At 43.0% G+C, this 105,637-nt stretch overlaps 2 protein-coding genes across 2 annotated transcripts; both read left to right on the forward strand.

The window, feature by feature from the left end:
• Window positions 1-26,584: 26,584 nt before the first annotated feature.
• On the forward strand, window positions 26,585-93,492 carry MRPS6 (mitochondrial ribosomal protein S6). Its single transcript, XM_059165107.1, is given in 5 exon segments — window positions 26,585-26,965; window positions 27,138-27,517; window positions 27,519-27,579; window positions 77,463-77,602; window positions 93,220-93,492. Coding segments are annotated over 5 exon segments (1,152 nt in total). The 3' UTR covers window positions 93,410-93,492.
• On the forward strand, window positions 27,448-61,214 carry SLC5A3 (solute carrier family 5 member 3). The gene is made up of 2 exons (XM_059164657.1): window positions 27,448-27,579; window positions 49,563-61,214. Exon 2 carries the CDS (start codon window positions 49,901-49,903, stop codon window positions 52,055-52,057), a length of 2,157 nt encoding a protein of 718 aa, XP_059020640.1. The 5' UTR covers window positions 27,448-27,579; window positions 49,563-49,900; the 3' UTR covers window positions 52,058-61,214.
• Window positions 93,493-105,637: the final 12,145 nt, after the last annotated feature.

Genomic DNA, 105,637 nt, shown 5'->3' on the forward strand with positions numbered 1-105,637 from the left:
CATGCATGGAAGAGCCATTCACAGACAACCTTGAATTTCATTGAATATTATATCACTGTGTCTGTTCTCTTTCTCAGTGTATACCTTTTCCTAGCCCAGTGCCTGTCAGATGGTAGACCTTGGTAAGTATGTGCTGAATGAGTAAATGAATGAATGAATCTGGAATGTTACCCTGTAGTATCCCTTGTTCCAGGAACCCGTTAGAGTTTGAAATAGGGAAGAGACTGATTAGATGAACACTTGAGAAGGAGCACTCTGGGAGACACAGAGCAAAAGAAGAAAGACTCAGGTCAGTGAGTAGTGATTGTGGGAGTGAATGTGGGAGGACCCTGGAGAGAGGGGGTTCCGAAGGAAAGGATGTGTTTGAGAGCAGCCTGGCGACTGTTTGTGGGAGGAAAGAAGTAAGGGCAAACCTAGGAGGGCTGCATTTCTGACACAAGACCTAGGTGTTCTTGGTACCACTCACTGGACGAGGGACTGGAGCAGCTTTGACCCAAAGGGGAGATACTGGACTGCTGGCTCTGAGCTGCATTTGGAATTCCAGGCTGGAATGGGCGTCTGAAGCCTAGCAGGGAAGAAGATAACAGATGTCAGCAGGGTCTGGGTAGTGCATGGAACCCCACAGTAGGAGGAGAGAGTGCAGGGAGGGAGCCCTCCAGGGTGGAGGCTTTCGTGGCCCCAAAGGCATGTGAAAACAGAGAGGTGCCCAAACAAAGCTTGCTAGTGGGTGGTGGTAGAGCCAGAATTATGGTTTGAAGGAACCAGTATCAGATGTACAAGGACTCTGTCCCTGAACGCACCTGAAATATGAAAAAACACCAGTAAAACTGCAAGTCGGAAGGATAAAATCCAAATGGCATGAGGTGGGAGGAACGGCTTGAGGCAGGCAGCCTGGAACCAAGCAGGGAGCGGGTGATGGAAATCCCTTTTACATGATGCCCTAAGTAAGGTGCAGGGCAAAGTGGCCTCCAGGAACCATCGGGGCGGGGCGGTTTCCTTCTTTCAGTAACTTTCCATGCCACCTGCCAGGTAATTAGAGCTTCGCCTTTAAATGTTCTGCCCCTGGGATCTTGGCCTTCACCTGTCTCTCCTTCCCCTGTAATTCACTGCTATATGGCCCTGGAGCAATCAGCTGTGCGGGGCGGTGCAGCTCGGGGGAGGCCTGGGTACACAACACCCACATGCAGGCAATTACACGTCTCCTCATTACTCACATTGTTTGGCACAGATTTTCACATACATCAGGCATTTCCACTCATTCCCAGTTCCTCTTCCTAGAGCCTTGGACCTCTCACTCTTGCCCCTAGGGAAGTTTTGTTCCGGTTTCTTGGGTACTGAGAGCAGAGGATCCTGGGCTGTTTGGACCTCAGTTCTCGTCGTTCTGATTCTAACCTGAGGCCTGTTCTGCATTGCTGGTGTGCCCTTTGGAAAAACAACAGCAGTAGACCCGAGGAACCACACATGATTCAAGACCCCCTTCTTTGGGATGCCAACCAAAGGTCCCTAAATGCAGAAAAATCCGATGCATAAAGATGTTTGTCTTAGAATTAGTTATAAGAACAAAGAGTGAAAAAGTGTGACCTGGAACTATCTAAAAGGGGGTGATTCAGGGGACCACCGCATTTCCTTGGGTAGAATATAATGCGACAGTTTTTAATATTAGTTACAAAGGTCGGTTAAGAACATGGAAATGCTACTGATTAGATACCAAGGAAAAAATAGAATACAAAATGATATATACAGTGTGATTAGAACTATGTAAATAAAAACACACATAGGAAGTTTAGAAACAAACCTCTAAAATGTCAACAGTGGCTGTGTTTGGATTGTGGGATTGAGGGCATTTTTTTCCCCCTCTTTCCCAAATTTTCTGTAATAAGATTATATTGATTTTACAATGGAAAAAATGCACATAATAAAAAATAACTTTTAGAACACTGAAACCAAATTTGACAGCTCCCTTCTTTTCTCAGGCTTTCAAGGATGAGGCTATCCTGGTTCTCCCTCTGGTCTCCTCTGTCCTCTGTGGCCTGGGCTCTGTCTACTGATCTGGGGAAGGTCGCAGAGGCAGACCAGAGCTTCCACCAGGAACCAGACCCTCTTCCTGGGGTGGGGCAGGCAGGGCCCTGTCCCGGGGTGTTGGCATTTACAATGTGCAAAAACTATTAAATACGGCTTTAAAGCTTAGCACAAAGTGAGTAGGGGAAGCTACCAGAAAGTTCTTGAGGCCCATTCCCACAGCCTGTCCTTGACCTAGTCACGGAGGCCTTGAAGTAGGCTCAAGAGGGTGGGGCCTCCTCTTGGTCCCTCTGGCTGAGTGCCCTGCCCTGGCCCGCCAAGAGTGAAGTTCTAGGCCACAGGGAAGTAACACCATCAAAGATAGGGGGAAACCTGCCAGATAGCTGGCCCAGGGAGGCCTACAAGCCATGGCGGGGTGACCTTCCTTCCTGCCAGAGCTCTGGGGCCAGTCTCTGGCACCCGAGAGGTGTTCCAACAAGAGCAGGGGGAGGAAAGGGAGGGAGTATGGACTGGCAGAGTGAAACAGGGCTTTGGCTGCAGGAGCAGGCCAGCCAGCGTCGGGTACAGTTGACCCTCCACAGGATGAATGATTAAGGAGAAAAGCCCCAATGGGGTTGTAATACTGCTGTTTTGCACAGCTGTAGATGCAGGCGTGGAGAAGCCCACCTTTTTCCAACCTATGCTAGGATGGAAAGGCCAACATCCCTATCCTAAGGTTCAAGCTGTCTTCAAATTCTCCCTCCATGTGTATGTTTCAGGCCAACATCCCTATCCTAAGTTCAAGCTGTCTTCAAATTCTCCCTCCATGTGTATGTTTCAGGCCAACATCCCTATCCTAAGGTTCAAGCTGTCTTCAAATTCTCCCTCCATGTGTATGTTTCAGGCCAACATCCCTATCCTAAGTTCAAGCTGTCTTCAAATTCTCCCTCCATGTGTATGTTTCAGGCCAACATCCCTATCCTAAGGTTCAAGCTGTCTTCAAATTCTCCCTCCATGTGTATGTTTCAGGCCAACATCCCTATCCTAAGGTTCAAGCTGTCTTCAAATTCTCCCTCCATGTGTATGTTTCAGGCCAACATCCCTATCCTAAGGTTCAAGCTGTCTTCAAATTCTCCCTCCATGTGTATGTTTCAGGCCCCCTGGGGGAATGATGCTGAAGGGTTACCAAGGGCTAAGGGATGGGGGGCAAAAAATGGAAGATGCCCATGTCTCAGTGGAATCCATGGGCCCAAGTCTGAAGCTCCTCAAGGCCTCCAGGTCAAGCCCTTTCTCCCTTGACTCTTCCTCCCTAGGGACTCATACCAGCCGAGGGCTTCAGGTCCTGACCCCACAGGGACTCACAGGTTGATATTCCCAGCACACCCTCTAGACAAAATCCTTACCTTATCCTACTAACTAATAGTCCTTGAGCACCCTCCCTGTGTCAGGCTGGGATCCAGTAGCAATTTGACCAACGCCCTGCCATGGGGCGCTTGCCTTCTGCTGCTGTCTCAAAGGCACCTCAATCCTATCGTGTGCTGAAGGCTGACACTCACCGGGCCAGGTATGGCTTTAGACACTTTACAGGTACAGGCACACCTCGTAGATAGTGTAGTTTCTGTTCCAGACCATCCCAGGAAAGTGAATATTGCAATAAGGCAAGTCAAGGCATTGTCTGGTTTTCCACTGCTTCCAAGGGTCATGTTTCTACGACACAGAGGTCTATGAAGCATGCAGGAGCATTATGTCTTAAAAAAACAATGCATATGCCTCAATGAAAAGTGCTGGATGGCTAAAGAACGTTAACCATCACCTGAGCTTCCGGCGAACTGTAATCACTCATCACGTCACCATAATGAATACAATGAAAAAGTCTGAAATATTGTTAGATGACCGAAATGTGACACAGAGACAGGAAGTGGGTGAATGCTGTTGGGAAAAAATGGTGCCGGCAGACTTGCTCAACGTCGGGTTGTTACCAACCCTCAATTTCTAAGAAACGCAGTATCTGCAGAGCATAATAAAGGGAAGCACAATAAAATGAGACACGCCTATATAAACGTGTTTTATCTTCGCAACAGCTTGGTGACCTAGAGCTATTGCTTTCCTCCTTTTCAGACAAGATAACCCGATAAAGGGACTTGCCGGATGTGACAACAGTGGTGAGCGCTATGCTGGGCTGGGACATCGGCAGCTGGATGTCCAACGCCACACTCTCACTCCTACAGTCTGGCTTTTGCTCCAAACAGAAATTGTGATTTTTCCCTCCCAGGCTGCCTCCCTACGTGTCATCAATATCTACCTGGTGACATAGAACAAGAGCCCAGAGGCGTGGTTGACCCGTTCCTCACCCTCATCCTCCATGTGCTTTCAATCACCAAACCTTGCTTTTGAAGATGCTTTGAAGTTTTTCTTCAAGAGGCAGAAAGGGCTGTGCTTTTGCTCATCGTTGTGTCCCCAGTGCTTGGCACCTTTCGTGATCACTCCATGGGGAGTGAATCTGTGAACTCACGGTTGTGTTGAGGAGATGGAATCCTCTGCCTTTGGGTGCATCCTTTTGGTCTGGATGGAGAAGGAGCAGTCCCGAAGCAAATCATGAATGAGGTTGGAATGACTTGCCAGGTTTGGAAGATGGGAACCAGACCAGTGGATTTAGATAAACAAACAAATAAAGAGATGAAAGCAATGATTCTAGCACCTAAGGTAGAGAGCAAATTCATGCAATCTGCATCTGTTTACTTGTCTGTCTCTATAACAATGCACAGCAAACAATTATTGAACATTTCCCACGTGGCATGCATGATTCCCGATACTTTCCATGGGCACCATATAATCCTTGCTATGACCCTGTACCTTAGGTAGGGTTATATTACAGATGGGGACACTAAGGCTCTCAGAATTCAGTTACTTGGTCAGGGTCATCTAGCCATTAAGCAGCAGGATCTGGGTTTGGATCCAGGTGGTCTCGCTTGGGCTCCATAGCCTTTACCATCGAGATCTACTTTGCCCCAGGCAGCCACCTTTGGTGAGATCTTCCCTGTCTGTGGCTCCCTAAGACAGTCCATTCCTGAGGACTAAGCGTTTGTATTTCATGGCAGCACTCTCTTGAATTCAAGGTGGATTTCAAATGAGAGATGAGGATCACTGTTGCTGGTCTCTTGAACTCAGCATGTTTGTCCTCAGGGCATTCTATGCTGTGGGCTACCCTCTTCCATGGTGGGCACAGGGAAGCAGAGAACACTTGTCTCTGAGAGATAAGATGGGGCAGAGGGAAGGGGGATGCAGGATCAGACATTAAATGAGCAGAGCAAAGACAGATCCATGTAGTCCCAGAGAAACGAAAAACGTCACATCTAGGTCCTCAGGAGCCCCGGTGGCACATCCTGTCCCTGGATTCTAGGATATAGTCTGGAATCCGACAACAGATCCCCGTTTTCGCCTTTTCACTGCAATAATTACAGAATGATAGTCAATGAGATAGGCAAAAATATAAACTATAGGGCAACTGGGTGGCTCAGTCGTTAAGCGTCTGCCTTCGGTTCAGGTCATGATCCTGGGATCCTGGGATGGAGCCCTGCATGGGGTTCCCTGCTCAGCAGTAAGCCTGCTTCTCCCTCTCCCACACCCCCTCCTTGTGTTCCCTCTCTCACTGTGTCTCTCTGTCAAATAAATAAAATCTTAGTATATATATATATATATATATATATATATATAGAGAGAGAGAGAGAGAGAGAGAGAGAGAGTGTTACAGACAGCATTCAATGAACCCTAATCTTACAGCAAAGAGATTGGCTGCAGTCTGCTGTGTATGAATGGGTGTGAGCCTCGATGTACCTAGGGGGTATGCCTACTCACATCAGGTGATAAGAAGTTGAAAGAAGCTTCAATTAAAATAGGTTAAAGAAAAAACTTGAAAGCCACCCAGAGAACACATGAGACCATGTTAGGAAACTAGATTCCAGGTGAAATGTATGGACACAGAGCTCCCTCTTGACAGGGCAGACAGATTCCAACTCTAATATTCCAACTGGTATTCACAGTTGTTCAGGTAGAAGCATTCTGGACATACCAACACCCACAACCAGGTGCCATCTTCACTTCCCTACTGAGAACTTGAATCTTTAACTACTTTAAAATCCTGAATCCTCCACTACTAGACTCAGATGGTCTAAGACAATAAATCACCTCCTCTTGGCTGGGTAAGTGACTTTGCAACCCCAGGAAAATGTGCAGATCATTATAGATGGTGAGCTCACTCAAAATCAGAATATCGCTATATTTTCTCAATTTTAACATCTTGGAATTTGGAAGGCATTCTGTAATCTAATCAATGACATCAAACAATTATGAATAGTGGTATCATAAAAATCACGTTATATCTTATAATTGAAGGCATCTTATATCCCATGAAATAGAGCATTCCTTTCATGGTAACTTCAGGAGCAAGTGTTATATCATCCTTATAATCTGTATATTATTTAAAGAACTTGAAACAGGGGTGCTGGGTGGCTCAGTCGGTTAAGCATCCAACTCGATTTCAGCTCAGGTCATGATCTCAGGGTTATGAGATTGAGCCCCACTTCGGGCTTCACACAGGGCATGGAGCCTGCTTAAGCCTTCCTCTTTCCCTCTGCCCCCCCCAAATAAATAAAAATAGAGAACTTGACACATTAAAGAAAATCTAACATATTAGAGAACCTGGCATATTGGACTTGCAGTTCAATTGGAAATGTTTAAGAAGATATAATCATTTTGAAGGAAGTCATTGAATGTTGTGTTATTAGGGTACAGTTTAACCCCCAAGTACAACCCCTCAAAGATGATAGAAGTCTAGTAGTGAGTGGCTCAGAGCTGTAGCCAAGCAGCTTTGCTATGTGAGGAATGGATTCCTTCTCTCCTTTGTGTCTGCCATGGCCTTTGGTGCCTTCATCAACATGGTTGAAGCTGGCTCACCACCACATCCAAGGGAAGTGGGAAAGAAGTGGGTCCACTGCAAGTGTCTTAAAGGCGATTATCTGGTTGTAGTGTACATCCTATCTACTCACATCCCATCGACGCTAACTTGGCCACCTGGCCACAGATGGTTGCATAATGTAGTCTATTGTTGGGCAGATGGATGCCCAGCTAAAGCTCAGGGGTTTTAATTAAAGGCAAAGAGGGGAGAATTAACACTAGAAAACATTTGGTACATCTACCATGAATCTTAAGAAAGCTCATTTGCTGGGTTTGTGAAATTTTAACAATTGCTGAAAGGCTTAGAAAAATTTCACTTGTCCGTTTTGTAAGTTTGCCACACTGGATGTTTGAAGTATTTTAGAGAAACATGTATTTTAACTTTATTTGTTTATTTATTATTTATTTTAAAGATTTTATTTATTTGTTTGACAGGCAGAGATCACAAGTAGGCAGAGAGGCAGGCAGAGAAGCGGGCGGAAGCAGTCTCCCTGCTGAGCAGAGAGCCCGATGCGGGGCTCGATCCCAGAACTCTGGGATCATGACCTGAGCCAAAGGCAGAGGCTTTAACAGACTGAGTCACCCAGGTGCCCCTGTATTTTAACTTTAAATGTGCATTTTAATTTTAAATACTTTAAATTAAAACTTAAAATGTTTTAGAGAATTAAATAATAATTTCCTAAATAGGGCTAATTACTTAATAGGACTTGCTATTTAAACTTTTTCAGTTTAACATGAATCAGACAAAAAAATGAAAGTGATTAATCTTATTTTTACATAAAAATTACTAGACACAAATAAGGGCAAGACTCGTGAATTAAACATGAAGTCTTTGGAAGAAGCCAGGTTTTAAAGTATTGCAACTTTTCAGGTTGGCCTCTTTTACTTAGCAATATGCATTTAATTTTCCTTCAAGTTCTATTCATGATTTGAGGGCTCATTTTTCATTGCTGTATAATATTCCAGTTTTTGGATAGACTATAGTTTCTTTATATACTCCCCACTGAAGAACATCTTGATTGCTTCCAAGTTTTGGCCATTATGAGTAAAGCTGTCATTAACATCTGCATGCTGGGTAACTACCAAGGAGCATGATTGCCAGATTATATGGTAAGAGTACGTTCAGTTTTATAAGAAATTGCCAAACTGTCTATCAAAGTGGCTGTACCATTTTGCATTCACATCAGTGTTAAGTGAGTTCTTATTGCTCCACATCCTCACCAACACTTGATGTTGTCAGTGTTCTGGATTTTGACCATTCTAATAAGTGTTTAGCAATATCTCATTGTTGTTTTAATTTGCATTTACATGATGCAAGATGTGGAGAATATTTCATATGCTTAGACAAGTATATATCTTCTTTGGCGAAGTATCGGTCAAACTCTTTTTTTTTAAAGATTTTATTTATTTATTTGACAGAGAGAGATTACAAGTAGGCAGAGAGGCAGGCAGAGAGAAAGAGAGAGAGAGAAGCAGGCTCCCCACTGAGCAGAGAGCCCAACGTGGAACTCGATCCCAGGACCCTGAGATCATGACCTGAGCCGAAGGCAGTGGCTTAACCCACTGAACCACCTAGGCATCTGTCTGTCAAACTCTTTAGCACATTTTTCTTGGTATCAATAAATTTACTCAATATTGATAGAATGCAAAATTTTATATGCAACACATTGACTTTAGTATTACAGAATTTAACCTTTTTATAATCTATCTTATGGTGTAAACTCTTCGCCTATCTGTTCTAAGCTATGATGTGCTGCACCAACAGATCTCCTTTCCCCACAGTTTTTTATAAAGATATTTATTTATTTATTCAACAGAGAAGGAGTACAAGCAAGTGAAACAGCAGGTAGAGGGAGAGGGAGAAACAGACTCCTTGCTGAGCAGTGAGCCTGGTGTGGGGCTCAATCTCAGGACCCTGGAATCATGACCTGAGCCAAAGGCAGATGCTAAACTGACTGAGGCACCAAGGCATCCCCATAGCTTTTTACTATGTACTTAAACAGTTGATTTCTTTCCCTTAGGCAAGGCGAAAAAAAAAAAAAAAACACCTACAAAAAATTCCCACCAGGAAAAAAACTGTTGGCCCAAATTCTGAGTTTCAGCATAAGATAATACCAGAAATAGTTATGGGCAACTCTTTTTTTTTTTTTTTTTTTTTAATTTACTTGACAGAGAGAGAGAAAGAGAGAGAGAGAGAGCACAAGTAAGCAGAGCAGTAGGCAGAGGCAGAGGGAGAAACAGGCTCCCCACTGAGCAGGGAACATGATGGAGGGGCTCAATCCCAGGACTGTGGGATCATGACCTGAGTTGAAGGCAGACACTTAATTGACTGAGCCACCCAGGCACCCTGATTATGGGCAACTCTTAATTACCTGAATAGTACTATATGAGGTTACAGTGTTGGCCAAAAGAATACACAGTTTTCTCATTAAACTTTTAATTTAATGGGTCTCAAAACTCGGTGACAGACTTTTGGTTAACTTGTTTCCATTAAAAAGTACTCATTTAAAAAAACTAATAACTTAAAACACACACACACACACACACACACACACACACACACACAAATAGTCCACAAAACATTCTCCTCTCCTTCTGAAGTTTTTATGATGCACTGTTATCACTAGCCAGTCTTTTACTATTAAACTTAAATGGCCAATTGACACACTTCTGATGTTCTTCTGCCACTGATTAAGCCTAGGATGACAGGTATTGGGAATAATATTCATTTAGCCCTCTGAGCTTTCTGGGCAGACTTGGTGACCTTGCCAGCTCCAGTTGCCTTGTTGTCCACTCCTTTGATGACACCCACAGGAACTGTCTATCTCATGTCATGAACTGCAGAACAGCCCCCAAGGAGCATAGTCAAAGAAGCTCTCAACACACGTAAACTTGCCAGGAACCATATTAGTGATGGTGGCATCACCAGATTTCAAGAATGTGAGGTCATCTTCCAGCTTTTTAATGAACCACAATCAATCTCCTTCAGCTCAGCAAACTTGCAAGCAATGTGAGCTGTGTGACTATCCAGCAAGGTGCATAGCGACCACTCTGTGGTTTAGATGGTTCAGGATAATAACTTGAGCCATGAAACCAGCTGCTTCCATGGGTATGTCATTTAAGGGGTCATGAGCCACATTGCCATGCTGACCATCTTTGACAGATATGTTCTTGACATTGAAGGCTTGCTTCTCCTGGGGACATTTCAACACACTTGACTTCAGTTGTAACATTGACTGGAGAAAAGGTGACCGCCATGCCAGGTTTAAGAATGCCACTCTCCACTAGGCCCACAGGGGCAGTACCAATACCACCCATTTTTCAAACGTTCTGGAGGGGCAGACACAAGGGCTTGTCAGTTGGATGAGTTGATGGCAGAATGCCATGCAGAGCTTCAAGCCATGTGATTCCACTGGCCTTGCCATCTTTATGGGTGGCTTTCCATTCCTCAAACCAAGGCACATTAGCACTTGGCTCCAGCATGTTTTCACCATTCAACCAGCAACTGGCATAATTGTAGGGTTGTAGCCAATTTTCTAAATGTAGGTGCTGACTTCCTTAATGATTTCCCATATCTCTTCTGGCTATAGGATGGCTTAGTGGAATGCATTTTGTTAACATCAACAATTAGTTGTTTCACATCCAGTGTGTAAGCCAGAAGGGCATGCTCATGGGTCTGCCCATTCTTGGAGATAACCTGCTTCAAAGTCACCAACACCAGCAGCAACAATTGGGACAGCACAGTCAGCCTAAGAAGTGCCTGTAATCATGTTTTTGATAAAGTCTCAATATGATGGTCACATAATACTTGCTGGTCTCAAATTTCCTAAGGGAAATAACAATGGTAATACTATGTTCATGTTCAACTTTCAGTTTATCCAAGACTCAGGCATACTTGAAGGAGACCTTTCCCACTTCAGCAGCCTCCTTCTCAAACTTTTTGAGAGTTCCTTTGTCAATCTCACCACATTTGTAGATCACATGACCAGTAGTGGTGGACTTTCCTGAATCGACATAACCAGTGATGAAGATATTGACATGAGTCTTTTCCTTTCTCATTTTGGTTTAGGTGTAGTGATGGTTTTTACAACACTTGTGTTCTGGTGGCAAACGTGTTGTGAAAAGGTCCTTGGCCTATTTTTAAATCAGGTTGTTCTTTCTTTCATGGATTGTGCTTTTTGTGTTGTATCTACAAAAACTACCTATTGTATTTTTCCAGTTATATGACATTCTGGAAAAGGCAAATTCATGGAGACTCTAAAAAGACCAATGATTGACAGGGGTTAAGGAGTAGGGAAGGATGAATAAGTGGAGCACAGAGGGTTTTTAGGGAAGGGAGAATACTCTGTATGGTACTTAATAGTAGATACATGTCATTATACATTTGTCCAAACCCACAGAACTAACAACATCAGGAGTGAGCTATGTCTATGTAGACTATGGACTTTGGGTGATGATGTGTCAATGCGATTTTATCAATGGTAACAAATGTACTATGGCATGTGATGTGGATAGTGGTGGAAGCCATGCAAATGTGGGGCCAGGAGTTGGGCTTATTGGAAATCTCAGTACCTTCTGCTCACTTTTGCTGTGAACTTAAAATTGCTCTAAGAGAATAAGGTATTTTTAAAGCATGACAACGTTAACAACTTGAGTAATAAAACAAGTAACTATAGGTGATCCTCTGCACATAAGACATAGTTTCTCCCCCAAATTCACTACATCCTGTTTCTACTCTGAGTTTCATAAGCCTCATAGACACATTTTAAACTTTCTTCTGCTTATGACAACCCTCTATGTATGCATGGGTGGAGGATATGCCTACTGAGATGCCTGTTTATAATCTCCTTTGCTGCACGCTATTTCTCTTTACCTGCAACCCCCCAGATCTGCAGGGCTCAGAGGTAGCTGCTCACTTTCATAATGATATGATTTGACCTAGTCTTTAGTCTTTGCTGATTGGCCAATGTGGACTGCTAACCTAACCAAGGCTAATAAATGTGCCAATTGAGGGAGAGACTCAGACTATGTTTGGGTGGCTAGAGGGATTCTATGTAGACCAAAAAGGCAGGAATAGCCACTGTCTACTGCGTAGACCAGAGAACAGAGAGAAAGGGTCCTTTTGGAGAAAGAAGAATTAAGCTGATGGGCAGGGCAGGAACAAAAGTTGGAAAGCATCCTGGTTTTTAGTCTGTTCCAAAGGCCTAGTCAGCTATGCATTGCCTTGAGACCTGGGATGCATCTGGCACACTTCTAATAATTCATCCCTTCCGTATAAACAGACTAGAGTCAGTTTCTATTATTTGTAATCAAAAGAATACTATCTAATATGTATGAGATATACTAAACTCATTGTGTGGAACAAACTTGTAGATTTTTTTTTTCAAAGGTATTAGCTGCTTGGTTGTCTCAGAAGAGCTTTTTGGTTGTAGACCTGACTTCTTGGGATTAAGTAGAGGGGCTAGTCCAAGGCATATGCCCTGGTAAATCCATGACATTGAATTTACCTAAAACTCAATTCTTAATGTAACTCTAGCCTGATCATCACTTGCAAAATATTCAACATTGAATATAAGAAAGTTAGAGCTAATAAACTACTTGTGACTTGTGTAACATCATCATATTGGAGTGTTTCTTGGGAAGATACCCAAATTGTGTTATATGGTCTATAGTTGAAACTAGTAGTTCACCATCCTCTCCCAGCTGAACCTATATTTCCCAGTCCTTCTTGGAAGGAAAGGCAAAGCTATAGGATTACGTTCCAACTCATGGAAAATAGGTAGAGGTGATGGGTAAAACTTCTGTAACACTTCTTAAAAGGAATGCTGTAAGACTACTCTTCTCCCTTTCTCCTGGCATGTGAACATGATTCTAGAAGCAGGAATGGCCATGCTAGAACACAAGATGGAAGCCATATGTTATAAATGGATACAAATGGATAGCAACAAGTTGGAAAGTGCCTGGATCCCCAGACCTACCTACATTTGGAACTTCCCATGTAATATACCATCTTATTTAAGTCACTGTTGTTTTGACTTGTATTTCAGTAGCTGAGGACCCTAACTGTGACATAGCCTTTGCATGGAAAAACAAAAATGAATGACTGTTTCTTACAAGAGGTATTGTAACCATTCAACCAATGTTTATCGAGTCACCAAGGTCTGAATGTGAACAGCTGAGCGCCCTTGGAAAAACCGTCCAGGTTGGTAAAGTAATCTCACCCACATGAGATGACAAGTGCCCAAAGAAACAAGGGGGCACTTAGCCTAGGGAAAGAAAGGGTTAGATTAAGTCAGAAACCTTCTTCAGACATAAGAAGAGTTCATGTGGAAGAGGGGACAAACCTGTTCCATATGGATCCAAGGGGGCTGAACCAAGGCCAATAGGTTTATGCAGGGAACTGAAGCACTAAGATCTAACGAGTTCTACATCAGTCCAGGTTATTGGCTTCAAGCAATATAAACAGACTCTAAAATCTTAGGCAAAAATGAAATTAATTGGAATGATATTTGGGGGAATCTCAGAATTGACCAGAGTCTAGAGTACTGGCCAGGAACCAAGAGTATTCTCAAGGGCTGGTTAGCAGGAAGCATAACCATAGCCATCAAGAAGGAAGGGTCTGGTGAGCATGATGAATGACCTCTCGCTGTTCCTCATGTCACTGAGTCATTCACTCAGGACTCAAAAGCATGAGAGAGAGTCTGATGGTTGCACATGGGATTATTTTCCATTTGCTGGCTTCACATGGTAAAATAGTGGAAAATCTCTCTCTGTTGATTGTAGCATGGAAGTCAGGCACCACCTCCAAGAAGAGCCCAAGATACTATGGGACAAATTTCCAGTCCTACCTCTCATGATGCTTTCAAAGCTCATCATTCTGTGACCAGTGTCTCAGGACTGGGAGGGATTTGTCCATTCAGCAAAGTCATCTCCTTTCTACATTCCTCGTATATGCTCAAATACTCTTTGCTGAATGATTCCAACAGTGAAAGCTTCCCTACATTCTTATTGTTGAAATGAAATAAAGGCCAAGAGTTTAGACTCTCTACCTGGTCCTCAAGGCCCTCGAACTCTGGTCCCACTTTTATAGAGTTAAGTTTCTGTAAGTCTTCTACAGACACCTTTCCTTCTGTCAAACTTGTACACTCAATGTCACCATCCCCTGACCCCACCAAAACATCTTATGTTTATCCTCTTTTCTGCTCCCGTCTATCTAAATGTTATCCATTCTTCACATTCCAACTCAAATCCCACATCCTACATGAAACATTCCCAAGCCATCCCAGCCCAAAGTCATGTGGCTTTGGAAATTTTTGCTTGTACTCTTTGTTAGAGAGCTAATCTCTCTCCTTTTATATACTTTCTATTTCTTAGAATTGATACTTAAATCTTGTTAGATGATTTAGTTTTAAACATACTTCTATAAAAAAATTAAAAAATAAACATATCATCTCTGCCTATGTAGATTATAACTTCTTAAAGACATGGACTATTTCTTATCCATCTTTGCATCTCCTGCAGAACTTAAAATTCTTTCCACATGGACATTTTTTTTCTTAATTGATATGAATACCAGAGGTGAGTGTGGTTTGACCTCTTATTCAGGAATTTGGGGAAGGGAAAAGAGGAAAAGATGTGAGTAGAGGTATATTAGAACAATAGAACAATGACTGGAAATGATTTTTCTGAGTATAATAATGATGTGATTTATATTTTTTACAGCTTTGTTAGGCTATAATTGATACCTAATAAATTGCACATACTTCAAGTACATAATTTGATAAGTTTTGACATTGTATGCGACCATGAAATTATTGCTCTGATCAAGATAATAAAGATAGCCATCATCTCTAAGTGTTTACACACATTCCTTTATAATTCCTCTTCTTCACTTCTACCTCAAGCAACCACTGATTTGTGTCACTATAGTTTGAATTTTCTAGAATTTTATGGGATGGGATCATTCAGTATGTTTTTGAGTGTGTGTGTGGTGGGGGGATCTGACTTCTTTCACTTAGCATAATAAATGTTCATCCGTGTTGCTGAGCATATCTATAGTTGACTTTGTATTGTTGAGTAGTATTCCATTGTATGAAATGAGGATAATAAGAGGATTCACCCCAGGACTGCTGTGAGCATTAAATGCATTGATACAAAAAAGATACGTAGACCAACACTTGTTAATTTTATTAGGATTTTATTTCTTACACAAAGCAATCATAGTCATTAAGAATTGCCTAACCCATTTAATAGATAAAGAACCTAAAACATAAGGAAATTAAAATGACTTGGTGAGGACCCTCAAGACAACGATTACTTAGATCTTCTGATTCTCAACCCCGTGTCTTCACTCTACCACTGAGACTACAAAATGGAAGCCCCATCTTTTTATAATGTCAATTCAGAAGTTATATCCTATCACTTCTGCTATATTCAATTCCTTAGAGGTCTTTAAATCTGGTTCACACTAGAGGACAGGGAATTATATAAAGTGCAATGCCAACAGGTAGGGATCATAGAAGACCCTCTTAGAGGCCACTTACTATAGGCCCCCTCTTTGGTCATTTTTTAAGTAGGAAGTGGAGCCTGTGGCTAGGCCTATGGAAAGAAGTGGGGTATCAGAGTTGGGGCAAGCAGTTTTCTTCTGCCTTCAAGATGACACCAGTCTATCATATATCTATCCCACTGTTTGGCGCTGGGGGCACAAGGGTTTATTTTCTGATAATTTTTGTATTCATTGCTAAGGTCACAAAGTAAAGAAGAGGTGACACTTTGTTAGTTCTGGCTCTCTAAGAAGCAGACACCAAGACAAGATCAGATATGGAAGAGATTTCTTGGAGGAAATATCCATAAAGAACAAAAGGAGGGAAGCAGGGAAGGTGGGGAGAGGAGTGCATCACAGGTCTGACATCTATCCTGGAGATGGGGAGGGGAGAGAGAGTCTCACACCGCAGGACAATTCCAAGAAAGGTTTGGTCAATCACTGGGAAGTCCTTGAGCCCAAGTCACCCATCAGAGGAGTCCTGGGGTAATAGAAATGAACCTGAATTTGCTCTTCACTTTACTGTGCTCCATCCTTGATGGGGAGCAGCCTGGGGGCCACGTGACCTCAGTGCTAATAAAGCAATGGACCCAGAGGGCCAGAAGCAAGGGATTGGAGCAGTATCTTTGCATTTCTGTCCTGTGCACGCAACAAGAGATGGTTCACAGGATTATGGAGTAAGCATAGGGGCTGAAAGAGTCCAGAGGAGGTGCACCTGACCCAGACTTTCAAATTCAGGGTAGGCTTTCTGCCTGGCAGTCATCAAAACTGAGACATGAACAGAGGGAAGCAAACTGACATATACCATTGGAGAAATGCCTACTGGTACCAGCACTTTGAGGAACAGTTTGGCATCATGTAGAACAGTTCCGGTCCGGGTTTGCATACCCTAGGAAAGAGCATGCAACTCTTTGTATGGGCACATATATGCATTGGTTGTGTGTGTAAGATGTTCCCACCGCTGTTCTCTGAAATAGCTACCCACAAAGGAAACCATCATGCCCTCCTAGCAGAACAGATAGACAGTGGTTTAGCTGTACAGTAGAATAGTTTCAGTGATGAAAATAAGTGAGCAACAACTACACTCTAGGACTTGGATGAATCTCTTAAATACATTTTGAGGGGAGGAAAGGCAAGGCACTCACAGGACATTCAGGAAGTGGGCAGAAACAGACTGCTGTTTGGGGAATGCATCCAAAGATGGTAAAGCCAGAAAGGAAGCCAAGGAAAAGTGGGGGAGGAGAGGGGTTGTGCTTCTAGAGAGGCACGGAAGAAGATTCTGGATGTGGGCTTCTGTGAAGCTTGAGAAATAATTCTTTTTTTTTTTTTTTTTTAAGTCAGCTCCATGTCCAGCATGAACTGGAACTCATGACCCTGATATCAAGACCCGAGCTGAGATCAAAAGTCAGACACTTAACTGACGGAGCAACACGGGCATCCCTTATAAAATAATCTTTGTAATTCTCCATGTGTGTTTCATTCAATCCCATGAAACATCTCATAATTTAAAAAAATATATGGGGGCCAAATAAAAGTAGGCTAGGGCAAGGGAGTGGTATTTCCAGGCAGAGTGGAAATGGCAGGAGAGGAAATGCATGCGGAGCTCAGGGACCTCAAACAGCATGGGGTAACACTGAGGAGGGGGAAGAGGGATGGGGTGGGCATGGGGGGCACGCTCAAGGAAGGGCCTTATAGACCCCTGTTGGGGAGTTAGGAATGTACCCTAATGGTAAAGGGGAGCCATTGAATTATTTAAGCTGGGGAGAAACTGAATCAGATGTGTGTTTTCCAAAGTGGCTGCACCAACTTGCATTCCCACCAACAGTGGAAGAGGGTTCCCCTTTCTCCACATCCTCTCCAACACATGTTGTTTCCTGTCTTGCTAAATTTGGCCATTCTTTTTTTTTTTTAATTTTTTATAAACATATATTTTTATCCCCAGGGGTACAGGTCTGTGAATCACCAGGTTTACACACTTCACAGCACTCACCAAAGCACATACCCTCCCCAATGTCCATAATCCCACCCCCTTCTCCCAACCCCCCTCCCCCCAGCAACCCTCAGTTTGTTTTGTGAGATTAAGAGTCACTTATGGTTTGTCTCCCTCCCAATTCCATCTTGTTTCATTGATTCTTCTTCTACCCACTTAAGCCCCCATGTTGCATCACCACTTCGTCATATCAGGGAGATCATATGATAGTTGTCTTTCTCTGCTTGACTTATTTCGCTAAGCATGATACGCTCTAGTTCCATCCATGTTGTCGCAAATGGCAAGATTTCATTTCTTTTGATGGCTGCATAGTATTCCATTGTGTATATATACCACATCTTCTTTATCCATTCATCTGTTGATGGTCATCTAGGTTCTTTCCATAGTTTGGCTATTGTAGACATTGCTGCTATAAACATTCGGGTGCATGTGCCCCTTTGGATCACTACGTTTGTATCTTTAGGGTAAATACCCAGTAGTGCAATTGCTGGGACATAGGGCAGTTCTATTTTCAACATTTTGAGGAACCTCCATGCTGTTTTCTAGAGTGGCTGCACCAGCTTGCATTCCCACCAACAGTGTAGGAGGGTTCCCCTTTCTCCGCATCCTTGCCAGCATCTGTCATTTCCTGATTTGTTGATTTTAGCCATTCTGACTGGTGTGAGGTAATATCTCATTGTGGTTTTGATTTGTATTTCCCTGATGGCTAGTGATGATGAATGTTTATTCATGTGTCTGATAGCCATTCATATGTCTTCGTTGGAGAAGTGTCTGTTCATATCTTCTGCCCATTTTTTTATATGATTATCTGTTTTGTGTATGTTGAGTTTGAGGAGTTCTTTATAGATCCTGGATATCAGCCTTTTGTCTGTACTGTCATTTGAAAATATCTTCTCCCATTCCATGGGTTGCCTCTTTGTTTTCTTGACTGTTTCCTTTGCTGTGCAGAAGCTTTTGATCTTGATGAACTCACAAAAGTTCATTTTCACTTTTGTTTCCTTTGCCTTTGGAGACATATCTTGAAAGAAGTTGCTGTGGCTGATATTGAAGAGGTTACCGCCTATGTTCTCCTCTTGGATTCTGATGGATTCCTGTCTCACGTTGAGGTCTTTTATCCATTTCGAGTTTTTCTTTGTGTACAGTGTAAGAGAATGGTCGAGTTTCATTCTTCTACATATAGCTGTATGGACATTCCTTAAGAAATTAAAAATAGAGCTTCCCTATGACCCTGCAATTGCACTACTGGGTATTTACCCCAAAGATACAGATGTAGTGAAAAGAAGGGCCATCTGTACCCCAATGTTTAAAGCAGCAATGGCTATGGTCACCAAACTGTGGAAAGAACCAAGATGCCCTTCAATGGACGAATGGATAAGGAAGATGTGGTCCATATACACTATGGAGTATTATGCCTCCATCAGAGAGGATGAATTCCCAACTTTTGTAGCAACATGGACGGGACTGGAAGAGATTATGCTGAGTAAAATCAGTCAAGCAGAGAGAGTCAATTATCATATGGTTTCACTTATTTGTGGAGCATAACAAATAGCATGGAGGACATGGGGAGATGGAGAGGAGAAGGGATTTGAGGGAAATTGGAAGGGGAGGTGAACCATGAGAGACTATGGGCCCTGAAAAACAACCTGAGGGTTTTGAAGGAGCTGGGGATGGGAGGTTGGGGGAACCAGGTGGTGGGTATTGGGGAGAGCATGGATTGCGTGGAGCACTGGGTGTGGTACAAAAACAATGAATACTGTTACACTGAAAAAAAAAAAAAAAGATATGGGTTTCTGAAACATCCTATGGCCGCAGTTTGAAAGGTACCTTGCAGCACCGAGGTGAGTGGAGGTGAGGTGGTCAGAGAAAGGGTTCCTGGTGCTTGCGTGTTGCCTGTGACACTTACCCAGGACTTGCCACAGCTTCCAGCTGGAGTCAAGTCTAACAGCACTGATTCCCAGGCCTGAAGCTGCCCTTCCTCACTGGCCGACCACAGCCCTCCTTCCCGAATGCAGGAACTTGGTCATGTCTTAATCACTGAATCATTAACAGCAGGAGAAGTTTTGCCAACCTGGCTGTCTCTAATGTCAACCACCCTTATTATGGATGGAAGATAAATTGTTGTCCTTGCTCCCAAAGGCCCTGCCTTCTGGATTCTGAACACTTTGAAGAAAGAAAAAAAAAAAAGGACTTGTAAATAACTGATCATTGCCAAGGTTAACCCCTTGGGAATTCCTTAGTAGGAGTCGTTTAATGATAGCACTGTATGTAATGATTCTTTCATGGCTTAAGTGACTTGTTCCATTTGCAATAATACAGGGGAGCAGTTGATTAACATGGTTATTTAAAATTTTCTTAGTAACTATGTGTTTAGTATTAAGGTCAGTTGTGGATTTCTTTATTCAATTTGGGAGCTAAATCCTGAGATATTTCCTGCATATTCTATTCTCCTAAGGTCTCAGTAACTGGAAGCTGAAAGTTCATGATTTATTGTAGGAGGTATCACCTGATAGCTCTCAATTATCTTGTAATTTTAATTGCACGTGAGGATTTTTTTTTTTTTTTTCTTTTTGGCAGAACAAACAGCTGCTGTTCTTGTTGCCAGGAAGTTGATTTTTTAAAAACTATGGGCAATTTGAAAAAAAAAATAGATATTATCTAATACTAAAGCATTATATCTTCATTGGTGATACATTCTCAAGTCTAAGATCTTCCTCATGGCTGCATTTGGGGGTTTGACTTCCTACGAGGTTCTCTGTTGCAAAAGATCACTTTCTCCCTGAATATGGGCTCCTTTGGAATCCCCTCTCTGCCTCCCTCCTACATGCTCTTTACCTGCCTGTCATGTGCCTTTGTAAAAGGAAAATCCAATGAAGTTTAGATAAAGGGCACAATTCCGATTTGACCTTGAGGCAATGGGGGGCTGCCTAACCACTGGATGTAGTCTAGTGCCTACGGGCTTTGCTCTTTGTACCAAGTCTATGCAACTCCTTCGTGTTGTAATGAGGGCATTCTCCCCAACATGAATCGACAGAGCCCTAACAACACAGGCGAGATGATCCCCACAGAGGGTGTGGACTTGGAAATGATACTGGCATATTGACCTTCTTACCAGGAAGTGTGGACTGGTGATGTCATGACCCCCAGCCTCCAACAGTCTTAGGGTGGCCAGATCATTTGAGTTGTGGATCTGTGCAGGCGTTTTTATGCCTACCACTTTCTTCCCTTTGGTGGAAACCCTGAAGAGGGAGACTCTTTGGAGACATAAAAGAGATCACCTCAGTTCTTCAGAAGATCATCATCTTGCTATGAAGATTTGCAAAGATAAGATATCTGGAGAGAAAAAAACACTAATACATTGAATTGTCATATAAGCTTTTTGAATTAGGAGCTGAAGAGATGCCACACAGGGATATGACCAGAACAAAGGCAAATCGGTCCGGAATGTTTATTGAAGAGAAACCTGGGATCCGCTGTTGACACTTGCCCCACTAACTTCCCCTCAAATATTCAGTCAGTCACCAGATCCTACGGATTCTATCTCTTGACACTCCTTCCTTCAACCTCCGTCAGCCCCCACGCCATGCCCTCTGAGCTTGCCCCCGCCGGTGCCCCAGCCCCCTCTGAATCCATTTAGGCCTGTCACATTCTGCGCAGCGTGAAAGCTGCTCTGTGTGGAGCAGGCCTGGCTTTTGTACCTCACAGGGCCCTGAGTGAGGGCCACTTAGTTTATTTTGCCAGGCATTCCTACTGACTTTTGTTTCGTGCCTTGCCCCCTGAAGACCCCTTCAGACACTGCTTCATCCTCCTGCACCCTCTCCAGACCATGGCCTCGTTCCTTTGACTAAATCTAAAATCCTTCCATGTGTGTTCTGGATTTTGTGGAGGAAGACCATAAAGTTGTTACCTCCAACATTACTGACATTTAACATGAGTGTCCCACCATAGGCTGCTGGAGACACTTTCTTTTCTTTTTTTTTAAAGATTTTATTTATTCATCTGACAGACAGAGAGAGAGCACAAGCACAGGGGTGGGGGCAGCAGGAAGAGAGAGAGGGGGAGAAGCAGGCTCCCTGCTGAGCAGGGGCTGATGCGGGACTCGATCCTAGGACCCCGGGATCATGATCTGAGCCAAGGGCAGATGCTTAACTGACTGAGCCACCCAGGTACCCGGACACATTCTAACAATGTCAGGAGGAAAGCTAAGTCCTTTGATAAGTGAAGGTGTAGGGAGGATTTTGTTGTTGGTCTGTTTTTTTTTTTTTTAAATAATTGTGTGTTTGTTTGCTTGTTTTTTAAAGATTTATTTATTTATTTATTTCACAGACAGAGATCACGGTAGGCAGAGAGGCAGGCAGAGAGAGAGGGGGGAAGCAGGCTCCCTGCTGAGCAGAGAGCCCCATGTGGGGCTCGATCCCAGGACCCTGAGATCATGACCTGAGCCTAAGGCAGAGGCTTAACCCATGGGGCCACCCGGTGCCCCCCAAAGTTAAAGTTAAAAACTATATTTAGCATTTTTTTCCTGAAAAAGTACTATGGTGAAGAGAACATTTCCCACAAACATGCCATATTTATTTATTTATTTATTTATTTATTTATTGCAGGGGAGGGTAGGCAGAGGTGAAAGTAAGGAAACATTTCATTTAGGCAAACTTTGCTTTCCTTTCTTTTCTTTTTTTTTTCTTATAAAGTGGAACCCAAATTTGAGCTCCCTCTCCTCCAAGAAAACATACTCGATCAAAATGAGAAAAATGATTTGGAAATTAGTGGATTAAAAGAGCTCCCCAAATGCCTGACCTAATAATGTATGTATTTTGTACACTGTGTTTCATTTGGCAAGGCACACAGCCAACAGAGCTGTGAGATGACCCACTGAGTCTCTGAAAAGGTGGGTGACAGCATGAGCAAGGGGGTTTAGAAACACCAGCAGGTTCAGTGGTAAAACGTTGAAAAACAGAGTGAATCTGAAATGTTGTGACTTGGGTTGGGGCCATGGGCTGAGCAGTCAGGCCAAGAAATGACGCCATACTTTCCGCAGGGGGAAGATGACGGGCTGAGGAGAGTGTTGATTGACAGCTGAAAATCTGACTTGGCTTGATTGAAAACATTCCCATTTCTTCACTTTTTTGAGTTGTCTTTAGACACACAAGGCCTGTCTGTGACATATCTTTCAAAATTAACAATCTTCTGTGGGCTCAAGGTAAAGCCTTATTATACAGTGATATAAAATAAGAAGGTAAAGATGATTAAGGTGGCCCAAGGCATACAGTGATGTTACTTTTTTGAAATAGGACTGGATTTCAACTTATTTTTTCTTTTCTGTTGCCTCTCATAAAACCTTACTTGAAAATGAGTCAAGATCTCCGGTTAACCAAATCTTCAAGATTTCTGGTTAATTAAATCTTCAATATATACCACATTAAATGTTTTAGAGACCCTAGGTTACAGAATATTCTTTTTTCTTGTATAACTAAAGTTTTGGACTCTTTCACTAATACAACCCCACGGTGCCTTCTCCCAGATCCTGCCAACAGCCATTCTACTCTCTGCTTTTATGGTTTTGAGGATTTCAGATGTCTCATGTAAGTGATATGTAGTATTTGTCCTTTTGTGTCGTGTTTGTCCTCCAGTTTCTCCGACATTATCTCAGATGGCAAGATCGCCTTCTTTTTTAAGTCTGTAGTATTGTAGAGCATCCCATTTTCCTTATCTGCCCGTGGACATTGAGATTACTCTCATGTCTTGGCTGTTGTGAATAATGTTGCAATGAACATGGGAGTGCAGATAGCTCTTTAATATCTGATTTCCATTCCTTTAGATATAGGATCATAAAAGGGATTGCTGGATCATCTGGTAGTTCTATTTTTAAATTCTTCAGGAGTCTCCATACTGTTTTTGACAGTGACTGCATCAACTTATATCCCCACAGGGACAAAGATTTTCTTTTTTCCACATGCCTCCTAACACCTGCTAACTGTCGACAGCATTCTAACAGGTGTGATGTGCTATCTCTTTGTAGTTTTAAAATTTTTTAAAAATTTTATTCATTTATTTATTTGAGAAAGAGAGAAAGAATGAGCAAGGTGGTGGGGTAGAGGGAGAGGGAGAAAAAGACTCCCCATGTGAGGCTCAATCCCAAGGCCCTGAGGACATGACCTGAGCTGAAGGCAGTCGCTTAACCAACTGAGTCACCCAGGTGTCTCCTCATTGTACTTTTGATTTGCATTTCCCAGATGATTAGTGATATTGAGCACCTTTTCATGCACCTCGTGGTCCTCTATATGCCTTCTTTATAGAAAAGTCTATTTTTTGGGCTTATTTTTAAATCAGGTAATTCTTTGTGTTTGTTGCTGTTTTAATTTTTTATTATTTTTTAAATATTTTAATTTATTTATCTGACAGAGAGAGAGATCACAAGTAGGCAGAGAGGCAGGCGGGGTGGGGGGAAGCAGGCTCCCTGCTGAGTAGAGAGCCTGATGTGGGGTTCGATCCCAGGACCCTGAGATCATGACCTGAGCCGAAGGCAGAGGCTTTAACCCACTGAGCCACCCAGGCACCCCTTCTTGCTGTTTTTAAAAATCAAATTGTATGAGTTCCTTTATATATTCTGTAAATCAACCCCTTATCAGACATACAGTTTGTAAATAATTTCTCCCATTCTATAGATTGCCTTTTCATTTTGTTCATTATTTCCCTTGCTGTGCAAAAGCTTTTCAGTTTGACGCAATCCCATTTGTCTATTTTTGCATTTGTCACCTGTGCTCTTAGTGTCATAGCCAAGAAATCATTACCAAGGCCAACATCAAGAAGACTTTTTTCCCCTGTGTTTTATTCAAGGAGTTTTATATTTTAGGTCTTATGTTTAGGTCTTTAGTTTATTTTGAGTTAATTTTTAAATTTTTTAAAAAGATTTTATTTATTTATTTGACAGAGAGAGAGATCACAAGTAGGCAGAGAGGCAGGCAGAGGCAGAGGGGGAAGCAGGCTCCCTGCTGAGCAGAGAGCCCGATGCGGGGCTCAATCCCAGGACCCTGAGACCATGACCTGAGCCCGAAGGCAGAGGCTTAACCTACTGAGCCACTCAGGCACCCTTGAGTTAATTTTTTAAAGATATTTATTTATTTTAGAGAGAGAGCGCAGGAGCATGAGGATGGGCAGAGGGAGAGGAAGAGAGAGGATCTCAAGCAGGGTCCCTGCTGAGGACAGAACCTGGTGCAGGGCTCCTTATTACGACCGTGAGACCATAACCTCAGCTGAGATCAAGAGTCAGACCCTTAACCAACTGAGCCACCCAATTTTGAGTTGGTTTTGGTGTAAGAAAAGGGTATAATTTTATTCTTTTGCATGTGGATATCCAGTTTTCCCAACACCATATATTAAAATGACTACCTTTTTCCCATTGTGTATTCTTAGGCCCTTGTCAAATATCAGTTGACCATTGGTTGACCATATATGTGTGTTTATTTCTGGGTTTTCTATTTTGTTCCACTGGGTCTATATGTCTTTTTTAGTGCCAGTACCCTACTGTTTTAATTGCTATAGCTTTGTAATACGGTTTGAAATTAGAATGTATATTGCCTCCTGCTTCATTCTTCTTGCAGAAAATTGCTTTCATTATTTTTTTGTGGTTCCATATGAATTTTAAGATTTTTTTTCTATTTCTTTAGAGATTGACATTGGGATTTTGATAGGGATTGCACTGAATCTGTAAATCATTTTGGGTAGTCTGGGCATTTTAACATTGCTTCTTCTAATCCATGACCACAGATATCTTTTCATCTGTGACTGCTTTATATTGTTTTACAGTTTTTAGTGCACTGATCTTTTGTCTTCTGGGTTAAGCTTATTCCTAAATACCAGAATAATTTTAATACATCAAATATTACAGTAATATTTATAATTCTAAATGTCTACTTAAATACATAGTATAAAATTCAAAATATCTTTCCGGCGCATTTTAATTTGTAGTTATAATAGAAGGACACTAAATCTGAATCAGCATTCCTTGTGATGTCATTTTTTAATGATCATCCTTTGCTTAAAAAAAAAAAAAGTTGAAGGGGGAAAAGGGTAGATGCCCTTTCTCTCCCTTTCAGAAGAAATGGAATGAGCCCCTGGGCAGCCACCAGATTGGGAGAGCTGGACATACGGTGTTGAGGCAGAATGCAATGAGACTAATTTCCTCATACTAATTGTCAGCAAACTAGGCCCTTCACTCATCCCTGGCCATTAGGGAAAAATTATGGCGCTTGCAAGAGGAAATGCTAAAAGTTAAAGTCAACTGGTGGTATTGCCCTAGTCTTTGCCTTGGCATATTACTTTGGGGGTCCATGTTTTCTCATTCCCAAACTGGGACATGTTGTTGATAACGCTCTATTCTCAGTTTATATGGGCTACATGGTACATCAACCGAATAATACTATTGACACTTTAATCTGCGTGGTGGGAGAGAACCAGAAGCTGGACTAAGCATGGGCTCAGCCTTCCTATAGTTTGGATCCAAATTTTATCTCTATTACTGTTTGACCTGGGCCTAGTTACATAAACTTTGCGTGAATCCCTGAAGTTGTGGTTCATAATAGTACGTGCCTCACAGAGTATGAATTTTAGGAGAGGCGTATAAGAGCCTTAGCGTTGGGCCAGATACACAGTAAGCGCTAAGTTTTATCCATTAGCATTAAAGCACTTTAAAGACAAACATTTCACCCACAGGCCCTTTTAATGGGACAAGCATACTATGCAGGGGCGACAATTGCAGGGGGCTCTAAGTTGCAGGAGTCTCTAAGGAGTGGAGCTGGAGAAAATGCATTTGGTACTACGCCTGCCTGCCGGGAAAAGTCGTTATTGGCTGGAGGGAAAGGTGAGCCCTGTGTGCCTGTTTGCGGGGGTAAAGGGAATGAATGTACCACAAGCCTCTCCTCCTCCAGGGCACGCTCACGCTCCCAGACGGTTACTAAACGGCTTTCCAAGTTCTCAGCTGGTCCTCTAAATGAAATCTGAGCAAACATTTAAAGAATATCCGTTTGAGCCAAAGTATTAGCCTGCCCTTGGCAACTACACGTGGGGCAGGCCGGGCTCATACAACAGATGCTTGTGTCGCGCCTATGTGCAGGCATCGTTCTCAGCGGTTTACGTGCATCAGCTCACTCAAAGGCATCGCGGCCCTGGGAAGTAGGTGCCCTTCACATCCCCCTTCTGCAGAAGCCTGCCAAGGTCAGGCAGCCGGCGAGGGATGGGGCCAGAGCCGACCACGCGCGCGGTGGGCCACAGCGGGCGCCTTGCGCCCGCCCACCTCGCCAGGGAAGGGGACCCCGGGAATCCGGTGCCTGCAGCCACGCGAGGACGGCTGTGGGCAGGGGGCGCGAAGGGGCAGGCTGCGCCGGGCATCCCCTGCGCGCGGAAGCGCAGTCCTTAGCAGGAACGTTCTGGAACTCCCCTGCGCAACCATGGGCGGGGAAAGCCCAGGTCCGGCTGAGACCCCACCCGTAAGAGCGTGGCCGCCTTAGAAGGTCCCCCGCGCCGACAAGTCGCGGGCGAGGGGCGCGCGCACGGACAAGACCGCACTGTTTAGCGCACGCGCACACGAGGGCGCACGCTCGCCCGCCGCCCAGGATGAGACGGAGGCATGGAAAGTTCCAGCTGGTTCGAGAACCGTAGGTAGCTGGAACATTGGCGGCAGGGTCGGAGGCGGAGTGCGGCCCGCGCTGGCCCCTCCTGGCGGAACCCCCGGCGCCGCCCCCGCGCAGCGGCTGTGGGGCCAGGGGTCCCGGCGGGGGTGGCGCGCCTGGGGGAGAAGGACTGTCGAGGGGGCGCGGCGCGGCCGCCTTGAGGAGGGAGCTGGGCGGGGCGCGCAGGAGGCGGGGCGCGCTGAGGGGGGCGTGGCGGGCCGTCTGCGCAGCTGCCAGAGCCTTAAAGCCCGGGCTCGCTCGGCCGGAGCGTGCTTTCGCCGCCCGGGAGCCTTCCGGCCCAGCTGTCCGTCCGGCCCTCGCGGTCCCCGCCCCTCCTGCGTCCCGGGAGCCGGCTCGCTCCGGAGCCGCGCGCGGTGCGACCGGGCATGCCCCGCTACGAGCTGGCTTTGATCCTGAAAGCCATGCAGCGGGTAAGTGACCTTCCCCCCAGAGCCCGCCTTCCCGCGCGGGCGCCCCTCACCCCCTGCCGCTAGGCCGTCGCCCCCCGCCCTCCCCGTGCGGCCGGGGTGGCGTGGGGGGGGAGGCCGGGGCCGCGGGCGGGCGGCGGGCGTCCGCGCTGAGGGGGCGCGCGTGGGCCGGCCGGCGCGGCGAGGCCGCGTGCGCGCGGGAGGCGGGGGTGTGCCCGCGCGGGAGCGCGGCCGCGGGAGGGTGTGCCTCGCACGCGGCCGGCCGGCGGGGCGGGCGGGGGGCGGGGCAGCCGCGGGAGACCCTGGAAGGTCCGCGGGAGGACACGCGCGAGCGCCCGGCCCCGCGCCCGCCGTCGCCAAGCTGCCTCGTCGCCGGCCCCGCCGCCGCCGCCCGCTCCGCCTCCACACTAGCGCCCGCCGGCCTCCCCGGAGCCGTCCGCGCTCAATAAAACGTTCTCCACAGCGTGGTTTGTGCAGTTTTCTGGACCACGGGCGCTTCCGACCGATCTCCCGTTAAAAAAAATCTTTGACTTCTCTTTTTCTGACTTCAGCGAAAATCCTGCTCCGGGTGCCCTTAGCCCAGTTTCATTCATCCGAGTTGTGGCCTTTTTTGCGCCTTCCGGAAGAAACTCCCCCCCCCCCCCCCCCCCCGCTTTTGATTGATCTTGAGGTAGGGGATTTCAGGTTTGGAGGGATGCTAAGCGAGCCTGCAGCCCCTTCGTTGCAAGTGATGGTGTGGCCGAGGACAGGGCCCCGCGGCCCGGAGGCAGCTCTTCGTCCTCTGTGCTGGGTCAGGTACTCCACAAGCCTTCGCCGAAATCCCCATCCTTCCCGTGAATTCGGTAACGTAGAGTGTGGTGTGTGCCCCCCTCCACCTCCCCCCCCCCCCTTCGCCCAGATACGATAATGAATAAAAGCTCTACCATGTCTGAACTTTGCAAGCAGAACTTTCGACAGCGCTAGAATCATGCTTTGGGTCCACTCGGAGGAGTAGCTATTCACTGAAGTTTGGTTGAGCTTAAATTTAGGCCTGGCTTCACGGTCCAACTTCTATAGAAGAGCCGGGGGTCACGGGGCGTTAGGAGATGGTTAGTCACCGCACACCCAAAAGCCGGAGAGGACAGCAGTCCCTCGTGACGAGGTCTAGAGAGGTTGGTCAGGCGTGCCATTGTGTCCCCAAGCTTGTTCTCCCAGAATTTGGGAAAAGATAAGATTGTATTGTTTAGCCTCTGGAATATTCCCCTTTCCTGGCCCTTCTCCCTCCACGCTGAGATGTTACTGCTTAAGGAGAATACAAACAAGGAAAAACCGGAAGCCTAATTTTAAAAAGGAAACATTTTAAATTATGTAGGCATTGGTTAAGCCCTCCCTTTAACCGGTGCTTTTTAGGCAATATACCATAGAGCCTGGAAAATGTGGTTATTGAAATTTATCTTACCTTGTTTTAGGGACCAAATGGGTAGCATTAGTCAGAGTACAGGCATAATATTTGTTTATTCCATAAGCCTTTAAAATGAAAACTCCACACTCTTTGGTTTTAGTGTAGCTGCCAGGTACATCTGTTAGTTAAGGGGGCTCCAAGCAGAGTAGTTTAAATGTATTTGCTTTACCATGTTACTTGTATTTCTTTGTATCCTTTTTTTGTGTGTGCTCCTGTATGTGGTGCAAACATTTCTTTAGTTCAGGTAAGACCCATAGTGCAGTGGTGAAAATGATAATTGAATACTTTCCCTGAAGTCTCTGAGGTGGGGGGGGGGCAACCCATTAACAAAATCAAGGTGAACAACTCCTTGGAGGAGGCCTCCGTGGGTGCGGATAGGACAGTGTAACAACCGTAAAGTTGTGTCTGAAGAGTTCTTGACCTGAATAAAGTCAGATTAAACAACAACAAAAACCTCTCTCTCTCTCTTTTTTTTTTTTTCTTCTGTTCATTAAAACTAGATTTGGAGTAGGCTGTAACTGTATAACAGACATTTCCTGGTTTTGAATGATTTTGATTTCGACTTAGGAAAATGGGGTTCTAAAATAAGACCAATACTTGGTGGGGGGTGGGGGGATGAATGAAAATGTTCACATTAGGTTTATGTGATGCTGAAATGCTACTTGTGAGCTCCCACACCTTTGGCAGGCCTGGAGAACCCCAGTTCTAGTCTGTGGCAGTTTGTTTCGTCTGCTGGAGGCATGTAGTGACGCCTCAGTTGCGAGTGGCATGTTTTTCATATTTTTAGATCCTGAAGTGTATATCCCCTTTAACGGGATGGTTTAACCCCCATCCACTCACTGCTGTGTCTTGGGATTGAGGAAACGGGCTTATATTGACGACTCTTAGAGCAAGCGTGGAAGTTGAGACTGATGTAGTTTTCCCAGCATTTTTTGTTTAGATTCCCTGAGGTGTCTTCCTTTCTGTTTCTTTTTTGTAGTGCTCTAGAAGCCTGAAGAGCATTCCTGGTCTCTTTGGATTGCGTTACTCCCTCCTCCCCTATTTTACTTCCTTCCACCCCTAGCTGGGCTCCTTAAAAATGAGCATACAAGAATTTTTAAATTGAAAATGCAGAAACTCTGTTAAGGCTCTCGGCATGTCTTGTATGGGAGACCCCTTGCGTTGTAGCACAGTCAGCTGTGGGGGTTCCCCTTGAAAGGTTTCAAGGTATAATATACAGAATGAGTCCTCCTTGAACCGTACAATTTTGTGTTGATCAGTCACTTAGAATTTCCAGTGCTGTTTTTCTCAGTTTGCAACTGGGAGTTAAATGAGTCTGCTTTTGTCACACATCCAGGTTTCTGCATTTCTGAATATAGTTACCAATCCTCCCAAGAAGAAATTTTGGGAGGTGATTTGCAGGTGCCCTTTAGCTGGAATGTTGTCTCAGTTTTGTTTCTCCCTAATTTTTACTATGAAAAAAGTTGTCTCATTTTTGTTTCTCCCTAACTCGTAGTATGAAAAGTAGGTAAAAGTGTGGCTAAATTCTGCAACTGGACGTGGTCATGTAATGGGTAATGTTGTGAAACCAGGCCTTCAGAGGTGATGATTAAAGCCATTTGAAAAGGTTGTTGCTTCGACCAGTCTTAGACCACATTTATAGAAGGGTCCCTAGAATAAAAAGATTTGAGTCATGTTACACCTATATCAAGATAACATCAGAGGAGTTCTCTAACAACTGAAAAAGAAATGAACTGCCTTTGCGGAGAGTTCTCTGTTCACCTCTGCCTTGTCCTCTTGCAGTGGGAATGTTCAAGTGAAGAAGAAAGGTTATGCATTGGTGGTGGGTAAGGTCTGATGCTGCTTTCTGAGGACCCTTCTCTGGAGAGGCTGAGGAAGTGGCTGATGTCCCTTCATTTCACCTTGAAATTAGACTTTAAATATTGGCATTTAATTTCAGGTAGAAGACAGAACTGCCGATACATGAATGATAAAGCCCCGTACTGTGTAGAGAAGCCTAGGAAAAGCTGTATAAACTGTATAAAATTTTTACTCTTAGGATGGGTTCAGGAAGAGGAATTTTGAGGTTTAAGGAAAAAAAAAGATCTGTGCAGAACATTTATATTCTGTGGTTACTTAGTTTAGGAACTTTTTAAGTTTAGGAGCATTTTAATTATCATGTCTCAGTATGTTTACCCAGAGTTGGCATATTTAGAGTTCTGAAAGCCCTGGACACATATTTTTCCTGAAGTTTTCTCAGTTGCTACTCAGGAATTTTTACATGAGGAATTAAAGATTAATGGTTTCAATAATAACTAGTTTAACTGCTAAATGAATCCTTATGTGTTTGATAAAATAGCATTATGTATCTTCTATGTATTTTCCTAAGAGGAGTAAAAAAGCAGATAGGTATTTTGGAGATCTTGAGTTCTTTTTCTTTAAAACAGAGTTCACCAGTTACTTTATGTTTAATATTCCTTATTTTAAATTTCATTGAAAAGCAGATTATATTTTAAATTTTAAAAAAATCACTCATTGAAGTAGTTCTTTGTGGGTGAAGCGTTTTATGTTGTAATCTGAGTTTATTTATTTATTTTATTGTTAAATTGAGAAATACAAGTGGTAGTAATATTCCAGTTCTTGATACATGGAAAGCCGTAGGTTTTCTGACTCTGCGGTAAGAGTCTTTGGTTTTTCTTTAGTCAAGCCTTTCTGATTAGAAAGACTGGCAGAAGTTTTGTATTTGCTCTAGAGTTGTATCCCAGGTAGGATCTTGTGAAAGAAATGCCTATAAAATGTTTACAGTTTTAGATAACTTTTGGAGACGTAGATAAACTCAAGTATGGGACTAGCCAAACACAGGTCATTGTAGCTTCGCTTGGTGGCAACATTTGGTAACGAGGAAATAGTAACATTTCTGCTCTCAGATGGTAGCAGACCAAAGTCCAAAAGGAAATATCTTTGTCCTAGCTGTCAGGTGGCTAAGTTAGTTTTTTTCCTTCTAATGGGCCCTCTTTGAACAGCTTAATAATAATCACCCTTTGTGTTTTGTCTGCTTGAAACCAGACAACTTAAAATAGTTATCCAGTAATGAAAGACTTGAGCCTTGTGGGCAATGTTATACTCTCATTTGGTATTACAGTTTTCTTGGGTTACAGCTCATTGCCGCAGCAAGTGATTGAAGAAGGAGTCCTGTTCCTGCCCCTGAGCTACAGCTAAGGTACAAGGAGTGGCTTGGGGGTAAGGAGTCCTTCCTCACCAGACGTGGTTTGTATTTATTAAGACTGCTTGTTGGAAGTTGACATTCTGCACTGATTTTTTTCCCCCCTTAATTGTTATTCATGACTCATACATTCATTACTGATGTTTATAAGTTTTTTTAAAATCTAGGAATTTATGTGCAGACTGCTGTCGAATCTTCTTACCTTTAGATTACAAAATCACTTGAAAAAGAAATAGCTTGAAAGCAGTGAGGGACAGACTCTAAGGTAATAATTTTCGTCTAGCGCCTTTGCTGTGTTGTAGTACAAGTGTAATTTTTCTGTTCAAGATAAAGATTACCTCTTTTTAGTGGAAGGCAGTATTCTTAACCAACAGGGATTATTGTCAACACATGCAGTTATCTCTCAGCGGAATCAAATTTAAGGAATTAGTCAAATTGAAGGAAATCATTCAAATTTAATGAACATCTGGTAAGTTATTAATATATTTAAAGGAAAAACTACCCTCAGAAGTTTAGAAGAGGACAGTTAATCCAGTTCTCTTATCTTCGTTGTTCTGTCAGAGGAGGAGCTGGCAAATGGTGGCTCACAGGCCGATTTAAACCTGCCACCTGTATTTTATGGCTCGTGAGCTAAGCAAGGATTTTTCAGTTTTAAGTTGTAGGAGAAAAAAATTCAAAAGGATAATTTATGACATGAAAACTCTTAGGAGATTCAAGTTTCAGAGTCCATAAATGTAGGTGTATTGGAACATAACCCTGTTCATTTGTTTATATTTTTCCTCTTGTCCTTTACAGAAGAATTTGCTGACCCTCGATTAGGAATATACAAATAATTTCATAGGTTCAGTATTTCTCGAAGCTTCTTATGGTGCTATTTTCTGACATTTCTGCTTTGATTCCTTCCTTTCCTTCCTTGTATTTCTATACCTTTCACCTTCGTATGGATGATTTGCCTTTTCTTTGTTTCTTTCTTTCTTTTTTTTTTTATTCGTAACAAGCTAAGAACCCTGGCATTTTGTACTCTCTTGTGTGCTGGTCATAACCTCCTGGATGTTCCCTTGGCACTGCAAACTCAGTATAGTTCAAAATTGAGTTGCCTGCCCTAAAACTTGTCTTAACGGTTCATGACTTCTCTGTCTTCCGTCACCTGTGGCTGAACAAATTCAACTCCTTATATTCCTGTAATCCCAATCCCACGTAGTCTTCTCTGCTCTAGTTGAAGCACTAATATTTCTAGTTTGATTCTTGCAGTTTCTTAGCCGGTCTATTTAACGCAGAGCCGAGAGAGGATGGTTAATGCCTGTCTTGAATGCGCTTCTTGGAGTGCAAAAAATAGCTGTTGTGGAGACACTTTAAGACAATTGAGATTTCATTTGAGATTCATTTTTAGCAAGGAAATAATACAAAGCATTGTGTAGTGGTGGCTTTCTGATTACTTTAATACCCTTCCGTAACAGTTCAGTGTGTCAGCACTGTTGCCAAATACCAGCACCCTTGGTTTTTACAATGACCTTCAGACTGAAGTCTGGCATAAAAGGCCACCTCTGATGGGACCCCCCTCTTTTTTTTAAACTTCATCTCTCTGTTTCTTTCATTCTCCTTTCTGTATATCAAGTAAACAACCTGTTGCAAATCCCCATAAATACCATTACCTTTCATTTTCTTCGGTGCCTGTGTCATACTGCTTTTCTTAGAATGCCCTTCCTCTCGAAATTACCCATGGTCCACGTGAATACTTGCCTGAAGTCCATTTTATCTCATTTCGTACATTAAAAAATATATATATATTGAGGCCCTACACTGTTAGCAGTATAGACTATAACCTTTCCTTTGGATTTGCATGGTGTTTTCCTGTGTCTTATCACATGGATCACTTTCTTATTGTAGTTAATCGGTGAATGTTCATCTCCTTTGCCAGATGACAAATTCTTGAGGGTTCAGCCTGTTTCATTTCTGTCCTCTGCTCTGCATTGCACATGTCCATGTTCACTTAGCTACCTTAGCAGGATTCCTGCTCTCATCTCTGAAACGTTGTGGGTGATAGCATGCTGACCTCTCGTGTTAGTAAGTTGTTTTCAAGTCTGTACACTTGGCTTGCACTGGGCAAGGTGTATGTTTATCTGCAATTTTGCTGGTTTCCAAGAATATTTCATGGCAGGTAATATGTAAATAATTTTAAATATCACGTGAACTGATGAAATGAGTGCATAGACCTTTTTTTTTTTCCCCTGAAAACCAAGTTGGATTCTTTGGAAAGACTTGATAAAGGTGAGTTACTAAAATAATGCTTGTAGAATTAGACATGGCTGCAATATCTAAAAGTTTGGGAGGAAGAAGAGCCTAGTCCCAAAGGATTCTGTATGTAGACTGCTTTACAAGGATTTCTGAAAGCTTTCCACTTTAATGAAACTGAAAATGGAAAATTTGTAGATGATGCATCTATAGGTGTGGTTTAGCTCAAGCAGAAGGAACTTCAATCAGCAAGGAGCTCCTCCTCATCGGTCTCATTCTCCAGGTGCTTTCACCCCATGTTAAGATTGGCAAATACATGTACATTTATGGGTTAAACTTAAATAAAATGTTTAAGGTACGTATGTATGATATTTTGATTTCCTACTTTAGCTTTAATCCATTTTTTTTGCTTGTTATTTTTGGGTATGATTGTTTTGGTTATGAAAGCTTCTTTAGTAAGTGCTCTGATTTTTGTTTTCTAAATGAATAGAAGAACGTAAGATCCTCAAATGAAGATACTGGTTATGTTATGTCGGAATAAACCAAAGAACTGGCACTGGGAAACTAGAAAGAGCTAGAGACAGATCGACTGGTTTTGCTTCCTGGCACCTGCCTCCTAGGGATCTTAACTGTTTTGGATCTTCATTTCCTCGCTGTAAAATGGGAGTGATCTCTAAGATGGAGAGTCTGAAGATAAAGTGGTAACATGACCTTGGATGTAATAGGTGTTCAGTGTGTCACTGAAGTAGCTTTGTGATATCGGGCAAGTTATGGAACTTTAATTGCCTAGTTTTCCATTATTACCACCTTAATGATGAAGAGACTACAAAAGGTAAATTTTTTTGTGTGTAAGTTTTATCAGAATCTGAGGGTTAGTCAAGCCTGGAGTAGAGTAGTTGCTCAGTAAGTATCTGACGCCGTGAACATGAGTCATACTACATAATAGCTTGCGTGCTAATGAAGCAAGGCAAACTTTTGCATCTGGAAGATGTAGAGTGTGTGTATGAGGGTTCCCGTGGGCTCCACCAGCTTAGAACAACCTCTTTGTTAGACTGATGTCTATCATTTAGTAACAGCTGCTGGCCTTTGCCAGGCCCTGTGCACTGGGACTCCTCATCAAGAGCTAAACTGTTTGCGTCTGGTCTTTGTGTTTCTCTCTCCCATCCAACTTGATTATAACTAGTACTTCAGTAAGACTTAATGTATGTTTTAGGTGAGAAATCGGGAAAAGTAAAGAATAGGGAAAATCTAAAGAGAAGAATTACTTAAGATAGGCTGTTAATTAGTAAGGTGATTCGAGGCAAGTGTAGTTAGTATTTAGTATTGTATAGTATATAGTTAGTATTTAATAGTTAGTATTTTATTTAGCAAATGTTTGATTGCTAATGGGCAAATTGCTAAAGCTGTAAGGAGGACCTCTCTTCAGTAGGAAAAACAGTTGTAGCAGATAGTTGGTAGCCTATTGATTTCTGCCACTATATAGTATTTTCAGTTAGTCTACTTTTCATTTGATACAGCAGTGTATTATAAAACTACATATTTTATTTTAATTGGTGGTTTTAAGAACTTGTTCCATTCATTTTACATTTTATTTTTATGAAGGAATTAAAACAGTGTTTTATGGCACATGTTGCTGGAGTGTATATATTTCATTAATACGCTTAATTTTTTTAGTAATTGTTTTGTAAGCCAGAAATACTTATGATCTAACAAGTCCAAGATAAGACCTTCTGCAAGAGAATATACTTTTTTTTTTTTTTTTTAAATGTTGCCTTACCAGTCTTCTAAATCCAACTTTATTTCAGGCTTAATTTGTGACTTGATACCTGCTGATTTTATTTCACCTGAAGTTGCATGATGGGCTTGGGGATGGTATAAGGTGTTGGGCATCCCTTGGAGCAGACTTGAGATGTGTGTGTTTGAGTGTATAAAGGAAGAAACAAGAATGTGACCAAGAGGAGTAGTAATGCTGGTAACTTAAGTCCTTTTCATTCTGTTTGGGAGATGGCAATGTGAATTGTAAATGTATTCATGAGTTAATAAAAGTGATTTAACAAAGTTGCTTGAGAAATAGCCAGGATGTGTGTTGAATTCTTTTAACTACTGTGTTCTAAAAACTGGGTAAGTATGAAGGGTTGTCCTCAGTTTTGATTATACCTTGTCACAGTTTGGAGTGTTTTAATTCCTTTACTGTGAGGGGGTGGGTGGGCCAGGGGCGAGTTGGAGGGGAGCACACGTGTGCTGGTGGCGCTGGTGCTGGCCAGCCCAGTCTGCTCCCTGGGACTGGGGGCCTGGTTCACCAGCTTATCCTTCACTCTCCTGCTTTGTAGCCTGAAATTCAGATTTTTCAGGAAATTGATTTTTAAAATGATGGCAACTAACTCAAAAATACTTAAACATCATGGACCAAGTAAAATATATCTGTTGGTCAGATATGCTATCATCTTATAATTTCTGATGCAGATAATTGGCTTTAGACATTTTTTAAAGATGTCCGTGACTGCTTTTGGACTCCTTTAGCATTTAGGTTTCAGAAATTGCTGCTCACATGTTGATAAAACCCACTTTGTTGTTAATTGGTCATTGATTTACAATAGAACTGATAGTTAATTAGTAAATGGCAAACATGTTCCATTCTTAAAAGTAATACTGGTTTCTATTTATGGACTATTGGATAACATATGTCCATATTGGCTAAAGTGTATGTACAGACTCAGAGAATAGTGCAAGGACTGAAGCATGACTTAGTATAACCTGTCAAAAATTGGTATTCGTAGTCCACTTTTTTTTTTTTTTTTGATGTCTGAGTGAGTGCTTACTTTAAGCATGCATTAGTGCAATTTGGTTCATACCCGTTGTACTAACCTCTTAGGGGTTTGAAATACTGTTCTGAGCAGATTGCTTGTCTAGAAAATGAAATTTAAAAAAAAAATTTTATTTATTCATTTGACAGATCACAAGTAGGCAGAGAGGCAAGCAGAGAGAGAGGAGGAAGCAGGCTCCCTGCTGAGCAGAGACCCTATGGGAGGTTTGATCCCAGGATCCCGAGATCATGACCTGAGCTGAAGGCAGGGGCTTAACCCACTGAGCCACCCAGGCGCCCCACAGAAAATGACATTTTTTGAAGTTCACATTATCTTATATGACCCATGATCCTTGAAGAACATAGTGTTACCATGAAAAAAAAGTAGGTGTTCCTCGAGTCAGAGTGTTGAACAAGGGGGTGATAGAATATTTTTATTTTTGACTAGGCTTCATGTTTCCATAGTGGAAACCAAGCTGTTGCCTTGATTGACTTTTCTTTTTTTCTTTCTCATGTCCCCATTCTCACTTGATATATGTAACAGCAACTGCAATGAGAAAAACAAACTTAGGCTCAGTTCTTTCCTGCCTTTCAGGTCCAAGTTATAATTGATTTTGCCCCCCCCCCCCCCAGCATCTTTACTATGATTCCTGTATCCTACTTAAGGGAATCCCTACCCACTTTGGGAACACTTCAGGAGTGACTGGTGTGGGTGAGAGCTTAAAAATGGAATTGCAAGTGAAAGTTCAGACTTAACAAAACCTTAAACCTTAACCCGAAGCCCTCAGTGCTTGTAAACTGGTATTTGCTTGCTTCTGCTCCAGAATCAAGAAATGCTGGTATTGTCTTTGTTTAGATTTTAGTTTTTATAACATTCTTGTGGACAGCTACCCTTACTGTTAAAATGCTTGAATTTTGTCAAGTGAAGAAACCCAAGTGCAGTTATCATAGTCCGATTGTTGTGAATGTAGTCCAGTATGGGAACGTGTGTTCAAGACCTTGGCTGCACTTGGATTTCAGGAACTGGGAAGGTACTTGTGTGGAAACCCATGTGCAGTCTTCGCTTTGGTTAGATGGATAAATTAGGAATATAAAATATTCAGTTCCAGGTTAGATTCAAACACAAGGTGAGCTTCTCTTGCTGAATGAAAAGCTAAATTTGAGGGTAGGGTCTTTGCCAGGCAGATGTTACATATAGAAAAGATGTATTTAAGTGTCCTTTAAAAAAAAATTAGGTTGAATCTATTAAGTAAATATATGACCCAGGAGTATGTTGTTCTGGTTTTCATTCTTACTGGCGTACTGTTTGCCTTCTGTTTTGTTAGCAATTAAATGAGAAAGCAGTTGGGTGAAGCATACTATTCTAAAAACCTGAGATACCAAGTTTCCACCAGTGAGGATCTTGAGTCCGTAGTAGCACTGTTGGTCTCAGGAAAGCATTATCAGGTGTGGCCTGAGGGCCAGGAGCTTTTGCAAATCCAGAAGAAAGTTGAGGCGTAGAAAGAGTCCTAACAAAATTTTCTACATTAAATATTTTATCTGATTTGGATGAAATAATTGGAACCTGTAACGTCAGGATCTTCCTATCTTACATTCATGGAAAGCAATTATGATTCTGTTCCTCTGTATTTTTAGGCCAGTCTATTTGTCCTTTTGTTGAAATGCGAGATGAGAATCTCGTTGCATTCATAATCTGTAACGTCATACCTCAGTTTTATGTTTATTTTTTATGTTTAGTTCAGGCCATATTTCTACCAGTCTTTCTGAATACTGGTCAAGTTATCCTGTTTGGTCTTATTTTTTACTTCTTAAAAATCTTCCATTCTCTAAACATTGAGGAAAATTAGAAAGTTTAAAAACTTTCCAACCAAATATATCTGAGGAAACATCCCACTTTCAGGATCTTCTATTTATGACTTGGCCTCCTGGGAGAATTAGAATCTGGTCTACAAAAAGTCTTGTGTTTACAATTTCTGGCCCCAGTCACATGGAAAAACAAGAAACTTTTTGGCATCTGTTCTTCTAGGAATGATTTCTCCAGGAACATAAGACTGGAACCAAGTAGGAGGAGTATAGAAAACATGAAGGTGAACCACAAAATTGACATGGTTGGAAGGTATACTCTAATGCTTAGTGGGTAGTTGAAGCAGGGTGTGTGTGTATGTATTTTCCCCTTGAATACTCAGCCACTTTAAGGATTAAGTAGCGTGATCTCCGTTTTACAAGCGAAAAATCTGAAGCAGAAAGGTGTCCAGTGTCACACAACTCAGTAAATGGCTGGGCCAGCATTCCAAGGACAGTCTCCACCTAGCAGCTCTACATTTCATCACTCTATCTGTAAAGAGTGTGCAGCATAATGGTGTAGTAGAGTTAAAGGCCCTTTAGATTGAGGGAAGTATTTTGCATCTATTTTGAGTGCCTCCAGATACCACCAGCATTACCATGTTTGAGGGGAATGTAGTGGTAAACTCTAAGACAAAGTTCCAGTTTTCCCGGAGCTTCCATTCTAGTAAGGGAGACAAACTAAAAAATGCTGGAGAAGGTGTCATGAGAGACAAATGTAGCAAATTTCATTTTTGTTAGAGTGCTTAGGTGAGGCCAAGACTTAAAGGGAGGCCATTGCCATGAACTTGGGGCAGAAGAGCAGAAGACAAGTGCAGAGACCTTGGAGTTAGGTTAGCTTGAATGCAGTTCAGCTGGCTTTTGTTTTGTAGGTCATCTTTGAGCCTTCCCTGAAAGAATTGGCAATGCATAACAATTGTTGAATGCTTCATTTTTTTTCCCACAGGGCTTTTTTATTTAGTAATCTAGTTGTTGCCTTGAGATACCTGTTTTTCCCATTTTCTAGAAGTGAGAATTTGGAGCAGACTTGGGCACAGGTAAAAGGAAATAGTTTAATGAATCTACATATTGTGCCTGTCACCCAGCTTCAACAAACAGTTGACGTTTACCAAGCTTGCTTCATCCCCACTTCCACTCCTGCCTTTGATGTTCTTCCTGGAGTATTTTGTACTTTCTTTAGAAAAGTTATAAGACCAGTCAGTTAACACCTTTGTGCTTTTCACCTAGATCACCGATTGGTAGACTTTGCTGTATTTGCTCTTTTTTGTTTTTGTTTTTGTAATCTGCACTGTTTGAGAGATGCAGACATCTTGACATGTCTTTTTTAGGATTAAGGGTGGTTTTCTTCCTAACCACAACATAACCATTACCCAGTTCTGATATTGATACAGTGCTATTATAAAATGTTCAATACATACATGTTCAAATTTATCCTGTTACTCCATTAATAATCTTCAGCTTCATAATCCAGAAATCAGTCAAGGATCATGCATGTAGTTGTTCAGTCTCCTTGATCTAGAACAATTCTCTGGTCTTTATGATTAATGATAGTAGCACTTTGAAGAGTCCAGGCCCAGTAGTCTGCAGAATCCCTCAATTTGGATTTGTTTGCTTGATTTTCTTGTGAATAAAGATAGGTTAAACACGGTTGCCATAATTATTAGATAGAGATGTCCGTGTATTGTATCAGGAGGCACATCAGTTTGTCTCGCTATTGATGTTAAGCAGTCATTTGGTTCAGGTGAGATCTACCAGATTATTGTAAAGTGCCTTTTTTCCTTTTGTAATCAGTGATTTATAGAGTGACAAAGTTGAGGCTGAGTATACTTTTCTTCAGTCTTCAATTGTCTTTAGCATCTGTTGATGATTTTGAATCAGTTATTCCTGGAGGTCTTTAAAGCAAAGTGTGCAGATAAAAAATTTTATCTGTGAATAGTTAGTATGTAACCAAAAGATAAAGGTAAATTAAACAAAACAGAAGATAAGAAAAACAAAACCCAGCCATGGTGCCTCTGTGACACCACATGAATTCCGTAACATCTCCATGCTCAAATCCCTAAATTGTCTTAGAAGTTTCTCCCCAGTTGGTTTGCTTGAATCTGAATCTAGACAAGGTCCACAAGTTCCATTTACTCGATGGCCCCTTGAGTCTCTACTGTAACTGATTCCCCACTCTTTCTTCCTTTCCAAATTTGGTTGATCATTCCCTAGTGTTTTGTATGTTCGTCTAACCCAGGTATTTTCTGTCAACTAGCAGGTAGAAATTTGAGTTGTTCTCAGATCTTGTTTTGCAAGAGCACATAGGTATTCTGGGTGTAGTGTGCTATCAGGTTGCACGTCTGTCTTTTAGAGAAGATTCATTCTTGGTGGGTGCAGGTACCCGCAGCCTCATCCATCCATTTTCAAGTTCCCCATCAGCCTTTCACCGAAGGATGCTCGCATCCATTGTAATCATTGCCTAGGATTTGTGTAGTTGCTTTCTCATAATTAGAGATAAGGTTAAACTTTGTTAATCCATTAGGGACTGCAAAGAGTGATTTTTCTAATCATGTTATTACTGCCTTATCAATGAGGTTTTTTTTTTGGACTTGTGTTCATTCCTCCTTTTTTATGTGTATCTCCCTGGGGAGTATTTTTTTAAAAGAATACATTCTTCATCTTCACAGAGGATGTTTCTGGACTTCTTAATGATTATCTGATATGTCCTCAGTTTTCTGATGGATAAATTGGGAATAATTATCAGGCTTACCTCTTGGAGTTTTTGCGGAAGTTGCATGAGCTAGTTCATGTAGTGTGGAAATGGTGCCCTGCACTAGTGTTGGTAAATGGTAGTTCTTAAAGTAATTTGATCAGTTTTGTGGAAACATCTAATACTTCAGGTGTAATGGAGAGGAGGAGGAGGAAGAGAGTCTTCATAAGCTGAGATCATCAAGAGGGCTGGGCTTGTATAGAATGGGCTACTTGCCCACCCTGACCTGCCATTTATATGGAAACAACTATAATACAAGAAGTGCTTGGCTATCCTGGCACGCTGGGAGGGGTGTGGATAATTGCAGGGGTAATATCTAGAGCATGCTCTGATAGGGAGTTAGTGCAGTGAAGTCAGTAGGTCACTCTAACGGTGGGTGGGTCAGATGAGATAGTGGCTCCAAGTAACAAATTTTCACTACGTCTTGGCCTATCGAGATTTTTATCTGAACAAAGGGCTTCTTGCCTAGTTTGCTTTGCCTTGTCATTCCACACACACCCCCTCCAAACTGTTTGCGATAGCTGATCACTTTGGTAGGGGGAGGAAATGCTGTACTCCCCTTTGGCCTTTTACTCCGGATCATTTATTGCTTTAAAAAAACAAAAACAAAAAACAAAGAAAACCCCGCTCTTGAGGATTGTGTAGGATATTGAAAGCTTAACACTCTTAGTTGGGTACTTTATCATTAATATTTTATTTAACAAACATTTGCCTACACTGTGTGCCACACTGTTTGAGACACAGATCATATCACTGAACAGCGCAGACAAGAGTCTCTGCCTTTATGGAGGTTATATTCTGGTAGTGAGGGAAGAATAAACATAAATAAGTCCTGTAGTAGGTTAGAAGGTTTTGAGTGCTATGGGGAAAAAATAAAGCAGAATGGGGCTCCTAGCTGACTCAGTTGATAGAGCATCCAACTCTTGATCTTGGGGTTGTGAGTTCAAGCCCCATGTAGGGTGTAGAGATTACTTTTTAAAATAAATTTAAAAAAAAAATAAAGCAGGATGAAGGACTGAGATGGTACGGGGAGTTACTTTTGAGCAAAACTGTACATGAGAGAAGAGCCAGTTCTGTGAAAATCTGGGAGTGCTCAGTGTACCTTGCATTAGGAACAGCAAATGTTGAGGCCCAGAGGTGTGTTTGGTGCATTGTGAATAAATAAAAGGGCGACTGCTTCCTGGATTGGTAAGTGCCCTGCAGTGGGCCAAGGGCCAAAGTTTGCAGACAGGTTAAGAGGTGAGGGCAGTCGGTTAACTAGATGGGATGGGATGGTGATTGGGACCAGAGTTCTAGTGGTTGAAATGACAAGTGGTCCGATTCCAGGTAGATTTTTTGAGGTAGATCCAGCAGACTGATGGGTTGTGTGTGGCTTAAGAGAAACCATGAGCAAGCGGTCAAGGATGACTGATATTACCGATATGCTAGGCATTGAGCAATAGTGAGGACAGAGTTGCCTTTCCTTGAGATGGGGAAGACTGAGAGTGAGACAGGTTGAAGGGATATGAGCCAAGTTATTCACACTCCCAAGCAATGGTAGGTGGTCACAAACAATAAGAACCATGGTCCATAGATTTTGCTGTAAGAACTCTTTGATCTGAAGATCATACATTGCTGATTCTTGTAACATAGTATCTTAAGGATGGAGGAGTTAGCAAGTGAAGGAAGACTGGCTTGGGTGGATTCATTTAGCCCGTGGTAACAAAGTCAGGTGTAGAAGGCACTAGATTTAATTGTTCATTCTCTGGTGAAAGAACTGACTCATCAGAGAATGAAGGCACAAGCCTTGGGTTTGGATGGTGAGAACCAGGATAAGCCCTGGTCTTAGAGCTGACTCTTCAAGGTTTTTCTGCTCTATTTGTTTACTTACCTAAGAATCCTGTGCCTGGGACTTCTTTTTGTTTTGATTCTCTTCAGTTTCTCCTAACATACATCCATTTATATGTGATCATACATAAGTACTTCAGTTGAATTTTGTCCTATGTGCTGTTGTAGTCTATTTTGTAAGCGTTTGTTATGTATACATCTCAGGTATTTTCTCTACAAGCACCGATTTTTAAATGTGGATGATACCAAATGATCTTTTATTAATTGACGGATTATTGTATTCTATTTTGTTTTTTTTCTATTAGTAAAGGTGTGTTCCTGTCATTGAAGGTAGTGTTGTCTAGCGATTACAAGGGCAGAAACCATTTAGACCCATAGATGCGAGTGTAGATCCTGATGTAAATACAAATAACTGTCTTGGGGCAAGTTATACTGCTTCATTGGTTTCTTTTTTCTCATCTATAAAATGACCGTAGTAATTGGACTTATCCCATGATTGCTGTGAGGAGAACAGTAGTGTACACAGCACTCTAGGTACAGTGTCTGTAAGGTGTTAGGACTTAGGTTGGTAAGTGTCAGGTCTTTTTTATTTCCATTATTTATAATTCACTTATCTTTGACAACCAGGCCCCTGTGAGCAGACTTAGGCACGGCCGCTCTCTCTGCTCATATCTTCATTTCTCAAAAACGTTACTGGAGTTTGTTCCATGTGCATGATCTGGTGTAATCCACGTGGAAGTTGAAACCAGTGGTAGTTTGAAAGTTGTCCCGATACCCAAAAGGTTTTCATTCTCTGAGACTTAAAAAAACAAACCAACCACAGAACTTTGTAACTACAGAAGCGGGTTAAAATGGATTATCTCAGGGAATGTGTGTATGTGGATGAAACGATAAATCTGGTAGTTCATGATTTTTCCTAGGTGAATAAAATTGTATTTGAAGACATGGTTTACTTACATGGAAAACCATCCTCCTAAACCCCTTCTCTCCTCAATACTTGGCTGAAAGTAGAGCTGGTCTGGTTGGTAGAGGGTTGAGGGAGGGAGGCTCAGATCTGTGCCCACTCTGCCTTGCTTCCCACCCTTGTGAAAATACGGGGGCTAGAGACCCCCGGAATATGGTTTAAATGCAGAGTTCAACCAGGGTTTCATGCATCGCTTACATACTTTCAAAAATTTGAATAGCTGAGGTTGTAGATTTAATAGAAATGTTTAGCTGAAAAGGATTAAGGGCAAGCTCCTTCTATGTTTCAGGGACTGTTGTATACAGTGTTACTTTAGCTCCATTTATAATTTAAAAGTGGCTGAAATTCATATGAGTTGTATTAGAAACCCTCATTTCACTTTTAAGTGTCACTGATAAACTGCTACCAATATCCATTTTTACGTTTTTAGAGTAACAATGGGTTGAGGAAGGTCTTGTATGTATATATACATGTGTACTCTCTACCATGCACCATCAGTCTACTCTGATAGTGGAATTTGCTTTACTGAACCTTGAATCAAGATGACAAAAGTGAAAATGTGTATGAAAAGTCCATAAGTAGAATTTTGTATAAATTTAGGGTTTTGTTTTTTTTTAAAATTTAACTCGAAGTGACGTCAGTAGGAGCTAATTGTTCCTGAGGTGGTTGAGAGCCTCTTTAAAAGTATTTGAATATTTAATACTTTATCTATAAATAACTTTGGTAAGGAACCTAATATGTCTGGCATATAGTTGACAAATTAATTTTAAAGGAGCTGGTCTTATAACTTTTAGTCTGTACAAGTTGTAGAAGGTAAAGCAGCATTTTGTTGAGTACCTGCTTGTTGCCCTGGACAATTTTAGGTGTTTTTTGTATGTCATTTGTTCCTTACTAAGCCAGTAGTAGCCAGATGATGATTTCATTTTACAGATGAGACAGTGGGGGCTCATAGATTGTTACTTGCTTAGATCCTGCATTTAGGAAGTAACAGCTTGGGTTCTGGCCCTTCAGAGCTTGTCTGCTTTCTTGATCATGCCATCCATACATGTGCGTTTTCTCAGGTGTCTGCATGTTTCACGATTCTTTAATTATTACTAGCTGGTACAGTGAGCATTTTTCACTGAATCAGAATAGAAGCAAGACCTGGCAAGCCTACCGTTCAGATTGTCCGTGGAGTATGTGGTTTTTAAAGTGACTCCAAAGCCAAAAAGATTATTGTTTGGTTACTTTTCATGTCACTTTTCTGCCCTTTGTTAGTCTCCTTGCCTCACTGAATTTGTTGTGACTTGGAAGACTGATGGCTTTACGGATTGTGTTTCTTGTTCTCGGTTGGGTTTTTATGACGGTGACTTTCTGGAGTGACCATATATGTCCTGGATTTTACAGATTGTCCCAGAATAATTTCCTAGTTTGGAAGATAAATTATATGGTCACCCTAGATAATAGAAAAGAGATGTTGGATTTGGTTATTATAACTAATTATATTTTGATTATATTACCTAAAGGGGGTTAATAGCTGATTTAATTTGGTGTTACCTATTTCCCTCTTTCTAGTTCAAACACAGCAAATTCTTAGGTATACTTTTCTATTCAGATTAATTCTTCAGTTGTAATTTAATTTATCCAGCTACATGAAACAGTACCAAAATTTTATTCTAATTTTGTGCAAAACTGTCAAGAGAACGCTCTCTGAGAAGAAAGCCCTCTCCTTTTGGTGGCGGGGGGGACTTCTGCTCTGTTTCACAGTGAATGCCCTTGTGTTTTTTGATTTGGCAAAAAAATTGATTATACTGTCCATCACCACTAGGGGACCACTTTATATATTCCACACATAATACTCTTATTATGGAAATACTTGTTTTCTTAAAAATGTACTACCAGGGAACCAACCCGTATATTTTATCATTCCTGTACCTATTTTATTACTTGTCTCATATTTCTCCCTTAACAGGATTTACCTGACTTGTGTAGCAGCTTAGTCCTAGTAATGTAAAAACATAAATTAAAAAGTTTCATTTTAGCTGATGAAAAAATTTTTCCATGTATGTTTTTCCTGAAAATAAAGGACTTCTGGTTAGTGTTCATTGTATTTTTGTTCTAGAAATACTTATTTAAAGGAAAGAAAAAATTATGCAGAACTCACATTTTATATTTTATTTGGAATCGTTTTTAAGGAATGCATACTTTATTTCCTAACAAAGTAAAGTTGGAGGCTGTGGCAATCTGTTTATGACTAGAATGTGAAATTTAGCTGCATTGTAATATAGTCTCTCTTTCTCTAAACTAAATTGACCTATTTTTGGTTTTGTTTTTCTTTTTCCAGTCTTTACCAGGTGCTGGTCTCTGGATGTTTTTTGTTTAAATTGGAAAATCTTAAACCTGCCCACAGACTGGTATGGTATCCAGTAACATGGGGACTGCCAGCAATGGCTTCCGAACGGTCAGAGAAGCATAGGCAGACGGAATTGAGAAAAGTCAGCCTTGAGCTTGTGTTTGGCCACTGCCTGCTAGTCCAGGGAGTGAGGGCACAATGTCTTTTTCTCTCTATCTTACCTGCTGTTCTAGAGAAGTTAGGGGTTAGACCAGTGTGGATTTGGTTTGTGACGGGATAGAATATGGCTAAGAGATTTGACTTGCATAGATCGTATTTGACAAGAACAATGTTCCTGATGTTAGCAGTGCTTACCAGTGGTGGAGGAAGAAGGTGCTTGCTCGGTTTCTAAGCACTTGGTTCTCTGAACACACAAGCCACTGGGTGGGGGCTGCTGCAGTGGGGCCCTTCCCCTCCTCCCCTTCCAGGAGAAACACAGAAGGTTTTGCTGCCCCTTCTTGAGGGAAACACAGACAGGGTCGGTGAGCTGCTGCCGCGGAGAAAAGCAGCACCTGAACTCTCCTCTCGGGGAGTTGGGCTTTTCTGTGTGAGTTGGAACAAGTGGCTTCGACGATGAATTTCAGGGAGCTTTGTCCAAGGCAGGATTTCACGACTGCCATCCGCTGTTTTCTTTGTAATCAAGGACCTGCAGCTTATACTGAACCATTAAAGGCACGTTTAAGTAGTTAATGTTTATTAGTCATCTGATTACATTTTATTAAAAATTGAGATGATCCTAGATAATGTCCACGTGTTTCTTTAGAAAGTTTTTGGCATGAGGAAAGTGGTCACAGAAATATGACCAGCTTTCAAGATTTGGCAAGTCTGAAGTGATACAAATCCCAACTGTTAGTATATTTGATGCTTTTATGTGTGGGGGTTTTATTCATGTCAGTCATTATTGACCCAGGTTCTCAGGAGGAAGGATAGTAATTCGTTTTCTTAGTATAATTATTATAGGGCTGTATGCTTAAAAAAGGCCTAAAGATGGGTTTAAGACATTTCCATCTAGGCAGCATTATGAATTAGACCTAATAACCTAATTCAGTAGAACGTTTATCTTTAGCCATTCTTTCCAGCTCCTTTCCTGGTCAGTGAGAGGTGTGTGTTTTAAGTTTTTTTTAATACCGTGGTCTATTTTGAACAGTTTTGGAAAGCAGTGGCTTTAGTATCATTAATAGGTCTTAAGCTTGGTTCTGATTTTTAAAGGAAAATATGTAGATTCATTGAAAAGCATCTACTTTGTCAAGTATAGAAAAACATTTCACTTTGAGGTAGCTTTATCACAGAAGGAAAACTCACATTCGAAGTCGATGTGTGGCAGGCATTAGGATGAATAACAAGATGTTCTTCGTATTGATCTGTCAGCAACAATTATAATTAACTTTGTAGATTTAGAATTTGTCTCTTTTTCAGGAGAAAAACCATCAGATTCACAAACTTGATTTTAGATGGATTTAAATGTCTTTTGCAGAATGATTTTTTTCCCCTTAATCCAGGACTGAAAAATGTCTGACTGACCTAATTAAAGATAACTTGTTATCTCATGGTTGATAAATGTTTGTTTCATTGAGGTTTGGAAGATACAATACATTATTTTTCGGTCTTTCAGAAATTTTGTTCTCCTCCTTACTGTCCTTGCTTTCTAGACCCTTTAATAAGAAAGCATGACTCAAAGGAAGAACTGCGCAACAAAATCAAACTTCGTGTCATTGTGCCTTTATCCTCTCAGAGATTCTCTTGGAATTATTGCCTGATGAAAAGGAAGGGAAGGGAATTACCTTGAACATTTTTCAAAAATCTTCTGAGGTCTTCCTCTAGCTAGAAGAAATAAAAACATTTTAGGGTTTTATAAAACTAGAATTTCCTAGTTTTTTGTTTTTGTTTTTGTTTTGTTTTTTGTCTGTGGCATGTTTTGTTTTCCTTTAGGGCAGGAGTCATTTCAGTTTCTATGTTACTGTATGATAACTACCACATACACATTTGTAGTCGGAATTGAGGAAAATTTTATATTAATAAATTTGCATAGACTAAGTGATACTTGATTTTGTGTTTGGGGGTAGGCGATAACACTGAACTGAGCTGATTCCATCCAGGACCGCAACTGGCTGTAAAGTGCATTATTCAGATTCATAGCATTTGAATATCCATTATGGTGCCCTTTTGAATAATTAGTGTTTTTTTCCCCACTCTTTTCCCTTAAGGTGCTTTAAGATTTTGGTGTCTGTTCCAATCTGAGCCGCCGACCACAGCAAGAAAGAAAGGGCAGTGTCATGGTAGCCAGTTCTTAGTTGCTAGAGAAGTTAGGTCACTTAGTTATGAGGTCAACGCATTTTTGTTCTTAGTTCAAACGATAAGTATTCTCATGACTTTAAGTACTCGATGTGCTAGTTTAGATTGCTCTTTCCTGTGGAACTGAAGTATATTACAATTTTTTTTTTCTTTTTATAAAGAATGTCTTATTGCGCCGTTTTTGCTAGACTGAAAGTTTCCTCATCACTTGGTGAGACCCTCCTCTAATTCAATCTTTGTCTTTTGTCTTTGCTGCCTTGCAGGGTTGGTACAGTAGGCTTCACTAACTTAGCTGCAACTCAGAATTTCTCCTCCAGCACCTGAGTAAATGCTGATGGTCTTGTGGAGAGTGGATTAAGAGTACGAGCTAAGTTCTCAATCCCAATTAAGAAGCGGAGGAAAATTTAAACTGTCTCCTTCAAAGTTTATCACAACCACCACCATCAAGACAGCAAACCAAAGGACAAAGACTTTGACCTGCTGTGTTGCTCTGTGTAGTCCAGTTCACGTATGGTTTACAGACTTGGCTGGGGTTACTAATGAGTAAATAAAAAGCTGGACACTTCTGTTATTGGACACTTTGATTCACAAAGGTACCAAAATGAGGGCTGTACTGGAGACAGCAGACATTGCCATAGTGGCCCTGTATTTTATCCTGGTCATGTGCATTGGTTTTTTTGCCATGTGGAAATCTAATAGAAGCACCGTGAGTGGATACTTCCTGGCGGGGCGCTCTATGACCTGGGTAGCGATTGGTGCCTCTCTGTTTGTGAGCAATATTGGCAGTGAGCACTTCATTGGGCTGGCAGGATCTGGAGCTGCAAGCGGATTTGCAGTGGGCGCATGGGAGTTCAATGCCTTACTGCTTTTGCAACTTCTGGGATGGGTTTTCATCCCGATTTACATCCGGTCAGGGGTATACACCATGCCTGAATACTTGTCCAAGCGATTTGGTGGCCATAGGATTCAGGTCTATTTTGCAGCCTTGTCTCTGATTCTCTATATCTTCACCAAGCTCTCAGTGGATCTGTATTCGGGTGCCCTCTTTATCCAGGAGTCTTTGGGTTGGAACCTCTATGTGTCTGTCATCCTGCTCATTGGCATGACTGCTTTGCTGACTGTCACCGGAGGCCTTGTTGCAGTGATCTACACAGACACGCTACAGGCTCTGCTTATGATCGTTGGGGCGCTCACGCTTATGATTATTAGCATGATGGAGATTGGCGGGTTTGAGGAAGTTAAGAGAAGGTACATGTTGGCCTCACCCAATGTTACTTCCATCTTGTTGACATACAACCTTTCCAACACAAATTCTTGTAATGTCCACCCTAAGAAAGACGCACTGAAAATGTTACGGAATCCGACAGATGAAGACGTTCCCTGGCCTGGATTCGTGCTTGGGCAGACCCCGGCTTCCGTGTGGTACTGGTGCGCTGACCAAGTCATCGTGCAGAGAGTCTTAGCGGCTAAAAACATTGCTCATGCCAAAGGCTCTACGCTTATGGCTGGCTTCCTGAAGCTTCTGCCCATGTTTATCATAGTTGTCCCAGGAATGATATCCAGAATACTGTTTGCCGATGATATAGCTTGTATCAACCCAGAGCACTGCATGCAAGTGTGTGGAAGTAGAGCTGGGTGCTCTAACATTGCTTACCCACGCCTGGTGATGAAGTTGGTTCCCGTGGGACTCCGCGGCTTAATGATGGCGGTGATGATTGCAGCTCTGATGAGCGACTTGGACTCTATCTTTAACAGTGCCAGTACCATATTCACCCTCGATGTGTACAAACTCATCCGCAGGAGTGCGAGCTCCCGGGAACTAATGATTGTGGGGAGGATATTTGTGGCTTTTATGGTGGTGATCAGCATCGCGTGGGTGCCAATCATCGTGGAGATGCAAGGAGGCCAGATGTACCTTTACATTCAGGAGGTGGCAGACTACCTGACACCCCCAGTTGCGGCCCTGTTCCTTCTGGCAATTTTCTGGAAGCGCTGCAATGAGCAAGGGGCTTTCTATGGTGGAATGGCTGGCTTTGTTCTTGGAGCGGTCCGTTTGACACTGGCCTTTGCGTACCGTGCCCCCGAATGTGACCAACCTGATAACAGGCCAGGCTTCATCAAAGACATCCATTACATGTACGTGGCCACCGCCCTGTTCTGGGTCACAGGACTCATTACTGTCATTGTTAGCCTCCTCACACCACCGCCCACAAAGGAACAGATTCGTACCACCACCTTTTGGTCTAAGAAGAGCTTGGTGGTGAAGGAAAGCTGCTCCCCAAAAGATGAGCCGTACAAAATGCAAGAGAAGAGCATTCTGAGGTGCAGGGAGAACAGTGAGGCCGTCAACCACATCATTCCCAATGGGAAATCCGAAGACAGCATCAAGGGCCTTCAGCCGGAAGATGTTAATCTCTTGGTGACCTGCAGAGAAGAGGGCAATCCAGTGGCTTCGTTAGGACATTCAGAGGCAGAAACACCAGTAGATGCTTATTCCAATGGGCAAGCAGCTCTTATGGGTGAGAAAGAGAGAAAGAAGGAGACGGAGGATGCAGGCCGGTACTGGAAGTTCATAGATTGGTTCTGTGGCTTTAAAAGTAAGAGCCTCAGCAAGAGGAGTCTCAGAGACTTGATGGAGGAGGAGGCTGTTTGTTTACAAATGTTGGAAGAGCCTCCACAAGTTAAACTAATACTAAATATCGGACTTTTTGCTGTGTGTTCACTTGGAATTTTCATGTTTGTTTATTTCTCCTTATGAACTTTTTAAGGATATGATGAGACACTAACTTAAGAAAATACTGGTCTTTGGAAAAACAAAAAAACAAAACAAAAACAAAACTTATGTAACTGTTGCATCTCTCAGGCATTGTTTACGCTATAGGTTTTAGCCAAATTTTACTTAGCAGAAAATCATCTATTTGCAAGACTTTATTTTCCCAGAGATGGATGAAAGTAAATTTTCAACCTAAATGAAGTGAAACTTGTTTGACAGACTGAATTGTGCAAATGTGGTTTAAAATTTTCCATACCAAAGTAAGGAGAGACCAATTATTCTCCTAGAACACGTAGAGCAGAATAGATGCTAAGGTTATTATGAATAAGGTATACTTTCTGCACTGCCAAATCTTGGTAGGCCTTCTTATCCTGAAGTAGACTTGCTCATTTCAGAGTTTTTTCTCTGTCTCTGTAATCCCTACTACCATTTAAAACTAATTCGTGGACATTGTGTAATCAGTTGTGTACTGAAAACCTAACTGATGTGCTTGGGGGGGGGGGGTCCTTGTATCAGGACAGGTTAGTTTGTTTGCCAGGTTCATTTTGCTAGCAGGAGCCTGTGGATTTTGATTGCCAGAAGAAAGGAGGAAGAATGTTTGCCTGTAGCTGTTTTTGTACCACCAGCATTTGGAATGTTGGTAAAAAGTTTGTTCTAGTTCCTGTTTTGTTTTTTTTTTTTTTCTTTTTCTACTTCGACCGAAGTTTAAGTGAACCGTACTCAAATGACCACCAACTCTGTCTTGATAAAAAGATATGTCATGATTGTATTGTCCGATGATAAGGGGAGAAAATGAAGTAAACATTGCTGATGATCCCCAAATTTATGGACCAAGTTAAAGATGTTTATATAGTTTGGGAATTAGCAGTCCTCAAGCAGTGTTTGAGCAACTTACGCTCAACAGGCGACTGACTATTCATACTCCCCTACTTCTCCAGCTTTGTTCTTTGTTCTTGTCATTTGGTAACATTTTTTCTTAGCCACACACTTTCCCAAGTGGATTCAGTTGGAAGATATGTCCAGAAATTTGAAGAAAACTGTCACTGTGTTTGTGCTGGGTTGCCCTGCTTGATTGGATCATGATATAGTGAAGCTGAGCTTTTGGAGGGAAAATATAATTCTGAGATCATATTGTATCCTTGATAAGTTTTTTTTTCCCCCTAATTTACTTTTTTTTTTTCTTTGAAAGACTTGCCATCTGTACACAGCCTCAACATTTTTAAAAAGTTACCTTGACTTAGAGCATGAGGAGGTTCCAGTGCAAACTCGGCATCAGTAACAGAAAACTGAGTGCATGCTTTGCCATTGGTAGATTGTCAGTGTAGTCTTTCTGTAGCGTGGATAGCATGTTAAAGAGGTGTCACGAATAAGAACTTCTGGATGTAGTATTATGTCTTGTGGAGGATATGCTATGACCTGTGTACTTATAGGACCCTCTGTCTTCACGTGGCATGGCACTCCCTTGCAGCCTTCATGGATGGGAATCTTTTTCACAGGCTGATTCCCCTTCTTTGAGGACAGGATACAAAAGATGTTAGAGAAAAGCTCTACAGATTACGAAATTCTGTGTCTGTGCTCTCAACATGGTCCTTTTTCCTCCATGACATATGAAGGAAACCAATTGTGTATCTACTTTCTTTGACTTTCCTGTAATCTGATACTTTTTAAATTGCATGATTTTATTAAGCTCGTATTCTTTAGAGAAAAGTATTACTTTTTTAGATACTTTTGTAGATTTTGAATCAAAACTCAGTCCTAATGACTTTAAATTTTTTGTATTCTATAAACGAGTTTCATTATGATGGACTTGTTTAGTCCAAAGTTGATTTTAGAAATTTATCAGGTAGCATAATGTCTTCCCGTCTCCAGGAGGCTTTCTGATGGACTGAGTCTGTAGATGAAAAAATAATTCATGTATGAATAGCATGATTTCTGAGAGCTTAGAGTGCCTTGTAGAGGGTTTTTTTTTTTTTTTTTTTTTTTTTTTTTTTTTTTCTCAATTTCATTCTTACAGTTTATAAGCTGGGGGCCAAATAAATAGGGACCATCCTTTTCTTGTATGGAGGAGGCTGTGGCTCTGACATGTCCAAGATTACAAAAAGTCTATTGGGAAGAACAGAAAAACCATGTAGCCAAAGCTGGACTCCTGGTCTGTCCTCTTCTCAGAGGAACTATTTTTCCCTTTGAGACAACACTTTGGTATTTGGGAAAATAATAAGACCTTAGATTTTTTAAATTGGTATTAAGTCGCAGGAATTAAAATTTTCTTTGACTTTGAACATATTGCTGTGTAACTCAGCAAAGAGGATTGACATACTGGCTGGGCAGCCTTCTTATCCCTTCTTAGAGCATAAATTACTAGGTGGTGTTTATGTGAGTCTCCCCGCCCTCTTTATTTAATGTTAAGCCCTAATAGTTTGAAGTATTAGGATCCCCCCCAACCTTCTCTTTGCTGCTGTCTTAGTACGATACATGAACTACATCATCTTGTGTCTGTTTGTGTATATATAGCAGTAGGTCAAGTTTAGAGTACTAATGTCTGTAAATAAGGAATGACTATTAGCATATCCATTAGGATGTTTATTCTTGGCAGTATAAACATCATTCTGTTGAGACTGAAGTCCCTGAAGCTTGCCCTTATTATTGCTCTCCAGTAGTAGATAATGTGCTTGAATAAGTATGTGAATTGCTGGTTGCAGCTTCATTCAGGGACCATTGTTCAGTTTGTTTCGTTAGAATGATTGTTCATGGAGTGATACCTGGTCTGTGTTAAGCTAGCAAAATGTTCATACTTTACACTAAATGGGTCCTAAATGATGACATTTCATCTGTAGACATTAATATGTATATATTTTTATACTGGCTCAAGCTAAGGTTCAGAATTGAATAAGCATGAAATTGACTAAAATAGTTACCTCAGAGTCAAAATGAAGTGAGGACATTGGTCTTCAAAGGTAGAGAAAAAATACTCTCTGATCTGCTCTTAGTAGTATCCCCATTCCTTAGAGTTTTGTCCTTTCATGCAGTCTCAGTCTTGAGATTTGATGAGCAGAGCTTAGTACTCTGGCATGCAGAAGAATTATTGGGTCCAAAAATATTATGTTCTTTGCCCCAAGGTAGTAAGTGGGTTTGGAAATAGCTGGGTCAGTCTTTTTCCAGGGCCATTCTTTTCCTGGTGAGGTAATCACTCTTCTCTTTAGGTTAGGGAGGCAGCAAGCAGTAGGGCAGTCCTGTGTCCTGTGACCTACATTCCGCAGATCTCCTCTTGCAAGGCTTCCTCTTCACTTGGCTCAGAGCATCCGTTGTCTTTTTGCACAAAGAGCCTGGCCAGGGCCATAGTTCTTAGCATGTCAGGTAATTCGCAGGGACCTACATGGGAAACTTCACATTTTAAGAATTGATTGGGAGGCTGTCATTCAGTTCTTTAACCCGAGGCCGATTGGGAGTGGGGGTACTGAAAAGTCTCGTCTCAGTGTCTCCATTTCTCAGCCCATTGCTTTTTCTTCCCTGTACTTACAAGGTGCGTGGATCTTCCCCTTCCTCTTCAAATATCATTTAGTGCAGCCTATGGGTTATTTTCATTCTTTACCATCTTCCAGACTGGCGATATCATTGGCTGTTAAAAGGTTAGACCCTTCAGTGTTCCCACTGGGCAGTATTTGGCTTACTTACTCTCCTTACGGTTTTTACTCTGCTGTGTCGTTTTCATCTGCGGTGTGATGGTTAGAAGGGACCATATGGGTATGGAGTAGTGACCGCCTCACTGCCATTCCCCTGTATTGGGTTGAGAGATATGTGTAGACCATTCCTGTTACGTTATGTGACCACAGAGACTTTTCAGGACAGAGTTTTCCGAAGAAGTAAAAAACAAAAAACAAAAAACAACCCTATTAAATGAGGTACTGAAAAATACCTGGGTGATACAAACTTAACAAGTTAGGCAAAGGACAAACATGAGCTTAAAATGTGCAGGCCTAGAATTCTATTCAGTGAATTCTAGAACTTGAAGCATCTTGGCTAGTTTAAACCTTTCCCCATGTAGATTAGGATACCAGTAACAAGATCCAGCCTTTAAACCCTGGTTTGATGTTAACTATTGTGATATAGGAGTTTTTAAAACATATTTGAAATTAAAAGGACCGATACTTGATAGTGATACTTTAGTAGAAAAAATGCTTTTAGGCTCGTATTCGTAAGATTTCTCATTAACGAAGTGTTGAGTTGCATTAAGACATCTTGATGTTGACCTTAGCTTGAGCAGACCACAAATAGGGTAGATTCCTCTTCGTGGTGTACCCACCTACCATTTCGAGAGACTGGTCTTTCCCCTGTTTGTCTTCCTCACCTTGCTGTGATTCTTCATCTGTTCTTTCTTTTAACACTACTCAGATTCCTATTTTGATCTTTTCTCAGCTTAATTCACGTTCAGGCTTATTGCGATGATGTGCAAAAGTGCTGCTTTGCCCCAGTTTTGAAGACTTGGATCCAAATAATGATTCATTAACTATAGTTGTGTTTAAATATACTGAATTTCTATTAGCTTAAACTGTTAAATTCTTACGAATGATTTTCTCAGACTCATGTTCACTAGTGTTCACTAATCCTAAAAGCCCTGGTAATGCATCATTATTGTATTCTGAAAATTCCTTTCTTCAAAAATGAGGGAGGCAGCAATAGTTAAAATTCATACCAGTCCCTTTGAAAGGGTGTTATTTCAATACAGAGAGGGGTGGAGTTTGTCTCGATGGCCAGAAAGCCTTGTTCTCGCAGTGCTTAAGGGTAAAAAATTGGAACTACTCAGTTGGCGTATAGAGAAGCCCTTTTGTGCTCGTTAGGTAGGAAGCTGGATTATATAAGAAGCTTTGATTACTACACTTGGTTAGACTTGGTTGGCTTAACTCAGGGCTGCAGACCCCTTTTCCTCCATTAAGTCATTTCTCTTAATTGGAATGCTTTTTATCAAACTTTTACCCTCTGTTGGAAGACTAGGTATTCAACTTCTTTTACTCTTAGAATTGAATTTAGCTAAGATACAAACTACTTACAGGCTTTGGCAGCGCTGAGACCCACACCGTTATTCACGGAGTCCTATAAATGTGTTTATTTAAACTTCTTTCCAGTGCTGGGAATAAGGCTTTAAACTACTGATTCACCTTTAAAGGAATGTTGTGAAAATTGATATAATTTATGTTTCTGTTTTCCATCTCAGATCCTTTATAACAGATTGGATTTAGTTTTTTTGTTTTGAGTTGTTCCAGTAACTAACAGCCTTAACCATGGATATATTGTCTTACTCAGAAATAAAAAAGGTTTGATATGTCCGCATTGTTACTTATTTCATATACTTTACTTTTTAGGGGAGGACCATAATCTGAAGCTTTTGATTTTAAACCAATAACCTTACTTTATGTAATGACTTTCCAGTGTGGTTTGGTTAACTTGGATTCGCACTATGTTTGAAGAGAGGGATGCTAGAATACATAAGCAAATGAAGAGTAAGTCAGGACAAAAGCACAGTGGTCTCAGATTTTTCCTAGTGTAGGAGCAGTGGCTTTGCTCTCAGAAAAGCACTGTATCACAGTTGTTGCCCATGATAATGAAGCCACTCCATCCTCTCCGACCCCTGTCCCAAGTTTAAGATAGTTTACAGTCTGTGAACTCTGTCAATAAGGAAAATCCATTATTTCAGTGATTTCCGCAACAGCACAAATCGACAGTAGATAATCACGACCTTATTGGAGACTTATCTTTATCTTGGTAAATTCACCTTGTACTGCTGGAGGAAGGAACGTTTACTTTTTTTAAAAAATTGCCTTTGGATAAACTAGTCTGGATAATTTTTCAATATATCATTGTAGCTTAGACTTCTGTAAGTGGAATGAATGTTCCTTAATAACTCATTTTTTGGTTATAATAGTTGGAAACTGAAATTAAGCTCATTGCTCTTATTGAAATCCCAAGCTGGCGAAGGCCAATATATAGGGTATTTCGTATAATCAGCTTCTGAAATTTAGTGTTTTGATTAGTGCCTTCTGGTTGCCAATATTGACTCTGCTAGTTTACACATTTCCCTTTCTTGATAGAATATACTTATTTGTTACAATTCCTCTTTTTAAATTTTGTTACAACTAGTTGAGGAAATACAGAAAAATACATTTATATTTACATACTTTATATGCAGCCTTTGTTTAGGTTCAAGGAAACCAGGTAGCTCTAATTCCTGTTACAGTTTAAATGTTATTTATTCATCTATATTTGTTTTATATCCTTAATTGAAACTATAAGGTTACTTATTAATTCTCTGAATATATTTTAACTATTGTTTTTCCAGTGTAGGTTTGATAGGCATATCTGAGAACATACATGTGACAGCAGTTTCACATTCCATGATAGGTGAAAGCTTAAAGTAAAAGTCCATAGAAAGCACAAATCATGTTCATGCAGGTGTGTATCTCCACATGTAGAAAGCACAAGACTAACAGTATTTCTCAGTATCCCGCAAGTGCCAGTTGTACAGCCCACCAGGTGTTTGTCTCGGGAGTTGTGGAGGACCACAGTATTGAAAGCCCTAGACAATGAGGTATCCTGAGTTGTGGTCGTAAATGATAAGTGATTTAAAATATAATAATCTGAGTAAGTTTGTGCTACTTTGGTAGAGGGAGAGAAAACAAATATCAAGAATGTTGCAATTGTATTTCGGGGTTACTAGCAAAGATGGGGTCTGTGGGTTCTTTCTTATAATCTGGAACTAAAACAGGGACAGACTTCTAGGCTTGTGGTGGGTGAAGAGTTTGACCAACTTTTGCTTTAAGCTGTAGAGCCACTGGTGTTATTATTATTTTATCTTAAATCTTTAGATTTTACCTGCTATGAGTAGTTCCCTGAAAACATGGAGAAATTTCACATTTTAACAGGGCAAATACTACTTGTCTTTAATCGTTGTGTAGGTTTGTAAGAGGTGAATGTATCTTTATTTTTTCATGTGCTTTACTGCACTTCATTTCAGTAGAGCAGAATTCGATCCGAGTGTTCCTAGCATCAACCTAAATCTGACACACATCTGCCAAAGGAGCTACTTTGCTTGTCACAGCAGTTATGAGAGTCCAAAGGATTCTTGTACCTGTCCCATTCCCTGCTTCATGGTTAGATTAGGTGAAATCAGAATGTGCGTGCAGAAGAAAATGTGTTTTCTCGCACTCCGTATTGCCCTGGTCTTACCCCTTGCTTTCTTTACCTGAATAGTCCCAGTTTATCAAGAATGAATAAATAGTCTTTGTCTTGGATTTTGCCCATAGGTCAAAAGCTGTGACTCTCTGTGAATGGGAGAGAAGTGACTATATTTGTTCCCACTCTCCTCTATTTTGTGTATTTATCTTCTTAAGGAAAGAGTTAGTCACTTTTGGTAATACATGGCTGAAGATTAAAGCTGGTGTAGACTAATGTCACATGTTTTAGAAGGGTTAACCGGAACACCTTTCGGGAGAGATTGCTCCTCTAGCAAAAGTCAGGTGTGTTCCCTCAGTATTTTAGAATGTAAAACCTCAGGTTTGGGGGGAATGAGGGCAGAGGAGTGCCAGAAATGCAGGAAAAAAGGAGAAAGGTTTGAGGAAGGTCTTTGGCTTAGCAATGTGTGATAAGGCAAAGCAGTTAACAACCTGTTAGTCCTATATAGTATGTGTCTGTACCTTTAAGTATTGTTTTTAAATTTAAAATCCTTTGTAAGAACTTACTGCTTTTGAAGATCCCTTTGGCAGAATATCTTTCATTTATAATTCCATGGAAAGTTGCTTTAATTAGTCTAGGTGAAAGTCGTCCTAGCAGTGTAAATATGTATAATTAGAATTTTCTAATTTCACTTTGAGATCTCTAACTTTTGAGTGGCAAAAACAGATCAACAGGTCTTTTGCTCATGGACTTTTCTGTGGCGTTGTTAAAATGCAAAAGCTTTATTTTTGTTAATAATGACATATTACATTAGTGTCAGATGATGATATGGAATCTGTTCCCTGCTTTTCCCCACCAATACTGCTTTGGTTTATAGATTGCCAACAGAGTTCAGAGATACAGCGGGGATCTACCTATTCTTTGCTTGGACATCCCATTTTCTGTTGCCCAGACCTATGTTGGCAATCACATATGAACTACGTTATGCTTCTCAGTGCTTTTTTTTTTTTTTTTTTTTTTTTGATAAGGTGGATATCAAAAATAGTTGCTGTGCAAAAGTTAGTAGTCTTCTTCAAGAAGAAAACCAATTCCTCTTCTAATATCCTGTGAAATCGCTTCATTCCTTTATTTTTAAGCCAAACGTCAGCAGAGTACTGCTGCTTTTATCTAGTACTTTTGATATGTAAGTATTGCATTTTGAAAAGATGTCTTTGTTGAAAATTGTTTTTCCCAGTGTCCTCCCTATTATGCTTTGTTCATATTTTCTGTTAGAGACCAGTCTGTGCACTGGGGGTGTGTATCGTGTACATGTATCATTTCGTCAATTATGCATTGTAGACCAAATGTGATTATAAATGAAGCTGTTGAGTTATTGGTGAGTTTTTGGAATTGTAAACTGATTTCCAGTGTACCCTTTATTGTCCACAGGTTTTTTTGTTTTGTTTTGTTTTTAAGGTTTTATTGATAGGGTCCATCTTCACATTGTACAATGTTTTAGTTGCAAGCAGAAAGTAGAATTTGGTATTAACCAGGTTATTTCCGTATCGAAAGGAATACAATTGAAATTGTAGATTTAGGATTGTTAACCATACATGACAATTCTAACTTGACTATTATTCTAACCTACTGTATACAACTGATTTTTTAAATTGTAGACATATATGATCTTGGTTTAATGTGTTTTTTTAAAAGTGTTATTGTTGAAAAAAATGGAAAAATAATGAAGCAAATCTGCTAAGGAGCTGTCAGTTTTCATTACTGACTCTGTAAAATACACTGTTCTTTGTGTACTGTGTGTTATTTTGCCAGCTGCTGCATTAGCCTTCAAAAGTATTTGGAAACTTCAGATGAACCTACATTTCTTGCAAAGTATATTCCTTTCTGTGGTATCTTGTCCTGTAACTGAAGTATAGTAATTATTTTATGGAAATGTTATTAGCACTTCTGTACCAACTTTGAATAAAATGAAAAATTTACATTTCTGTGACTTGAGTATTTTCAGTGTGAACACGTCTGCCCTCAAAAATGTACAGGGTTCTGTGCTGGAGTTGAAGAGGTGGTCCTTCACTGCCTTTTCTCTTTTCTCTTACTGCTTCTGTTTGGAAGTAATTTCAGATTACATGAAAACTATGGGGCATAGTATGAAGAATTCCAGAATCATTTTCATCCAGATTCGCCGGTAGTTCACATTTTGCCACATTCGCTTTGTCATTCTCTCTTAATCATACACACTTTTCTGAACCATTTGGGTGTCAAGTTGCAGACACAGTTCCCCTCTACCTCTTAAGTACTTAAAGTATATTTAAGATAGAGACAGACAAGTCACTCATAAAATCACAATATAATTATCAAAATCTGGAAAGTAACAGTGATACAATATTTTAATCGGAAGTCTTGATTCAAGTGTTGCTATTCCAATAATGTCCTTTCATAACATTTTTTTTTTTAAAGTTTAGAAGCTTTTCTGTCTCTCCCCTTCAATTAGCTACAGTTCCTCAGTTTTTTTTTTCTTTCATGGTATTGACATTACTGAAGTTTAGAGCCCATTTTGAGAACGCCCCCACCCGATCTGATGTTTCCTTATGATGAGATTCACTCTGTGCATTTTTGGCAGGTATACGGCATAAGCAGTACTATGCCCTCAGAACTTCACAGCGGGAGGTGTGTGATGTATTGTCCCATTATTATTGACACTAACCCTGACACTTGATTAAGATGGTGTCTGCCAGGTTTCTCTACTGTCAAGTTACTGATTTTCCTTTTGCCAGTAATTAATTTGTGGGGAGATAATTGGAGATTATGTAAATAACTTATTCCTCATCGAGCTTGAACCCCTGATTTCAGCATCCAGATGTAGTTCTTGCCTGAGCGAAGTTATCACTATGATGATGCAAAACAGTTAATTTTTTTTTGTTTTTGTTTGGTTATGCTATACTAAAATGAAGAGTTTCCCTCTTTCCCCATTTATTTATCAGTATGAACCTGTTTACTGGGTTATAATACATTACTGTCATTATTTTGTTCAGATGTCTCCAGATGTAGCCTGTGACTCTCTGCAGGCCAGTTTCTGTGTCCTCATGACACATTTCCATCACACACACTTACTTCTTGCCCCAAACAGGTGTTTTCATGGTTACCTTGTGCTTTCCTTGCCCCCATCAGGATCAGGCATTTAGTAGAGAATGGGATTTAGAAACCAAGGTCTGGGTGTGCTCATTCTTACAAGCGTAAACATGGTCATTCTTCCTGGCTCTTTTCAGTATATCGAGGTGGGAAATTCATACATACCTACTGATACCTCCCAGTTCCAAATGAGCACTAGAGGATTCTTTTTAGCTTACCCCCATTCTATTTATCTCCCTTTTCCAACTGCAAGAAATCAAGTAATATTGACACATTAACTCATTTTTTTTCAATTCTATAAGTCCTTAGAATTAAAGTTTTTGCATGTCAATAAATATCTTTAGAAGTTGTGCTGAATATTTTTCTTTAGAGATTTGTAAGCATAAGACCATTTTTTCCCCCTAGCTTCTAGTCTCAGTGCTCTGAAGTTTCATTATTATATGCCTTGAAAGTTTTCCATTCATTGCCCTGGCCTGCAGTAGGCTCTCCCGGTCCGACAGTCCTGTGTCTCATTTCCAGGATGATGATTCTCCCTGTTCTCTCCTTTCTGGAACCTGTTTTGTTCAACTCTTGGACCACGTGTATGGGTCCACTTAATTTCTTACAGTCTTTTGTTATTGAATTTTCCTAATTGTCTTTGTCTTTTTGCTCTTTCTAAGGGTGTTCCTAAACTTTATCTTCCCACCCTGCTGTCATTTTCTCAGTTGCTTAATTTTTCAGTGCTCCTTTGTTCCCTGAATCTTTCTCTTTTATCGTCTCTTGTTTCGTGGATGCTTGTTTCGTGGACTTCTCTCTGAAGATGCTGTTTTCTCCTCCTCTGCTGTTTGTTTACTCCAGCTTTTCCCGTGCTGAGTTCTCATGGAAAAGGCTTTTCTCAAATGTATGCTCATCTTTGGTCATGGGCTTGTATCAAGCAGGACGGACTACCACTACCCACCATGTGGGCGGAGCTCATCAGCTTTGTTGTTTGGCCTTGTGGCCTGCCATCTGTTGGATGCTCCTGAGGTAGTTTTTGAATGGATTAGATTCCCCCCAAAATATTTGAGGTTTTGCCTGAAGGATAAAAGACCTTGGGCCATTATTCTGGGAGCTAAGTGGGGAAAGAGCACCAGGGTCTCATCTCATTCAGCATGCATTTTTTTTTCTCAATCTCTTCTTGGTGTGGAACCCCCACTTCCATCTGTGCGTGTGTCTTCTGGTCCACAGGTTTCTGTTTTGTCTACTCCAGACAGTAGTAGACTTCCAAACATGCACCCAAGGATCCAATTTTCTTATACTTTTGACAAACCTTATTTTAGTCTCTCTCTTCACCCTCAATTTCAGAGGTGTGTCCATTGTTGCCCGTTCTTGGATCTTTCCAGGAATTCTCCAGTGTAAGTGTGGTTGATTTCGTTTTCCACATTGCTGCTCTCTTCCATCCGCTTGCTTTCTCTTAAAATTGAATTGCTGTTTTCCTCGTTCTTGCAGAACTATACCTTTAAAAAAAAAAAAAACCCTTTACTATAGTTCTAGTAGGTTTTCAGGAGGGAGCATCATTAAATGCTTGTGTTGAATCTTCCAACATCCTGGGAAGTCGTGGTCCTCCTCACTTAGCATTTGAAAGTTGAAATTTCAGAGCCTCATAGCCCATTTCCTCCCTTCCCAAAAAGGACATGTTGACAACCAGATAAGAAGCACAGTTGGAATCTTAAAATTCTGCTTATCTCTGTAAGTGCAAAGCTAATGATTACATTTTGCAGGGGCCTGAGAGATTGCTTATTTGATTCTTGTGTATAATGCATAAACATTTAACATTAACATCTAAACATTTTGTGTGTGTGTGTGTGTGAAATTGAGCATATATGAACAGGTGTAACAGCTTAGTGAACATAGCTAGTTACTGTTACTTGCAGTAGTTACATTTTGTAAAGTTGCCTCTGACACTGAATTAGTCAATACTGAGTCCCTGCCCCTTGAGGAAGTACATGGTTAGGTTCCTGTGAGCCAATGGCTGGTCACCACATTTAATTAACTGATCGATACATAATGTCATTTTAAGTGTTTCTCATAAAGGCCTCATGTTTAATATGTATTTTTGATTTGTAATCGTTGAGCTCAAAGCCTATAATAACATCCTAACTTATGCCCTGAATGAAGCTTATCTAATACATTTTTTCCATAAGGCACAACATATATCCTTCTTGCACTTAGGGACACTAAGTCAGCATTTCACCTCACCCAGGGGCTTTTTTAAAAAATTTTATTTATTTAATTGACAGAGAGCACAAGTAGAGCGCAGTAGGCAGAGACAGAGGGAGAAACAGACTCCTCGCTGATCATGGAGCCCGATGCAGGGCTTGATCTCAGGACCCTGGGATCATGACCTGAGCCGAAGGCAGCCGCCTAACCAACTGAGCCGCAACTCAGGGGCATTTTAAGTAGCACCAATAAAAAGCACAAAATTGTGAAAAACATGGCACTACATAGGCCACAGAAAAGGCACCTGCTTTACCATGGGAGGTCTGAAACAAGGCAAAGCCTCAGTTGTTGGACCTCAGCTGGGAATGTGTGCATTGGGTGGCAGATTTTCCACCAGTCTCCACACACGCATGTCCTCAAATGACTGTGAAAGTGGTGGGAGTGTTGATCTGGGGGTGACAAACAAACTTGAGCTAGTAGGTGAACTGGCATATCTGTGTTCCACAAATGATGGGGATCAGCTGTACGTGTGAAGCAAACACCTGTGTAACCACCACCCACAGACACTAGAACTTGATCTGTCCCCTCTCCCAGAATGTGCATTTTGCTTTCAGAAAGTTCTGAATTTAAAGAGGTTTCCTATCTCCAGTTTGCCTCTTTAATTTGTTAATTCAAGTCCTGCCTCTGAAGTGTTATTTTTTCTTCACTTGGAATACTTGGAAATAAATATTCAAGATACATATACCCTTAAGTCTCAAAATCGGGCTTCATCTTCTCCATTCTCTTGGGTGTACAGCACAGGACCGGGCTTCAGACTCTTTACCTGTCAGTCTTTATTTTTTTCTGGACAACTTCGAGGCCGTTGATATCCCTTTCTATATGTGGCCTCCACGTTTAATCCGGTACTCCAGGGTACACACTGAGGTTATTAGGCTGTAGGGGTGGGAAGCAAACACAACAAAATGAGGCTACCATTTCCTCTACCATTTCCTCGCCTTCAGTCTCCTTCCAGCTGTAATAAGAAATGTCATTGTTACATCCTCTGGCAGACTCTGTATAATCCCTGTTGTGGCTACATAGTGTATAGAGACAGCATGAATTGCTGACTCAGTTTCCAGAAATTTTCAAAGCTTTTCGAAGTCTGAGTTTGGATGTATAATATTCACTGTACACTCTAGCAGTAGAATGTCCACTGATTCTTGATTACATCCAAGAATCTTGAGAAGTTTGGAGGCACCTTTATGAGCCTGGCTGTGTCATTGTTCGTTTCCATCTCTCACCTGGTTATTCCTCGTTCCTTGACTGTGCACCTGTTTTTAACCCTCAGGATGTGCTTTAGCTTTATTAATGCATTTCTGTCTTTTGAAAACAAAATGGTGCTGTTTTCCTCTTTGCAGCTGAAGATCTTACTTCCCCCTGAATTTTACGACTTAAAGGCTTACTTAACCTTTTCTTCCTTTTCAGTGAAATAAGTGCAGTTAGCGACTTTCACCCCTCATCTTTCCATTTATTCTTTGACTTATGTGTTCGTCACACCTTTATTGAACACGTTCTGCGTGCCAGGTTCTTTGCCTCTCCAGCATCTAGTAAAGATGAGTAGGATGCAGCCTTGAAGAAGTTTAGTTAAGGAAGGGGACACCCTCCTACATAATTACACTTGCAAGATGTGTGTGGAGTGAGAGGGATGACACATGGGCTCGCAGAGGAAATGCACACTTCTAGGAGGCGGCTGCATCTTGAAGGATGTTTCTGTTCCTTTGATTCCACTGTGCTTTTATACCCTGCTCCTCCCTGCAGGATCCCTTAAGAGCCTTCCTCTCACCACTTGAATTAGGCATCGCCGCAGAGGCCTGGTTGGTGGACACGCTGTTGGTCTGTTGTTCCGTAGGGTGTGCAAATCTGACTCCTGCCGAGCCCAATTTCTGAGTCGACCCGTACATATTTTAAAAAACGTTTCTTTTAACCCAGTCAACGAACACATTTTTGCTAAAACTGTGCACTGATGTTTAGTAGATTCATGGGATATAAATATGATTTTTTTACAACCCTTTTCTCTCCGCTCACTAAATCTTCTGCCGGTTCTTCCCTCCCCGAGTGCCCAGGCCATTGTGGCGCTGCCCTCCTCCTCCTTTCTCCAGAGGTCGCCGGGAGGCGAAGGCAGGGAACAGGACTGCGCATGAAGGAGCGCAGTCAAGACAGGTAGCTCGATGCCGTATACCTGGTTCCTGCTCTCACTATCAGTTTCAGGAGCTTTGGCATTTCATTTACTGGCTGCCATAGTAACCAGGACTCCTGCCAATCTTCCTGTTTCCCATCTTTTATTCATCTGTAGGTGCATCTGGAGGGGGGATGGGGAAGATAGAAGCGGAAATCTCCCAGTAAAAGGGTGTGGGTTTCGGAAGCTCTGGAGAACTGCGAGTATGGATATCTTCATTTTGGCAGGTGCCAGCTGTTGAAGTAGTATTAACCACAAGTAGTCGCCTGTTGGGCTTGTCATTTCTCCATTTCACGTTCAGGGAGAGCTCCATTATTACTGTGGAAGAAGCGGAGCTTTTATGTTGATTAGAGTAGTAGGAGATCATCGCCGGAAAACTTTTCTACACTAGAGTTCAGCCAAATTACTCATTTTTGAGATAATGAGAAGCCAGCCAGCTTTGTACTAGAATGTGGTTCTTACCTTTGTCTGCGCCTGGAGGGCTAGTGCCCAGGATTCTTAAATTCCCAGGCCACTTGAATCGAAGTGTCTGCGGTGAGACATAGGCCTCTAATTTTTGAAGTTCCTCAGGTGATTTCCAGCATGCGGCAGAGGAATGCCTTGGTGACGCTGCCCTTTTCCTTCGGTTTACCCAAATCGTGAAAGGGGTAGTTGATTGTATGCAGTTAAGCCTCCAAATTTGGCCCGAAATAACATGTGATTGATACTTTTTGACTTCAGACCTAGGAAATAAGTGGATTATATTTAAGGAACAAAACTGCATTGTAGTTGAACTACACAGAATTGTGGTTAACCTAGGCCCATAAGAAACTGACAGCTCGTAAATTCATATGAAATTAGATCTCAGGTAGTCATGACTTTCTTCTTGCCTTGCGAGTTAAATATATTTACATATAATTATAATATATATACTACTTAAATTTATTATATATTTAAATATATTTAAATTTATTCATCTCTAACTTTTTGATACCAAGGCTTATATCAGTGTCTCCCTGTGGGCTCGCTGCAGGTGTCCCGTGGATGCCTGCTGCATTTTGCAGCTGAAGTTACTTCACTTGTCATCCTGGTACCTTCACATTGGCGGATTCAGCAGTGCCATGACGTGTGACTCTCTGTTTTCTTATTTGTGCTTTATTACTGGCACTCATTAATCTGTGCTGAACTCAAGAGTTTTGCTCCTCTGATTTTTTTTTTTCTTCCATTCTTCCCGGGGTTCTTTTTATTTTCATCACATTCCCCAAAGATTAAATTTTTTTTTTTTAAATTTATTTGACAGAGAGAAATCACAACTAGGCAGAGAAGCAGGAGGAAGCAGGCTCCCTGCGGAGCAGAGAGCCCAATGCGGGGCTCGATCCCAGGACCCTGGGATCATGACCTGAGCCGAAGGCACAGGCCCTAACCCACTGAGCCACCCGGGCGCCCCAAAGAATACATTTTTATGCCTGATTTCCCATGTCTCAAGAATCTCAGTCAGAGCTACGTGGCTGTAGAATATGGTCAGGTTCCCCTGATGTTCCTCATCCCCTTCATTTCATTGGCAGCTGTGTTCTCAGGACCAGACTCAGCCTTGTCCTGTCACATCTCCTTGGTTAACTCTGATTCTAGAACCAGTGATGCTGAGGCCCCTGACTTAGAGATTTCTGGTATTTCTTTGATTACCAAGAAATGAAGCAGCCAGTGTAACAGCTCGTGGTGCTGAAAGTATAGCTTGCAAGGCTCTTCCAGTAACCACTGAGCGACCCAATGATAACTCTCTGGTTTAATTACATCATTAAGAATCTGTGGATGTGGAGTCAGCAAATGAGTTCCAGATGAGGCATAGGTTTATTTCTTCAACACAGTATTAGCAAATTTTGGCATCCATAGTAAGATAGCAAACAGTTGGCATAGATTTAGGGGAGGAAATCCATTTGTTTGTTTGTTTTTTAAATTCAATTAATTAGCATATAATGCATTATTAAGTTCACAGGTAGAGGTCAGTGATTCATCATTCTTATATGATACCCAATGTTCATATCCTCGCATGCCCTCCTTAATGTCCAGCACCCAGTTACCCCATCCCCCACCATCTCCCCTCTAGCAACCCTCAGTTTGTATCCTGTCATCAAGAGTCTCTTACGGTTTGTTTCCCCTCTCTATTTTGGTCTTGTTTTATTTTTTCCCTCGGAAGAAATACTTTTAAAATCAAAACAAAACAAAATGAATTTTTCCCAACAGAAGTTTGTTTCTAAAACACCTTTTATTGCTCATTGTAAAAAAAAAAAAAAAAACAGATAATAAAGCAAAGTATAAAAAAGGAAAAAACAGAATAGTCCTCTTATCTTCACTGCTAGGGGAAAAGAGTTTAACATTTAGCTGTATATTCATCCAGACCTTTTCTCCATATATGTATACGTAAGTACACATGGATTGACCTTACATGCCGGTTTTTAGTTTTGTTAAAATATTTTTATGTTTTATGTAGGAATCAACATCCTTTTACTAAATGTTTGTATCATACTGATTGATTCAGTGAAAATAATTCAGTGAACCAGTCTTTTATTAATGGACAACTACATTTCTGTTTACTGTCCTAATAACTTTATGGAGAGATTTTCATAGCTAAGTTCTTGTGTAGGGATATGGTAGTTTTCTGAGTAAATTCTTAGAAGTGGCTGTGGGATTGAAGGGATACACATTTGAAACTCATATATCCTGCCATTTGCCCTCCAGAAAGTTTACATTTTTACCAGTAGTGTAGGTGAAGGTTTGAGGAAACAACTGAATGTACTAAGGAAAAAACTTGCCTTGAAAAAAAAGCGATGGCTTGTGTGAGTACCAACACAGTGCCCATGTTGATTCTGCCCCAAATAGAAATGCCCCCTGCATCTTCCCATTCCTCTGTCCCACTGTTCGTCCAGACCTGCTTTGAGAGAGCTCTGACTGACCCTCCTTCTGCTTCTAGAAGAGGCGTTCTATTGTTGGGGTCAGGCTGCTGTCCTCTCCAGCCCACCAGTCACAAGTAGCTGCTCCCTTGGAGTTCTTGGAACTTTGATGGGTTTTGCTTCAGTGTTGTCTGTGTTTAATTTCCTTTTTAATTAGTTTGCCTACATGTGTCTGTCTTCATGTCCGCATCGCAAACTTTTAAAGGGCTGGGATTTTTGCCTTTCACATCCCTGTGTTTGCCCTTTTGGAGGTGGATTTCACTGTGGGCAACCCAGAAGTACCTGGCTGGAAGAGGCCTTTGAGAGGATGGTTTCCAGATTTTAAAAAAATTAGGTAGAGCCTTAAGAAATGGTCAGTGTCCATAACTATAATTGATCCCCCCAACTGGCAGTTTCATCAGGTTCAACCTGTGTTTCTGACACCCACAGAATGTGGTATGCACATTCGGTTTTTTCTCCTTCCTTTTCCAGACATAAGGAGTATGCTTCCTCTTTACAACTGATTTGTGTTGTTAAGATTATTTTAAAAATTGTTCCTTGGTGAAGATTGCTAGGGGGCCTCACAAAGATGATCATGTAAATTAAATACCATATTCATAGGTGCTTTTCACTTGCTCTACATTTTAGCCACTTTTAGGGCTCTGTAACCTTGTTAAATGGTCGTGTGATATGTCTGAACTGTGAATGTAGTTTCTAATTTAAAATTATTTTTAGAATTTGAGGTACTTTATGCAGAGGACATGACAGTTGCTTATAAAAAGAAGTTTTTCAGTGCATTTTACTTTTGTTACTTTCACTATATGGTTGTTGGTCCTCGTCTCGTTTCCCATCCTTCCCCATTTTTGAAAGCCTGTTAAGTCTTTGTTCAGTAGTTAGTCCGTGTTTGTTATAAATTGTCTTGTAAATATGATTCACGGGCAGAGTAGTAGAGCGGTGCAGTTCTACTTTCTAGAAGCATTGTCTATCTTTGACCCTGGAAAAAGCCTATAAAATGTACTATTCTGGTCACTTAACTCCTAAGTTATGCAGTGTATAACAGTACATAATGTGTAGTCATGTTTGAACATGCATTTATGTAGCTTTACTTTTTTTTTTTTTTTTTTTTTTTTTTAGTGTTCTAGATTTGTCCTTACTGAATCTACACTGATTTTTAGAATAGCTTCTGTGCTTAGTAATTTTTAATCCTAATTACCTGGAGTGTTACAACTGTTGATTCAAATTGTGGGGCAAAAACGGGGTTCTCTGAACATAAAAATATTCTGAAAAACAGTTCCCCTGGAACCATTTTCAGGGTTGGCCTTTGCAGATGTTGTGAGGCCGGGCTGACACTTTACACGTTTTAAGATAGATGGTTCGTCCAGGTCTGTTAGTGACAGAACTTCCCTTAAAGCCTGTTCTGCTGTTGAAAGGTGCTCACAGATTTTCTTTTTCCATCGCTGTCAGCATCTCAATACAGAATTTCAAGGAAATTTCTTTTGAGGAGATAAATCCCAGAATTAAGATGCAGCAGAGAACGAGAGAGGCTTTCACATATACATTTTCCCAGGTTTTGACGGTTTTCTGACCTGGCTCCGCCTTCCGTAAATCCTCCGCTCCTGGCAGCTGCACACCGTGTTGTACGTGAGGACGGCGATGGGTCGGTGGGCACTGCCTGCGGGTCGGTGTGCATTCTGCACACTGTGAGGGTGTGCTGGCCTCTGAGGGTGTTGTGGTGAAAGCCGAGTGCATCCGAGGGCCAGGGAGCCTAATTTACAAGAGGATTTTGTTGACAGGCCTCTCTTCTTTAATCTTCATTTAATGAGAGAAAACACTGGCTGTGGACCGGTGGTATTCCTAGTACTCCCTTAACTTCTTTGCTTAAGTAACCTTACTGAAGGGGGATTTTATTTTGCTGCAAGTAGAGATGTCCTTCTTTTTATTTTTCCTGTTTGCTCTCGTCTTTATCATAGAAACTTTGTCCATTAGACTCTCTAGAGGTTTTCAAAATATAGCCTGAGCTGCCTGGCCTTCCAGGGACGCCCGCAGGACACCGTTACAAAAGCGGTAGCGGGTAAAAGAGCTCGTACCTTGATGCGAGTCCAGGCACAGCACCAGGCCTTACTAGTCGTCAGCGTGTTCCTCACTTCTGCGCTTGTAGCTTTTTAAAAACCCATTTTCACTTCGGAATGTCCTGCAGAATCAGGGCTGGTGCCAGAATAGTGCTGGAATTTAATCTTGGCAGGGGCTTTAGAAGTGACCCAGTCCAGCTTCCCACCCAATGCAAAGACTGACTCGGTGGTCCTCCTGTATCCAGTGACGGGGGGAGGCTCGCTGCTTCACACGGCAGCCCATCTCGTTCACGTGGCTGGAATTTTCAGAAATGTGTGGTTTACACACTGTTTCTCTATAGTATTTACCCTTTGGTTCCTGTCTAAATCTTAGGGTCTGATCAGTATATGACATACCTATTTTTTTTTCAGAGTAGCCATGCAAATATATGAAGTTTTGGATTTTCCCTGAGTTGTATTTGCAGCGAATATCAGTAGTTTTAGTAATTCATAATAATAAGACCAAAACTGGTCATTTTGTCCAATGTGAATTTTTTTTTTAAAGATTTTATTTATTTATTTGACAGAGAGAGAGAGAGATCACAAGCAGGCAGAGAGGCAGGCAGAGAGAGAGGGGACATGCTTATGTTCCCCGCTGAGCTGAGAGCCCAATGCGGGGCTCGATCCCAGGACCCTGGGATCATGACCTGAGCCGAAGGCAGAGGCTTTAACCCACTGAGCTACCCAGGCGCCCCTCCAGTGTGATTTTTTTTTAAGTATTGTTTATTGTAAATTTTTTGGACAGTACTTTATCTTAACAGCAGATAATTAGAACTAAGTTTAATATTTATATTTGTATATATACTAGGCCTTGTTATCTAAAATACATGAATATTTAGTTTCACTCCTATTAGATGAATTCTGGATTCTTTTAAACTACAATATTAGTATTAACAGCATTTTGGCACTATATGAAATAAATAGAAACTAGTATTGCCATTTTGCTTGCTTGAATATTGCAGTTACTAAGTGACAATGAGCTACCTTGTATATATGAAAAGCAGCTTCAAATTGTAGTAGAGATTGGAGGAAACTTAGTTAGGGTTCCTCCAGGAAAAAAGAGTAAGCAAGCAGAGGATGGAATCGATACATTCATTTGCTTATTTAACCACCATTTTCTAGTGCCTGCCCCCTGACAACGTGAAGTGCTTTAGACTTTGAGAGTACAGAGGAGTCCATGATGGGCAAAAGTCCTTGCTCTCTTGCAGCTTCTTTCTAGCAATGAAAGGGTATTTACAGGTTGCCACAAGTGCTGTGTAGGAAGAAACAGGAATGACAGACTCCCTGGGGGAGGCAGGGCAGTTGGGGTGAGGAGGATATCAGGATGAGGGGCACAGAAGAAAAGAGAGGGAGACGACTTTCAAACTTTGTATGCTCCTGGGATATTTTGAGAATTACAGTATAAATGTTGTTTGTGTGAAGCTTGTAGAGGCAGAAAATTTGTTGGGAACTGCTGATTTTCACAGGAGAAAACTGAGGCACAGGTTTAAAAATGGATAAATTTTAACAAGTCATGCAAGGTTGTAACTCATTTGTGAATGAGCCGGGACTGGAATCCAGTTTTCCTAGTTCCCATTCACATTCATTCATTGTTTCTTTTCCATAGTTTTTTTCAAGTGAACGTTTTTAGCCCCTCAGTCTGTGCCTTGCCAAAATTGTGTTTCATTGCCATATGGTGGATTGGAGGAAAGTCTTAAGGAGCTGCTTTCAGATGGGTTGGGAGAAGCCTATGAGAAGCACATACAACCTTTCTTAGAATAGTTGGAATGAAATGGTTCAGAGACCTTGTGAATGAGAATTATGGCAGCAAGATCATTTCCTTTCCTGTAGACCATATGTTCTTACAAATCGAACATTGTGCTGGGTTGGATTGAGGAGAACTTTTGGTTTGGTTTGGTTTGGTTTTGAAGCCTAAGAATTTTATTTTAATAGAGCTGTAGGTTTCACTGGATGAGGAAAGGTGCAGTTGGCATCTTGGGTTGGTGAGGAGGTGAGCTTGGTGGTTGGAGTGGTGAATCTGTAGTCACTTCTGTGAGACCCGCGATGTCCGGAACTTCTGGGCTGGTGGTGTTCCCTTAGATTGGTGCCATGTGTGTCCACCTGAGGACCATCCCAGGGGGCATTCTCTGTCTGCATACCTCAGTGGCCCAGGCTCATGGTTTTTATTTGTGATGCATTTTAGGGTTAGTGGATTGAGGCCTTGCCTGTATCCCCCAGTCTACTGCAATGGAGAGCAGAGGTTGGACAGTTAGTAAATAACTTAGTCTTTGCAGGACATACAGTTTCTGATGTAATTTCAGATCTACCTGTGGCACGAAAGCAGCCATGGGCACTATGCCCGTGCATGGGCTGGCTGTGTTCCAATAAAACTTACTTGCACAAACAGGTAATGAGGCAGATGGCTCCGGAGCCCTTGTATGCTAGACCCCTGCTGTAGAATGATGAGGTAAGGTAGGAGGGACGAGTTGAACTCCTCTAATAAAAAAGAAATTTGTTGTTTTGTTGTTGTTAAAGATTTTATTTATCAGAAAGAGAGGGAGAGAGTGTGCATGTACAGGCGCACAAGCAAGGTGGGGGCAGAGGGAGAGAGGGAGAAGCAGACCCCCTGCTGAGCAGAGAGCCCAAGAAGAGCCTCCCAGGACCCTGAGATCATGACCCCAGTCGAAGGCAGACACTTAGACGACTGAGCCACTCCTATGCCTCAACAAGAAATATTTTTGTTCCTCCATCTTTCTTTTAAAACTTTTAGGTTCTGTGAAATTACCATGAAACGAATGTGACCGTTGCCTCAGTCTGCAATTTGACCTTGACATACTAAAGTCAAACAAAATGTATTTTGATATTTCCCTAGAGTTATATTCTTGTTAGGTAGCTTTACCCTGTTTGAGGACAGAAGAAAATTTCTTATTTCAGAAGTTCTTCAGAGGGGTTGCTCCATGTTTCATACTCTAAGCACTTCAGTTGAGATTTAAACAAGACGAGTTATTGAGATACATTCTTTTTTTAGTCAAGCAAAGCTGAAATTAAAATTTACGATTTGGGTAGATAATCAGAAGACCCTAAGCCATCAAAGTTTGGGGTTTTTTGTTGTTGTTGTTGTTGTTGTTTTAAAAAACTTAACCCACATCTTTATTTGGGAAGACTATTTGTCTGCCTAATCATAAGTTAATAGGTGCAGCACCAGGTCAAGAAGTGGCATTGTTAATGAAATGAAATATTACCCTGCTGTTACTAACGGGGCTTCCGCAGAAATGTGGAAATGCCTAACTAATGAAATGTGAGAATTTAGTCTCCCTGTTGATTAGAACTGTATAAAAACACGTTTGTGTACAATTGTGAGGAGAAATTGCCATAGACTTGCTACCTGTTTAGTGTTGATGTGAAGTGATTTGGGCCCCTGTTTTTGTTGTTGGTAGGAAATTTGTTTTATCATAAAGCTGGTTAAATACATAAATATAATTTTTAGTAGGAATCTAAAAAAATTCCTGGTGGGCTGCAGTATGAGATGAAAGTAAAAATTTAATTTCTCAACCTTAAACTAGTACTTTGTGCATTCACAGCATTTTAGCAGAATTTGTCGAATGAAAATGTACAAGAATGGTGGATTTTCTTTGGTTGCCGGAGTGCACACTTAAAATGATTCTCCGTTATTCTTTTCACTTGATGTGAAATGAGCCCCTGGAAGGTAGTCTTAAGTTCACTCCTGTACTTTGTGATAGATCTCTCTACCTGGATCCCTTCAATTATGTCTTTGAGGAGAAGCATCCCTTTTCCTTGACGAGGCGCCCCTCTGGCATCCTCTGCCCGTCCCCCAATTTCTTTCGCGGGTGTTCCTTCCCTTGCACCAGGCTCTTCCGCTTACCAGCTGCCGTGTCCTCTCAGAGTCATGGCATCTCTCTGAGACCCCAACTTCCACATTGGTAAACTGTCTTTGCTCTTTTTTTTTTTTTCCTTTATTTCGGTGAAGATTCAGTATGTCACAGTAACACACTAGCCCGCGCGGGCTCACAGCAGGTGCGCGGTGCATCAGCTCTGCCGTTGTTCTTACTTAAAACCTCTTCCGTTCTATCCCCCTGACTGCTTCGTTCCCCTGTAACTACGAACTTGCTCCCGTTCTCTGCCCCCTCGGACATGCGGCTCACACTTAGCCTCCTGTGGTTTCTCTTGCCCTTTATTGCTGTCACACGACACCACAGAAACTTGCCGTCTGGCTCTTGGCCCCATTCCGTGTGACGGCGCAGCCACCACACCGTGGCCTTTGCTTCCTTGTCATCCTCTACCCTGTCATTCTGGAGTCTGTCACAAGGCGGGCCTGATTTTCCTGGACTGTTGGACTACCTTGTCTGTTTGCTTCTCTGACTTCGGGTTCCCTTGGCAGGCCACATGGTTGTGTTCCCCAAGGGTCTGCTGCTCCCTTCTCCCCCTGCACCCTCCCTCCACGATGTCCCCTACTCCTGGGGCTCCAGGAGCCCTCCCATGCAGATGAGCTGAAATGGGTGATTCTAACCCGCCCTGGTGTTTCGAGCTTAAGGTTTACATCTTGAGAGGTCAGCTTGGAGGAGCTGAGGGCAACTCAGACTCAGCACATCAATCCATCTTTGTATTGTGCCCAGCGAGCGGCCGCAGGTTTCCCTCTAGCTGTTAGTAACAATACCATCCCCAGCCTCCGTATTTTGGGGCTCCTCCTCTGCCACGTCTCTGTCTCGCTCCCCCATTGCCATAGCCGCGTATTCTCAGCTGCATCCTGTAAAGTGTCTTTGCTTTCAGAGTTCTTCTGTATATACGTACGTAAAGAGAGAGATCTGGAAAGAAGTTCACCCGAGTGTTACAAGTCTTTGATCTCTGGGTGGTGGGGGTTTTATACTGTTTGGATTTTGGTGTTTTTAACGGGCATCAGGATTTCCGTGCTGGCGCGCTGGCTTCTCCCTCTCAGCCCTCCTGCGTCCCGATCATCAGCCGGCGGGACTCATCCTAGTTACACTCACACTTTCTTGTCTTTGCTCCTGTACTCAGAGCCTGTTCCGTTGGTTCTTTGCATCTCCCAGTGTCACTTTTCAGGGTTTCTCCCGAATAAGCTTTGCTTTAGTGCATTCATTTTCCCAACCGAATGTGCCGCCTTTCACAAGCTCTCTTTGCGGTGGCTTTTTGTGTTAATTCCTTTATTAGATTGTAAGCTCCAAGAGAGCAGAGAGTGGGTCTTACTCATCCTTTTCCATGTTTGGTTATAATCTCCCTGTTTTTCTTTGGGGACAACCCCTTTTCCCACTGGCTCTGGTTCTGGTGGGATGGCCGCTCAAAGCGTCCTGCCAAGAGGATGGGATGTTCTTCCCCTGGAATTTGGATTTTGAGTCATGGGATACAAGGACTGACAATGATTGGCGTGGATTCATCCTGGCCAAGGTGCTCTGAAGAAGCCATTTCTTAGTTCCTGCTTCCCAGATCCCTGCAGCTGCCCTGGTTCCAGAACTCTCCGAGGCCTGGTTCTTCAGATTTTCCTTCGTATCTGTGAGCTATCTCATATCCTTACACTAAATGTCTCTCTCTTTAAATTTTAAGATAGCTAGACAGTTTCTGTTGCTTTTTTCCCTGCCAATAGAGCTGTTATGATTGGAACTGACCAGACTTAATCATTCTAGTTCATATATTGATTCTGATACGTTTTTTTCTTCTCTTTAAAAATGAAAACAAAAAAACAGCCAGAGACTGCTGCTGCTTTGAAACGTACGCTAGAAGCCCTGATGGACAGAGGGGCGATAGTGAGAAACTTGGAAAATCTGGGTGACCGAGCGCTGCCTTATAAGATTTCCGCCCACAGCCAGCAGCACAGTAGAGGAGGGTAAGTGTCTTTATGAATCTCAACAAATGGCTTTGGTCAGCTGTTAACAATGCTGTTTCGTTCTTGTTGGAAGTGATGATAATTTCTCAGGAGATCTCTGTTGCACCAGGTGGCCTGTGGGTTCGTACTCTAGAGGTGTTGTGATTTAAATGGGTGCCAGTATAGCTGGTCCATAATAAACCATAACCAGAGTACAGAAACAGGTCATGTGAGGAGCAACAGGTGTATAAGCTTTTGATGGTGGGAAACTTTTCTTGTCAACCTATGCACTGTTTCCTCCTGACATTTCTTCAGCTTTGCCTTTACAGTGCCTCAGTGACAATGTGCTGTCCACACACTCGGTGCATCCTTTGTCAATAATGCGGGTTGCAGGTGACAAGCACGAGGTACTGGGAGTAATGCGTTTAATCAGCACCTGACCCGCAGTAGAGAAATGGTTTTATGTATGCCGAACAATAATCACAATTCTCTGTTTCGAAATTTTTTTCTCCCAAAAGTGTATAGCACCTTCCTCAAACATGTCGAAGATTTGACTGTAGCAGTAACGGTCCTGGTAGAAATTCTTTGATACCAGTTTGCTTGTTGAGTTGATCTGAAGCTTCTCTGACTCCTCATGATGTTATTTTTACACACATAATTTCTGGTTTGGAGGAGAAACCTTCTGATACTGTTGAGTTTCCCAGAAGTACTGATAGAGAAGATGGAAATCAGTGCTTAGTGGTGGGAAAGTCCAGGAGCTGAAGACTCCGTTCTCGCACTGGTGCTTGCCAGCTGTGTGGCCTTCACCAAGTCTTCAGCTTCTCCGATTCCTGTTCCCTTGGATGCCGAACTCCGGTGGTCATTCTCCCACCCTTGTCGTGGGGATCCAGTGAGATCATTGCTCCATGTGCTGGAGGGCTGGTGCCGCTCTTGTCCCCGCAGAGCTGGGGGTCTGTGCCGGTGCGGCCGTGGGAGAGGCCTGCGTGCGGGCCCGCCTCACGCTGCGGTTGAGCCTCTGCCACCGTGCGGCGCATACCGCAGACCTCTTCTGATTGCTTCACCTTGCTCTGTGCTAGCGTTCAGCTGCTTGAGAACACCTCTGAAGAGAGCGCCTGCGCCGTTGCTAGGCAACTTGAAATGCACAGTGGCCGTTCCTCTTCCACGACTGGTAGAAAGAGGATGGAGATGGCGTGTGTAACGTGTTTTTTTTTAACTTAACCACAAAAGGGTTTCATTTTAACAGCAAAGCCATGAATCCTTTTGCCTTTTTGTTCAGAGAGGAGCATGTAAAATTTAGCTAAGGATTATTAGCCAGGTTCTTGGTTAGAAAGCACGGAACAGGAGGAGAAGCCCCTTCCCTCATTCATGTGCTTTCAGGGATGTGCACTAGGAGTGCTTTCTTCTGTCCCTTTTCCAAGGAGAATTTGTTGAGGGTTGGTGTGACCAGCATTCCAGAATTTGCACTTCTTGCAAGTGCACTTAGTGCTTAGTGCTGCTGCTGCTGTCTGAGGACCACACTTTGAGAACTGCTGTGTTGACTCATTAGTTGTCAGGCCTCTGTGTACAGTGCTGGGTTGGGTGGTGCTGTTTTTCTTTAGTGGATGGAATAAATTCAGATCCTGGAAGAACCCCCCCCCCCCCCCCCCCCCGCCCAGAACTAAGCCCGAACTGCTGAAACACTTAGCCCCACGTTCTGGATTCCTGACAAGGGGCATGTGCCCCACCAAGGACTCTTGCTGTCACTTTGTTCATTCACATTTAACAATTTTATCTCTGGCCCTTTTACTCTCAGACTCCTCAGCAAAGGAGGAGTAACATTCATAAAGGGTAATATATATGTGTATTGTATATAGACACGGGACCTCCCTCCTAGTTGGGGAGGTTCATGATGTAAGCTTGGTTTTCTGGTATTAATCAGTGTCTGGTATGTATTTGTTTAAGGTAGCATTTTCCAAAGTGTGGTCTCTGAAATACTAGTTAGACAGATACACTCTACCAAAAAATGGGGTATGTGTGTGTGTGTGTGTGTGTGAGAGAGAGAGAGAGAGAGAGAGAGAGCGAGCGCGCGTGAGCGAGCGAGCGTAAGCAATTAGGTGTGGGATCCTTTGGAGAGTCTGATCCCTTCCGGAGATGCGCAGCGTACGTGAGTGTAGTAATGGTGAGAAGCCCTTCAGTAAGTTGCTTTCATTTATCAACTTTGACTGTTACCTTTTATTTTTATAACACTCATTACTGTTCTTCACAGTGACTTTGGATTAAAGAGGAGATGCGAGGCTAATGTATTTTGGAGTTACCGGGGGGTAAAAATTTAAACTTGAGTGGTGTGTCAGATGTCTGTAGTGTGGAGCTTAAGGGTAGTCTGATACTCTCTCCTTACTCTCTCCTGACTTCAGCCAGCCCTCCCCTCACGTCACTCCCTGCAGTGATGTTTGTACCAGGTTTTTTGTGCATTTGGTAAGGTCTGTGTGTCCCTTGCACACAGCCACATCAGGGGTCACAAACATGTATTAAGTGGATTATGTGCCAGGATTCTGTGCTGGGTGCTGGAAAGGCTCAATTTTTCGAAGTGATTAAGAAGAAACAGCAGACTTGTTTGTTGTAAATTTAGCATTCCAAAGTTTTTAACTCTTGGAACATCCCTGGAGACCTGGCATATATCTATAATTTCAGTGAGGCACTGGTTTGAGTCCTGGGGTTGGTATTTGAGAGCCAGTTTTTTTTTTTAGCTAACGAGTGAGCCTAGATGTCCTCCGAGAATGCACATCACCCGTGGTACTGTTGGTATTATGTGTTTGTTGTTCTTACATTTTATGGGAGGAAATGTCTATCCCGGTGGTATTCCTAGGTCTCTGGATGGTTCTTGTGATCCGGTGTGGTTCCTGGTCACAAGTGGTTTTCCGTTGAGTCAGGGACATGCTTGCACATTGCTGACCTAGGCACTGGCCAAAGAGATACCCGGGCTGGGGCCTGGCACAGCAGTGACCACCCGGCCTGGCTGACAGCCCGTCTCTGCCACGTTACTTCCCGTGTTGTTGGGAGATTGCCTCTGTCGTTCTCCATCCTTGCCCGGGTGGGTAGAAAAGTGCATAGGTAGGAGAGATACTGCTGCCTCAGGGTTATGTGGGGGGGGTCTCCCCAGGGGAGGAGGTGTTTATTGCTGTATCAGGTCTCTGACCAGTATATGCCAAAAAATCAAGTACGCGTGTGGTGTTCCACATATTAGTTAAGTTGTGCCCCAGGTGATGTGAATTAGACCAGGAAGGAGTTAACCAGATGTCCCCTTTGCTCTTTGGGCACGTTGGGGTGGTTGGGAGGTTTGGGTCTTCTGGACCAAATTCTAGATGGAGGATTTGGCCTTACTAAAACACCTGTTGTCTCTAGGCAGTATCTGGAAATGATTGGAGCCTGACGCAGGTTGCGGGGAGGCAAGTGGGGGGTGGGTCTTACACATTCTGAGATTCATTCTCAGCTCTGGATTTGCTTTGGTCTCCTGGGGACCCGTTGGTTTTCCCTACTTGGTACCTTCAGATGCTCACCTTTATCAACTCGGAGCAAGGGAGGGTTGGCGTGGAAGATGCTTACTGTAGACCTCAGAGTCTGAAAGGTGACGATGTGACACGTGCAGAGGGGAGCAGTGGTGGGCTAGCTAAAGAGGGACAGGCATTTTCTGAGTCATGGTGTGAGGCGCCGGCTGCCGAAGTGCTCCGGTGTCCGACTTCAGGGCTGCCCTGACTAGCGTAAGGCTCTCTCTCCACTAGATGGGGCTGGGCTGAGACTCAGCGGGCTTTCTGGTAGAGAGACAGCCGTAGTACGCACTGTGGTCCATAGTTCCGTGCTGGGCTTGTGCTTGTTTGGAAAAGGATGCCCCCGACGGGCTTTGGCCGTTCCTAGCAGGTCCGATTTTACTGCGTGGAGATGGAACTTGGTGCAGAAGCCGTGGGTAAAGGAACTCTTTCGTGCTGAAGGAGGTTTTTCTTGCCTGTTTTGCCCCTTTCTCCATTCTCGTCTGTTTTGAAACGTGAATAGGTGCTTATAAGATCTGCTGGCCTACATATAAGATGCCCTTCTATTTACGGGTAAGCAGAACAGTAAAAATAACCGGCTCTGTGGTGAATCATGGAATTTTACTGACTCGCTCCCCAAACGTGTCTGCAGCTTTACTCCAAGAGAGCTTCTGGCACCCACTCTAGAGGGGATTGAGGCTTCTCTGTAGTTTTCCTGTTAGCTGACGTTTCCATGTTCTCGTGCTTTCCTGCCAGCAGTAGGCCCAGGCCAGCCTCCTGACCCCGTTCCTGTGTGCAAAGGTGCTCCACAGCTGGGTTTCAAGGCAGAGCTGCTGTGGCCTTGGCAGGGTTCCTTTTTAGTGGCAGCGTCTCGAGATTTGTAAGCGTTCTCCAGTAGGTTTAGTGGTTTTAAAAATGTATGAGACCCAATAGATATAAAAAGAAATAGGGCTTTTCCAAGCAGACGGTTCCTTGGTTTTAAGGTGAAGAATTCACTGTCTCAGTGAAGTCTGAAGCCAGCAAGGTTTAACTGATACGGTCTGGAAACTGGCATTCAGACGGATCTGTTTCCTCCCCTCCGAAAGGCTGGAAGATGCTGGAAGATGCTTCATGGCGTCAAATCCCTCCCATCCCCCTCCTCCACCCCCCAACCCCCGTGAGCCACTGAGCGCTTCAGTGGAAATTTCCACTTGTCTGCTAGGGGGAAGGGGAGGCTGTGAGTGTGTGACTGTGTCTGAGAGAAACAGAAACAAAGGCTATCACTCAAATTCAGGCAGGCGCTTTTACGCCAAACTTGTAAATAACAGGGTTAAGACAAAAGTGAAATAAAAAACAAATAATGACCTTTAAGTGTAGGAACACTGCACGGAGACACATATCTTCCCTCAACAACCTGGGGCCAGCCAGGGGGGTGGGTGTTGACAGCTTAGGCAGAAGGTGACTGAGGGAGACTGGGCCTGGGACCCCAAAGAGGAGGAGTGAAAGGCCAGGCAGAGCTGCGGCGCCCTCGGCAAGCCCGTGCTGTGCATGCAGCGTTCTTGGCGGCGTCATTTTCCGGGATTGGACCGTCTGTCCTGGGGGGCCATTCTCAGGGTCTTCTTCGATCCCTGGGGTTTCAGTCACGGTGTCGGAGAGACTGGGAGTGTTCAGTGTCTTAAGAAATAAAAAGGAGGGTCAGTTAGCACCTCGAACACCACATGGGCAGGTTCTAGCTGGGAAACCGTTCCCTCCACCTTTAGAACACGAGACTCTGCGCTGGGGGTTGCATCAGTGCATGGAACCTCTGTTTGTACTTTGTCTGCTTGACCCTAGCTGCCATCTCTCTACTTCCAGTTCGGCGGAGTTGGTGTGCGTAAATGTTAAGTGCTTTTCTGTAGGCGAAAGAGAGGCTTGGGTAAAGCTGATTTCTACCTCGTAGATGAAGTGTGATTCTATAATTAGAACCACACATGGGAAACCACACCTTTCAATGTAAACACTGCCGGGCTTTGTGTTTAAGGCAGGGGTGATACTGACATCAGCCTGGGCGGCCCGTTGTGCAGGACCACTTCACAGTGCCACGGAGCAGCTGATCGAATGATCTGATTAGACCGTAGATGGCTAAACGGGGCTTTCCAGAATGATTTGTCCACGCACTGATTTAATTGTTGATTAGAGAATGGAAAACTGTTTGGAGAACTTTTTTCCTTTTTCAGAAAGCCAGCTTTGAGGTATGTCAAGGCACATGCAATTGTAGTCAAAATTCTCAACTATTCTCTAAATTGTGAGGATGGAGGTAAGAAAGAGTCCGCATGTGTTGTGAGTTTAGTCTTGGTTTTGGTTCTGCCTAGCTTGGTTAGGGTAGAAGTAAAGGTGGGTATTTAATTGTGGTTCTTGAATCCTCTTGATCCTCCCCTCTTAGGGCCAGGCTGACGGTGGGGCAGAGGGCTCTCAGATTCCCCTGGACACTGAGACACTCCTCTTTTGCTCCCTTCCCTGAACAGCCGCTCGTGTGGGTTTCAGAATGGCTTCTCCGTGGTAGCCCTCAGGATGTAAAGAGTAGGGGTCAGGGGAATTCAAGGTCATTTTTTTCAACTTAATAGTTGTGGACCTGTGTGGTCACAGGATGGGGATCCTTGCAGGCGTCAGAAACTGCCGAACCCACTACTCTAAACAGATTGTTTCTAGGCTCACTTTCTTCAGATGCCAAAATGGAAAAAGGCAGGGCTGCGCTCTATATGCTGTCAGGTCACCGTCATTCCTCGGGTCATCCTTCTGTAGTTAGAAAAGCCCAGCAGTCGGGAGTCAGATGTCCATTACTGTCATTTCCAGAGCCTCCTACAGGACTGGGGGACTTGTATAAATAGTGGGACCCTGGTCTGACAGCACAGTAGGCCTGTGACCACTCTCTCCAGTGGGACTAAATGTTTTGGGAGGTCAGGGCCATACATACCTCCTTTTTAGCCTCTTTTTGAAGTCTGCCTGTAATAGGTGTTCACGGGCCAGTTAAGTTTGTCTGCTTACCTGAAAACAAAATATACACATATATAAATGTATATATATTGGCAACGCCCAGTTTTCTGTATGGGAAAGCCATCATGGGCTGTTGACCTGTGTGCTTGGGCCACTAAGCCAGGCGGAGATTGAGTTTGTCCTCGATTTCTGCTTGGCTCCCCCGTGGTGGGGACAGACCACTTCATGCTCTGGATGGGGCTTAGCTGGAGGCTAAGAGCTTCAGCTTTCAACCAGGAGTGGTGAATACAGTAAGATCTGCCCATCTCTGAAGCTACTTGCCCTCTTCTCTATTTTGCTGGTGGTTCATTTTTGTGGAAATTTCCACAGTATAAAAAGGAGCATGGGAGTAGAAGCAGTTTTTGCCCACACGAGCCCTAGGCACAGATCAGCGGGGTGATAAGCATGAAATGACTGTCACTGCTGTAGTTGTGGGCACAAACCCATCTGCATTTTGGCCTTGCTCTTGTTTAGGTTTGGTTGCTAGCGGGAGTATCATGCCTGGGGGAGGGAAGGCACACTGCGTAGAAGGTAAAGGCCGGAAACATTTTTGTAGTAACAGGGATCTTCTAGAAGCCCAGTTATAGCCTAATCTTAGGATGTTTAGGCCTTTTTCTGGGTAGGATTTCTTATCCTTGAGAAGCCTCTAGAGGCTGCAGGTACCAAGAGATGTGATTGAAAGAGTGGGGAACTGTCGGGTCTGCTTTTTATCCTGTGTCCTGGAGCAGATCTGTTCCCCCGTTCCCTTCTAAGCACAGTCGAGTTGGACCGCATTGTCTCTGGTCCTCTCTGCCACTAATATTCTGCGATTCTGTAACCCACTGGTCCCAAAGCTGTGTGTGGCTACTTTCCTGGAGTGAAAAGACCTGCTTTGTTAGAATCCAGGCTGCTGCCACTTAGTAGCTGAGTGACCTTGAGCTAATGACTTAATCGTTATAAAACTCAAAGGAGGCCATGTGTGGGAGGACCACTTTAAAAACTACTAGAGCAGTAGTGTTGCTAGGAGAGGGCTCCTGGACCGAAACCGCATGCAGCACCATTTCCTCCTCTTCCATTTTCTGAATTGCCACACGGAGTGGAGCATCTACTTCCTGTTCGTCGTCTTCCTCAGAAGCTGTTTAAAAGATGTGAAAGCACTCTGAAAACTAGAAAACTCTCTCTATGTAAGACACTTTCCTTTTAATTCCTGAAATAAGAAGTTTCTTCTTTTTTTTCTTTAAGATTTTTAATTATTTATTTATTTGACAGACAGAGATCACAAGTAGGCAGAGAGAGAGAGAGAGAAGCAGGCTCCCCGCCGAGCAGCGAGCCCGAAATGGGACTCAATCCCAGGACCCTGGGATCATGACCTGAGCCTAAGGCAGAGGCTTAATCCACTGAGCCACCCAGGCGCCCCAGAAATAAGAGGTTTCTGATAGTAGCTGGCCTCCAGCTTCCATCCTTGGATAGTCTTATCCTTATCACGAAATGGTATCCAAAAGCTTTGGGGGTCTTTCTTAGGATGACTTGGTGAGTGCTCGTGTGTGGACATTGTTGTTCAGGAAGACTGCGTGAGACTTGATTTGTGGGCAGTCGAGTGGTGGTTGGCAACTGCACACCCACTCTTTCTCTTAAAAACATGTTTAGACATTGACGCTAGCCCACAAAAATGCCTCTGGTACAGTTGAATGGAAAATGGGAGAAAACAATGATTGCTGAACCCCAGGTAGGGTATCAAATAACTTGAAGACTTGACTGCTGGGGCAGACTTCACTGGAGAGCAGGAGCCCCCTGCGGACTTTCTGGAAGGAGGCGGGTACTTCCCAGGACTGGCAGTGGTGATTGCCCGGGTTATTGAGTGTCCAGGGCATGTCAGGCCCTTGCTAAGCACTTGCCTGCATATTACCCTGTTGTAACACGTGGCATTTCACCAGTGCACTGCCTCAGACCGTTGGTGCTGGGCTTTAGTGTAATAAAAGAGGAAGAGTATTTTAGGGAACCTAGACAAAGGGCATGGGAAGAGGAAGGAGCTATAGAGTCAGCTATGGTGGGAATGTTGGTGAACAGGGGTGGAGGTCATAACTTGTCGGTGGTAGTTTGGAGGGACGCTTTGATGAATACGAAATGAAAGAACAAATGAATAAAATCGAAGAAAGAAATGCCGGGGCTGTGCTGAGTGCGAGAGTTCCCTGCCCTGGCCACCAGGCGGCCATAGTTACTGCAGGCTGGCCGGTAGATGGGGGGCTGCGGACTGGCAAAGAGAAATTTAAGATTGATCACACTGACTTTTTAGGTTCTTTTGCAGAGCCTTACTAAAGGTAAGTAATCAGTAATTAAATGTTGAACAAATGAGCAGTTCTTAAGTTGGGTGATTGCGAACCTAGTCCCTTTCATATGGAGTAGAAATAAACAAGTGGAATTGTGTTTTGGAAAATTTGGCCATTTGGTGTATAATTTTCAGAGTAAGCCCAAATGGTAATCTCATCAGTGAGCAAACGTTACGAGTTACTTCCTCAAGAAGTTTGCCTGATGGTGGGGAAGAGTTCATACCATTTTTTTAAAAAAAGATTTTATTTATTTGAGAGAGAGAGTGAGAAGGAGCAGGGGGAGGGGCAGAGGCAGAGGGAGAAGCAGACTCCCCACTGAGGAGGGAGCCCAGCATGGGGCTCGATTCCGGGTCTCTGGGACCTAAGCCGAAGACAATTGCTTAGCCAGCTGAGACACCTAGGCACCCCTACACTATTTTGAAAATAAGATTAATTTATTTATTTTAGAGAGAGTGTGGGCAGAGAAGGGGCAGAAGGCTGAGGGAGAGAGAGAGTCCTCATGCAGACTCCCCTTGTTCCCACGACCCTGAGATCATGACCTGAGCTCAAACCGAGAGTTGGATGCTTAACCGACTGAGCCACCCAGGCACCCCAGTTTATGCTATTTTTATTTATTTTCTTGAGAAAATCTGGGAGTCTTTGTTATCTGTGGTTGCTTTCTCACCACCATTACCCAAATCAAATCATTCACCAAGTCCTGCCCATTCAGCTTTTTATGCACCATTATTAAATCAACAGCTTTGATTTATATAGATATAATTAACGATACAATAAACTGCACATGAAGCGTATACTTTAATAAGGCTTGACACACACATACATATCACTGTGAAGTCACCACAATCAAGATAATAAATAATTTGGTCACCCTGTAATTTCCGTCCTGTGTCCTGTGACGATTCCCTCCACTTGTTCCCGTCTCTAACTACCAGAGGTCTGCTTGCTTTCCTTGTTAGATTAGTTTATATTTCATAAAATCTTACTGAAATAAAATCAGATAGCATGTGCCCTTTTTTATACCGGTTTCTTTGCACCAGCAAAAGTATTAGGAGATTCATTTGTATCGGTAGCTTATTCCTTTTTATGGCTGAGTAGTATGCCGTTGTATGGACATAGCACAGTTTATCAGTTGACATGTTTGGTTTCTTTTAAAGACTTTATTTATTTATTTGACAGACAGAGATCACAGGTAGGCAGAGAGGCAGGCAGAGAGAGTGGGGAAAGCAGGCTCCCTGCTGAGCAAAGAGCCTGATTTGGGACTAGATCCCAGGACCCTGAGATTATGACATGAGCCAAAGGGAGAGCCTTAACCCACTGAAACTCCCAGGTGACCCCAGTTGACGTGTTGATGAATATATGTGTCATTTCCAGTTTGGGGTTGTAAGTAGAGCCATAGTGAACATTCACATACAAGTTGTTGTGGGGACTAATGCTTTAATTTTCTTGGATGAATACCTAGGAGTAGAAGGGCTTGATCACAACAGCAAGTGTATGAACTTTTAAGAAAATACTGAAACAATTGTATCATTCTGCATTCCCACTAGCAGCCTATGAGAATGCCAGTTGCTCTGTATCCTCACTAACACTTGGTAAGGTCAGTCTTTTTTTTATTTTAGCTGTTCTAGTAGGTATCTCCTTGTGGTTTTAATTTGAGTGTCTCTAATGTATTAAGCATCTTTGGCAGTGTCTCTAATGTATTAATATATCTTTGGTGAAATGCCTGTTCAAATTTTATGCGCATTTTTTAAAAATTGGGGATTTTTAAAGTAAATTTTTAGTTTTTTATATTCTAGAAACAAGTCCTTTATCGGGCATGTGATTTGCAAATCCCAGTCTGTGGCTTGTCTTTTTATTATCTTAATAATATCTTTCAGAGAACAGTGTTTAGTTTTGATGAAGTCTAGTTTATTGAATTTTTGTTTATGGATTTTGCTTTTAGTGCTGCCTAAAGTTTCTTTGCTTAACTGAAGGTCATAAAAGTTTTCTCCTGTGTTTTTTTTCTAGTTTTACAGCTTTATATTTTATATTTAGACCCGTGTTAAAGTTTGAGTCAATTTTTGTATATGATACAAGTATGGATCAAAGTTCATTTTTTTTGCATACAGATATGGAATTATTCAGCACCATTTGTTGAAAAGACTGCCCTCTTTCTCTTTGAGTTGCCCTTACGCCTTTGTCAAAAATCAGTTGTGCATGTATGTATTTTGTGCATATATGTATGGATCTATTTCTGGACTCTGTTCTGTTGAGCTGTTTGTGTATCTTTATACAAATACCATACTGCCTTGATTACCATAACTTTCCTTATAAAGTCTTAAAATCAGGTAGTGTTAATCCTTCAAATTTATTCTTGATATCAAAGTTGTTTTTGGTTGTTGTAGGTCCTTTGAATTTCCCTGTGTAGCTTAGAATCAGTTCATCAATTTCTAACAAAAATGTCTTAGGATTTTGATTGGGATCCCTGGGAATTTATAGATCAATTTTGGAGAACTGGCATCTAAATAAATTTGAATCTTCCTACCCATGAACAAGGTGTATCTCCATTTATGTCATTTTTCTTTAATTTCTTTTAGTAATGTTTTATGGTTTGTAGTGTACAGGTCTTGCACACCTTTTGTCAGATTTATCCTTAAGTATTTCATATTTAATTTCAAGGTGTGATTATTTGTTGCTAGTATGTAGGAAATGCAGTTGATTTGTGTAGACTGCAACCTTGCTAACTCACATATTATTTCTAGGATCTTTTTTGTAAATTTCTTAGGCTCTTCTATATACACAGTCATTTCATTTGTAAATACAGATAATTTTAGCTACTTCCTTATCAATCTGGATGCCTTTACTTTTTACTTGCCTTATTGCACTGGCAAAAGCCTCCAGTAAAATGTGGACTAGAAATGATGAGAGTAGACACCGTTGTTTATTCTCAGTCTTGGAAAAGCATTAGGACTTTGACCAGTTGGTATGATGTTAGTTACATGTTTTGCGAAGATATCCTTTGTAACAAAAGGTTGAAGAAGTTCCCCTGTATCCCTACTTTGCTGAGAGTTTATCAGGAATTGGATGTGGAATTTTGTTAAAGTTTTGGTTTTTTGTTTTTTTTTTTTTTTGGCTTCTATTGGAATGATCACATGATAGAGTTTTTCTTTTCTTTGTATTATGTTCTGTTAGCCAGCATATAGTACGTCATTAGTTTCTGATGTAATGTTCAGTGATTCATTAGTTGTGTATAACACCCAGTGCTCATCATAATATGTGCCCTCCTTAATACCCATATTAAGGTTTTTCTTCTTTAGTTTGTTAATATGGTGATTTACATGGATTGATTTCAGGTGTTAAACCAGTCTTGTTTTCTATGATAAACTCTGCTTGACCATGATGTATTATTCTTTGCATATATTTCAGTAGTCCGTTTGCTAATTTCTTTTTTTTTCCATTTATGTTTGTGAGAGCTATTGATCAGATCTTTTCTTTTCTTGTAATGTCTTTGTCTGATTTTGGCATCAGGGTAATGCAGGCCTCATAGAACAAATTGGGAAGTGTTGTCCTGTTTTCTGGACCAATTTATATAAAAATTGGTGTGTTTTTCCTCAAACGTTTGGCAGAATTCACTGGTGAAGCCATTTAGGGCTTTGGTTTTCTTTATGGAAAGTTTGTTGTTGTTGTTGTTGTTTTTTCTTTTAAAGATTTTATTTATTTATTTGACAGAGAGAGAGAGCACAAGTAGAGCAGCAGGCAAAGAGAGGGGGGGAAGCAGGCTCCCTGCTGAGCAGAGAGCCCAATGATTCCATGATGCTGTGGGACTCGATCCCAGGACTCTGGGATCATGACCAAAGGCAGAGACTTAACCCACTGAGCCACCCAGGCGTCTCTGTGGAAAGGAGCAGCTGCCTTCGGCTCAGGTCATGATCCCAGGGTCCTGGGATCGAGTCCTACATCGGGCTCCTTGCTCGGCAGGGAGCCTGCTTCTCCCTCTGCCTCTGCCTGCCTCTTTGTCTGCCTGTGCTCGCTCGCTCTCTCTCCCTCTGTCTCTGACAAATAAATAAAATCTTTTAAAAAAATAAAATAAAAAATAAAAAAATAATTACACATTTGATTTCTTTAATAGATACAGGGCTATTCAAGTCACCTACTTTTTGGAAGAAGTTTTGGTAGTTTACATTTTTCAAGGAATTTAAGTTGTCAAATTTACTGCAAAATTTGTTTATAATAGTCTTTTCCATTCTTTTATTATCTGTAAAATTTGTATCCATTTCACCTCTGTCTTTCCTGAATATTAATAATTTGTCTCTTACCCTTTTCTACTGATTGGTCTGACTAGAGGTGGATCAGTTTTACTGGTTTTAGTGAACTAGTGTTTGGTTTCATTGATGGTCTCTATTTGTTTTTCTGTTTTCCGCTTCAGAGATTTCTGCTCTGATCTTCATTCCCCCCCCCCCCCCCCCGCCTTGGTCTTATTTGTGTTTGTGATTTGTTCTTTTTTTTTTTAAGATTTTATTTATTTATGTGACAGAGACAGCAAGAAAGGGAACATGGGTGGGGGGAGTGGGAGAGGGAGAAGCAGGCTTCCCACTGAGCAGGGAGCCTGATGCAGGGCTCTGGGCTCAGATCCCAGGACCTTGGGATCATGACCTCAGCTGAAGGCAGAGGCTTAAGGACTGAGCCCCCAGGGGCTCTGTTCTTTCTTGTAGTTTCTGAAGGTGGAAGTTTTGAGGCTTTTCCTTTCTTACATAGGTGTTTAGTGCTATAAATTTCCTGCTTTAGTGGCATTCCCCAAACTTTGATTTGTTGTTTTCGTTTTCATTCAGTTGACGTTCCCTTTTGATTTGTTTTCTTTGACCCGTAGGCTGTTTAGATTTATGTGTAGTTTCCGAGTATTTGGGGATTTCCCCAAGTGTCTTCTGTGAGATTCGAATCCCTTTTGATTTATGGAGACTCATTTTGTGGCCCAGATTATGGTTGACTTTGGTAACTGTTCTGTTTGCCACAGTGAACAGTGCGCCTCCTGCTCTCCTTGTTTGGAGGGTTTTATAAATGTGAGATCTGGTTGGTGGATGGTGCTGCCCACTTTTTCGATATCCTGGCTGATTTTCGGTATACTGCTTTTATCGATTACTGAGAAATATTAAGTCTCCAACCATAATTATGGACTTGTTTATTTCTCTTTTCAGTTCTGTTTGTTTTTACTTCCTGTATGATGAAGCTCTGTTGTCCGCTATTTGCACGTTTAGGGTTGTTGTGTCTTGGTGAGCTGATCATTAAATATTATGTTTTTATCCCTGGTAATTTTCTTTGATCTGCAATCTGCATTGATATTACTGTAGCCACTCGAGCTTTCTTTGGATTAGTGTTTTTGTACGGTGTATGGTTCTCTGTCCTTTCAGTTGTAATAATTGTTTACTTGAATAACTTTCCCACTAGGCTCAGCTAAGGGTGAATGTTCACCTGGGAAGTGGTTTTTATATGTTTTGAACTCTCTTTGTTACGGAATTATACAAAATGTCATCCCATTTCTCCTAAGTCCCTTGTCAAATCTGTCCATTTTCACTTTGGTCTCTTCTGCTTTCTGTGAGAATCCCACCTTCCATGCTAACAGTACCCCTGTCGGGGTTTACTGGGGACCTGGTGTGTGTTAGCCTCTGTTCAGGGTGCAGGCATGGAGCAGCAGAGTCCGTCCTAGGGCAGTTACGTGTTAGTGGATGAGACAGCCAGTGAACAGCTGTGTCCTGCAGCCTGGTGCTGAGCGCCGTGGGACGCAGTGAGGCACTGAGTCGGGCGGAGGGAGTAAGGCGGCTGGACGGGCAGGCCAGGGGGGCTGCTTCAGGAGATGTGATCAGAGAGGACCTCTCTGACAAAGGGCCGTTCGGACACAGACGTGATGGAAGTGAGGCCTGAGCTCTGTGGAACTCGGGCGAAGAACATTTCCGGCAGAAGGAACAGTGAGTGCAAAGACCTAGGAAGGGAACATGCTTGGGGAGGAGAGTGTGGCTAGAGCAAAGTACGTGATGTCAGAGGTCCCCGCAGCCAGCTGGAACGTTGCAGAATTCTGAACTACAGCACCGAAAACTGCCCTTTCGCAGCCCTGTGGTTCGAGCCCAACAGTGCAAGGGAGGCTTCGACTTTAGAATTGAGAGGCGGGCGCGGCCAGGGAGGAAGGCTGTTTCTTCCTTTCTGACACCATCCAACCGAGCCGATGAAGTTGTCCATGTGGTGAGAACGGTGGGCTGGATGAGACGGCCTTCTAGATCAGTCTGCTGCGTACGAGTGGAGGAATGCTCGGTTCTTCGCCTTACCCAGGATTCCCGTGACTTTGCTTCTGTTGTCAGCTCTCGAACGTGCAGGACAGTCTTAGACCAATCCCAGGCCTTTCAGAACCTTTTCCCTTGTTTGTGAAATGTGGCTGTTGGTAGGTTCTGTGCCTCTCAGGTGCATTAAGTTACTTGCAAAATCCTTTAGGAAACGAGAAGACTAACCTAATGTTTTCTCAAAAATGGTTTGAGAAATTCAGCCTGGTCGGCTGGAGCACTCTTGTTCCTTAGACACATAACCTTACTGTCCCTTCTGTTCTCCGCACTCTAATGTCACACACTTCCAGGTACCGTGGAGTTCGTTCGGATTCAGATTCTCCCAGGATTGGAAGGGGACCGGCCATAGGGAAGAGGGAAGCTGGGCAAGCACTCTGGTCAGCCGGTCAGCTGGTCGTTTCTGTTTCGACGGGGGCATGCATGTGTTTGCACGGAGCTGATTTTATCTGGCGAGCAGTAGAGGACAAGCACTGACCCAGCAGCGGGGGTGTTGCACTGCAGCGCGCAGGAACTCACAGGCCTCTGTTTTGTTGCAGGTATTTCTTGGTGGACTTTTACGCACCAGCCACAGCTGTCCAGAGCATAATGGAACATTTGTCCCGAGACATTGATGTGATTAGACCGAATGTTGTAAAACACCCTCTGACCCAGGAAGTGAAAGAGTGTGAGGGGATTGTCCCTGTCCCACTTGAAGAAAAACTGTATTCCACAAAGAAGAGGAAGTGAGAAGATTTACCACATTTTAGCTTTGTATTTAATTCTCTCACTTTTGAGTGCCATGGATTAAAAATTTACAAACTTGATGCTTATCTGAGTGTCATGGGTGCCAGTTGATTTTTCCAAGGAATTTCTAGCTCTCGAACGCCCTTGCAGTGTGAAGTTGGGGGAATGGCTTGCTTAGAGCCACTTTGTCATCTGAGGTGCAGGACACTATTCTTGATTTACTTTCGTTAAGTGTAATTTCTTTATCGAGGAGGGCTTTGCCCTCTCACAATGCTGCCACCATTTTGCAGAGCAAAGCTTATAAAAACGGCCTCAGATTTCAAGCTAGTCCGTTCAGACTGTATAACCCTACAGAATAAAAATTTAAGACCACTGCATTATATGAGTAACTTTTGACCAGAATAATAAACATAATTTCAAAAAAACCTCAGGGAGGTGCTTTGTGTCTTCACCTACCCCAGCAGCAAACTGCTCGTGGACCTGCAGCTCGTGTCCACCCCACAAGCTAACCGTGGGCACCCAGCCCAGATGTAGAGACCAGGGAGAAGTCTGGTGGCGGGGGTGGGGGGCAGGGACATGTCTCTCTCCCAACTATGAGGCCTTTTGTAAGAGCAGTAACTTTCTCTTGCATCTCACAGTTAACTTGTCACGGGTGGATGGTGGTCCCTGTAGAGGGACACAGATGTTCCGTGGCCAGAGCACTGGAGCCACTTCCTCTCATTCTCCTGCCCCAGCACCTGCCTCCTCTCCTGTCCCTCTGCCCCAGTGGGCTTCTTTGAGAAAGTAGCCACCTTTGATTCCTGCTCTTACTTCCCCCACCCCCTGCCCCTGCCCTGACGGGTTGGAAGCCAGTTCTGCTGGTGCCAGAACCTGTGGCCACAGGCAGCCTGAGCTCTTAAATAGGGAAACTTACAAGAAGGTACATCTCCTTTTTTTGTTTTTTTGTTTTTTTTTATTAGATACTTATGGACGTACTTTTTAAAAACATGTCCTGGAAGTAAAAAGACAAGTTTTGTTTTGAGGGGTTTTTTGTTGTTGTTGTTTTGGCAGGGCGAGAGGTTGGTTTGGGGATGTTGTTATACTTTGGAGACTAAGAACCAACTAGTCTTTGCTTGAAATGGGTGTAATTAAGGTTACCATATTTAGCAAATAGAAATGCAGGGTGCCCAGTTAAATTGGAATTTCAGATAAACAACGAGGCATTTATTTTTCCCATAAGTATGCTCCAAATGTTGCATGGAACATAGAGCAAAAAACGATGTGTTTATTTGAAATTCAAATGGACCTGGGTATTCCGTATTTTCTGGTAACCTTGGTGTAATACCTAAGCCGGAGACAGGGTGTGCTCTGCTCCCCAAAGCTGCAGGGAAGAGAAGCCAGCATCCGTCTGCATCCTGACTTTTCAGGGGACTGCATCGCACTGAGGCGGGTTTGAAGAGCTTGGAGAGTTAATAGAAGAGACTGCGGCTGGCGAGCTCTTCCCTCGGCCTGCCAGAGAACTGATCGAGAAACTGACTGAAATTTCATTCCTGGTCAGTTCCAGATAATCTGTTCTGTGAGCCTTGATTTACACAGCAGTCTTAGAATCTGTAAGTGCTACCGGCCTTAAAAAAAAATTCTCCTTTAAAAGACGTCCACCTGTGGGCTCTGCCCCAGGCTGAGGACCCAGCCTCTCTGGCAGCCAGATGGCTTCTGAGGCATGTAAGGAGGCTTTCTCCTGGCACGGTCAGTGGCATCCCCTCTTCGGGCTCCTCCGAGCCAGTGAAATGGAAGAAGTTGACGAGCCTCTCCGCCTTCCAGAAGAGGTGCTGCGCCCAGGGTGTCCCTCGGCAGCCCAGTGACAGAGCTGCTACACACATCGTTGGGGCAGCTGCCGACTGTTAAGCAGAACCTCCAGTTATGGTAATTCATACAGTTAGATCATGTTAGAGCAGGGAGGGGCCCAGAGATCTGGTTTGGTCTCTGCCTCTTTTAAACCACGACAAGACTGAGACACAGATGTGCGAGACAGGGGCCCCAAGCACCGGGAGGAGCCCGGCTCCTGACTAACCTCGGGCTTCCTCCCTCTGTCGAGCTGCCCATCTCTGCCTTGTCACGCTCCTGAATTCTTTTTTGTTTTTAATTGTCATATAACTGACCTGTAATGTAACATTAGTTTCCGGCATACAGCAGAGGGTTCTGATATTTTTGTACATTACAAATGTACAGAATGATCACTCTGATAGGTCTAGTTACCCGCTGTCACCATCCTCGGTTCTCGCAGTGTTAGTGAGTGACTCTCTTCCCTCCGCAGCACCGTGGCATTGCCGTGACCGACCGAGTGCAGACCCGGGGCTGTATTTCATCTCCTACATTGCCCGTCCCTTGCCCATCCTCCTCCTCCTGTCTGACAGCCACCGCTTTGGTCTCTGTGTTTATGAGTCCTGTTTCTGTTTTGTTTTGCTTTCTAGATTACACAGAGATGGGACATCGCACGGTAATTGTCTTTCTCTGTCTGAGTTGCTTCACTTTGCCCCATATCCCCGGGGCCATCCACGTCGGTGCAGATGGCCCGATTGCATTCTTTTTCTTTTTCTTTTTTAAAGATTTTATTTATTTGTCAGAGCGAGCGAGAGCGCGCACAGGCAGACAGAGTGGAAGGCAGAGTCAGAGGGAGAAGCAGGCTCCCTGCGGAGCAAGGAGCCCGATGTGGGACTCGATCCCAGGACGCTGGGATCATGACCTGAGCCGAAGGCAGCTGCTTAACCAACTGAGCCACCCAGGCGTCCCTGCATTCTTTTTCTTAAGAGCCCAGAGAGCACGGGGGTTCAACTTCCTCCAGAGGCAAAATACTATAAAATAAACTCTCTTTGAAGAGCAGTCGTTCGGTAAAGAGGGTCATTAAAAACTGTAGGCTGGAAATAAAAGGGATGAAGTGGAGGTTATCTGGGAAAATAGGCTATTTCCGGCTTCATTAGGAATTTCCTGAAAGCGTGGGCTTGCGGCCAGGGCCTGGGAGAGTGAACTTGTCCCGGCCGGGTCCAGTGCACTTGGACTCAGGCGCTACCTGAGGTACGTTTCCCATCTCCTTAAGGCTGCGTTTGTGCTGTCTGCGTGCCGTGTCCTGTGCCGCACATGTTTCCAGGACCTTCTCTAGCCCTTTCAGGTACCTTGTGAGGAAGCACTGTGTCATCCCTCGTGTTCAGATGAGGAAACAGAGTGATTTGGCCTTGACCCTGCAACTGCCAAATGACAGCTGGGATCCTGAAGTGGGGACCCTGGTCCTTTCCCTACAGTAACGGTGAGCTTGTCCTTGTCCTTAGCTAGGAGCAGGTGTCCTCATGGCCCGAGTGTGGTGCTGGCACGTTCTCTTCCTGCACTTGCTAGTCCCTGGGAAGTCGATGGATGTTCTTGAGCATTCCAGGTCATGCTGGCGTTCAGCATCCTGTGGCACAGTTTAGGGAGCGCTAGGAAGGAGGCTGGCTAAGTAGGGCAGTCTTGCAGTGTGCCGCTTGCCTGCCTTGGAAGCTACAACGCGAAGCCACGGTCCCTCCCTCTGAGCTGCTGATTCACAGCTGGATCCTCAGCCACTTAGTTGCGCCCCCCCCCCCACCCCGCCTACACAACAGCTGGTCTTGGATCAGGGCAGGTGTGGAGGTCTTTTTCAGGCTGCGAATTTGCTGTCCGAGGCCAGAGTTTCGGCTCCTCCTGGCTGCCAGTGGCCTGCAGCACCGTTCTGCTGGTCAGCGCCTGCAGCGGGCGTCTTGGGGTGAGGTGCTGGAAGCAGAGCGAGCCCCTGTCTCATGGGCTAGTAGGGGAGAAGGCAGGAAAGTGCTTGTGGTGCCCAGGGAGGGGAGTCCTGCAGAGGAAGTGCCAGTGAGCTGAAGCCTGGAGGGTGAGCCTGCCCTGCGCACGCGGGGGCCCTGAAAGCCGGAGCTGGAGAGAGGGGTGGGGCCCTGACGAAGAATCCGGGCAGAACTGGGAGACAAGACCCCCAGGGCTAAAGCCAGAGAGTCGGAGTCTGCCCAAGTGCACTGAGCCGTAGAAGCCCAGGAGGCCAGGTGCCAAGGGTGAAGCAAGGATTCCAGAGCATTCCCTTTGGGCTCCTTTCCTCGAAAAGACACTTCTTCCTCGGATTTGTTACCTTGACTACTTGTGGCTCACTGTGGGCAGGAGCGAGCTTCTGGAAGTGCTTTGTTGCTCGCATGGGGTGGGCTCAAGAGGGGAGGTGGAGAGTGCGATGGAAGTCGTGGCCCTGAGAAGCCAGTCTCAGGTGTGTCTCGGAGGCTGCTTCTTGGAGACGCTAAGTCATGGAAGCATTCAGCAGGCGTCTGAATGGGAGATGCCTACGTCCCGTACCAGGGAATGTCAAGAAGGAAAGGCCCAGGAGGCCCAGGTGAGCCTCTCAGGGTCTTTGCTGAAAGACCACATGTGTGTCGATGGAGGTGAAACTCTTGATCGAGGAAGGATTGAAAGCATGAGCCGGGCCCCCCTCCTTCTGGTCGAGTCCAGGAAGGTCATTGTCTGCCCCAACACCGCTGGCGGATACTTTCAGCAAGAGCTCGATGTGAACAGTATTCCTTTACTTTCTTTACAACGCCGTGAGTATTATACCCATTCTGCAGATGGGACACCTGCGGCTTAGAGAAAATAAGCGGCTTGTCCAAGGCTATAAAGGGAGGAGCTGGATTGACGATTTGAAAGCCCATTTTGGGCTCAGCATCCTTCCTTGGGTGGGCGCCTCGTAGGCCGTTCTCCCAGGAGCTGCTTCCAAGGAAGGTCCTGCCTGGGCCCTTCCTATCGCGCACCTGGTCCGAGGACCTGGGCTTTATCATGGAAGGAGGGGAGAGCGCGTATCTGGGACTTCCTGGGAGTGTTTTTAATCTCAGGTCTTCAAAGAGAAGTCATGAGAATGACAGAATAAAAATGTTCGCGGACCCTGGAGACCAGGACTCTTTCCGCACGTATTTTCCTCTGCCCTGTAATTTCCCGCAGAACTTTTTTTTTTTCCCCTCCATACTCCAGGGGTATGTTTATAAAGCACACACATGGCAAGTGGTGCCCTGGGGCAGGATGCAAAGATGAATGGGCAGTGACCCTGACCTTGGGGCCCTCGTAGATAGGGGAGGTGGAAATACTCCGCTATCTGAAAACAGGCTATGATAGAAATAATAGTTAGGATTCAAACTAAGTGTTGTGGAAACAGAACTGGATTCGTGAGCACTTGGAACAGGGTGGGGGGAGTTTTCCAGCAGAGAGAGTGTGTGAACAGGCATGGGAACGTGTGTGGGAGCGTGGGTGGCAGGCGATGAGAGGCGGCGAAGCCATGCCGTGGGTTTTTGGAGCACCTGGCATCCTGACGGACCAACTCTCTACCCGGCCTGCGTATTTGTCAGAAAGAAAGGATGATACGAATTCACCGTGGAGAAGGACAGGAAAGGGGGGTGGTTGAATGCCGTTTCCAGATGCCCACCAGCCGACGGACAGTGGGCTGCCCAGACAGTGCGTGCCCAGTGACCCCTGGCTGAACCGGGTGTGCTCGGAAATGCTGCGTGTGGAAGCATCTTGAAAGTAGAACTCACGCTCTTTTTTGTGGTCTGGGCTGTGCCCACTTCTCGTTGGGAGGGCTGGGCGGGGGGGGGGGGGGGGGGGGAGGTGGGGGAGGTGATGCACCTGAGGTTGACCTCGAGTGCCCTGTCTTCTGTTCCTGGGAGCAGGCCAGGATGGTGTCGGTGGTGGGAAGTTCGCAGAGCAATTTATGGGATCCTTGGTCACCTAGAAAAGAATGTGGTGTGACAGACCTAGAACTCTGGGTCGGAGACCTGCTCAGTGGCCCTGCGTTGCCGTCCTCCAGCCACAGGGTCTTGCTTGGCTCTTCCTCAGGCTGGGGCATCGGCCTTCCAATGGAAAATGTGGCCAGTGAACCAGCGGGATTTAAAGAGCCTTCCAAGCCTACAAGGCCCTAGATCAGGTCCCACTGCCTGGTTTACTGACGGGTTATCAGTGATTTGGGAACCTGGCAGGGAGACAGGGAGGGGTTAAAATTCTTTCTCAGAGGCTTATTCTTTGCACACTTCTTTTAGTCTAGCTGTTGTTTCCATGGCCTGCCAGTGAGTTCCGTGGGGCTGTTACTCTAAACAGAACAGGTGCCGTACCTGATCATGAGAAAACAGCAAAGGGACCCCGGAGGCCAGCGCAAGCATTTGCTGGGCTCGAATTGCCAACATAATTTTTACTCTGGAAACCCAGTGTTAAGGCACATGGAGTTAAAACCAAATACTGGCCCAAGACACTCTGGGATTCCACAGGAGGAAGACACAGTGTGGTGGCCAAGAATTCCCCGGATAGTGGCTAAGTCTTGTTTTTGGAGGGGCGCACCACGATCCCCAAAAGTCAACCCCTAAGTATAGTGACAGCAGCAGTTCCTAAATAACCTTGCGCCTTCCCAGATCCCCCAAACCCAGCAGGGCAATCAGCAAAAGATGCCTGAAACCAGACCGTGTCTCCACAGTGCTGGGGACTTCGGGGTTATTGCTGGTGACGTCTAGTGCTACCAAATTGGCGTCTGCGTGTTCTATCGGCACCCTTTCCCCTCAGAACAAGCTGAGCTGTGCCTTCTCTGGGGAAGGAAATCGGATGAAGATTTGCCTGAGACGATTCCATTGTGACTGGAAAAGATAAGGATGCATTGTTGAGCAGACAATGGCAGAAGCATGGAATATGCAAAATGGACTGGACCTCTCCATTCCCAGTAAGTGGGAGACCATTGTTTCCATAAAGCTCCTATTGAGCTAAATGACTTGAATGTAACGTTCTTTGTCCAAAGGAATCCCAAAATGTAAGTACCTCTTTATGGAGTACTAGAAACTGCTGGTTTTTTTGGTTTTGTTTAGTTTTGTTTTAAAGATTTTATTTATTTGAGAGAGAGCATACAGGCACAAGGGGAGGAGGCAGAGGGAGAGGGAGAAGCAGGCTCTCCCCAGAACAGGGAGCCCAACTTGGGGCTCCATCCCAGGACCCCGAGCTCATGACCTGAGCTGAAGGCAGATACTTAACCGACTGAGTCCCCCAGACACCCCTGCTCTTCTTTTGTTAGATGTCTGGCTCTGTTATCTGTCAGTTCCCATTATTCAAAGATTCTGTATTTCTAAATTGCCTACTTGCAAAAACTCATTTGTAAGCCCCCCGAATCAATATGGTATTTTCACAGTCATTCCTGGGTGGGGAGGCAAACACGTGAGCCTCCGTGGATCCTTTCCCAGCTGGGGTTGTATAAGGTGACGTCTGCCTTGTTTCAGCTCTCCTATCAAGAACAAGTATTTTGTTTGTTTGTTTGTTTGTTTTGCGATCTATTGTCATGTGTGCCATCATATTGTCTAGTGTCTTGTTGTTTGCCTCTGTGTGCTCTTCGTTGGTGGTCCCAGTGTTTAAAATGGCCCAAGCATAGCACTGAAGGGCTGTCTGGTGTTCCTAAGCACGAGAAGGCTGTGATGTGCCTTAAGGAGAAAATATGAGTGTTAGATTAGTTTCGTTGAGGCACGAGTTACCGTGCTGTCAGCCTTGTTCGGTGTTAACAAATTAATATATAATAGGTATCTTTAAAAAGAAACACGCGTGAAGCAAGACTGTGTGTTGATGGGGCGTCCTAGAGGTGATCAGAGGCTTGCAGGAACCCAGCCCTGCGTTTCTCCTAGGAGCAGTGGGTCCGTATTCTCTAGAGTGTTTGCAGCCCCACCTTTATAGGACACAGTCTCTCCAGTAATGAGACCCTGGGGTTCATCTTTTGTTTTTCTGCTGAGGACTCCTTTGGCATATTTCTATAATTCTCTTTTATCTGCAATAAAGCACTTTTATTCCCAGCATCATTCTTGACTTTGCTTGACTGGCTGTCTTCCGCCATCCTGCCTCCCCTTCTCGTCTGCCATATTTTCATTCTCCACAGTCCCGTCCACTAGAGAGCTTTCTGTCTACATGAACCCTTCTTTTAGAAAGTATCTCAGCAGAGGGGTTTGGTGATGTGGCCAGAAAGAGCCAAGACTGTAAGAAGACAAGAGCCTGGACACAACACTCCATTTACATCCCAGCTTTAGGAGCGAGCAGATTCCTATGGGGTTTAGTTAAGGCCATGGAAAGGGGTAATTCGGGAAGTAGTCTAGCATGGCACGGCTCCATGATAGCTTAGTGATTTTCACAGCATTCTCCAAATCCAATACATTTTAATTGTCTTTAAAACAAGAGCAAACGTTTGGTCACAAGGCAAAATCACAAGAAATTTTTAGGGTACTGATTTGATAGTTAATAGTTTTAACTAGTGCTTTGAAGGCTTATGTTTCTTCCATATACCTCTTACCAGATCAAAATATAATAATATGGCATAAGATATTTAATGTGGTTCAGTCAAATATTAAGGAAATTAATCCCTCATCCCTCCTAATCATAATGAAATGGTTTTGGGTTCCGTCTCTATTCTGGGCGAATGTGATGCCCTAACAGTAATTGTGCTCACCTGACAGCACTCTTCATACTCTGCTTGCTTTCTTAAAACATGCATAGAAACATTCTCCTTTAAAAAAAAATATTTAAACATACATAAAAGTACAGAAGATACTAGAACAGATGTGAGGAACTTACCACTTAGCTTGAACTGATACTGTATTTTTGCTCTATTTCAGATCTCTTAAAGAAATAAAATATTAGATATGGTTGAAATCCTTTCATGTATCTCTTCTTCCAAGAGGTGACCATCATTCTGAAGTCAGTGTGCATCATTTGTCCCATTTATATGTACGTCCCGCTACATATATATGGAGTTAACAATTTATAATACCGCTTTGTGGACTTCAACAAACTAAATGGATTCATGGTATGGAAGCTGCAGCTCTTCAGCACCATTTTTATTTCCATTAAACACTATCGTTTTGAGATCTGGATCTAGATCGTGGATCCCCTTGTTCCATAAGATGCCGCATGTGACTCCATCACTCTGGCCACTGGCAGATTACTCGTGGGGTATATGGGTATTTCACTAAACATTGAATTGCTGGCTCATTGGGTATTTTCATTTTCACTTTTATTGGTTACTGTCAGATTTCTCTCAAAGTCATCATACCTACTTACATACGCAACGGCAAGATTTGAGGTTTCCTGTTTCAAACACCTCCCAGTATGTGGTATTATGTTAAAAAATTAAAAGAACAAACTTTGCCAGTCTAATGAGTGTCAAGAGCTACCTCTTATTTAAACTTGTGTTTTCTCTATTATTAATAGGCTTGAGCTTATCTTTTTTAAAAAGATTTTATTTGTGTGAGAGAGAGACAGGACATGAGCTGGGAGGAGGGGTAGAGGGAGAGGGAGAAGCAGATGCCCCGCTGAGCAGGAAACCTGATACAGGACTCGACCCCAGGACCCTGGGATCCTAAACCTGAGCTGAAGGCAGATGCCCAACCGACTGAGCCACCCAGGGCCCCCAGGCGTGAGTTTATTTTTATGGTGATGGTCATTTGGGCTTTTTTTCCCATTAATTGTCTCTATATATACTTTGCTAATTTCCTTCCTGGATTGTCATCTTTTTCTAACCTGAGGAAACAGGAAGGCAATGCTTTCTATACAAGCGTGGTTCGTGAAGGTCTAAGACCACCACTCTGGTCTCACCCTGCCACTGTCAGGAGTGAAGAGGGGGGCCCAGATTCTGTGTGCTTCTGGAGATACCCCCTCTCATTTTTGCTTTCCCCCACTTGACGTTCACTACACATGCACACCTGTCACACACACAGAATCAGGCTCTGCTATCTTCCCTCGAGAACTTCGGGACTAATACAGTGAGGCCCTTCATTCTCATTGTGAGAGTCACCACAAGAAGGCTGGGATTTCTGGGTCATTGCTCACCCTCAGCAACCCAATCTCCATTTTGCTCAGTCTATTCCATTTTTTGACTGTGCAACTGGGATCACCCTTGGAATTGCAGGATTGTATAGTAGATCTATTTTTATTTTTTTGAGCAACCTCCATGTTGTTTTCCTTCGTGGTTGGACCAATTCCCAAGAACGGTGTATAAAGATTTTCTTTTTGCCATTTCCTTGCTGGCTCCTGTTGTCTCTTCTTGGTGATAGCCGCTCTAACAAGTGTGAGATGATATCCCATTGTGGTTTTGATTGGCAGTTCCCTGCTGATGAGCGAAGTTGAGCATGTTTGCATGTACCTGTTGGCCATTTTCATGTCCTTGTTGGAGAAAAGTCTATTTAGTTCTTTTGCCCATTTTTAAATCAAATCACTTGTTTTGTTGAGTTGACTGAGCTCTTTATAGATACTGGATATTAACCCCTTATCTGGTATATGGGTTTGCAAAAATTTTGTCCCTTTCTATAGGTTGTCTTTTTTTAATTGTTTCTTTTCCTGGGCAGAAGCTTTTGAGTGTGATGTTCCATTTGTTGACCTTTTTCCTTTTGTTGTTTATGCTTTTGGTATCATGTCCCCAAAATTGATTGCCATGACCAAGATCGATGTTAATTCCCTATATTTTTTTCAAGGAGTTTTATCATATCAGGTCTTATGTTTAAGTCTTTGTTGCATTTCAAGTTAATTTTTGTGAACCATGTGAAGTAGGGAACCATTTTCATTGTTCTGGCCTGTGTGTGTTTCACCAGAAGAACAAGTTTCTATTGACTGGTCTCTTCAAGAGACCACACGTGGGCCTTTGGTGCTTGTGGGCACAGCAAGACTTCTCTGGTGTGTTGACTCCCATCTTTCCCAGGTAGATATTTCCTTCCTTCCTTTCTCCTCAGTCTTCTAGTACATCTTTGCCCCCATTTCACTCTCAGCTGATACATGATCTTGCTCCCTTTTTTACCAAAAAAATGAAGGCAATCAGAAAAAAGTTCCACAAATGCTCAGACCGACCGCACCTCCTGTTCTCCTTCATGTAACTGCATCCTACCTTGCCTCCTGGATGTGCTGCCCATGATGCTGGAGGGGTCAGGTCTCCCCTGGGCCTGGGCACCTGTCCCCTCACACCTGCTGGGGGCATCACTCCAGCAAATCTACCCCCTTCCTCCTGCCTCACCAAACTTCCCCTGTCTTCTGGGCATTCCCATCAGCCAAGACATAGGCTATGATTTCTTGCAGAGAAAAACTTTTCAGGAATTATCTGTGGTCATCATTTCCTCTCCTCTAGTCTCTTTCATGAACGTAGTGGTGAAAGAAACAAAAGAACCCTTGTTCTGAGGTGCATTCCCCACACACCTCCTTGGGCTTGCTCATATCTCAGGTCAAGGTCTCCAAGCCCAAGCCCACTTGGTGCTCACTTCACTCTCCTACTAGCCCAGCCACAGTTGCTAGAAATGGCATTTCACTCAGTTTTTAGGGCATTATGGCTCTGCTCATCCCACCAGTGTCCTCCGTGGGCTTCTGGGATGGTTCCTTCTCATTTCCCAGACTCTTAGTGTTGGGGTGCTCCAGGCCCCACCTTCTCTGTGTCTCCTGTCACATCCCCTGTTCTGGTTTTGCATATATATGTATACCCCTAGTTTGTGTCTGCCACATGGATCTCTGTCCTGGGCACCACACTGGTATTTCCAGTGGCCTACACCCCATCTTTGGAAGCTGACAGGCACCTCAGGCTTCACGCATCAACACTGAGCTCCTGCTTCGCTCCCCAACCCCTAGGCCCAATCTTCTGAGTCTCTCACCTTCCACTGCCTCAAGCCCCAGATCCTAGAATCACCCTGGACTCCTCGCTTCCCTTCACATCCCAGTTCTGTCCCCTCAGCAGGTCCCATTTTCTGAGCTTCGGAACGTACCTGAAATCTATCAGATTCTCATCTCCTGCACTGTTTACCACTGGGGCCCCAACCACAACATCTAGAGCACAACAAGAACCTCCTGGGTGAGTTTCCTGGGGCTGTCCTAACAAAGTATGATGGATGAGGACATTTCAAACAACAAATTTACTCTCTCCCAGTTTTGGAGGCCAGAAGTATGAAATCAAGGTGTCCACAGGCCTGCATTCCTTCCCAAGGCTCTTGAGTGGGATCCTTCCTTGTTCCTCCAGCTTCAAGTGGCTTCTGACATTTCCTTTGCTTGTGGCCATGTTGTTCCGGTCACTGCATCTGTCTTCACATGGCTTCTGCCTGTGTCTCTCTGTCTTCTCTCCTCTTCTTGGCCTTACAGATTTTGATCTCGAGTCCACCATACGTCCAGGATGATTTCACCTCCACATCCCTAGCTGCTTCAATCTGCAAAGACTCTATTGCCAAT

Source organism: Mustela lutreola, chromosome 2 (assembly GCF_030435805.1).
Source record: "Mustela lutreola isolate mMusLut2 chromosome 2, mMusLut2.pri, whole genome shotgun sequence".
Lineage (NCBI taxonomy): Eukaryota > Metazoa > Chordata > Mammalia > Carnivora > Mustelidae > Mustela > Mustela lutreola.

Bases quoted from the DNA above. Each gene is read 5' to 3' on its own strand.
- SLC5A3 (XM_059164657.1), top strand. From the start codon at position 49,901: ATGAGGGCTGTACTGGAGACAGCAGACATTGCCATAGTGGCCCTGTAT.